At 37.8% G+C, this 144,179-nt stretch overlaps 1 protein-coding gene across 1 annotated transcript; it reads left to right on the top strand.

Annotated features, from left to right (window-relative positions):
- The first annotated feature begins 49,549 nt into the window (after positions 1 to 49,549).
- LOC150079109 (uncharacterized) lies at positions 49,550 to 120,507 on the top strand. Its single transcript, XM_090382954.1, has 2 exons — positions 49,550 to 50,268; positions 119,594 to 120,507. The coding sequence occupies exons 1-2, from the start codon at positions 50,118 to 50,120 to the stop codon at positions 120,505 to 120,507; spliced, it is 1,065 nt and encodes a 354-aa protein (XP_090239080.1). The 5' UTR covers positions 49,550 to 50,117.
- The last annotated feature ends 23,672 nt before the right edge of the window (positions 120,508 to 144,179 follow it).

Genomic DNA, 144,179 nt, shown 5'->3' with positions numbered 1-144,179 from the left:
CAATTTGCAGAACTTAAGCCTCTCTTGGTAAGAAGATCCCTTCATTCCCCCCACCAATCTTGTTGTCCTTCTCTGTACACGCGCAAATCTACATCCTTCCTAAAATGATACCTCCAGACCTGTACGCAGTAATCAAGGCGTGGCCTGACCATTGCCTTATGCAGAGGGATAATCACCTCCTTTTCCCTGCTAGCAAAATTCCTATATATCATTGACAAAACCCCATGACCTGCCCTGGCAGCCTGTCTGCATTGCTCAGAAAACTTCATATCTGACTGCGCAATTACTCCCAGGTCTTTTTCATTTTCTACCATCTTAAGTGTAGTACCACACAGTTGGTACGTTTCTCTGGGGTTACTTCTACCCATATGCAGTACTTTGCATTTGTTAAGGTTAAACTTCAGTTGCCACTTCTTAGCCCATCTGCCCAAATTATCTAGATCCTGTTGCAGTAGCACACTGCCATTACTGTCATTAACAACCCTGCCAACCTTTGTATCATCTGCAAACTTCGACATTAAGCCTGATATACCTTCATCAATATCATTGATAAATATACAAAACAACAGAGAACCCAACAACGAACCCTGTGGGACTCCACTAATAACATTAGTCCACGAAGAGCAGCACCCATTGATTATAACCCTCTGTCTTCTCCCACTCAATCGCCCTTTTATCCATTGTAGCAACTTACCCTTAATACCATTCTGCTCCAATTTGTACAATAGTCTTCCATGCGCAACAGTGTCAAAAGCTTTCCTGAAATCCAAATATATGATATCAAAATTAATTTTTGCATCCAGTTCCTTTGTAACTACATCATAATATCCTATCAAATTTGTCAGACAAGACTTTCCCTTAACAAACCTATGCTGTGTTTGAATTATTGCCGCAGTCTTGTCTAGATGATCCTGCAATGCATCTTTAACCAGTGACTTCATTATTTTACCCGGAACAGAAGTTAAACTACCTGGTCTGTAATTACTGGTTTCACCCTTCGATCCCCCTTTGTGAACACATTTGCACATCTCCAGTCCGTGGGGACCTCCCCCGAGTCCAAGGATGCTCTCATAATTATGGCTAAGGGTTTGCTTAGTTCCTTTGCCGCCTCCTTTAATATAACTGGATAGATCCCATGCACCCCAGGTGCCTTTCTTATGTTTAACTTTAACAATTTCTCCTCCACTTTTCTGTCGGTTATTACAAACCCATTAAGCATCCTGTTATAGTTTGATAAACTTCTGGCATTTTCCTCCTTTAATAACTCCTCATGTGTGAATGTAGATGCAAAATACTCATTTAGTTTGTTTGCTATCTGAGCAGGATCATCAACAGTCGTACCATCGATATCAAGTGGACCAATCTGATCCATCCCCTTCCTTTTAGAGTTTATATAAGTAAAGAAGTCCTTTTTGTTTTTCTTAGCATCCTTTTCCAAAGATTTCTCGTAATCTGCATTCGCCTGCCTAACCTCCTTTGTGACTTTATTACAGACAAGCTTATATCTACCACAGGCTTCTTCACCTGATAATTTATATGCATCCCGTGCATTTTACTTCTCTGCCACGAGCCTCATTAGTTCATCTGACATCCACATTTAGGCCAAAATCTTGAACAATATTTCTTAATAGGTATGAAATGTCTATTAGCTTCTACCATTAATTCCTTGAATGCTTCCCACTTAGAATTTGCTGTTGGTAACATCATCAGTTGGTCCCACTGTACAGAATTGAAAAACTGTCTGAGACCACTGTACTCACCTTTACGGAAGCAAAACCCTTTCCTTTACCCCCTAATGGTAGTTACCTCTTTGAGTAAATCCCACTTCAGTACACTGTGATCACTTCCACCTAGTGGTTCCTTTATCTGCAAATTCTTAATACAACTTTCTCTTCAACTTTCTCACTTTCTGATCACGAAACATGAATAATCCCACACTGTCTTTCAATGATCATTTGAAGAGAAAGACAGACATTTTGTATTATGGACAACATAGCGCTCCCAGTCAACATAGATTTCATGAAATTTTATATTTTGCTCTTTTAGAACGATTTGTCGAGTCATCTTTAATTTCATTTAAATCGGACCAATAGAATCTGTCAATTATTATTATTATTTTACATATCACAAAGGCTGTCCATATAAGTATATTGTAGCTGAAGCACTGGATATTATGTTTGTTGCCATCCGCTGATTGGAGGAATGAAAAGGCAGTATGTTCATGCATAAAAGTCATTGCTTTTTATTCTTTTTTGTTCTGTATAAATGTTCTAAATCATAAATTATTACTATTTTCTAATGCGCCCAAAACGTATGGCACTGCATACTTACAAACTACAGACAATTCACTTATGGTTAAGTTAAAACCAATATTTTAAACTTTTTATAATAATTTTATTCGTTGACCGACCCTTATGTTTTAGAAATTTATTTTTATAACTTTTATCGTATAACTTTAGCGATTTCTTAATAATTTATTAATTAATGCAATTTAATTGTTATTTTAGCCACTTTATACTCTGTAAACGATTGCCGCATTTTATAAAAAAATAAATAAAATTATCTGTCACTGTCTCTTACGGTCCATTTGTAGCTTCATTGTTCCAGTGATTTTGAACTCTTTAAAAACAATTTTTCTTTCAGAAAGTGCTTGATAACTTGTATTGGACAGAAAAGAAACAGAATCCCTTAAGATTTATTACTGCGGTAATTAAAACACTTTTTAGTGAATATTAATTGGTTCAGATGAAAGATAAATAGTTATTTATATTTTATTTATTATAAACATACACCATGTTATTATATATAATATAAAGAGAATATATGCCTATATGTATTTTCTCCAGAAATTCGGATTCCTTTGGTACAAGTGCTAATAAACAATTCTCTACTCAGTTGGTAATATCAACAATGTCCATTTCCACTTGCAGTCTGCCAAACCACATGTACTTTTTCTGACAGAATCTCAGTTATCGGTTGATTCAACTACTGCTCATCTCAGATGCCCAAATTATTCGCTGTGTGATTCCTTTCGCCTCAAAGGTGCATATGTCCGTTCTGATATTCCCTGTCAGAGACTTGGCAATTTGGAATCTCCTCTCTTTGATCTTCTCTGGCTTAAAATGTCTCTACCTCATTGTGTCAAATTCATCCGTTGTCTCTACCGTTCTCCCAACTCCACTAATCACTTGGAGCTCTTTGACTTCCTCTCTTTGCAACTTGACTTTCTCCAGTCCAACTTTCCTAACAGTGAGGTAATTTTCATTGGTGATTTTAATGTTCACAACTCCAGCTGGCTTCCGTTTTCTAGTCACACCGACCCAGCTGGTCGAGATGCTGGGGCTTTTGCAATTACTAATGACCTGGCACAGATTGTTCATTTACCTACAAGAATACCGGACAATCCTAATCATACAGCCAATACGCTTGATCTTTTTCTCACAAACAACCCTTATAAGTACACGGTCGAAGTGAGAGGTCCTTTAGGCACTTCAGATCACAACTTGGTGATTGTCTCTTCTCCAATGGAACCTTTATCTCATGGCTATTCCGAACCTCGTGTTGTTTGGCATTACAAGAATGCAAAATGGGGTGACCTGCTAGACTTCTTTTCTTCTTTTCCTTGGTCGGATTACTGTTTCAAAAGTTCTGATGTCAATGTTTGCTCAGATCGTGTCAGGGAAATTATTCTTGCAGGACTCCTCGGAGTGCGGGATTTAAAAGTCATCGCAAACCCGAAATGGGTAGGATATACTACTGGCACCGATCTAGGTGCGGGATTGCTGGCACTGACCTCAGTGCGGGATCTACAAGCACTATGCCATTGGCAATTACACAGGGGCACCTGTCCCCTGTGACTTTTAAACCCACACTCTTTCCTATACTTCGCCTAAATTAGGGTGGATTTATTCTCCCCTGTCAACCCACCCAAATTCATTCCCCCTCTAATTCTCTCTTCTTCTATGCCCCTCTCTCTCTCTCTCTCTCTCTCTCTCTCCCTTTTTTTTCTTAAATCTATTACTTTATTACTTATTTTATTTTATTTTATTTATTTTTTTAAATCTATTACTTTATTTTATTTTATTATTTTTATTTATTTTTTTAATTTATTATTATTTTTTTAATTTTTTTAATCTGTTACTTTATTTATTTTTTGTTTTTTGGTCTCCGTCAGGAAGCTCAGGCAACCCTGGCGGAGGCCAGCCAGAGTATAATGGGCAGCCTGGCTCACCTCTCAGTGGTGGTGGCGGGCAACGTGGGGTTCCGTTAGGGGCCTTGCGGTTAAGCAGCCAGAGACAGAACAACAGACCACAGCACAACTCTGTCACAAACCAGACACCACACTTTTTCTGGCTTTTACAGAGATTCTGTAAATTCTTCACAAAGTACCATGGTGCAGATGTGGGAAACCACCGGTGGCGCCTTCCACAAAACACTATGCCACTATGCCATTATTCTTGCAGGAATGGAATCCTTTATCCCACACTCCACTATCTCGTCCTTTATCTAAAACTTGGTTTTCCAATAAATGTGCTAAGGCTGTTCAAGAGAAAAATGTTGCATATCGTAATTGGCTTGTTTCTAATTCTTCAGTTTCATTTTCTGCCTACACCAAAGCTCGCAACAACTGTAAAGCAGTTATTAACCAGTCCAAACTAGAGTTTGAACAGGCTAAGAGTAGAAAACTTGCTTCTTGCCCTAATGGTAGCCGAGCATTCTGGTCTCTTGCCAAAGCTATTGGCCGCAACTTTTGCCCATCTCTGTCCCACCTCTGTCCAAACCAGATGGTTCTGTTGTCACTTCAGCCAAGGATAAAGCTGACCTGCTAGCATCCCATTTTTCTTCCAACTCACGTATTAATGATCTTGGTAAAACACCTCCCACCATTCCCAACACGCTCCATTCAATGCCTCCTGTGGTCTTCCGTAAGAAGGATTTTGACGAATCTTGATGCTCAGAAAGCTCCAGGTCCCGATGGTATTTCTCCACATGTTCTCAAAACATGTGCTCCTGAACTTACTCCTATTCTTTGCTGCCTTTTTTCACTTTCTTATTCCAAAGGTGTTTTTCCTTCTGCTTGGAAATTTGCTCATATCCAGCCAGTTCCTAAAAAGGGTGACAAATCCCTCCCATCCAATTATCGTCCCATTGCAATTACTTCTACTCTTTCTAAAGTAATGGAGAAATCAATTAACCGCCAACTCTTAAACTACCTAGAAACCTTCGGTCTGATCAACGATCGCCAGTATGGATTCCGTCAGTGTCGATCCACTGGTGATATTCTGGCTTTACGTTACCCATTTATGGACTAATCCAATGGAAAGGTTCGGTGAAACACAAGTAGTTGCTCTTGACATCTCAAAGGCTTTTGATCGTGTTTGGCATAAAGGTCTTCTAAACAAGCTTCCATCTTATGGTTTGCCAACTGTGTTTAGTAATTGGTTATCCAGTTTTCTCTCTGACCGCTCACTGAGTGTGATTGTAGATGGCTCTCTGTCTTCTAACTTCTCCACTAATGCCGGTGTCCCCCAAGGTTCAGTTCTTTCCCCCATTCTTTTCCTCTTGTATATTAATGACCTTCTTACATTGACTGGAAATCCTATCCATAGTTTTGCCGATGATAGCACATTGCATTCCACTTTTCATTTTGAGAAACCTTGTCCTGCTCAATCAGCTTCAACTCCTTGAATATCCGCTATCAATTCCTTAAATGCAGATCTACACGTAATTCTCCAGTGGGGTAAAGACAGCTTAGTTGATTTCAACCCTTCTAAAACTCAGTCTTGTCTTATATCTCGCAAAAAGGATTCTTCTGCTCCTATGCTTATCTTTAGTGACACTCTGATTTCTAAGCAAAATGATACATCTCTTTTGGGGATTACCCTGACTTCTAATCTCTCTTGGCACAAGCACATTACAAATATTGCTTCCTCTGCATCTAAAAAACTTGGTTTTCTCTTTCGCTCCCGGCGTTACTTTTCTTCCAAACAGCTGCTCACTCCGTATAAATCGCAAATCTGCCCTGCCATGGAATATTGTTCCCACATTTGGGGTGGTGCCCCCAAAACCTCTCTCAGGCTTCTTGATTCCATTCAGAAGAGGGCAGTTAGGTTAATTAATGATTCATCTCTAACAGAGTCTCTCCACTCGCTGTCTCATAGACATACTGTTTCTTCTGCATGCCTCTTCTACAGATACTTCCATGGGCACTGTTCTTCTGAATTGGCTTCTATAATTCCCGCTCTCTTTTTCAAAACAGTCCGAACACGTGCCGCCACTAGCCAACATCCATTTACTGTCCAACCTCAAACCCACAGAACCAACTTTTCATCTTCCTCATTTATTCATTCAACTGCCGTTTTCTGGAACAACCTTCCTTCATACGTATTTCCTGAAAATTACAGTCTACAGAAATTCAAGTCCAATGTCAACAAATATCTTCTTTCGTCTTCTCAACCTCCAATCCAAGCACAGTACTAAGTACTATAGGTTCTAACACCTCTCGTGTTTATGGTTTACATTAAAAAAAAAAAGTGCAACCAAACTCAATGTGGCTTCTCTTTCATCCAGAGGGGAAGATCGAGGGCTAAGTTTGTATTTAAAAGTTTGACATCGAAGCAAAAAAAATAAAATTAAAATACATTAATGTATTTTAATATTACTCTGTACAGCCCTGAGAAGGAGAGAGAGAGAGAGAGAGAGAGAGAGAGAGAGAGAGAGAGAGAGAGAGAGAGAGAGCACTTCCCAACTTTCTTGAATGTTATCACAGCACCATTTTTAACATTCAAATCAAACCAACTACACCCATCTCTTTTTTCTCTTTTTTTCTTTCCTTCTCCATAGAAGAAGAATAATTTTCGCGCATTTCAGTCATCTAAACCATATGCACCTTCTTCGAGATACTCATGAAAGTCACCAAATTCTTTCAAACGATCTGACAGAAGGGTCGTTATGTTTGGAGGATGCAGCTAGTAGTTTGTGTGCAAACAGATTCCAAGCGATTATTTTCGAGTTTTGAATTGATACCAGAGTCGATTTTCAAAGACATAAATAATGTTTCCCATTGTCCACATTCTTAAAGATGAATAAATAAACGTATATAGCTAGGTGAGAAAAAGATAACTCTCCGGATAGGTTGAACATATTCACTTTTTTGGTTAAAGTTTTGAGAGCTATGACGGAAAAAGAAACAAAAAAATATATATATAAATACAATATAAAAACATAAGAATGACAGCAGAAAGCAGGCGGACGAGGGGACCATTTATTTGACCAAACAGTTGTATATATTATCGGCTTGATGTAGAAGGAAATATATCTAAACTTTTCCTAGAACATTAATCACCGTCAAGTCTGTAGCTGTGTTAAACAACCAGCAGAATACCGAATTCTCGTGGCAGCTTCTCGTCTCCCCTTGGAAGTCCGTCTCCTCTGTATAACACAAACTGCTCAAGTCGCCCTGTATACACAGCCACGACACACTATTGCGTATAATAAATTTAGATTATGCGCATTTTTACAAGGACAAATGGTAGGGAAATTTTTATGTATTTCATGTTTACAAAATGGATGTTTCACTTTGGAACATTTAGGAAAATGTTCTTCATTGTGTATTCATTTCGAATGGTCTATTGCATCGTTTTCAATGAATAAAATGGTTGTTGGTTTGCATTTTAAACCCCCTGTCTACTGTTCTTGTGTTTCAAGTCACTAGAACCAACCGCCCATTACAGTAGTTAATATTCCTCTGCCGTCTACACACGAAGGTATTTGTAAGAAAACGCTCTCCGTTCTCACCGGCCACCCCACCTGAAACAGTCGCATTATTTCTGCTATGTAACGCCTATGGAATGGGAAATGAACAAAAATATTATATTCCTCACTGCCTTCTGCGCACTACTTTTAGCGGTAAATATTCCCTGGGAATGAGGTTCTTAGGAAGGATTCCTTGTCTCAGTTGTTTGAATTCTGGGGAATATGTAGGACATAATCAATCCCTCTTCACTCTCTTCCAGTTTTACTCACCCCATCCCTAATTCTCGCTTTTTCCTCCTCTTATAATAAAAGAAAACATTTCGATAAATATTCAAACAGACCGAAACGTTGACTGATCAAGAATTTGAATCTGATAATAACGAATACCGGTTATTTTATCGCCACCATCACTAACTGAAACTTTGATCGTCTCGTTTCAGTCGTATGGTGAACAAGACGTTGATTTTCAAATAATTCTATATTTTTTCCTCAATGTCTCTTTATCTTCTGACTGCTGGTTAATTTATTCAGGAGGATTGACGCCTCATCTGCTTGGCGAAATCTTTGAAAACTCGGTTTCAAAAAGATCTCTTTCCCTAACAGCAATACTGGTATACTGAAACCCTATCACATCCAACATACCATCCCAACTTTGCGCTTTCTAATTTTCAGATGGTTGATCCAGTTAAAAATGCATTTCCATCGTGCAATTAGAAGGACGAGGAAGTTCAGAGTGCTATGATCAATGTCCCTCAACCTTCTTGAACTGAAATTACCCTTAGAATGTGCGCACAACTTGATTAAAATTGTTTATTATTGAAAAACGGTCTCAGGAGCTCTTTAGAGATAGTTGGCCAATCGGAGCAGCTCTTAATACAGTTCGATATGCTAGTGAATTTATCCAGGAGGATCGAAGCCTCATCTGAGAAAACTCGGTTTCAGAAAGACCTCTTTCCCTAACAGCAATACTGGTAAATTGAAACCCTACCACTTGCAAGATACCATCCTGACTTTGCGCTTCTAATTTTCAGATGGTTGATCCAGTTAAAGATGCATTTCCAGCCTGAAATTACAAGGATGAGGAAGTTCAGAATGCTATGAAATCTTGCTCGACACTATTTACCAATAACTTTCTTCTCTGATGAAATCAAAAGTGTAAAAATTCCTATAGATTATGAAACCTCGCTCAATAGACAAAGACTTCTCGTATACCTACTGAAATATAAATTAGAGCGATAAATATGAAATATCGATATGGGCAGAGAATGAGGAAGGATGTACCAATTATGAATCTCAGGGTCAAATACTCTCATATCCACAACCATCCGATATTATAGAGAGAACGAAAAACCCAAAAACATTCAATCGACTTGGAAATCTTTCACACAGAATGTTTGACCTTTTTTCCTGCACATATCACTGAGAAATGAGAAATCTTAGTCTTTACAGGTAATAATACATCCATCAAAGAGCATCCCTTTTATCCCCGCTTTTTATCCGATGCTATTTTTTGTCTTAATTTAATCTTCCACAATTTAGATAAGAAAGTGAGCGATTAGTTGATCCGGTAATAACGTACTTAATGTATTTAAATGTTACAAATATCTTAGTTAAAGAACTGATAACATGTTATTGGGTGTTTTATTTTTCTGCAGCGTTTCCCCCGTCTCTACATCGAAGACGGATGACAGATCGTTGGGAAAAAAATCTGACGTTTGATCAAAAAACAGTTCATTAAACTAATTACCGTAAAAATACCTCTTCTCCAATAAGGCTTAAGTCGTTTTTAATTGTAATGAATATTCCAAAGACGCTTAATAAAGTTTGGGGTCTTTTATCGGTCCCTTGTCTTTTAGAAAGATAATTACATTTTTTTGGATAGCTAATAAACTTTTGGAATTAATTAGTTTCTAATAAATTACTTTCGAAGCACTTAGTGTTGCATATTTGGCACGAGCTGTTTGGGGATGCCCGTATTTAATGTTATTTTGTAGCTGGCAAATCCTCTAGGACAGCGTATGCGGGTGCGCATTTCGCGAGCGTGGAAAAGCACCGACTTTCCAATCCTATTATCACAACACGAATTACTTCTTATCTCAGTTTCAGCGCGGATTTTCACAGTAACGTCCCCCGAGCAAAAAACAGTTTCCCCCTTTTTTTTTCCCTCACTGTTTTCTTTAGATAGGTTTCCTTTTGCAAAACTTGTTAGCAGAAACAATAGTGAGCGGGTTTAATTCTGCTTGATTGCTTTTAATGAAACCTGTAACAGCGCGAGGAACAATTAAACCCCACTGTGCTTAACTATTGAGTCTCTCTTTCGCTGTGGAATGCAAACATTTAAAAAAAAAGAAAAGAAAATTAAGTTGGAAATTAAAAATGAAAGCTAAATCAAAACAAATTTGATTTTACTGATTTCTTAATTAAGATACTCAAGAAGGAGGTTTAAAGAAACTTTATAAACGTCTACCGTTAATGAAAAGAATGATTTTTTTTTGTTTGAATAAAGGTGGTACATTCCCAAGGTATGGACTGGAATATTACTTCAACTAAGTAGATTATTTGAGCTTAGTCAGTCCTTATAAACATTAGTGCGCTATTTTAGATTATTCGTAATTAGTGGACGTTTTATCTGATAAAAACAACTGGGAAACTGTTCTGCAGTAAAAATAGTTCTTCATATGGATGATGGAATTCTTCTGAGAAATTAATTGAATCAGCCAATGAAACAGAAACGCGAGAGGAGGTAAAAAGCTTGAAAAAGAGAAAGAAGCAGTAAACAAGAAAACTTTCTTTTGGAACAGTACTCGTCAGGAATAGAATTGAATGGTCTACGTGGTGGTTACGATCACAATTATTTCAAATCAGGTGGAAAAGGCCTGGGTTCGAATCCTGTCGTGTCAGAAGGAATTTTTCTGGTTTTTTTTTTCGCACAATGGCCGAGTATTTCAATTTCGTCAGGGTTTCCTTTTATATTTAGAAGCTGGAGAGGTTCATCCAACAAGCAGAAGAACTGATCAAATAATAAACGTTATCACAAGCACAATATATTGGTGCCTAATGACCTTAGCCACCTTGGTGTTTAGCGCACACACTCTTAAGATTATAATGGTCAAAAGTTTTCACGCTGTCCTATTTCCTTTATTTGCACATCTGTTTCATCCTCAGTGATGGATTACACAATTTAATACTCAGCAGAGAGGTCTGGGTTCGATTCCAATTGCTAAATCAAAGTAGAGTACTCTCGCTCGATGTGTGAGATCCCTTTCCTCGGGTCAGGAAGTTAAAGATTATCTCCAGAAATGTTTCTTCTTCTTCTAGACAAAATGGCCACAGAAAATAGGCAATTTACAAGCCCGCTATACACTGGATCCTCAACTCCTTAGTTCCTTCAATGCTTTTCGAAAACAAACTAATAAACTTATCATAGATTTGGTTACTGCAGACTCTCTGACGAGAAAGCAATCAGCAGCAGCTGTCAGCTTCAAATAAATGTCAGTTATGCTTCTCGATAGTGAAATCCTGTTTGTTTGAAGTCATGCATTACAAATCAATTCATCCTAAAGATGGCGAATGTTTGATATCATCGTAGAAAATATAAATTGAAATTTGCTCGCTACTCGATGTAATATGGAATACAGATGTTCATAATATCCAATTATAATTATATTTTAAATAAGACACCAACATCTATTTATTTATATACATAAACCGCAAATTTCTACACAATTAAATAACTTAAAATCAAATTCACTGTGGAAATTTAAAACAAATCACGCGAGAGCACATTCATCGGTCGCCTGTATACAGGAAGCTGATTATAATCAGATAAAAAATTAAAACAGGGCGAAAACAAGAAATCGATTCAATGAAAGAAAGAGACAGAAAACGAATGACAGAATCTAAAATGATGGAGAACGGAGGAGCAAATAAAAAGGAATAAGGAGAAAAGAAAAAAAAAGATGTTAGTACAGATAAAGATTTAAAAAGAAAAAACAGGGAAAAACAAGAGCAAATGGAATGATGACAAAATGAGGGTAGATAAAATGGTAAATAAATAAATAAGGAACAAAGGAAACAGTAAAAAGAAACACAAATAAGAAAAGTATAAAAAAAATAAAAGGATGCTTTGAAATTCTCGATTTCCTTTAAATTTTGCGCTTTACGTATTACAAGTAATTCTTTTCTTAGCCTTTGTCTTCCAAGACACCGTATTGATGATGCCACCCTTGTCAGTTAATCCTTAGACAGTGGAATTGTCAAGATTTTGGGTTTTTTTTCTACTAGCGTCCTTGAATATCCTCTATAGTATCACCATTTTCTTTTCTGCCTCTTTTTTTGTTAAACCAAAACTCGTCCTGCTACACTTGTATGACTTTATAATAAATGGTGCTTCGTGTTTTCTGGTCATTGCCCATGACTGTGATCCATAAGTAATTGGGAAGATACATTGACTGAAGTTGCTCTGTTTGAGAAAAAGAGATATATCGCTTGTCGAGATGCTGAATTAAAAAAAAAAAGATCCATCTTTTCAGAGGATTTGTTTTATATAACTACTGTGGCGCGCATCCATGCGCTGAAAGGTACGTCTCAGCATCTTAATGTTTCTATAATATCCTTACATTAAAACAAGCTTTAACTGCCCGATTAAAGTAAGCGATTAACACTGGCATCTTACGACTTCATAATGCTTTAAGATCTTTAAGTGAGTGAGCGAACAATTCAACTATAAAAGATTATGGGCAATTCTATCCAATAGACCTCTCGCTATGAGTTAACCATGGTTTCCTACAGTGGATCAGTGTCCAAAAACCTCACGCGCAATAACGATGGAGTATTACTCCGATAGAAGTTTATTTCGTTTTGTTTTCTTTCAATCAGAAAACTTTAACCAATGCAAGTCTGTAATGGAACAAAGCAGCGCGAAAATGCCTCAGCTCTACAACTAACACATTTTTCCGAAATTCTATCCGAAGCAATCCCATGAGCCTTGTGGCAAGAGGTAAGAATAAAGCCAATTACAGAGTTCATTACCTTCGCCACAGCCATAAACTGAGCCCGTTTCCAGCAGTGTATTACAGTACTTATCAGTGAAAAGCACCCTTCTTAAGACAAAGTAATAAGTCATTGATTTTATCGATTGCATTTACACTTTCCTGACAAAAGAGAAGTGACTGTGGTTTCCAGTAGAGAGAGAGAGCGTGAAGTTCACCCTCTTCTTCTCCACATACACCCTCCCCTCCCCCACTGTACTGGCTTCCCCCAGCAAGAAACAAAAGCTAATCAAATTGTATTAAAGCACTCGAGCCTCTCCTCCGGTGAAGAAGCCAACATAAAGATATCTTCATTCTCACCCTTATCGAAGAAGGCAAGACTTGTATCTCCTGCGATGTATCACAGACGATGCTTCGTCATGAGGAAGATATTGCCTGTTGATCCTGGGCATCACTTTCAGAGCCACGCAGTCAGTCTGTTTATATGACGACGCTCGCAGCTGTGAATCCACCTGCACCTCAGGAATGGAAGTCCCCGTCCATAAGGTCTATGGAGGACTTAGGAGCGAAGAAGGGAATTAGCCTTGCTACACTCTTCCAACTGTGTGAGGCGACCCTATTTCTTTTCTTTCTTTCTTTTGTGTTTCGCCTGCTTCCGGATGTCTGAACCTCTACGTATCTACAGGGACTGTGTTGTTGGCTTGGCACACTGCCGGTACTGTATTTCAGATCACTTTCAAAATAGCCAATCTTTTCCTTTCTTTTTACTTCTTCTCAGCACCGATGTGGTGTTCAAATTTCTGATTTCAGTCTAGTTAGTTCTTTTTTTTTTTTAATTTGTAAATCTCCTTTCGAAATGGCGTGTATCAAGAAGTGTTTTATTGAATTACGAAGTATCCTTTTTCAGAATTTAATTCCTTCTTGATTCATTAAGAAAATAAATGAAGAAGTGCTGGTGATTTCAATTGCTGAAATCTGATCCTTCAAGTAAACTACCGACAGTTGGAATGAATCAAACAAAATCATGCTGAATTTCCTACAATAACTGAGACAGTTTCATTTGATAAGATTTTTTGCACAAAGAGGAAATACAACTCTTTATCAATCAGAATCGAATACGGTGTGCCCCCCTTTGAGTTGAACAATACTGCACTTGAAACACTTTCCACCATTTCACTACACATATAAACGGAAACATTTCTCCAGTCCTCCAGAAGAGCAGTTTTCAGTTAAGCAGGTGGCGTCCATCCATGGATTCATATACCTTTCAACTTTTTTTCAACAGCAATTCACATCCAAATGTTTGAAGACCTTTCATTATCTGGCCGACGTTCATAACATTGATATGGTCAACTGGCTTCCACTTATGATGGTCAGGATACGTGAACAGAGTGTCATCCAGCAAACATTCTTGAACAATATCTGAATACTTGTTCCTGAGACACACACACTTTGGCTATGTCAACAACGCTAAGCAAGTCTGAATCTCTTAAGTAATGAGCATTTGTGTCTCTTCGTGTCTTATAGTCGAACATCACATCTAACACCTAAACACTTGGTAAGATGCGGCCACCAGAAACAGACCACGGAAATAATTGGGAAAATTTCTGGCGCTAACTCAATGACTTTCCTTTTCAAGTTAAGTATGTGAGCACTGGAATGTAGGTTAGGTGGTGAGGATTATGGTTATACCATAATCCTCATGAATTGAGAATTAATTGAGGATTATACCATTCTTTTCTTTTCTTTTCGGCTAAATTTGGTGCACGTTGGACAGAACGGGTCTTGAACAACTTGGCTCAATTCTAAAAGGCCAACTGGTTAAAATCGGAATGTAATTGAAGAAGAAGAAAACAACAACAACAAATACAATGGTACAACCATTGCATTTGAGAAAAACAACACGTAAATACCCTCGTAGTTTGGTGAACATCACGTACAAACATTATTTTTTTTTTCAAATAAAATTAGCTTAAAATTACGATCGTTTCAGAAGGGCACAGATGAAGTTTTAGACTAAACGGAGATGACACAATTCGCCCATTGAGAAAAAGCAGTTAATTAATTCTCTTTTTCTACGTTAATAGGTTGATATCTAAATGCATAAAATTCGTTTCTCTCATTTCCACTTAAATTTATTGGCTCAATAGGCTTATTAACTGCATCAATGTGTTCCTTCACACAGCCAGAAGAAACGTTTCCCATCATCAGCAAATTTACGAATCCATTTCTTCTACCCACTGTGCATTACTTCAGCGCTGGATGACTTTCAACAGCAATTGCCCTCATAACCCAACATCTTTCCACAGGGAATATCGAACACCCAAAAATAGACGAATTATTTCCAATATAAATCACATCAGTCGTCGGTATGGCCACACATGAAAACAGCTTCCGTCAGAGCACGTTTACATATTCATAAAAGCCGAAGCCTTCTCTAAGGGAGGTCAGATCTCCAGGTTCACTCAACTATGTCGACAACGGGAAGTCCCTAACTGCTGTACGCTATCTGGATGAAAACAATGATAAAGTCGCATCTGCGCTCACGAACACACACATGCACTAGCTTTTTTGTAGTTTTTTTAACCCCCATCTCTCTCTCTCTCTCTCCAAGGCAGGACTATCCTTCTACTAGACCTTCCTCCTTTATTCTCAGTTCCGTTTGGGCTGCCAAATGTGGGCACTCATGCACGCGCTTGCTCACCGGAGCCCGTGGGGACGCCAGGCTCTCACGCGAGATTGCGTTTGAAACGATTTTAAAGGCTTCACGCGCGATTTTGTGTTTCTCACTGAATCGTATGGAAGGGTGGGGGCTAAGAGAGAGAGAGAGAGAGAGAGAGGTGGAGGGGGGGTATAAGCAATGAAAGTAATTATAAATTATGAGGCTGGCCTTTATTACATTATATTGGGGATCAGAGAGTAATTAATGGCAAATGAAAGAGCGCTTCCATCTAGGGGGTGGAGAGAAACATTACTTATATTGTGTTCTGTTCATTAATGCTTTGTGTTTTGTTCGCCATTTCATTCAGTGCCAGATTCTCGGGGAATGACCAGGTTATTCCCGCGCGCGCAACAAGACTCTCCTCTCTCTCTCTCTCTCTCTCGCGCGCGAGCGCCTGTCCAGATGCCTACAATAGACATCGAGGTTATTATTCGGCCCGAGTTGTAATTAAATGCAAACAGAATAGAAATGTTAGTGGAGAGTCCTACGCGGATGCACCAAGGAACAAAAGGCTGTTAAATAACGCGCTGATGATGGGGAAATTCATGAAATGCCTTCGAAGGTAGCTAAAACAGCTTTAAAAATGCAGCGAGGTAAAAAAAATTAAACACAAAAAGTCAATCTGTATTGTCAGGCTTTATAATTAAAAACGAAAATAACTCTTCCGTTAAAAATAACTGGCCATTATTTAAAAAAAAAAAAACAGAAAATTTTCGATTCATACAATCTCATTGTTGGTAAAAAAAAAACATTCATTGCTGCTTTTGAAATGAGACTACGTTATTTTTTTAAATTACAGTTGTAGTGATTCAATATTACAGTTGCTGTAGAACACGCAATTTTCAGAATATGCCTGAAAATTGCGTGTTGGTTTGCTATTTTCTTGACAAAAATACCCCGATTTTCGGGAGAAAAACCACACTACCCTCCTCCTGAGACCGACTAACTCAGTAATGTTGTGAAAAGGCCCATAAAAATTACTCGGTTCATTGATGGGATTCAAACTGAGGTCTTTTCAACCCGATGGGGAAGATGGTGGGCAAAATTGCAAAATATGGATATCTGGAGTGGGATCTCCCGAAGAAGACCATATAAAAACTAACAGCACAGTATTAGTAGTGGAAAATGATGGGAGAAAGCAAGCTTATTGCTGCATGATATGGGCTAAAAGACACAAAATTAGACTGTTGTCGATTGGAAAGCTGTGATTTGCTCTGACGAATCCAAATTTTGCATATACTCTAATAATTCAAATGAGAAGCAATGAAGAATTTCATCCAGACTGTTTGAAGAGTATCGGTATTGCAAGCTCGTGGTACGTCATGCTTTGGGGATGTTTGAACTGAGTCTTCCTGCTTGAAATATTCTACAAATATTCTAGATTATTAGCGTGTGCCTTTTGCTGAACATTTGAGGAACACTCGTGATTTTGGTACACCTGTATCCAGGATGAGAACTATCTGGTTCACGGGGCATCTATTAGTTAAACTGGCTCGAAGAATACGCAGGAATGGGGCATATAAATTGGCCAGCCAAGTCATCAGATTAAAATCCTGTAGAGAACTCATGAGACCCTCTTGAAGGGAAGATGAAAACACAACAGCATCCACGAAGCCCAAATGAATTACACGCTCAACTGTTGTCAGAATGATCTAACATTGATATAAAATATTTAACGACTCGAGTTGAATTCCTATCAATGAAAATTCATTACGGGCAAAGGAGGGATTACATATCATTAATTGAAAAATTACACGACTGATTAATTTTTGTCTGGTTTCTCGATTGTTTTGTGGCACAACCTCCGATTGGAGAAATACCATGTATAGTTAAAAATCCAGATTTTTTGGTGTATCGATTAACAGTTCTGGAAATAAGAAAGTGTACTTATTCTACAGAGATGTTTTTAAGTACCACTTGATAAACAAACCTCAAAATCATTAATATCTTTGTAACATCAAGGTTTCTTAAATAAAACACTTGAAATTTAGTTCCTTTATCTTAAAAGCAGACAAAAATATTAAAATATTTTATAGCTGAAACTTATAGCGCCGAAATGAAACATAAAATAATTTAAAAGGCCAAAAAAAAGCTTTATAATATAAAGACTTAAGTAGCGTACATTTATAAAGAATTTGAGGTACAGCGAAATAAAATGAAAGCCATCTGCACTGCCTTTTAGGTGTGTCACTCTTACTGAGTGGTTTCGCTAGTTCTTTTCAGGAAAAAAAAAATAACATCTCGCCGTGTTTCTTTTCTTTTTCTTTTTCTTATTTTTTTTTTGGTCCCTTCCGACGGTACTCCGGCAACAGGTTAGTTGGACGCGTTTTGGTGACAAAATAAGAGCACTGTTCTCAGTTTCGCTGACACTATTAGCCGAGATAATTATGTTGCTCGACACAACAGCTGGCGCTCGTGCGGGGCCTCGTACCGATGGCTCAGAAGTTGAGCAGATCGGGTATCACGTGTGACTAGTTCCAGCAATTCATGGTCTACGAGGAAAAGGTAGACCACCCTTCTAGGGGGAAGCCTTCATTAAGGGAATTCTGATTTCGTACGCTAAGGGTACAGATATCGCTGGTTACCCCCTGTTTCCTCCCGATATTCTTCAGAGAGTTGGCATTTAAAATACTTGCGCATCTGCGAAATAAGGTTGTGTAACTGTATCTGTGACCATTGAATAAATACGCAACCTTGACATCTGACCACGCCTGTCTATCCAGTTCTCTGAGTCATAAAACAAATAGTGCGCGTGGTCTCGGCCTCTGACTCAGAGAGGAAATGTTGATAGACGGGCCATGTAAATCCCTTGTCGAAGTGGTCACCGGAAATTCAGAGAGGGCGTGTTGCGCCCTTTAATAAATAAGAACAGAAGACGAGGAGGAAATACACCTAATAATATCTTATATACATTTCAAGTAATATTACTTTTAGAGGAAGGCAGAACAAAGTCAGTTTTAACTCCAAGTTAAATTATATTGAAAAACTATTCGTCTACCAGAAAGGATAAAAATAATTGTAACAGAGTAAAATATGAGGAGACCTACAATCAACAATAATCTGAAAAAGATTATTATTAATAAATACTTTAAAAAAATAAATAAATATAATTTTTTAAATATAATAAATAAAAATAATTTATAGACGTGGAGACTAGTCATGATTCGGCTGGATAAAAAAGATCAAAGTGACAAAAACACCGTAGAAGAATTGTAGAAACAATTCTGAAAACTCCTGGGCAAAATAAGGAATAAAATGCGCATAAAGCAGCAGTCGAAAATTAAAAAATTAGCTAAAAAGGTGTCCTTTATTTGATAGGAGCGGCGCGCTACAAAGCCAAAAACAATGCACGTGTCTCATTGCCCTGTTAAAAAAAAAAGAAATCTCGAGACCGGTTTCATTTGTAAGAGTAGTCGTTATGGCAACCGGTTGCTGGTGTTGCTTTACAATTAGAACGGAAATTATGCTAACGTTCGCTTTGTGCAGTTAATTCTTTCATGTGTAGCGTGAAAGACAACACCAAAAACCTTACAAAATAAAGAAATGGCGATAAGGGTCTGAGGGAGTTGCATTAATTGCATCAAATAACATATTATTACTGCGTAAATTAGTGGGGAGCAAAAAAGCATGGAATTTCACTCCTTGAAGCCAGGGTGTGATTTATAGCGATTTCCTGCACGCTCCTACATCAGTCTGTAAACTAATTTGCATTCAGAAATGTAATCTGCATGAAATCAGTCTTTGCCATCCTCATGTCTGCAGAACATTCGATTCAACTGAAAAAAAAATAAAACAAATAAAGAAATATTATTAGCAATAAGATCAGATCGATTCCCAAAAGAAAAAAAAAACGTAGGCCACAGTGTATCTCCCCCCCCCCTCAAAACAAATCACGTAATTGTTCCGGTTATTTATCTCTAAGTACACTGGCAGTCATAAAAAATGCATTTTTCAAAAAAATTTAACTTAAAATTGCATTTTTAAAATTAAACATCTTTTAAAAAAAATCATGGAGCATTGGTAGCAACATCATCGTTTTAAGAACAGCCTACTACTTAATAAACCTTTTCTCAGCTCCCTTTCTTAAAATAATAAACGGAATTATTTAAAAGTTGCTGCTTAAACAAAACTAGTCGGATGAGAAAAAGCGTGACGCATTTGCTAGTTAAACCTAAGTGATTAATAGTATTTGGATAGACAAGTACACATTGAAGGCTTCCTACGCGACATTGCCCCCTAACATGGCTGCTGTGTGCACTGGCCTGGAGCGACAAATAAAAAACAGGAGAGACAAGAATTGTTGAAAATCAGACCAACAAATGCAAACAACTGCTTCTAATCCAAGCCTTGCATTACTGACACGGAACTTTAATTTATTGTCTGTCACACTCAGAATAAATTGTATTCATACTCTTGTTCGTTGCGACTGCTTTCACCTGAAGGAACAAATTCCCTTCCAAGTTTATACAAAGAGGATTTATGGTAGCTCCTCACTGTCATATTTGTTGTTCATTTGAATTGTAATGATTCGGCGTTAAGAAACTGCTTTTCTAATACATTCCAAGTTACTACACTTTAATAAAGCGCTACTAAACGAAAATTTTGCCATCGTATTTGAACATCTCACTATGGATTATTTTTTTATCAATGAAAAAACTTTATAATTACCAATATTTGCAGCAAATGAAAAATAAATCTTCACTATAAAACTCTCGGATGGCTATTTCTTCTATTTTTAGCAAAAACACACATTAAAATATAAAACTTTTTTGCGTTTATTGTAATAATATATTTGCATTTAATTAAAATCGAACCAATAGAAATCCGGTGATTAATAGTTATTTTTTTCCATACACTTTGTATGGAAAAAAATCATTATTATATAAGATTCGTGAACGTGGATTGGGAAGAGATACACATACACAGAAAGAAATGGTATTTAACAGTATAAGGGAGAAGAGTAATAAATAGGTAAGTATATTATCTTTTCACTTCTGTTAATCACTAAAAATAAAAACGTTTAATTAACGATTATTTTTGGTTAATTAAACTAAAAAAAACTACGATAATTAAATTTTTATCAACTTAACATATTTTACGATTAACAAATATTTTACAATAAAAAAATCAAACCTTACTGCTTGCTGTTGTTAATTATGCTCGGTTCTTGATTTGATTGTGCTTTATAACCACGCCAGCTGCATGATGTGCAGCTGTCGTGGTTGTAAAAGTTTCATGATATCACTTTGATGACGCTACAATTTATGTTGCCAAACACGTACACCAGCAGGTATCTCTTCTATACTAGTTACACCTGTTCCCTTTTGTCCTGGGATATATCTATGGGGTTTAACTCGAGATTGTTAGCTGGTTATTTTTAACAGAAGCATTGCGTTGCTTCAAATAACCTTTTGACTTTTTCTCGGGAACGACAGCAGAATTTTGATTTAGTGAATACCTAAAGTACAGCTTTTCCTTATTTAAGCGATACTGTTGCAGAGCCATCTTGAAAAACGCAGTTTCAAGATGGAACTATAACAGACACTACATTTTGTGATTATTAGGAATCAACGCATGGCATTACAAGAATAGATTCTAATAATTTCATTATAATAAAAATATGGTCTCGTAATTATAACCCTTCGGGAGTATCACAGCGATTACAATTACCATCCTCCAAAACCGGTTGGAAAAGGCCCGAGTTCGAATCTTATCAATGACGCGATAAATTTTTATGGGCTTTTTGACAACAGAAGCTGAGTTGGCCAATTTCAGGTGAGAGTTGCATGGTCTTTTGTCCATCAAACAGCAACAGTTGGTATGTTCTATCCCTGATGGCTTCTGGAGTTGTTGGACGCCATTTTTGCATATGATGGCGCTTCGCCTGAAGATCGATTTAAAACTACCAAATAGAAATCCAAGTGTATTTATTAGTAGAAGATAAGGGAAGATAGCATTTGTAAACAATTGGTTGGAGACATTAAGGAGAGTATTTTGTGGTATGCAATGACACTAAAATCTTCTGGACTGGACTGGATCAACAATGTTCATAATCACAGATAAATAAAACACGAGAAATAATATAATTAATAATTATAAACAAATACTCGCATAAATTGAAATTTAATACTTATGTTTAACTATTTAATAAAAAAAAAGATTAGGAACATCGTTGATAAGCTCACGTTGTCATAGATGAGGAACGAGGTTTTGTGTACTTTAACAACTACAACCGAATAAAATAAGTTATTAAACTCATTTCTGACGGTTATCTCCTAAGCGTTGTTTTGTAGCTGATAGCTTCATCACCGTGGATCAATTAATTAGCGAAATTACCTGTTCGTTTAATTCTCTCTAATGAGAAAAATCAGTCTTGCGAAACATCAGTGAACTAAACACATAATCCGCGTTAAATATTAGCCACTTAATTCTAATTACTTTAATTCAGTTTGCAACCATACAAACGACTTCCAAAATCAGAGGCAAGTTTTTAAACTATTCTCTCCTCTTTTAATCAAAGTTTTCCTATGGAACTCAAGATGAATTAGCCGTATTAGTTGGAGACGTAGGCGAGATTCTCGTGCACAACAATAGATCACAGAGCTTGAGTGGCAACAGGGAGACGTCATTCGCTTTATCTCACTTTTATCACATCCTCCAATCTAGGTCATTATCGATCTCGCGGACTTTCCCGGCACAAGTTTTAAAGTCATTGAGCGGACTGACTGTGTTCCTCTAGAGACGCGTAAACAACAGGTCTCAACAGATTACAGCCGGATCTTAAATCATCTCATTCTTCCAGTGCACAATGCGGTTTTATCGCAAAGTTTCTTTCAGACTAACCATCCGGTTTTCCATGTCTTTCTTTTCGACGAACGCCACCAAAGGCGGGAGCTTGCTTCCTACCTCATGACAGCCTCCATTTCTGTAAGATGGATGTTATCCATTAAAGCCACACGCCTTGCTGAATTGGGTCTTACAAATAGCGCCACTCCGAGGACTTCCAGCGATGCCATTCCTTTGGTGAGTGCAGTACAAGACTTCCGCACTTTCCAGCAAGGTCAAGACCTTGGCATTCCGCCATTTGCCAAAGGTCTCCCTCACCTGAGTAGCTAGAGGAAGGGGCTCTTTGCTTCACAATTATTAAGTGGGATCTACTCCAAAAAAATATTAGAAAATCGCTAGTCTCAGACAAAATATTTTTCTTATTCTGTTATTTTACCGAAAAATTTAGTATAATCTCAATGATTCTTCTATAAAGCACACTTCTGACGCCACATTCTATTCAATTTCTGGCGCGTTAAGATTTAATATTGGATTCTCACTATATTCTCAAAATTTCTAGTTTTCTTTACAGTATTAGTAGGGCCAAATGGTGCGAGGAAGTGGAATTTTTTTATAAAATAAATAATAATGTAAATTTGAATAATAAAACGAAACAGAATAGTCATATCTTTTGATGTCGTGTAGATCTGGTGAGACCATAAGTTGGCCCACTTCAACACCCAGAATTCGAGACCCCATAATTACTTGAGGCTGGTGGGAGGTGCAGCATACCATTTATACAAGGCATAGGAGAGCACACTACTGAAATAAGTTGCTAGGTATTTCTTGATTATTTTTTTGTTGTGAGTTTTGCACAAATCTACGTATTTTCATTCCAAAGAATGCTTTGGAATGTGAGCTTGGATTTGTTGTTTATAGGTGAGGTTCGCATCCTAGGAATTTGACACTGTCTGTGGGAGTCAGAACATTTCCTGCTACTTCTGGAAATAAGGATGATGTAGTGTCAGCAGACGTCATCCGGGTTGGAATAAAGATGAGACAGCTTGACTTCTCTGAGTTGACTGACAGGCCAAAAAATTTAGCATAATCACAGAATGTATTAAGGTAGCCGTTCACAATTTCTGAGGGGGTTTTTTCTTGCTTATGAGTCATCAACCTGGCTTTTGCGTGGCAAGTAAAACACAATATCATCAGCATAGTGAAACAAATATTGCAGCAAATAGCAGGACTGAGAGAGAACCACCTTGGGGGATACCTACATTGACGCTTCTACAGACTGTACTGTTATTACCTGTGAAGTGGAGCATTCTTCTAGAGAAAAGATTTTTAAGGAGCTCGAGTATATTGCCGGATAACCCGTGGGATCCATTAAGTAAGGTAAGGAGGGATGCGATTTGGACTGAATCGAATGCAGATTTCATGTCCAGAAAAATTGTTTGGAGATCTTCATTGTCATTCCAGATGAATTATTTTCTGTGGTAAGGACTGTAGAAAGGTTACAGTAGATCTATTCGGCATGGCATAATGGGTATGTTCGGGCATATGAGCAAATATTGCGCGTGCAACATCGTTATATATGCACTTCTCTAGGAATTTCAGGAAGGGAGAGGCAATCGATATTGGCCTGAAGTCTGCAGGCGATTTCGCATGAGTTTTTTTTTTTTTTTTTTTGGAATTGTCACGACTCTGTAAGTCAGCCAGCTTGAAGAGACCTGTGCCTGTTGAGTATTTTGTTGTATAGGTGGGTGAGATCTCTGCTGATGAAATAGGAAGCAATTTTGAGACTAAAAAGAGGTATTGCGGCAATTCCTGTGGTGGACTTGCCAGGTATTGAATTTATTTTTTTTATTAGTTGTTTTTCGGAAATTTCAATATTACTGGTAGGTGACGAAACGTTGAGCGCTTCATTCCAGGAATATGCTTCTAAGCAGCAGTCTTTCCTCTTGAAACGCAGCACATGCGTACACCATTCTTGGGCATCTAAAGACGGGGAGGGGTGCAAGTATGACCACACACGTTTGCCCCTGGCCAAGCCGGCCGTTCATGAAATTATCAATCGCTGATTGTTTTCTCTTCTGTAAATCCATCATTGCTTTGGAAAATTTGGCATATGAGTCTTCTGACGGTGAGCCCATACCTCCTACAAGAGTCTTCTTTCATGGGCTGCCTGTTTCTCTTTGAAGGTCTTTGTCAGGAGGTCATTCCACCATGTGTTTGAGTGGGAACTAAGGATGCATTTTTAGACATTGCAGGCTTTGCAATGAATTCCATCCATCTCGAAAGCCAATAGGCAGCTTTGTTGATGTTCAGCTTCGCAAGCATGTTCCATGGGTAAAGTTGGAAGAGGGGTAGTAACTTTTTGAATGTATCTCGGATTGTACATTCTCCTGATAGTTTTTGTAGCTTTTGCTGGCGAACGTTCATCCTTAGGCGCCTGCAGTATTATCATGGCGGCGATCGGATCGTGATCGGACGGGAGGAAGTTATTGGTTTTGGTCATGGTTTCTTTTACCAAACAATTCGAGATGATTCGCTATAGGATGGCATCGCCATGTGTAGGAGCAACATCAATAAGATCAATGGCCATATCGGACATGTTCAAAGTCAGTGTATCGAGGAGCTTCTTTGTGGCTGGTAGTGGAAGGTTGAAGTCACCGAGGATGATGAACTTTTAACAATGATTGATTGTGGATGGCAGCCATGCTGTCAGATCAATCTGAGTATACAATTCTCAGAAATTGGAGGGCTTCAACGTCTCCTTGCGGGCAAGTGGATGCCTTAAATAGGGGAAGTGCACTCCTTTGACAGATTTCTGCACCGCCATCCTATCTCCCAATTCTATTCGCAGCCAGCGTGTGATAACCAAGATTTGAGGTGAAGGTAGCAATTTCCATTTCATCTCTGAGCCAGATATCAAGTAGGCCACCTAGTTTGCTTTTGACACTCCTGATGTTAGATCTGCAGAGGGTTGTACTAGAATGAGATTTCTCTCCGAAGAGTATTTGCTGTATCTGCTATCCGAAGAGTTTTAGGCACATCGGCAACTTAGGTCATACTACATCGTATTATATCTGTAAATTGCGTGGGTTCTGTGGTCGATTTGCTGTTTGCTGGATGAAAAACCCAATTTTCGGGGGGGGACCATGCATCCCTTGCTGAGACCAACTAACTCAGTCACGTTATGAAAAAGGTCCATAAAAATTCCTCTTGTCGTTGAGGTACTCGAGCTCAAGTCTTTTCCAACGATTGTCAGGAGGCCGCCGTAGCCTAGTGGTCAGGCGCGCGGGTGCATAAGTACACGTGCCTTGAGTGACCGGGGTTCAAGCCCGTGACTGCTGAATACGGTGCTGTTTCTTGTATTCTGTCTATCTTGTGAACTCCTCTGACCGTTTGGTCGTCCCGGAGTATAAACAGAAAATTTATTTATTTATTTATTATACCAACTGTACTAACCACGAGGGCTAGCCTTACTTCCTTGGGCGCATAGACAAACACAAACAATTCGATCTAGGACTATCAGATTCTGTGAACATGAAAAACTGAAATTTATATGTATAATGGCTTTAAAATAATCTTTTAAACTAAGAATGATAAATTTGCATCACTGATTTTCTCTTTTTAACATACGGATTAAAAAAAAGCCTCAGTTGAGTCGAATGATCTGGCACGACCATTCTTAAAACACAAAGAACTATGTATAGTTTGAAAAAAGACTTTGCATTGCAAGAGTAAAAGATAAAACGCTTGGTAATTAGCCTTCAACACCTTACAGAAACCCAAATGAAATTAATTTTAAACTAAAACGAATTTTAAATTTGTAATATCATATTAATGGGGAGGCAAAGTCAGAATACGCTAGAAAGAATTCTCAAACGTTCAGTAACAGATTGGTCACACCATGATGACCAATAAGAACGTTTTGTTATTATCTATAAACGAATTGACGATTTCATGAACTCTCGATATATGAATCTTATGAGGTCAGTGGAGGGGTTTCGTTAGAAATCTCTACATTTATTGAGAACAGTTCAGCATTCCAATGCATTTAATTATCAGAGACGACCAACGTGAGGATAACATCGCCGATATGGTATGCGACCTCACCGAATGGGATTCGACGCAGAATTTTCAAGATCACGTGACCATAGACTATCTCTTCTTTATAATACTGTCTATACAATAGAAACGCTGGCCAACAATAGTCGTTGTAAGCCATCGCGCTGGAATAACGGGGTAGAGCTTTATCTGTCCTCATCACAACCCGTGAACATGGCATCTAGGCCTTTCAACCAACGCGGATCATCCGTCAATAGTTAATACGTCGTGTCAGATTCTACGGGTCTCAGCTATCTCGCTGCCGGCAGCTGGAATCGGGACTTTACCCTGGGGAGTCCTTGTGATTGTAATAGGCAGGAGCTTGTGTCTCTGGCTGGCAAATATTTACTGTTTCAGGATTGATTAGAAGCCCCGAGAAGAGGGTCACATGACCAAAGGTTTCGGTAGAGATGGCACACACACACAAGAAGACTTTATCGATAAGAAGTGATAAATTCCCTCGCATTCAGCAATCCTCCTTTTCTGCTTTTTTTTTCTCTTTTTCCCCCCTCTCGTTAGCACCACCACCTGGCATTCATTTATACACCAGGTGGCGCCGGAGTCGTCGCTCACTAATTTCAGTATTCATCTTATATAAATTAATTATTTTTTTTCTACTCTCCATTACCGGATGCCTAATTTTATTCTTTGTAGATGGCCATCTTGAAACTGGTGTAGATACTTCAAATCTCCCTTCCCTTCCTCCCCCTTCATCCCCCACCAAACAATAGTTGAAGCGAAATGTATCCTCTCTTAGAATGGTTCAAAAAAATAAGCAGACGCACGTTCCGGAAGTTCGATCACGTCTGTATGTGTGTTTGCTGAGAACATCTGTTGTCCTAAGACGGCTCTGGAGTCGCTGAAATGCAGAACAGCATATACAAATGACTGAAGAAATGGAAACGCATTTTCTGTCCCAGATCACTCCCACCCTCCTCCTCCTCCTCCTCCTTCCACCGGGTAAGTAAGCAGAAGCTGAAACGATATATATACCTAATCTCTCATAAAAATACGATACTAAATCGTTTTCGTCTGCGTATTAAACGTACGTCTTCTGCGAATATTTTTTTCGGTGACCATTTCTAAATGTGTTCCGATGACAATTTTCTTTCGTATAACAGAAGGGCCGGTTGAGTGCCGTTTGCGCTGGTTATTATAGACTCATTTCTGATTTTATGTATGAGGAAATGGGGTTTGAAAATATATCGAAACATCTTAAGAATTCTTCGGGAATAATATTGCGGAGGAGGGATAACAGCAAGATTAATTGTTGGAACGTTTTTTTGCGTTTCCCAAAACTTTTCTTACATGCTTCGATGTTATTGAGTTGGTCTTCTGAATTTAGAAAGAAAAAAGAGAGAGAGAGAGAGAGAGAAACACATTTCCTACAAGCAGCTACTCGCAGTTAGGAGGTATGAAATATATCGGTGTTATTTCGAAAGTATAAAGTTACAGAAGGAGGTTCTAAATAATGTAGAACAAAAAAAATTAATATTGCTTTTCTTAGCTGTCTTTGCTCCGTCCCTCCTTTCCCGATTTTGATCTATTACCCTATCCTCCCCCCATCTCCCAGCATCCCTTACACGCCATTTTGTATTTTTATTTCATTTCATTTCATTCTTTTTCATTCTTGTCCCTTTCGTTCATTTGTTCTTGTTGTGGGGTTTTAGACTTATTAGTGACAGTCCACATTGCTCCTTTATATTGTCTGAAAATTGCGTGTGTTTTGCAGTCGGTTTGCTGGATGAAAAACTCTGCTATCCTCCCCTGAGACTGACTAACTCAGCCATGTTGTGAAAAAGGCCCATAAAAATTCCTCGCATCCTTGAAGGAATTCAAACTCAGGTCTTTTCTGCCTGGGAGGGCGGTGATTGTACCAATTGTGCTACTCACGAGACCATTAAAAGGAAGACCCTATTTATCATAAAAAAACTTACATTCTTGTATTCCAAACCAAACTATAAAATAAAATTAGAAACCAAAGTGATACTCATCTTCAATAGTGCAAGCATACCGTTCCCTGCCCAAGAAGAAACATCCCTCCCCACAACAACCATCGCCGCATGAGAGCCATCACTTATTTAAATAAACAAAACAAAGACAGGGACTCACAAACATCACCTTTTCAAGGGACATCAGTGCTTGTGAATTCCAGATTGTAAATTATTCAAGCCTATAAAAACAGGGGTTGTGACCACATCACTTCATTCCCGTTTTTTTTGGCTTGCTCAGTGGAATATCCACACCTCCAGTATTCAGGATGGTAAGTCATCGTCTTTTAAATTATTCTTTGAAATGGCAGGCCGTTGGACGACTTGAAGCCAGGCAGTCGCAAGTTGGCTTAACGTGTCACACAGTGTTGTCTCGGTACCATGGAGTCAATTTCAGGAGATAGAAACCATTACAAGAAAAGCTGGTCAAGGTCGCCCGAAGGCTACGTCAACCAGAAGAGGCCGCTATCTGGCTCTAACAGCAAGACCGAACCCTACGATGCCCTCTCATCAACTGTCTATTGAGGTCGCTGCGCCCACAGGCGAAAACATTTCCGACCGGACTGTGTTAAGAAGGCTGAATTGAAGTGGACTCTATGCAAATAATTGTATCCAATTAACTTCAAACCACCGGAGAGCTCGTCGAAACTGGTGCCGTGAACATGCGACCTCTAGCCCCGACAAATGGGTCGCAGTTCTGTTCTCGATGAGTCCCGTTTTAGCCTAAAAACAGAATGTAGATGCTATTTCTTCTGGAAACAACGAGGAATGCGGCACCATCCCTCCAACGTCAGAGAAAAGGACGCTTGCAGTGGAGGCGTGTTCTCGTGTGGGAGGAATAATGATCAACAGCCGCACCTCTCTTCATGTTTTTGATAGGGGTACCAAGAACAGATCCTCCAATCCAGTGAGACTTTTTAGGGGTGGGCTGGCCCAGCTTATTTTTTTCATGCATGACAACGCCATTGCACGTAGAACTCAAGTGGTGGAGTAATATCTTGAAACTTGAGATATCCAACGGCTGCCGTGGTCGGAACGATAACCAGACTTAAATCTGATCGAACATGTGTGGGACTCCTTGGGCATCGCGTTTCATGCCGACAGCCAACTTCTCGATCAATTGGTGAGCTAAGGTCTAAGCTGGTGGAAGAATGGAATTTGTTGCCACAGAATTTTATAGACACCCTTATATCGAGCATGGTTCACCGCTGTCAGCCCTGTTTAGCCGTTGGAGGGGATCATACGCCGTACTTATGTCATGTGATCATACTTTCGAGCATCTTGTATCGACTTATGTAATGTAACATTTTTGGTAATTCTTTGCTATAAATTAACTACTAATAAATGTCCCTTATACCTGTCTGAAATTTCTCGCTATCTCCTCATTTCATCGTTATTCCATGGTACATCACCATACCAAATTTTGTCCCGCTTCATCGCAAGCTGCACGAGTTACACAACGTTTTCTGTGTTTTTTTAATTTAATTTTGCCGAGCAGTGTATTTATAAGCATGGTGAGGATTTCTTGTCTATAGACTCTGCTGTTTAATTGTCGGAAACCGTCAATGATCTATGAGTTTTAGGGTGATTTGGGGAGCATCCTGTCCATATGGTGAATCTTGTGAGATTTGTTCTTAAAAGTAGGCGACTTCGGGCATTGTCTTTGGGAGAACCTTTGATGAGATTAGGTTGATATCTGGTACAATAGTTAGGTGAGTGACCAGCTTGGCCAGAAAGTTGATGTTAAGTTTCTTGATTCTTTGGTCTATCTAGTCGTTTAATTTGGTGGTTATTTTGTAGATTGGGTATAGAGATTGTGAACGGCAATCAGAAAGGCAAGTTTCTGATTAAGCAATATAAAGATCCAGTGTCCAATGGCAAGATATTTCTTGCATGCAGATTGTTGAACACCCGACCATATATGGTGGATGCTGTACTAGACGCCATTTATGATTATTCTACTATTAACGTTCACATGAAGAATTAAGTTTTTTAGCTGTTCCACTAATTAGGCAATGATAATATTTATTTCTTGTGATGCAGTAACGAAGTCTTTATTGGGTTCGATGAAGATGAAGATTTATATGTAATTTGCATTAAAGGTTTACCCTAATATGAAAACTATACAGCAGTGAAAATCGGCTGGAGTGAGGAATATAGCTACACCCTATTCCACACCATACCATGTGATTGGAAAATGGGATGGTTTGGTTTGAAGAATGGCTTCAGAACGTCTGCTGTCTGAGTACACTGAGGCGAGATCATGGTTCGTAGGTTTATCTCATGGTACAGTCTAGCACTTTTGATGGTTGTACAGGGAACCATAAACACCGACACTTACCTCAACAATTCCATGCTCCTCACTACGTGGCAGTTTTTTATTACAGCACCGTGTTTGTTTCATCAGAATACTGCTCCGTGCCATACCGCCGTTGCCGTTCAAGAAGAGTTCATGGACGTGAATGTGAAAAAGTTGGAATGATCAAAGCCGATTCTTCATTTGAACCCTCTATAACACTTATGAGATATAGCTAGGTTAGGTTATGTTAGCTCCAAACTAAAGCTAAAAGTATGAGGCGTCAGTGTATTGAGCCTCTAATTTTGTGTGTTCTTCCGTAGGTTTGCTCCTTGCTGGATGAAAAACCTTGGTGTCGGGGAGAAAAACTTTGCAATCTCGCCTCAGGCTAACTTAACCACTCTGAAAAAAACGTCCTTGAAAATTCATGGCGTATTGATAGATTTCAGACTCAGACCGGACTTTATCTCTTGTGGGAGGACGGTGTTTCTAATCACTGCACTGCTGACAAGGATATGAAATGTAGGGTGAGGACCATCGCACATTAGCAGCTCAACTGGTCAACTGGTTCTGCTGGACTATACCGCTCCCGTCTATCAGTCGTCGGTAGAACGCATACCCAAGGAACCATGATTAAGTCCAAGAAGTCTTAGAAGTGTCTTCTATCAACATCATGATTAAGCAATTTGAGGTGAAATAGAAGGAGTTCATTTTCGACTTGCATAACATTTTACCTATTCGTTTGGAAAATCAAAACGTCTCTAAAATCAGCCCTGATCTTAAAGTCTGTAAAACCTACACCATCCGACCGGGATTCATGTAATATTGGTCCATGACTTATTGGTAAGATAGCACATATCACCTTGTGACACAAGGTGCGCTTGCACTTCCAACAATCTTTAAATGATTTTAAAACTGAAAAATAAATCTACTGCACAGTATGCTTCCACGAAATACAGTTCTGCTGCATATAAAAGAAATGTCATTTAATATGAGAAGCCACCATTTGAATTAGATGATTCAATGCATATAAAAGCGCCCTAATAAGATCTTGAATGGTCCCACGCATAAATAAAAAAGACACTTCTCTCTCTCTCTCTCTCTATGGACAGTAAACACCGTCGAGTCCAATGTTCAGAAAACTATAAAAACTGTGTTGTACCAGAGCAAGGTCTAATTTGTGCAAATCCATAGGTCTACGGGAACCGCTTGCCTTCCCGCACTTTATGTGACAGAGAGGCGGAATAACAAGAGAAGCCAAGTTAGAAACGATAACAATAAGCAGATTTACAGCAGAATATCACGTCTCCATCTCCGTTCTACCAACAGCAGCTCCTCCGTGGTTACTTTAATCGATACTTGCAGTATTGGAGCAACAGACAGGTAAGGCTTCCACCTGTTGGCCTAACTAGCATGCATCCTCTCGCTGCACGTGTGCTCCGAAAAGATTCACAAGAGCGGAACTGACACTTCAGTTGCTGGAGTGGTCTACTAATGATAGTACAACCAGCTGGATCTTTGGGATCTCCGAAACGAGTCATTGGCTTATGGTTCCCTTTCCGTGGGATGAGAACCCTATCGTCTGGTAGCTTTCAGAATATGGAGAAGTGGAAGGAAGCAAAAAATTTACAACGATCGATGGATGTATCGTGTGTTTTTTTTGTATCTGTAAGTGTTGGATGGTGACTGACAGTGAACTTCACGTGAGAACATTCGTTTATCGATATTAAAACAGTGTAAGATGCAACTGTGATCATGATGCAATATAACCGTATAAACAACACGGTTTAGAATCAACTCTTAATGTCTCAGTCTGCATCATCTCCAGAAGAACAGAAATTCATACAAGTTCCATGTCCATTGTTAATGAAGCTCAGCACGCTTTGAGCCATGTCTGTTAACTCGAAAATCTCTTTAATTTGCGAAATTAAAAACAGTTTCTAAACTTCGCGAGCTAAAATCAAAACTTCGTGTTCTCTTCCAAAAAAGTCCACAAAGGATATTTCATTTTCTTTTAACTCACTCCCTGTTAAAGCACAAAATCAGTATTCTTCATCATTTTCGGTAACCACCAAATTTATTGTTCCATTCTGTTATTTTACTTTTGATTTTTATGGGATTATTCAACAATTGTACAACGTTATCTTTTATCCTTTCTTCAGTTTAAACTGAAGCATCTTAGCGGACCGATATTTCATTCGTAGGATGCGCTCAAGTCGCTGTTACTACTCCTAACCCTCAACGAATGTCTAAAGTCATGTTTGAAGTGTAAAGTTTAACACCATTTGGTTTTTTTTATGTACGTTTCCACAACAGACAACGCATTTTGTCCTATCACGATAACTAACCTCGTAATGGAAACTTAATGATAGTTTTATGTCCGATTGTATCCAAAGCTAACAAGAAACAGAATTCTTTTATTTTTTATTCTTTAAGTTCAACATCAATTTGTTCTTTATTTGCTAGTATTCCTCTTCCTTTCCTTCTCTGAAACATTCTACATAAATTCATGGCCATAGAGACGACGAAATTTATACATCAATTCTGGAATTGCATGTGAAAAAGAAGAAATAAAAAAAGAAGAAGGGGGGAATGGCGAACAGAGAACGCAGTCATTCCGGGCTGGCCATGGGTAGGGAAGAAGATAAGGAAAAACCCAACTGTGTACTCCATCTTCTATGGAAGATTAATAACGTGGAAACAAAACACATAAATCTTCGGAGCAAATATCAAATGTCGGAGACAGGGCAGTGAGAAAGAACTCCAAGTTACGAGAACATTCTAAATTTTAAGAAAGGTCTGGTGAAATATTTCTGTTTCTCTCCTTCCACATTCTGTCCATCTCTTTTTCTTTCTTGCCCTCTCTTTTCTCTTTCTCTCTGTCTATTTATCTATCTATCTATCCAACAACTCCCTCTCTCTCTCTCTTTCTCTGTGTGCTGTGGCTTTCAGGACTGCAGATGTATAAATGGGTTTGGTTTCGTCAACATCTAAAAGAATGAAAAATGAACCATCTTTTGTATTCCAAATGGATATACAAGTTTTTAACTGTGGCTGTAGGTTAAAGGATATAGGAATGTTGGCGATATTGCTGCTAAATCAGACAGGGATAACAAGGAGGCTTTAGGATTTATCCCCGTAGACGATGAGCTTGTAGGATGACTCATGTATCAAACCAGTTGTTGCTTGGCACACACAAAAATGGTTCGTTAAATATGTTGTTCGTTTGATTTTTTACTTTGGAATTCAATTTAATATTTGAAGTTCGGATATGGATCTGTCTGGGGAGAATATGATTGTAAAGCGAATTTATCAATTTATTTGGTTTCCGAAAAGCTAATCCCTGAAATACCTGAAAAAAAAAAAAAGAACTTTGTTTAAAAGTAAAATGTAATTCAGTTTTTCAATACACTATCTCATCGTCTGATCCTGATTTCCAGAGTGGCTACCGCAATGATTACAATCGTTGTCCATCCACACTAAGGTTGAAAAGCCTAAGTTTTCAATCTCATCTCGATGAGCGGGATGTATGTCAGCTTTTGTCGTACCACACTCGTCAAGTTAACATTTTGGGAGAGGGTTAAAGAGCTTTTTCCTCCTGATAATCGGGCATTTCACCCCTACAGACAGGCAAACCCACAACAGAATTCGTCCAATTTACAGAAACGACATACGGAAGCCTCATTGCCTTAGTTTACTAAGAAAAAATCTAAACAACCTGGTCTGATTTGCGGAGGTATTTTGTGCATACAGTATCGTACAGTTCACGTCCTACAAAGAAAGTACACTAGTGTGCAAAATTTAAGGACCAGTCAGATTTTCACCTGTAGCTTCTCATAGGAGTGGCCTGGATATGGGAAAATCATACCAAAGGAATCTCATGGGGTACAGAAATGATGAAGTAAACAACAACGGAAACAAAACGGTACAGAAGGATTTTATTCAAAAATGGCAACATAGCACTGGCTGCCATGATACAGATCCATCACTGCCAAAGATGGAACAAAGGGAAGAGGTGGTCCTCAGTAGGAGATATGGCCACCCCTAAAGGATGCAGGCTTTGCACCGCCTGTTCATACTTAGAACAATGTTATTGATAAGTTCTTGCGGTAACATCGTCCATTCCTCTGTCAGCGCCATCTTCAGCTGTTGAACATTTACTGGTGGGTATGGACGTGCCGCTAGGCGTCTCTCCAGAGCGTCCCATATGTGTTCGATGGGATTTAGATCGATGGAAACGGGCAGGCCAATCCATACGAACAATGTCCTCACTTTCCAAAAGCATATCAACAGCTGCAGTGCGATGGGTTGTGGCGTTATCATCCATAAACACGAACTCGAGACCAATGACACCTCGGAACAGACGCACATGGGGAAGGATTGCCTCAGTACAGTAGCGTGCACCGGTTAAAGTACCGCCTTCCACTATCTGGAGTTGTGTACGTCCATCCAAGATAACGCCTCCCCAGACGAGAACACCTCGACTGCCGTATCGATCCATTTCAGTGATGTTTGCGTGGTGATACCGTGTGCCAACCTCTTGCCAGATTAGCTGACGTCCAGAATCGCTGCTGAGACTGAATCTACTCTCATCAGTAAAGAGTACCTTAAGTAAAGATTTTGTGGTTGTAACCTTTAGAAATAGTGATGGTCCTTAAGTTTTGCACACCCGTGTAGTTAAAAGTAGTCAGTTGATTTCATTCACTTCTGCCAGCAAAAATTTTCATCGACTGAATTATCAATAGAGAAATCCATCAGTTAAGCTATCAATTGATGCGTTACCACGACAACTTATTCCAGGATTAATTTTTAATGAATCAATAGATGGGAAGGCAATGATCTTGTTTTAGAAATAGTTTTCGAATCCAGTTCATGTAAACCAATATCAATAAAAAAGAATACGAATACGGAAAAACACTGTAACATTCCTTGTTTATTCAGTGGTAAGTTTACTGGATGGTTTGACTTCAATATCCATGTAACTGACCAAACAAAGGTCTCTGAAGGTTTGTTTTATCGTTGTCAATTTTGACCCACTAACGAGGGACAGCCAATCATGGCCCCTACCACAACTGGATTGAAAGCTTAAAAGCAAGGTTGTGCCTAGTTGGTCATTATAAAATTCACATCTAATAAGATAATGCCTTTCTTATAAAGATTTCCGAAAACGAAGCTTGTGCATTTTTGGGATGTTGGGTTAGCGTTTAGGAACTATGTTCCTAAACGCTTCCACGAGACAGCTGTAAACGCCTGATCTGGTTCAACAGGGCCTGATTCGCCATTTGTTTTCATCATTAAGCTAATTCTAATATAATCTTATTTATTTATTATGACTATTATAAACTCTTTCTTAATTATTATAGACTCTTTCTTAATGTAACAAAACGTTAATTTTCCCATGATACTAAGGTTCTCCCCATCCAGGACTTCAGAAATTCTTCACTGGATAAGATATAACCAGAACTGTAGAGATGATCTAAAGATGACAACCATCTGTGCTATTATACAAAACCTTTAAAACAGAACAGCTGGTGACATGAGCCAAAAGTCAAAACAAGTTCATCGATATTTGCTATGGCCACGTTTTAATAGTTTTTTTAACACACCTCTTGTTTCTCTAATTGTATTCATGTAATATCGTAGAAACTAGTTTAGTTTCTAATCATTTGAAATGGTATCTTTCCTTCTTATTAATATAATTTGCTAATTTAGTTTCTGTTCTTTATTTATTGGTTTGTGTGTAAAACCAATGACAGTAAAATGTGTGTAAAAACAAAACAGAGGAGCTAGAGAGTGGCATACAATTATAGACCAGTGAGCAGCCCTCGTGGTAGCGCAGTGACCGAGTCAGGCGGTTACATGAGAGGGTTGCAAGGTCCCCACTCCCAAAATTAGAGTTTTCGCCCAACGAACAGGCAACTGGATCACGGAATACTCCCAATTATAGACATCTGCTGCTTAGGCGCTTAATACACATCTAGAGACCAGTGAGCCTAACTTCTGTGATTGGTAAGATTATGAAATCTATGTTCAAAGATGCAATAGAGGAACATTTCAAAAACAGCATTCTAAATGGATCTCCGCATGATTTAGTGAAGGGAAAATCTTGCTTTACGTCTGATTAATTACCATGAGGAGATTACAAAATAACTGTATGCGAGAAACAATTTTTGGCACTGTTCCTCCTGAGCGATCACTGTATAAATTACAGAAGATTGAGATAACATGGAAGGTTCATCAGTGGATTAGGGGTCAGGAGAGAGAGAGAGAGAGAGAGAGAGAGAGAGAGAGAGAGAGAGAGAGAGAGAGAGAGAGAGAGAGAGAGGTTGGTCATTAATGGGTATTCTTCAGAATGGACTAGAATAGCAAGTGAGGTCCGTCAAGGATCAATCCTCAAACCTTCTCTTGTTTCTTATCTTCCTAAATGATAGCGATGAGGGAAGGTTGAACAGGAGAAGCTGCCCAACTTTGCTGATGATTTAAAAGTTTGGAAGGTTATTGAAGATGGGAACCAGGCTTTGAACCAGGTTATTGAAGATGGGAACCAGGACTTACACAGACTGCATATATGGGCTGAAAAATATCTGCTGAAATTTAATGATACCAAATGCAAAGTATTTGCATTTGAGGAACAGAAACACACCAGTAGGTTACACACGGGGTGAGAAGGATTCAAGGATATTCAGGATGAGAAAGACAGTATGCTGAATATACAGTGTAAACAGAGAGTAATAAGGTCACATGGTATTGGGTTTATGATTTACGGAATTCTGCAAGTAGAATAAAGAAAGTCATTATCCCACTCTATAAGATGATGGTGCAACCACATTTAGAATACTTGGAACTCTTATGGAAAAACAGTAGACGAGACCTTCAGATGTGTACCTTCGAGCAACCCGTTGTGGAGAGTTGGAGTAAGTTGACTGAAAGGGTGGTCGAGGAGAAAAAGTTGGCAAATTTCAGGTGGAACTAGATATGCTTCTTTGTTTTGGTGGTTTTAGAATTTTACATATATCCGCTGCATTATCTCTCATGCAGCCTTTGGCCAAGTCAGTCGTATGAATAGTGTTAAGTTGTATTGTTTTCTTGTAGACTGACATCTTAGCTGCTAGGAGGAAGCAGTTGCTCGGAAAGCTCCCAGCTACCAACAGGCAGGCAGGCAGGCCAGTTGCTAAAAGTCACGTTAGTCAGCCGAATTCTACTTTGGTGCAAAAGGCTGGGACAAAATTCTTCAGAGTGAATTATAGTAGGAAGTGTGGTCCTTCAAGGATCAATGCACAGACCTTCCCTTATATCTTTCTTATCGTCCTAAATGATAGTCATGAGAGAATAAAGAGATCGGCAAGATCGAGGAGGGGAGAAAGCAAAAGAGTGGATGAGAGGAAATACAGACGATTGGGGCAAAAGTAGGCAACTACCCCCAATGAAACAGGGAGTTACAAGATACTAGAGAGAGAGAGAGAAACCAAGTCAGTCGTTGAAGAAGGATATCCCACCAAGAACAAATTAAGATAAGAGTGCCATATTAAGACCATTCTGGAACTAGCACATTTACCTATCTGTGTAATATGTCAATAAATTGCGTATATTCCCTGTTTGATTTGCCTGCTTCTGAGAGAAAAATACGAGTTTCGGGGAAAAACTTTGTTATCCACCCTCGTGATCGACTAACTCAGCCAGGGAGTGAAAAAGGTCCAAACAAGTTCAGTTCCTCGTCATTAAAGGTATTCCAATCTAGGCCTTTTCCACCCGTTGTGGAGAGGACAGTGATTATAACAATGTTTGGTTTGCTGTAGGGTTTTGGGCGCATCAGCAACTTAGGCCATAATGCTCTGAATAAAATATGTCCGCAAATTGCATGTGTTTTATGGTCAATTTGATGTTTTTTATAAGAAAAACTGACACCCTCGCCTGAGTCCGATTAACTTGGCCAACTGTTAAAAGGGTCCATACAAATTTTTCGCGGCATTGAGAGATTTGAACTCATGTCTTTTCCATCCGGTGTGAAAGGACTGTGATTATACCAACTGTGCTACCCATTGTTCTATATGCGTGGACCAAGTTAAAATAAGTGATTAAATTGCGGTATTGATTCCACGCATAAAATAAAGGCTTGCGAGTTGTTCTGGAGAGAGGGATCTCAGGGCATCCCACGCGTGAAAGAGTTATTCATTAAGCATCACCACTGTGAGGTCTGGAGGTTGGCTTATGTTGAGGGCATTGCGTCAAGGGGCTTAGGCGGCAGAGTAGAATAATGAGTCACTAGTCGTGGTGGTGGACTTCTATCTAATGACAGGAAAAGTGGTTCTCGGGAAGACACTGTTATCAGATAATGCAACGATTTCTAAGTTGATTTTATTGACTGGCTGTAAGGGAGATTTCATTCTCTCTTGCATACACCCCTGGGATGGTCTCGAAATCACAGGAGTATACGTAAGGACAGCGGAGTAAGGTGAGCTATACAGAAGGGTGTGGCAATCTTTCTTCAAGCAACATGAGCACAGAGGTGAGGGAGGATACCTCAGCCATACAGTTTCTTTTTAATGTTCATATGTTCCGTAATAAGGAAAATTTGGTGTAATAAGCTTTGCCATTCATTAAAATATCTATGGTTCTGCCACTTGAGATGCATTTGACGCTCTTGTCCTGACACCTGAAAGTGGGGAGGTGTTGAGATAACTGACAACTTGTGTTTATTGCAGCAGTTCTGTAGTGCAGCTAAGATTGAGTTGGCGGCTTCCTGAATCCCTGTACGGAGGATCCAGCAATGAGAAGAAAGAGATCGTTTGCATAGGCCACGGTTTCAGTCTTGTAGAATCTCTGCGTTAGCCAGCTGTCAAAAACCATATTCCAACAAAGCGACCTAAGAGCCGAGACTTGTTGACTGCCTGCAGTACCTTCTTTACTGATCCACTTGTGGTTAACTTCCACTATTACTTTTCTATGCTGGAATTAATTGCAGAGGAGTTAGCTGGAGGATCGAACTGCTGTTGTAGTAGTAGGGCTGTAGGAGAATCAGCAACTAAGGTCATATTGCTCCGTGTATATTGTCTGTAAATTGTGAATGTCTGAGCTAGATTTTCTGTTTACTGTACAAAAAATCCAAGTTTCCGGGATAAAAACTGTCATCGGTGGGGCTCGAACTCAAGTCTTTTCCCACCCAGTATGGGGAGGATGACGACCTTACCAAGTGTGCCATCCACGAAGGCAAGGAGGATCAAGTATCTTTTACCATCTCGAGGACGCTATGCCACAAAAGAAAATCGAATGCTCACTTTGAAATTTACAAGAATGTAGAGTAAATACTAATCTGGGCAACGCTGTATCAATACTCTGACTAATGCTTCTTAGGCTCCTTTGCCTTTAGGTGCATCCATACCGGTTTATCCTTGGTAAATAACTAAGGTTGAAGTGAGTGGCAATTAATTGCTCTACTATTCTGCCAGATAAGAGGCGACGAGAGAAAGGTTCAAATGGAGACTTGTTCAGGAGGATTTTCAAGGTGGCAGACTTCCACCTTTTTGAATGTCTTTTTGGAGGAAACGTTTTCACTATGTTGGAAAGGTTTCTTGCTTCAGACATGTGCTGAAAAGCAAAACAAATGCTTCTGGTCTGATATGCTCAACACGCAGGACGATTAAATCACTCTCCTGAAAAGGGGTTTGATACATTGAATGGCGTGATCATTCTCGTCTCCTGTGAACAGTCCTTCCTTGCAGGAAATAAAATGTATTTGAACATCATCACATTCGGAAAAACACGTTTTAATGACCGAATCAGTAAGGTGGGGGTTTCCTTTGGCCCCTATGACAGTGATGATCCGTCGTAAAATACTTCGCTCAGTTCCTTGTAGGAGGCAGAAAGAATTTGTGTCATTCTTCGTTTAATTGTCATTCGGCTGTAGATAGGGGTGTATTGTTGCGCCACCATCCGGCGGTCCAGTTCATCTCAAAAACGTTCGATAATCAAGCAAGCAGTTGGATTTAGTTTTCCTCAAACTAAGTTTTTACAATGCTCTCTGTATGGGATGAAGCACTATCGTGCTGCAGCACAGAAGAACCTAAAGGAACTGTCAAGCTTGAGAGGATCATGAAATTGTTAGTGTACGACTTCGCATCGATGGCTTTTAGCACTACAAACAATGGTCTGAATCGTAACCAAGAGAAACAGCCCCATACTGTGATCCCTCTGTGAGTATTTATGGATGGGAAGTAATTTATGTAATTTATGAGAAGCAGTACCCATAAATATCAGTAAATAATCATTAATCAATTCCAGTTGCATGTACGCCATTCTATCATACGGCTGTGGGTCAAGTAGTCCACAATACACATTCAAGAAATTCCTTGCCATAGAATACTTGATATTTAGATGGCTGAGCCAAAAACTAGGCTTTCCATTCCCAATCTCCAGAAATCCAGAAAATAATCTCAAATTAAAGCACTGAAACTAAGAATCAAAAAGGTTAAAATCAACTTGCTAGACTCTCAGATAACCTACGCATCAGATATCATCCAGATTATCCAGAAAAGCATCTACTAGAGACAATCTGAGAAGTCGCCTATATTAAGAGCAAACCTGACAAGAATCCACCAGCTGGACAGGCTGTTCCTGAATTCACTAATACAAATCACACACTAAAATAGCGAAAAGAAACGAACAATCAATTGGAACTGGAAACAGCAGGCAATCCGGACCAGCCAGAAACCTACTCCTTAAGACCCCGAAGCCTTCAATGTACCAGCAATATAATAATGATTTATTTATTTTAACAATTTATGACTATCCTGAAATCGACAGTGCAAGAATTAAATGCAAAATACAGAGGCAGAAAAAATCAGGCTGTTTCTATGGGGTTACTTCATTTGCATGTTTTAACAGATTAAACATAAAGTTTCTGGTGTTAAGCTATAAACCGTCACATTAAAACCACCCGAGAATTACTTCATCTATCTTTGTGTATTATGCATATTATTCCGTGAATTCTCTGGTCGGTTTGCGTAAGAGTTCTACAACTAGGAGCGTCTAGGCACTGCGATGCCTCAGATCTAAGATACCTGTTAGGTAGTAACAGATCTTAACAGGTCTTTATGTGGCCTTTCCTGTATGGAAAGGTCACATAAGGTCAGCGGAATTTACAATATAGAAAATGAAAGAACATCACCGTATTTAGAATTTACGTGGCCTCGAACTACGGCTAATTAAAACGTGTGCATTACTGTACCCTCGCCTTTGACTAATACGCTACACCAGACTTTTGTTCATTTTAATTTCCTATATAATTTCCAATTTATTACTCGATTTCCAATTTCCTATAGGTGATTATTATAATCACTCGTATATTTACTCAGCTAATCATCGAATGAAAGGGAAAGAATCCTGAATGATTATTGATTCTTAATAATAATATTAAAATCATCTCCCAGATTTTTAAAATTCGAATATTTTATTAATGATATACCGAGAAGATTCATATATTCCACACCGTTCAATTAGATGTAATTAAATTTAGAGGAATTGTTGAAGCTGGATCGAAATTTAATTTCTTTCATTCATCCAACCACTGTTCGCACATTCAACGTCGAGTTTGGAGATTCTCTTAATTAACTGAAGGAAAACTCGATCAATGAACTGACGAGCACCCACACTCATTACTGGATTTTAACTACAACGTTCAGCCATCAAGAGATCGGTGGAGTCAGAGTCTAAAGGGTCAAGTCTGAGAACTGACTGCTGACGCCTTTCATCAGAGTGGAGGTCAGATTTCTGCGCGTCCCTGGCTTGGGTGGTTCAGACGGAGAGAGAGAGAACGCCAGAACCTGAAACAGGTGGGCACTCAAGCGCCGCACGAAAATCGTGCTCCAGACCTACACACACATGCCACTCTGGTCCCCCTTGGGGTGAGGGAAGAGAGATAACAAGAGCGGTTTCAAACGCTGATCGATGCCTTTTCCCACGAGCTGCAACACGTAGCGTTCAAATCGCATACGTCAGAAGGGGTCTGAGTGCAAAAACAAGTGAGCTGATAAAGTAAGTCTTGAAAAAGGCTGCTGACACGAGGTAAGAGTGAGGGTAGGCGTATATATACGTGTATGTGTGTCCGCGCACACGGAGATCGGCCAATGATAGCGTGAGTAATGCTCTTATTGTTGAAACCAAGGTAATAGCATCGAAAAGATAAGGCTAAAGCTTGTCTGGATTCTTATCTATTTCGGTTACCTAGCAACATTGAATTCTTTGTGTGGTTGACATCTGCGGGCTCATAGGAATTAAGTTCATTATCTAACACAGAGCTGAAAAATTCGCTGGTTCATGAAGGGAGAAGTTTCTTCTCAACTTAATGTCTTTGATTTTAAGGGATGCTGTTGTTTGATCTTGATTCGTGCTCTTTTCCTTCTCCTCAGTTTTATTTTTGGTTTATCGCCAAAGCAACTAAGGCCACAAGGCGTCAGTTTTCTGCGACTTTAACTGCATATATTGTAGAGTGGTCTTACCAGTTTTCCGGATAAAAAACTGGAATTTCTGGGAGAGGAGCACCGGCGCCCAAGACCAATAACTTGGCTCCTGTGTGAAGAATCCCATGATTATTTCCTTTAAGGTTTTGAAGCCATGCCTTTCCACTAGTTTTATAAGCCAACAGCCATTTTTGATTTTCCCATAGTAATCTTATTGCTCAAACAGTGGGTATACTTAATAGATAAACAGCAGGTACAATCACTGGGTAAACAAAAGGTACACTTATTGGATAAACAATGGACACATGATGAACAATAAACAGCCAAACTCCATCGCAGTGCACGATTGAGGCATGATGGACTGACATTAGGAAATCAGAAGCAATGAGTGCATGATCACTCATGTATCCCATCATTCCTGACAATGTATGCGCAGCGCTTTGATTTGGATGCACTGTAGCTATGGAAACAAAGAGCTGCTTATGAAAACTCTTGGACAAATTAAATAAAAATCCTTTCTAAATAATTTATTAATTTTATTCCGTTTTAATTGCTGATAAACTTTAGAAGAGAAATATGTGGCGTCAACGGTTACATGCCTGGAAATCAAAAGATAATAAGTACAGTTTGTGAGGAATTATGTGAAAGAAAGATCAATATTATATTATATGAAGTCAGGAGTTCATAACACTATTTAAGCAGGAAAATATTTGTATTGGATAAATAAAAAATAAAACTGTGCCTCTCACCGCATCAACGCCAAATGATTAGTTTAACTGAAAGAAAGAACGGTTCTTGGTTAATACTGGGATAATTTTTCCCATGAAATTTCAACTAATTTCTAAAGTTTAATAATTAGAATTTTAAATGTCTAATCCCTAAAAATGGATATAATATAAACTTAGAATTCCATACAAAACTGCATTTAAAGTTTTTTCTGCTTGTGGATTCTAGATGTTTTAAGATAACAAGTGGTAAGGAGGAAGCGAACCATTTCAGTTATAAATGCTATTAAAATAATGTTGTAAAAATTTGGATTACAAAACTGAATTACACCAGTTTAGATGTAATGTTGTCGTAGATCGAATTCATTCCCATATGGGCGAAGGGGACCACTAGCAGTTTTGTGACCTGGATGAAGTGGATTACTAGCATTTTTAACTTGCATAAAGTGGATCACTTAGAATCTTTTTCGATCGCATAAAGTGGATCATTTAGATATTTTATAACTTGGATAAAGTGAATCATTTAGATGTTTTGTAACTTGGATAAAGTGGATCATTTAGATGTTTTGTAACTTGGATCACCTAGCATTTTTTGGCTTGAAAAATGGTTTAGATGTTTTGTAACTTGTTGGGTCATTTAGATGTTTTGTAACTGAATCACCTAGCATTTTTTGTCTTGGAAACTGGATCATTTAGATGTTTTGTAACTGGGATAAAGTGGATCATTTAGATGTTTTGTAGCTGGGATAAAGTGGATCATTTAGATGTTTTGTAACTTGGTGGATCATTTAGATGTTTTGTAACTTGGATAAAGTGGATCATTTAGATGTTTTGTAACTTGGATAAAGTGGATCATTTAGATGTTTTGTAACTTGGATAAAGTGGATCATTTAGATGTTTTGTAACTTGAATCACTTAGCATTTTTTTTTTTGGCTTGGATGAACTGGATCACTAGCATTTTTGCTAATTGGATTAGTCTTGAAGATGATATTGATTACCCACTTACCATGGATAATGCATAGAGAACCATAGATGCACACAGTTGACCAAACTCGCGTAGACTTATGACCGATATGTATATACTTTTTATAACTTTATTTTTCATATTTTGTAGGATGAAAACCAAGTTTTCAGGATAAAATACTCATCCTGATGTAAAAAAATATCCATAAAAATTTCTCGTTCAGAATTTGAATCTTGTTTTTCACAGTACGGAAAAAACAATAGGAGAAGCCACTATTTTAGCTGAGAAGCTATATATATATACGATTCTACCAGAATACTGCGAATGCCCACATGGCCTAACTGAAAGACTGTGTCTAAAGCCGTGGTTAGAAAAGGGAAATGGTTTTGATCATCTCTCGTCTTTTTACATTACTTTTAAAAATGAATACTGTCAGACTGCAGTGAGGTAGTCTTTGGTATGAAATTAAATTTCTGAATAAGTTAGACCAACTTCTGATGATTGCATATACAGATGATATCATATGTTATCATATGATAGGGTACTGCTTAAACTTGTCTACAGTTTAACATCTTTAGCTGTAGACAAAAGGGGAGAGATAGAGGATATCTAACAAACTTATATAATCAAATTATTTGCTAAACAGTTAAAACGAACTGCTTTCACCGGTGCCTCACTTTCTTTTCCTCGCTCTTACTAAACGCCCCATTTTGTGCGGGGAGTTAAATAAGTACCGGCGAGGGGGTGAAGAAACGGTGGAGACTTCTTAAATAATTATATTTCTTTTTGTTATAGAAATTGCTATGAATTTAAACAAAGATGAATAATAAAATGGTTTTTAAGAAGCAGTTGGCAAATAAATATTAAATGTTATTTTATTTATGTAATATCTATGCCAAGGGTTTCTCTAAATGCGAGTTCTGCCTTCCCTGGGAGGGTGAAAAAGGTTAAAATAATAAAAAAAGTACTTTAAAGGTCTTTAAATTCAATTTAAACTTTTTGATATGTATCACGTTAACAACACCAAAGTAGAATTGTACATAATAAAAAGAAGCTTATGATGTAGACCCTTAACAAGAATAAAACAAAAAGTATACTTCAAGATAATTACATGGACTGGCTTGTTCAATACTGCATCACTTTTCCACATTGTTTCTTTGGTATGATCGTCCAAAATACCACGCAATATCTGATAGAAATATCCATTAATCGAAATGGCTGATGATATAAACAAATAATGCAGTGGTCGATGCGGTGTGAGTGAGTGGATGTGTGTTAAGAAACTAAGGCTATGAGGCGACAGAATATATATTTGTGTCTGCAAATTGCGTGTATTGGAGGGTCGAATTGCCTTCTTGCTGGGTAAAAACAAGAGTTTCTAAAAGAGTAATCATACAACCATCACCTGAAGCCAACTAACTCAGACACGCTTTTTGTGAAAAAAGACCAAAAATTTTCTCCTGTCACTGACGGGATTCGAACCTCGTAAAACCCTGTGCGAAGAGGACGGTGATTATATCCACTGTGACACTCGGGAGGGTAATTAATCAACTAATTAAACTTTCGAAATGAAATATGAGGGTGAACCCATATTTCTTAAATATCTATAATGCATCTACTAATCAACACAACTTAAATTTTAACAATGCTCTAAGTGAAGACTCGATAAAATTTACATCTTTATAATTTAAAACCTGTTAAGTAATCGGATCATTAAAAATAAATTATTAAAATTAAAATTAAATTACCAATAAATTTAAATAAACAAAAATTAAAAACTCATCCAACCTTCAAAAACCTAACTTTGTGACATTAAAAAAAAAATATTTTTTTAATGTTTGGTGTTTATTTAAAATTTAGTTGTTTAAATAATTTTATCACTGCAGAAATTTGAATTTAGCCCAACTTAAATATTCTAATAAGTGAATTATAGGGTTTGGTATTTTATTCACTGTCGCATTACAGTATTATGGTACTATATTATTGAGTTTTCATGATCATTGCGCATGATAAATTTAAAATTTTAACGGTTTCTGATAAGAAAATGTGGGTTTCTTATTTGCTTTGACGCTTTATGATGGTTATTGACCAATATTACGAATAACTTATGGATTTTAATAAGGTTGTCCTGAAACCCCTTTGAACGATGCTTCTCTGCAGTCCTTGCGTGTTATACGTGTCATAAGTGTTGCAAGTTGGATCCAATACAATAATTGTGTAGAACAGTCAACGGTTTTATTTATCTTTCTATTTTCCAATGTTCTTTTCCTACTGATCTTACGGCCCTTTTTATATATTCTCAGACATGTATTTGTTTATTCAGCTGCAAGTCAAGTGGAATTTATTTTGCATTGTTTGCGAAGTATCATTCGTTTTTCTCGGTGTAACTAATGAGAGCTGTCTCAGCTATCAGATCTGTCATGTCTCCTAACATCTCAAAAATATATTCATAATTTCTTTTATAAGTTGCTTGTCAGTTTCCATTTCTTTCAGAAACTATTCATTCGATCCTTGGTCATTCAAGACTTTTCTATACTTTTCTAAAGCCACAGAGATCAGAGTCCAATGCGTTTTTGTTAGAAACACTCAGAAAGAAGAAACCTACAAAAAAGGAGGGCTGAGCTCTTTTTCCAAACGTTTTACCTCTGATGTTTCTTAAAAGGAATAATATTCAATTTTTCTATTGAAGAAGATAAAAGATCTAAAAATAACCACGAATACAGAAAACATCTAGGAAAGACAGTGGTGTGATCGTGGTAACGCCAATCTTCAGCAAGAGCCCTCTTTCATTTTGGCTAATCTAATCCACAATATAAGTTGCAAACACGTGATAGAAACACGGATATTATTTTATATAATAATCCACATTAATTTATCTTAGCTGAATGATTTGAACTGTATTATTTGAAAGGGTATGCTGTTTATTTTGCTTTAAAATAATGTTTCATTTTGAGGGTCAACTGGAAGAATGTTTTTATTGAAAATTTTGAAGGATTATATAATGGTATTTCAATTATTTGAATTAATAGTAAGCGCTTTTGATACTAGAATTCAAATTAGCATCAAGGTGGAATAATGATGCAAGATAAACTTAGGCTGCATCTGCAGAAAAAAGAGAGCTACACCTCTCTTTCTATAGGACATTAATCTATCTCTTTTACTAATAGTTCTTCTGGGTGTGACAATTAATTTCCTGGAATCTAGCTCTATGAAAGGAATTTTTCTCTTACCAATATTTGTTTCATTATTATAATTTTTATGACAGGACAAAAAGAGAGATGTTTATGCATCATAAGAAGTATCAATAGTAAGTTTGTTGGGTGTCCAGGACTTCTATATGCTCTAATGCATACTTTGGCTGTTTTGAATTTGTTCCAGGTAACTAAAGGTATGAGGATTCGATATCCTCTCAGTGTTTTATATAGTCGGTTTGCTAATTTTTTGGAATAAAATTCTAAGTCTCCGAGAAAAAACCATGCAGTCCTCCCTATTCTCAGGCCAACTAATTCACGGTGTAGAAAAAAGACCAAAGATCTTCTTTCAAGATGAAATTCGAATCGACATGGCGCATTGATGGGTGTGTTCAATTCTAATTAGAGATGAATTATTTTCTTTTATTTTACTATTATGTTAATCGGGGGTATTTGAACGAGTTAGAGTAGTGTCCGCTTTGAGAAATCACTGCAGAAAAATACTGATTTTTTTAAAGATACATCTGTACATTAAATAGAAAATGAAACAAAGAAACGTTTGGCCAAAAAATTTAAAAAGAAGGAGGTATGGAATAAATTTAAATTTTTGGGATCACAAATATGAAAACCTTCCATGAACAAGATGCGCATTCTAACAGGAATGGAGCTTAGATTTAATATTAAAAAATCCATGAATCCCACACTAAAATACTCTTGCCTAGTGTGTAGAGAACTAATCAATATACTGCTGCGTATTACTATTTGGAGAAAAAAAAAGAATGAGAAAGGGAAAATCATGACTACACTACTAATCAATTCTTTTAATGAACAATATTCACTTTTAGTTTTTAAGAGTACTTTAAGTATCAATCCTTCCTGTAAAATATACGTGCAAATGTACAATGATTTGTGAATTTTTCTACGCAGTTGAATATGAACTCATTCAGTGGGCATTGAGTTATGTTTGGACTCCTTTGATGAACATCATCAGCTAAACAGGAATATACATCCTGAACCTCTTAAGAAAAATATTTTACTTTTTTTTCCTCAATGGAAAACTTTCCCCATCAACATTCTCCACACTTGTAATTCAGGTTTTGCTAAAATTTCCTAATACACTGCTGTGTGCAGGGCTCTGTTCTTAGAAACAATGGCAGGTTATCGACTAGACAGGAGCTTGAACTAAACAATAGTCTTCAAACTGAATACAAATCCACCGGGGAACTTTTAACAGACAAGACACGGAAATGTTTGAATTCCTAATAGGCTCTCCTGTGAAAGCGGAATAAAACGGGGAGGATAAAATAAATAAGTCATCTTTTACCTCCCAGGGGGCGCCATCGTCCAGAGCCTCGGTGTTCTACAGGCTCGACGTCACTTCATTGTTTAACCCACTAATTTCAGATCGGATTACTCTCCAATAATGCTCGCCATCCTCGGTGCCTCGTACTCGATTGTCGCTCATTGGTAGATGCCTGTAGCCAGCGCTAATAGGCAGGCAGCCAGCTGGCGCGGCTGACGAACGTACACAAACAACAGGCGGCTCAGACACCGGCAAAAGAAGAGGGAGAGGGGGGGTGAAGGGAAAGGAAAAGCCGGGCGTCTGTGAAACTGGCCAACTAGTTACGGCCACTATAAAGAGCGCGTGGGAGCACACATCTCGTGCACATACACACACAGAGTTCCTCTGCCCGACGCTCGGGAAAGGCACATCCTGCATGACCACCGGTCGGAGAACCAAGTGCGTGAACGGACCCAGACGGATGCTGCCCGGAGCATGTAAAACGAAAGACGCGAGCTGGCTGCGCGCGCGCTGCAGTAGCACACCACACTGCTGACGGAAGACGGGCGAAACACGCGCGCGGCAACTTCAGCAGACCATTGTACCGTAACAAGTGGTGGAGGAAGCCATTTCGGTGGTGTGTGTGCGCGCGCGAGAGAGGACTGAAAGCAATAACTGGACGCTATGACAGTAAGCTCGAATCGGAAACACTTCTGTCGGGTCAGAGGTTACTGACAGCCGTGACGGACATTTACTCTGTTTCTCCCCCTTTCCCCTCCCTCAGTGTTTTTTGAAAGGAGGAGACAAGCTTAGCGTTGGCCTCTCCACACTCGTAGGCCACCGTCTCCGCAGTGACCACAGCCATGCCTCGTTCGTTCCTGGTGAAGAAGGCCAAGTATCCTGTTGACCACGGCAACCGGTGGCAGTATCGCGAGCCGTCGAGTCCTACAGAAGCCGCTACAGCTCCAAGCCCGCCGCCATCGACTCAATGCCTCACCGTCCGATATACTAATGGTAAGCTGGGCCTAATTAGTTTCCTGTCATCTTTGTGACTGATGCATGGCGAAAAGATAAATCGCATGAAACGTCCGTCCCGATATCCATTAGCGATCACTCGGTATGCCGAAGGCTCTCTCTCTCTTTCTCTCTCTTAATCTTAACGCAGATTTCGCACCTCCATTGTATAAAGTGGCTTTTAAGGCTGCCTTTTGTAATTCACTATTTTTTGGGGGGTTAAAGGATGGATGGTAGCGGGCCTCTTCCTTCCTTTCACTTGGGGATTAACAACCGATCAATAATCAGCTACAGGTTAACATTACATATTGGTACACACGAACCCTTCTGCTACTCTTTCGAAAGTTTAACCCTAACTAATGTTTGTTAATAAAGCTAATTAACTCGGCAATTTAAAGTTAATTTTTTATCCCTTAAAAGCAAAATGCAGAATAAAGAGACGAATTATTTTTCTATTTTCGGGGCAGTGTACAGGAACAGTACAGAATATTAATTATAAATATTAGATTAATTGATGTTTGCATTCATCGGAGTTCATTATTAATGCCTAAACAGAATTGATTTAACCATTTTCAATATGCATCAGTCTTAATTTTTTTTTTTTAAAGTCCATTTATCTCTTGTTTTACTACTGGTTATCAATCACCAATCTATTTTCCCATGGATCCACACCAAGTCATTTAATTTCGTCTAACAACCTTCCTCAGAAAGCTAAAAAAACTGCAGCTTCCTTTACAAATAGAAAAATAAAAGCGGAAGTCCTTAGTAGAATAAGAATCAAAATTTCCTACACTTCCGCATGGAAATATCTTTTCATAGAACCATTTTTTTTATCTTAAATATTTAACTGTTGATTATATTTAAATAAGTTACGTTGTCTTAAAACGAAATTACATGATCTGTTTACTTACCGACTTTTACGTATGGAATAAAGTTATTTTGATCTCAACTCAAGTATTCGAGATTTTATATTTGCTAATTTTTCTCCATTATTGTTCCTCTGGGATCATTTTACATCGCGTTAGTAGGGCAGAGAAAACATTAAATGATACACAAATTTGCATTTAAACAACTGGGCCATCGGCATAAACAGGCAACCCTAATGATAGAGTTTATGTGGATGCTGAAACTTCGAACACATGTTTCAGAAATAAGACTAGATTGATATAAGAGCCCACGAGGAAAGAATATTTCTTCCATATCCCTGACTTGACTTAGTTCTGCATCAATATGATCAACATTACGAATTAAAATTATGAAAATGAAACGTACTGGTACTGAGTGCGCATAGTGAACACAAAAACAGGTTTAAGTACTGCTCATGTATTAGTCAAACTGCCTTTTTTAGGACTTTTCCACTAATGATAATACTCGAATGGCCTCCATTATTCTGATTGTTTAATACGTCATAGCATGATATGATGACGTAGAGACCACTGCGCTTTTAAACTTTAATGATTCGCACGATGGAATGGTGTATAAGACGGATAAGACTGATATTAATAAGAATTTCAACTGAAAATTTGAAGGTGGAACTGCAATTTACATTCGCATTAAATTATTTTTTAAAAATAATGAAGTTATTTATATAAAATTGAATTTTTTTAAAAAAATCCGTTTATATTTTAAAAAAAAAATTATAAATAATCCAATAAACACACTATAACGGATTTTATTCCATATTATTTTCGCTTTGACCCGAATATGTAATTAGTATCGGCACCTGCGAACAGCACTACGTCCTCTGTAAGGTCCTACGGCACTGTTCTTTCTCAAAGCAAGAGACACGCCTTTCTTGGCTTAAAGTTTCCTGCAGTGTGGGCATGTGTGCGCGCGCGTGCGTGTATTATCTTCGATGTGCGTTAAGCGCTAACGATAAAGTGAACTTCCAAAAGTGTCTCTTGGGGGTTGACTTGTAGATGGTACGGTAAATTCAGGAAGGCGTCATATAAGAAAGAAGAAGAGGGGTGGTTTACGTGTTGGGGATGCTAACTCTGAATAGAATATGATGAGGGGGTCTTAGATTGATAGATAATTCGCGTTACTTTTCTTAACCACAGTTAGCTCTCTTTCTCTCTTTTATACGACTTATCAAATGTGTAAAAAGAGCCCATTTCCTTCTTCCATGTCCATCCATCCGTCCGTTCATCCTCCCACTTATCACAACTCATTGGATTTATTTTCAGAAAGATCTGTCGATCGAATCCTCATGGACAGCACGGTGGATATAATCCCTGTCCTCCCCACACCAAGTGAAAAAGGTCCGAGTCTGTATCCTGTCAATGACAAGGAATTTTTATGGGCTTTTTTCAAAAGTGGCCGAGTTAGTCGGTCTCAGGAGAAAAGTTGGGACAACACCTCCAATTCTTTTTGAAAAATCTCTGGACTTATTGAGAATATTCATATTCGCACAAAAATTCAAGTTAAAATGCTAGCCAATATGCGTCCTCCTCTTAAAAAGAACCGATAGAGGAATCCTTCCTCAAAACTATCTATCACTTGAATATCATGTGGCGAAGTTTTATTAAACGTATCTTGAGGAACATATGTACAATTATTTATATTGAAACACCATTAAAGGATAATATTCTGGCCCAGGTTATAGATCATAAATTTTTACTGAGTTTTATGTAGGGAACTAAATAATCACTGATTTATAATTGAAAATTCACAAACAAAAAGAAGCCTCTTCTCTCGTTAGTATTATATATCACGTAATGTTAGGGGCATCGTTTATACTCTTTATGGTTTGCCAATAGGATCCTGAAAAGCGCAGAGATCTCATAAAAATGTCGGTCACTATCATCACTCAGACTACAATCGATAAAGTCTAAAACGTCTCTGCCTTTCAAAGCGACAGTGAAAGAAATTTTGATCAAATATTATTGACTACATTATGCTAGCTGCTATCGCTGTTTTAGTTTCTGTATTCTTATTGCAGTTTGCTGAAAATCCTCAATATAAAATCTAATTCGAGAAAGATACGAATAAAAGTCATCTTCCATCTGGCTTCTCCCAAATTACTCAGTTTTCTCACATATTTTTACAAGCATAGATGCACAAATACTCTGATTGTTCCTCAACCTCTGCAGATGCATATATTTTTAATTTCTTTTCTAGGTACCGAATACCCAAAACAGAGTTCTACCCGCACCTATTACATAAACACTAAGAGCTACAATTCACTGAAATTGGATGCGTTCCAATACTTCCTGCATTAATACATTAGAAGTCTCAGGACACTTTTAGAATACTTGTATTTCGAGGAGAAAGAAAGAAAAGTCCATTCTGTTCAGTCTGCTTCTTTGGTTTTCACTGATTATTGTACTCTTCAGTCCTTCATAAGTGTCTGCTTAACTATTTCGATTTCATTTAAGATTTCAGCTATTTTTAATTGTATTTCTTATTTAAATATATTTTTAAATATTTATGACATTTATGTTTCTTTCTTTTTTGACTCCTTTTGTTTTATTTTCTTTACTATTATAAAATAATAAAATATTTATATATAAAAAAGGAGTACAATGCATTGCATTCAAATTATGTTGCATTATCTTAATGTAAAAAACAAAATAAATGAAGAACTCACGCAGTGAAATCAGAGTGTGTTCAGCAAGGGATTCTTTAGCTTTTCCATCACCTCCTGTCTCAAAAAATAAACAACATTTATAGATCTTTTCCAATACAAAAAGTATCTCTGTATTAACGATTCGTATTATAATTATACGAAAGGTTTAATTCCAATTAATCATCTATAGAATAAAAAATAAATATTGGCTTTATTAGCATTATTAGCATAAATATTGGCTCTAAAAGCCTTTTAAAATGCTTTAAAGTATGAAGGTCAAAGAGCTTCTCCAATTACCCATTCATGTACTTTATTTGCAATATCTGAATTAGCTAGATAGCCACCGAAATGTATCTTCCATCTTTTCCCAACTTAACACAACAATTTGGTTACACTGATGAGAACCTTAAATTTCTGTTCTAAGTATTTAATCGATGGCTTTCTACTGAAAACTGATTGATCGCTAGTATAGGACATGCTGTCAATAAGAAGGATCTTTATAGGACAGAGCCTTCATCTTGTTCTAAAGAATATTCAGTAGACTACGATGAAACACTTTGGCAGGTTTCAATTTGTCATCGAGGTTTTTCATGATGCAAATCTGATTTTTCAGACATAATCCTGAATAAAATTGAATTGGTTATCGGGGTTGAATTTATTTTTACCTTCCAAGCACCTCTCACTTTGACGCTGTTCAATCTTTCTAGTACAATCTCCCATAGCTGCTGGAGCGTACGAATTATTAGGGGGGGGGAGGGCACGATTCAGAGAATGTAGCTTTAGCGAGGTGAACCTCAACAGCTACTACAACTATTATTTCTAAATGAGGAGCCTCCATCAAACCTTTTCTGATTAAGCTTGATGGCTGCATTCAATATAGAATCCAGAAACGTTGCCAAGTATTTGTATTATGTGGGAGTTTAACTTACTTTATGTAATGCATTTTGCATAATAAAAAATAGTGGATCGAAAACAATACAAAGAATAAAGAACCCGATTAACACCAGAAAACAAAATGGCGAAGTCGATATTTATCATTCGGCATCTCTAAGGGGCACATAAAGGGGCTTGGTTCATTCTCACTGAAGTATCAACAAGAATTTAAATTAGGAGCATTTTCAGTTTAGGAAAGGATGGTATTTTTCAGTTAAATATGAATTCTGTAATAGTTTCCTTTGCGTATCACTCATCTTTCAATAGTTTACTTTTCATCACTTGATTGGTGTTGTTTTGAAAGCAGGCAAAAAGTTCCAAGTCCTGTCCTCTCTAAATTCGCAAACTCTTCAACCTTGCTCTCCATTCACTGTTTACTGTACACTTATTTACACCTCCCGTATCGCCATCCTGAATGTTCTTTTCATAACATCTCCATCCCACCAGAAGGTGGTATTTTTTATGTTAAATGAGATGGTTCCAAAATGAATGCTGTTGGAACTTAAAATCTTACAAGTAAACGAAAACAAGCTCTTGGATTTCCAGTTCTGTTTTCACTCTTGAGCATCCTTGGTATCAACGCAATGGATATGCCAACCCATCACTCGAAAAGGTTGAAAGATCGGTTCTGATCAAAAAGAGGTTATCATCAAAATGCTCCCTTGAGGGTAAGAGGATTCTGTGGATACACACAAAGCCTGAGTACGCTCTGAAGTAAATTATGTGCCTCATGGTCTTAACTACCTCAGAACTTACTTTCAACTGTCCATCCCAAACATCCTATTTAAGAAATGCTTCTGAATTTTGAAAAATCCTTTATTTGCAATCCTTGCGAATAGCTGACAATTCCATACAGAATATTTTAAGGTTATTGTCTTTACTCAAAGATGTGTGAAACAGACATTAAGCAAAAATTCTCTGTTCTATAAAATGTCCAATCCCAATGCATCAAATGAAAACTCCACACTTCTAATTATCAGTGCAATTTCAGTTAGGATCTAACAGTTCTGAGATCACTTCTGGCAGGCTCTGAAGAGCCCGACTACTTCCACCTTGTTTCCCACTTAATTCGTTATTGGCAGAATGAAGGCAGACACATCGCAACAAATACTGAGATATTTATTGGAGTTGTGTAGCATGTTATTAGATTATCTAGATGGTATTACCGCCAACAACACCCGGGAATTGCGAAATAATGAGGAAAGTCAACGTTAACATCGAATGGTAGCTTCTTAATTGTGTCTGAGGGTATTTTCTGAATTGAATAGGTAACAACAAACTCATGCGAGCGTTATATGAAATAGCTTTGCCATCAAAGAATGTTTTCCCCAACGAATAAGGGTGTAATTTCTAACAAATGTCTATTACAATTCTCTTCTGTAAATAAATAAGACTGTTTCATTGAGCAGTGCAAAGTCAGAAATACAAAATTCAAACATCGATATTAGAAAAACATCTAGCAAAAAAGGAACAGACCCCTGAATCAGATGCCTGGAAATTTAACGTAAAAATTGAGGCCACTGATGGTGTTCCAGTACAGCACATGATGGAACTTGCTTGGGCAACAATGATCCTTAGCAGTTCACTATAAAATACTACATTAGATCGAGAATGTGGATTTTTTTAAGCTACTGCTTGCAGAGCGAACATCTGCATGGAAAAATGTGTTTTTTTTATCTGTTTATTTATGATCGGGGAGCATCTGGTGTCCAACGTATCGTTTCCTCTTTGATGTTTGTTCTGTCTCGGTATCTCGACATGCAGCCAAGATGCATGATGTCGGCTGACAGTATCTGTAGACACGTGACTGATGGCTCTAATTACCAGGCATGCTCTTACTTGCTAGCTATTGTGTATTCCTTCCTAAATGTCAGCTGCCAGTTCATCGATTTTTAATTAAGAACTCGGAATTTCTAAGATATAAGTTTATCTGTTTCTGTAGCCATAAATCGTAGCCACGCCATCGACAAAGGATCACTGGAGGGAATTGATGTACAAGGTGTACTTGTGCAAAATCAATAACAATCGATATTAGTTTCCACTACAAAACATACAGCGAGAGAGAGTTGGAAAGTTAAATCAGCTTGTTTTGATGGAATTCCATTTAGACATTTAAAAGAAATTTAAACCTTTTTTTTTGTCTAACTCGGAGAAGGAAACTAGGATGGAAGAGGAATGGATGTAGTTAGTGAATTTATAATAGTATAAAGGATTTTAAGGATGGGTTCGGTCTTTGCCAATGGATTTAGCATGTAGTATGGATTTAGTAGGCTTCCATCCGCATTCCATACGCATCAATATATCCGTTCGGTTGTGTTTCCTGGTATGCAGAAAAGCCAACTGGTGGAAGTTAATGGATGGATGGATGAATACGTGGTTTGGAGTGAATAGGTAGACTAACTGAGCGATGACTTAATTGACAGATATATGGATCAATGAGTAGGTACACAGACAAATTGATGCTGCGATGCCAGTCGGATGAATTAGTGATAGAAGGTTACACGAGAGTGGACAAGCAGAAACTGATAGATTGATGCAATCAAACTGGTGTCAGCTTACCGACACATACAGTTCAATGGATGAAGGAGTGATTTTTCTTACGATGAGTACATCATATTTTTTTCTGCTTATACTCCTATGTTGGGTACATACCATTAGTTTACAAATATTTTTGCGAATTTTGTGGCATCGTATTAGATTCAGTTTTAATCATCAACAAGAGTCATATTCTTGGAAGATAAAAATAAATATTTTTATCTTAATAAATAATTTAAGGTTTTTTTTTAATAATGCGAAGGCTCAGATTTTTTTAAGAATAATAGGAAGGAAGGAAAGAAATAGCTGCCTTAATTTCTAATGAATATTGGCATCATACATAATGAATTTTGGAAAATAGAAAATTATATATATAAATGAAGGAGTTTTCATTCATTTATACACTGCCTACCAGTAATATCCGGATAACCCTCCATGGATGGAGAAACAGGTCTTATGCAAGCAACACGCCACAGAACCTGCTATAAATATGCACACTGGGCTTCGAACAGACAATCGCAAAAGTGGGCATGCAAGATGACACGTTCAGCAAAATTGATCACCTCAACAAATGCTGGACGCTGATTAACATGGTGTAAGGAGCGCGAATCCTGGACTGTATAGCAGTGGAAAACAGTCCTATGGACAGACGAGTCGAGGTTCGCACTCTACCAGCCTGATGGCTGTTCTTGGGTGTGGCGAATTGCCAGAGGAACACTACCTTCCTGATTGTATCCTCCGAACAATCAAGTTTGGTGGATGTAGTGTCATGGTATGGGGTTCCTTTCATGGTTTGGCTTGGGCCCATTAGATTATGGTCCATTTCCCGTAACAATTCATGTTGAGGGAAATGGACCATAATCTGCCACGCTGGTCCAGTGTGGATTGGCAGATTGACCGTATTTAGCAGTCAGGAGCTTGAACTTGGGTCTACTCAAAGAGCCTGTGCTACTGCACTTCCGCTCCTGACCACTCATCTACGGAGATCTGTAAGCTGACGTATAGTCAGGTATATAAACAGCCAAGCTTCTCGCAGTAACAACTGATATAATCACGGTCCTCCCACGCAGTGTAGAAAAAGTCTGGGTTCATTTGTCATTTTTCATGGAAAAGTTAAAAATGTCCAACTTCATTTAAAAGTAGTTGCAAACAATTCTTCCAAAACACGAGCATTATTCAATCTGGGCCTGAACAGTTTAGTAAATGCAATTTGTAAAGTGATAATACAAATTTTAGGTCTTTCATATCTGAAAACAGTAATCAATTCAAATGTGTAAAAACAAAAGATAAATTCATTTTCTCTCAACAGAAATAAGATTAATAGTTAACATCTAGTGTTTTGTTGGAAAGGTTTCCAATGCTTATTAGGATTTTTTTTGTCACTGTGGAAGAAAATTTAACCTACAGTTGGAATAAATAACGCAACTTGAAGATACCATTGTAAAAGAAATCAGTTGGCCAGAAGAGATTTAAGTTTCAAGGGCCAAAAAACTTAGAAGTCTTTCTCCACAAATAAAGTCTAAAGTTTGGTCCAGTTGAAGTCGGTGGTTTAGGTGTTAATAACTATGGTCAGGTTGCTGACAAACCGAATAGGCATTCTGAATCTACATTTGCAGTTTTGATAGTGTTGCACAGGTTTTTGACTGTTATATAAATTGGAGCAGTGTTGCATTAAGGGCGCAAGTTCCAGTTATGGATAAAGGACAGTTGAGGGGGAGAAGACAGAGAGTGGTTATTAATGAACGTAGCTCTTCGTGGACTAATTTTATTTGTGTAGTCTCTCAGGGTTCAGTGTTGGGTCCATTGCTGTTTTCTATATTCATTAATTAAAACAAAGTTAATCGGTAAGTCTGTAGCTGATACAAGAGTTTGCAGGGTGATGAATGACAATAATCAAAGGCAGGTACTGCAACAAGATCTAGAAAAATTAGGCAAATGGGCTGAGAAATCGCTGTTGAAATTTAACCTCAGACTTGACAAATGCAAGGTACCTCATATGGGTAGAAGTAATCCCAGATTAACGTACCAACTGTGTGTTACTACACTCAACGTAGTGGAAAATGAAAAAGACGTGGTGATAATTGCGAAGTCATATACCTCTGAGCAGTCCAAATAGGCTGCTAGGACAGCCCATGGGCTTTTGTCAATGATATACAGGAACTTTGCTAGCAGGGATAAGAAGATGATTATTCCACTGTACAAGACAATACAAGGCCACATCTTGAGTGCTGAATACAGGTATGGAACCTCATTTTATGAAGGAATTGGATCTGTTGGAACGGGTGCAGAGAAGAGTAAAAAGATTGGTGAAGAAAGCAAAAGGGTACCTTCCAAGAAAGGATTCAGTACTGCAAATTGAAGCGCCTGAAGACCAGGGGACTGCAAGGAGACCTGATCGAAGAGTTTAAGGCTTTAAATGGATTGAGTATGCTCAATGGTGATGGAATCCTTCCTCTTGCTCAGATTACACACTCGATGGAGAATTCATACTAAGAAAGGTGGTTGCAGGATAATGTGAGGAAGTTTGCCTTCAGGCAGCGGACGGCTGATTGTTGGGACAAACTTCCATCTGTTGTTGTGGAAGTGAGCAGTTTGAATAAATTCAAGAACGAACTGAACAAATTATTAAAGAGGATGGACAGGTGATGTGAGAAGTTTTTTTTTTTTAATTTGATGCTTTCTAATCTTTCTTCCTTGCATCATTTGCCACTATTACTAATAATATTAATACTAAAATCCTTAAATAAGTTTGAGAGACTTTTAATAATAAATAATATATGTATGACAACCTATGAATAACAATGCACATATTTATATGATAACATAAAACTATCATTTTTATTCACCTCAGGAACTCCCTCATAAATCTTAGGCTTATGTGCTCTCTCTCCTAATTTATCTTCACTTCCATGTTGTAGCGGTTAATGAGATAAACACACTATTATTACCTTATTATTATTATTATTAAATCAACAATATTAATTAACTAAAAAGCTTCAATTATGGTTTGTTTGTACAAGTAGATGTATAGAACATTAATTGTAGTAAATGATGAAGAGAGTTTTCCGAGCGGATGGTAAGTCAAATCCTATTTTACATCAAATGGATCCCCCTCCATATTAAATTCGCTACTGTCTTTCATAACTGGTTTTGCGAGGCTCTCCAAAAAAGAGTTTTATGTCTCCATCTTTTGGAGGACTACGCTTGATCAAGTTTATGTAGGAAAAACCACTGAATTCTGTTAGGCATTTAAACTTCAAATAATTTAGAGATAATAAGCTTCAAGATCCAGGAGTTATTTCCATAACACCATAGTACATTCTTTCCCCATAGCCTTGTACCTTCTGCACATTGTCCTGCCCACATTCGAGGGCATCTTTGCTTTAGACCACAAAGATGTCCTTTATCTCAGCAATAAGGCCCAGCTCTTTGACAAAATATTTCCCGAGGTTTGCAAATTCTTCAATATTTGACTTTGGTATAAAAACAAAAAAAAATCCTGATTTTTGTAACGCATTAAAATAATTATATTCTATTCCTAAGAGGTCAGGTTTTTGTATTTGTAAGTTCCTGTTTGAAAAGGGATAAGTGGTAGGCAGGTTTGTTAGTGTGAGCATGTTCAAGTGTTGAAAGGAGAGGTACAGTAGTGTTACCTAGAACTGTGAGGTAAAATCATCAATCTTCTAGGATGGAAAAGACCTGGGTTGGAATCCCATGAGTAAATCTAGGACTTTTTATGGGCTTTAATGCATGGTTTATCGTCAAGAAAACAAGCAAATTAACCAGAGAGCGCACGCAGTTAACGGACATAATATATTTTGGACCAATGTGGTCTATTTCTTTGGGAATGTTCTCCAAGTATGGATTGGGTCCACCCGTATGTTTGATACGTCTGAAAGTTTGCAGCATGTTTATGAAATTTATTGGATCATGCCATCCCAAAGCGCTCCGTGTTTATCTGGAAGGAGATGGCCACTGTCAGAATGATAATGAGACCAAAGACTGTCTGTTGAGATAGATCTATTCATTCAAAGAACATGATGATGAAGTTTTTATCGAGGCTATGTAGGTATGAACAGCGTTTCAGGGTTTTAATTTGATAAACCCCATGAATAAAACTCTGTCCTTGCTTGTATGACCATTTGGGGAAGAAACGAGATCATCTGCTTTAAATTGTGTGATTATGTGCAAATTTCAAAGAACTGAACAGAAGTATCATCATATATGCGTATATATGATTTTTACAAGAGCAATCTGATTAATTTTAATAATGAGTAACCAGAAATGATTAACGAAATTTAAATAATAAATAACTTTGAGACCAGGAAACTCACTAAACGTTTATTATGGTGAGTTTCTAGGCACGCGTGGACATAATGATTATAGGGGAAATCGGAGAGGAAGGGGATCATTAAAGTGCACGCTGTGGACTCATAACAATAGGAATCATACAATAGAAGCATAGGGTATGTCGTGTTTACTGAATGGTCGTATTTGCTGAAATCAACTGTCCAGGTGCAACGAGAACTCAGCTGCTTATATGAAGCCCTAGGGAAAGTTAAGTCTACAGTCCCCCGAATTCTATGAATCATATTTACACATCGTGCATTTCACTTAGCCTTTGTTGTATTTTTAAGTCGGTTACAACGGTGAAGTCCAATGCATATTTGGACCACGGCTAGAGACGAAATCTCGAACTCAAAAGTGACTCCTGAGCCATCTTAGGATATTCTTAGTTTAAACTGCTAGATTGGCTCTAATTGCTTGCAAATTATAGTGAACTGGATCAATGTGACGTGGCGCAACGAGATAGGGAGTTTAACATTTATGACAGTGGCTTTGGGCCCGCATGTCGCTCTCAGCGGATATCGATCTTCCATTTGCTTTCCCTACCCTTGATTTACATTCAGACATACATTATAGGAGATGCGCAATTTCTTCTTACCACCAGATACAGGTCCTTATCCAGCTCTTAATATGTTGTCTTAATAAAGTAGCCCTTTTAGAGAGGCATAATCCACCAGCGATACAACAAAAGTACGAATCGCTGGAGGGAGAGTAGATTAGAGTGTGGATTTTACTCGTATATAACCATAATATTACAATGGGTAAGATATGGAATTAATAATAACAGTACCTCATTTCTTTCATTAACTTGTTACTAGAAGCTGTCATTAGATTACACTAGAACGTAGAATACTATTAAGCTGAAATTATTATATCCCTAGCATACATTATTACACAAAAGACTTGCATTTAAGGGGTTTTATGGGTACTCACAGCATTTCTAGTTTATACATGTTTAAATCGCACAAAAATCGGCATAAGATGGAACATTTAGTGAACAAATTCTCAGGAACAAGATTAAAGTCTCACACTGAACGTTTGTCTTAAAGTTTCTCAAGTTCTCTTTAAGTTCCTTAAGCGAATGAGGATTGCTTGCAATCGTCTTTTCCTTGTGGGGCATAATGTGATGAACTCAGATCAGACGGATGCAGAAAACACAAGTGTTTTATTTTTCACGATCTCCAAACACTGAGGTCACCATAGCTAATGAAATCTGGAATAAAAACAGTTGCCCTTTTATTTAGAGAGTTGGAATAGAGGAAAACAGACATATTCAGTTTTAGGTTTGTCCAAACTGAAACTCGTACACGTTGTATATCTACTGAATAAAACCTCATGAATTTTTAGGCACAAAACAATACTCTCCAACCCGAGACCGACTAAATCGGCCACACCCATAAATATGCCTTCGATCTTTATGGGATTCGAAATTCATATCAGGGGTATTATGCAAAAGCAATGCACCTTGCAACAATGACAGAGAACAATAGTGTGGCCAAGCATGGTATGTAGCCGCATTAGATGGAGGCAGCTAAGTGGTGTAGTGTTTTGCGAAAATACACGTTTATACAGACTGCATTGTACCCACAATGAATTGTGGTGGTAGACAACTCACTGTGGGTACAATGGTAGAAGTGGTAGACACCGCTTCTGTGTCTGTTTCACGTAGTTTGCCTAGTTTCATTGGTTGTTATTTTAGAAAACATGAATGCTGATATCTACCACGTCGTCCAGCAGAATTCTGTCTTAATTGCATTGTAGGAATTGTATAGAGATGCTCTCTCTACTTGTTTCAGAATGACAGTTCCCTTGCTGATTTGTAATGGATGTGTTAAGCGCAAAAACTACTAAGGCTATGAGGCGTCGGTATGTTGTGTTTGTAAACTGCATGCCTTCTGTGGTCAATTAGACTGTTTCCTGGGCGAAAAAAACAATGCAACCCTCACGTGAGACCGAATAATTCAGCAACATTGTGAAAACAGCCTATAAAAAGTCCTGGCAAGCGGATACTTAATTTTTAATTGGTTGGCTGTTAATTACTGTGGTCATTATGATGCTGGATCATGGTACCATAAAGCGATACGTATTAGATTTCAAATAAAGCTCATGTCATTGCAAAGAACAATGCTGTTGGCATTCTTCTTTGCAATGACATGACCCTACCTATTAGAACTGGCCCACCTTCCCGTGGTGTGGACGAGTACTCAGAAGTACCTTTCCAGGTGATTGCTGCTTCTGGGTAGCCAAGCTGCTACTGATTTCTATATTATTTACTGGCATATAGCAGACGGACCATTACAGAAAAAAATATTATGAAATGCTATCAGGTAGGTGACTCCACATTTTCCCCATCAGTGGATAAGCTCTTTCAGATCTCTTGCATAGAAATCCTCACTATGAGCGGAAAACCAGGCTTCCACATCATTACTGACCTCCTCATCAGTTGGAAATCTGAGCCCCCGTAATGGTTTCTTCATTTTAGGGAAGAGGAACGAGTCTGAAGATGAGAAGTCAAGAGAATAAGGATTTTGAAAATTTTCAAAGCTACACCTGATTCCAAAGTCCACTGTGGGAGCAGCCTTGTGAGTAGAAGCATTGTCAGCTAGGAGGCGGATACATTTGGATAACTTTCCGCGTTTCTTCAACTTAATAACTTCTCTTAACTTTCTCTCTACAGTGATTGTTGCCTTTCGGAAGATAATCTGTAAGGATGGTACCTTCAGAGGCTCAGATGACTAACAACATGAGCTGGTTAGCAGACAATTGAATATTTACGTTTTTTTGTGAGTAGGTGAAGATGAATGCTCCCATTATTTGTGGGTCATAGTGATGTAACTAGCATTCATCCATCGTCACAATTCGGTCAAAAAATAATCATTATTCTCTCTACAAGGCGCCAAACAGAACACTCTTTTCTGTATACCTTTTCAGGAGGTCAACATTTTCAGAGCCCAATGGGGCTGCCACCTTAAAGTGTGCAGGAATTCATGCATTATACTGCAAACAGACCAATGACTAATGTTCACTTCATTTTCTATTAAATTTATAGTCGCCTATGGGTCGTCAAGAACTAGCTGTTCCACTCTACCAACAATGGCAGGATCTGTGGGTTGGTACAATCGCCATCCTTCCCACAAGAGTGAAAGCGATTCGAGTTCGAATCCTGTCGATGACACGAGTAATTTTTAGTGGCCTTTTCCATAACGCGGCTGAGTTATCCAACAAACAGCATATCAACCAAACAACACACGCAATTTACAGACATATTATCGTACTATATAGCCTAAGTCGTTAATGAGCCTCAAACTCTATAAAAACAAATAGGGTCTGTGGCTGAGATGGATCTACCTTTTATAGGGCCACCATATGCACACTGTTTTGCCCACACCTGAACTGACCAATTCCAATCTTTCATTGCTTCATATGATGGGCAATCCTCCCAATATACGACTTTCATCTCCTCTTGGACGGGATTCGTTTGGCTTCTTTGCCCTTCAAATGAAGAAATTTTATAACAGATCGAACTCAACTTTCTCCAGCATAATACACCTCGTTGTTTTCATGGCTCTAGTTCAGTAAACCGATGGAACCAGAAAAACAAATAAATAAATCATATGTATGCAAAATTTAGCGTCATTTATTTCTTTTTGTGAATTATTTTTGGCAAGTGAATAGCATGTACGTGCCAAAAATAATTTGAAACCATATCCATAATCAAAGAAGTCCTTGGCGTCAATATTTTTTGGAAGCACTGCTTTATGCCAATTAACATTAGATCTTACAGGGTTTAACAATAAATTATTATCACCCGTCTAGTCACCAAACAAAATGGCCGCATGCTGAAGAACAGTGACTAAAGGGTATCGTTCTTTGGTGTCCTTCTTCTTTTGAAATGTCGTGCAGACACGGACTCTTTCATTTAGTATAAATCACATGCGTCATCTGTTACTGTAGTTCCCCTCCTGAGGTACTTGTAGAGGTGTAGATGATATCAAATTAAGTGCGAAGAATCTGTTGGAATTTGAAATCGCCCTTTTTATCAAATATAACCTTTTTATTACTTATCTTAAGTAACGTGTCCTGTTGAAGTGATCACCCCCTCTCATGTCACCTTCACGTAATGTCATACGAGGAAGGAGGGGGGTTACGTTCTCTATGATACAGTGCGGAATTCTTTCATGTGGAACCAAAATCACATTCATCATTTAACAGGGGGAGTTCATCAACTCTTGCACCGTTAAGAGTTCCACTGTGTGCAAAAGGAAATTGGAGTACAAGTCATCTTCTTTGTGTTCATTTATTTTGGTGACATATTACCTCAACGTACGCCTATGATAACATTAGTTTTACTGTCATTTGTTATAGACAGGCAGAGTATTAATTTTACATTCTCTCGCTCGTTCAGAGAGTTAAAGTAGCCAAAAACTTAGTGAAGCAGTAGAAATTTCCACCTCTTCACATGGTATGGTAGTTCTGGTGTCATCTGTAAGAAATGCCCTTAAAAGATTAAAGAATTTAGGAATAAATGCCAGAGAAAAAGACTTTGTAAGTAGATCTAACACATCTGTCATTTACTAGATCAAAGGTCGACATTTATTATATTTTTTTATTATTGTTATGGACCATTAAGGTTTACTAAACAAAAAATGGATATACAAGTGAATAAATCTCATTTTTAATCCCGGAAAGATTGCTTAATTCAGCTTAAACTTAAAGACTTGTAACTTCAGCAAATTCTTAAGAAATTTTAAAGGCGTACTGACTTTTTGTTTCATTGCAAAGAAGTTTCTTTAAATGGTAATCGAATGTACTCCAGGATAAACTTTAACATACTTTAAATCGATACTCGTGGATCATCGCGTGTCCATTTGACACAATGCAATATTATAACCAATATTCTGGGAAAATCAAGGGCAAAGTTTACTAAAGGATAAAATAGATTAAAGCTTTCGTGAGGAGCTAGATGGAAATTAAAATAACCAAGTTTTGGGGGCTGTTCTTTCACACTGTGAATTAAAAGCGCAGTTTTTTTTAAGATTACTAATTATAGGAAATTCATCCTCTATGTGACCTTGTCTTTCGCTTTATTCCAGAAGTTTATATTTTGAACCGTGAAGTGGAATAAATGAACATCATTCTAGATTCTGCAGAGTCTCGCAATTAATTATTCATGAGTGCTGCATCAGAAAAAACACAAATGAGTTAGAAATTATAAACGTTATTAAAAATATATTTCTTCGAACTTCTTTCATCTCGTGTTCCGAACTGCATAGGTGGTTATTGAAATATTTTCGCAATGATTTATCAACGGAATGTGAGATGATAATCGAGTCTTATCAGACGCGAAATGGTAAGGATAAAATGTATTCATTATTTATTCAGCCTTTCCTGCTACAAATTCAGCTCTTAAATCAATTTCTTCATTGATCATTAGCAGTTAAGGAAAGAATTTGCTCGAAGGAAACAAAATCTCTAGCTGTTAAAGAACAGTTGAACAATTTCTTTGCTACAAGCTCTAGAGATCCGCATTTACAAGTTCTTCCATAAAGATTTTCTTCTTAAGTAAAATTTCGTGTTTTCTGAATGAAGAATTTCTGCAAAGGGTTGACGAATTGCGAAAGGAATCAACAATTTATAAATGTAAATTCACGAGTAAATTAACACTCATAAAAACCCACTACGCAACAATTTTCGGAGTGTAATTCCAGCTGTCCATCATAGCTCCCGAGCAACTTTCCTGGCAACCTCCTGATGGGAAATATTTCAGGGTTTCTCCATCTGCCAAGGCGAAACCCATCTCGCTTCTTCATCTCTAGTTAGCACTTGACTAATGACATATTTACGCGCGTGCCTAGCGTCCCAATTACTTGACCCACACTTTGAAATTCATATCAACGAACGGCTCGTCCGCTTTTGGTAATTCGTAGAGGGCATGTTGCCAATTTCTGGAAACTTTTCATCAACGGATTTTTTTTCTTTCTTTCTTTTCTGCCATCTACAAACTGAAATAGTGAATTCCTGCTTCTTGTTGTTTTGTTTTGTTTATTTTTTTCTTTCGGTGGTCATAATCTTGTGCTCCTGTTTCTGAAAATTGTAAGAACTTCTACTTGTATTTCGATTGGAGAATTATATAAAGGATAGCTATTTAGATGCCTTGTTTGATATATTTATAGTCCCATAACTCTTGGCCTGGTACGTTTTATTTTATATATTCCAAGATTATACTATTAAATATTTCGTGACTGATACTGTTCATTAATTATCCATTCAGGATTCGCATGGATAATCTTGGATGGACAAAAGACATAAAACTTATTTTTGCATCGCCAATATATAAATAAATAAAATCCAGCGCTTATAGACAAGCTCATCGCTGTCCTGAGCTTTAAAAAAATATGTCAAAGGTCAAAAAAGTTGGATTTTTTGTGGTCTAGCTTCGGCTTGAATCTGCAGTGGTGTGAACTCTGTTGAACAGAATTATTAGAAGCCCATGTAAGCTCCATTTCTGAAGAGGACGTTGCTGGCTGTATTGTCATCTCAGGTCAATTACAGACAAACAAAAAATAGCAACAAGAACGATCCCAAAAAAAGCTTCGCAACTCCAATGGAGTCCACTGAACTCAGTCCCACTTGAAAAAAAAATAATTTATCGACGGCATTTGAACCCAGACCTTTCATATGACTCAAGTGGCTTTCGTGCAAAGGAGAGTAATTTTGAACACGCAAGAATAATATCCTAAATTATCAAAGAGACAATAATGACGTCTAAATTTCAGTATTCTTCTTATGTCATTTAAATGATGGATCCATCTGATATAAATCAGCGCCGGGTTGTTGTTCTAAACTCAAGATTATCATCGAATGTAAATCCATTCTGCCCTCGCTAATGATGGGATCATTCTCTTAGAGAGAATTACTCGATATGCAAAACAGTACAGCATAATATAAGTAGGTAAGACCTCAATAAGAACGCAGTTCGTATTTATAACCGAATCTGTCACGTCTCTCTTCTAGAAACCGGCGGTTTTCCAATGGCAATCATTGATCACTCACCATTACACTGACGATGATTCTGTTATAAGTAACGCGGGACAAATAGATCCAAATAAGTTACTGATGTTTCTCGGGAATCGTTAAAACAATAAACTTCAAAAAATTAATGGCCGCATTCTTAAAAAAACATCGAACGTTTCAAAACTTAAATGAAAATTCTACGAGTTTTTAATTTCGGCAGATATATTAATGCGTTAACATCGTTCTCAATAGGAGGGAGAAAGGGGGGATAATGTTTAAATTTAACTGCGGTAAATAAGATAATAAATATCTCTTCCGCTCTTTAACGTTAATTACATCATTTTGAGAAACAAACAATCACCGGACCTGAAATGGATTTCGTAATACTTCCGTTGTATTTAAATGTAGTGGGCCCTGTTATTTTGGTATCACTGGAATCAACATCCCTTCATTTCGGTTACAGAATAAAGCTGATTTCGGGAGATTAATAGAGCAAGTCAGCATGCTCATTAAATGAACCGTTTTACGGTCACAATTGGAATTATAATTGAACTCTTTTCTGACTGCATTTTATTGAGTTCCGCTTCGGATACTTAATTCTAAATAGAGTTAATTAATTCGCGAGTAAGGAAGAAAAATACAAAACGAATTTAAATTCTTTGACATAAAAGTGAAAAAGTTTTGATTGATATTTGCACTTCGTTACAATCGTATATTTGGAATGTTCAAATTTCTCTTTCTTGTAATTTATCAACTATTCTTGAGTGCCCTTTGCAGTTTCTTTTTGCCTTTAATGCGAGCCCCACAGAACGGACTTGGAGAATGAGATTAAATCGCATGTAAAACGGGGCAGAAGGGTGTGGACAGTTATTGATAAAGCGTACGGGTGGAATTCAATACGTCCATTTTGGAATAGGAGTTCACGTCTGCGGTTAGACTATAAAAAAAACAAACCATAAAACCAGAGGCACTGTCTAATATCCAGTGTTAGAAGAACTCGCTTTATACAACGCACTCGAGAGTTATAAATCTTGACTAACATAGGAAAATAAGAGAAGTTGATGCTACTGGGTCATTTTTGTACCTTCAGACAATGGTTAACCTTGGTCCAAACATACAGAAATGTAATTGGAAATAGATGGTTGGGTAAAGAATGGGTGGACAGGTTAATAGATATGTGCGTGAGAGAGATATTCCACGGAGGTAGAAGAGCTTGAAAATAGACAGATAGAATTTTTATTATGACGTAATGCAACGTGGTGATCTGGTCTCCAGTGTGGTCTGAATTTTTACAATGTAGTGGTTTTCAAGCTGTAAAACGTTTAGAGAGAAGTAGAAGTACATACAAATATGGTTGTAAAAATGGAGGCGTACAGTTTTGAGTTATTCTGTGTGTGGAATGTACTTTGATATTTCAAATTTGAGTGTTACTGAATTATAACTTATTTTTTTCGTAATGAAACTAGCAATGTTTTCCAGCGTGATCTTTTTTCTGCGCTGTTTTCGCTTACTAACGGATCCACACATTTGGAACTTATTATTTTTATATAATAATTCTTTTAAGGATGAGATTTGTGTCATACTAATTGTCAATAGTGCACGCGAGTCTCAAGTAGTTTTTTTATCTGCCTAATGGTACTACATATTGCTCTATCGATTGTATTAACTCTTCACCTGAATGCTTTTTAAATTGTGAGGTCGAACTCAAACTACATTTGTCCCTGACGACCATCCTTAAGAATTCTTGGATTTCCTCTAATAGTCAATTACAACTTCAGGGTCATCTGTATCACTAATTTCTCTAAAGTTCAGAATCTGGAAGAGTACTCGTAAAGATGCCAATTCATACCAACTTTAAAGTGACGAAGACACTTCTTTAAACGCTAAAGAATTCGTCATTAAGAGTTTTAAAAGATCTGAAACTCGAAATGAAACTTTCTCATTTGTCAAGGATCTGCTACTACAGAAAATTTTGCCTTTAATATTGATTATATTGACCAGTTAAGATGAACTACTAGATTTAAATCTGATAATATTCCCTTTCATCCCGAAGTTGATTACTCTCATCTCTGTCTTGATTGCACTGCCTCCGTTGTATATCTTTCGTCTTTGGATGCTCTCTCAAAGGTGTTTAAAAGCTTAACTCACTCTAATGCTACAGGTCCCGATGACATTCCATTATTTATCATCAAGACTTGTAATAGCAGCTTCATTTGTGATCCCTTGGCTGAAGTGTTTCCTCGATCTCAGGAATATATAACCTATTGAATAGTCTTCCTGTCGTTAAAGTTTCTTAACTCTGTTTCTGATTTCTGGGCTATATCTGTAACTCCTTCTTCTCTCCTCAAGTGCTCCAAAAAGCATTATTCGCAATCATAACATTTCAACTCTTCCCTCTTAGGCACGGTTCCTCCACTCGTTCTCGTTTAAAGAGGCACTTTCCCTTAACTAATTTACTCTATGCATCTAATCCATTTCGGCATAATATTCTTCAGAGAAAGCAACTACATTTCATCTATTTAAACATCTTCGCTGCTTTGGCTGAGTAAAGTTTCGATTTAATCCAATCCTTGTAAGCAGACGGTATATTCTCTTTAACTGAAAACTCTTTGGAATGAGAACTACCCAAATATTAAATATGGGCAATTGATAAATAGTTAATTAATAAAAACAGATTGCCAAATTTTCTATCAAAAGATTGCATTGAATATATTGAATATATCGAAGAAGGTACGAACTCAGTTTGAAGAGTTTATAGTTGCACATCTATCCAAGAACCAACCAATCAGTCCAGATGACGAGAAACAGTTACTCGTTGAAACATATCTAAATAATTTGTGTTTGTATTGAGGTGTTTTCAATCGAACTTGTAACATTTTGAATAAACCAATTTAATTTTAAACGTGGTAGCCCAGTATCGTTTAATTGACCTCATGTCTATAAGATGAATAACTACAAAACGTCCCCACTTTCAGCAAATTTGAAATATCTGCTGAAACAGATTCATTCTCTTCAATGCCATCTATGTTAGAAAATCTTCCATGGAGTTCATCCACTTATAAAAGAAATATAAATCTCGGGAAGAATGATGAACAAATTCCAAGATCAAGTTGTGCCATTTCATAACCAAAGCTGTTTTATAGAAGGCCGTGGGGGCTGAATCGTTTTCTTGGTGAAGAATCAATTCAGTTAGTCAAAGAAATTTCCTTTTGCGTCGAACAGATCCCTTAACGGCTTCAAAATTTTTAAATATTATTGTTTGTTTCATTCTCAAATAAAACAATCAATTTCCGCAAATTCATGCAATTGTTTATCTGCTATGTCAAGCAAATGGAAGTCTTATTTTCGTCTCACTGTCCCACCCACAGAAGCAGCTATAAAGATTTAAAAACTCCTTTAACAGATGTCAGGTTTTTCTTTTAATTTCCTTTAAATCAACACACCTGCAAATTTCTTTTAAAATATTATTTTAATGTGTATTTAAATAAGTCAGTTATGAATTCTATAAATCCCTGTGAAGGCTGACTCAAGCAGTCCATTGTCAGATAAAAAATCTCAGGGAGCCTTTTGGAAAAACAGTAAACCTAAAATTATTCTTCGCTATATTATTATCGCTCTATAGTCTATCTGCGGGACTTGGGCGCCTAATATCACCATAGAAGACTCGCATATAAAGCGTGCTGAATCCTCTGATGGAACTATAGGATAGCTGGCAACTCACTGGCCTGACGGATATAAAGTAATTAACAAAATAAAATAAACGAATAGAATACTTTTAAAAGGATTCATCCTCTCTGTTTTGATGCAATTATTACAATCTCCAGTCTCATTTAACTGAACTCAAGTAGTACGATTATGAATTACACATTTATAACTTTGCTTTTTCAAAGTTTATACCCTAACCTGACTCATTTTCCTATTTCAAACGAAACAAGAAGAATTATTGCGTTTCATAACTTACAATTCACTTCTTCTCCCGAAAAGGATTTTCAAACTATGAAGTTGTCATCATGTACTGCATTGGAAAATTAACTTTGACAGAATTGTTTTAGTTTCTAAGAAAATTAACGAACGAATCAGTAGCTTAAATTAAACAACTACACCTTAAAGGAGTATAATGGTATTCAGTTATCTCCAGTTACAAAAATTTAAGTTCAATTTTACCATCCTTAATTTAGAACCATTGCCCAGAAGAAAACTTCTGCTCGATCTATGAAATATTGAGCTACTGTTTATATCCCGACTAGTAGAGTTTAACACCTTTATAAAACATCTACCACTTTCTGTGAGGTTTGCACCAACATGCCAATGTCCTTTCCTCATTGAGCAACGTTGGTTTGTAATAATGACCAGAAATTTAACATAATTAGAATTGCATACCATAAACGTGATGGAAGATTAGGTAAAAATCGAAACAAACTTCTGGAAGATGAATAAATCATTGCCGTAATCACAAAATGCGCAAAGCAATGATGGAGTTTTCAATTTATTGCATTCGTTAAATAATAAGAAGGATCGCAAGTATTAAATAATTAAAATGCTCAAGAACGCTATAGAGAAGCAAGTCCATAACTGTTTGCTAGATCTCCTGGATCACCAGATTTTTCAGCAAGCTCTCACTGAAATGCATCCTTAAAACCCTAAAATAAACTCGCCAGCTTGCTTCACTGAAGCACTCAGCGAAGATTCATCCACTATGCCAGATTTTTTGCCTTGTCGCTTTTAAGAGTTATAAATAATTATTGGTAAGGATGAACAAAAAATGCTGCTAAAAAAATAAGGCCTACCGATTAAATTAAAGAAAAGCAGAATGAATTCCTGTCAGAGAAGGATTCTGATACAGCGTTTTAATTTGGTTTGTAAAAAGATGAGCGAAGGCAAACGAAATTGTGAAAAGCGATATTAGCAGACCATATTATGAATATTAAAACAATTTGCATAATTAAATATGTAGTCTTTTTTACACGTACAGAATATCTCTTATATATTTATGACTTTGCTTCTTTGGCAGAAAAATAAACAAAATGGTGTTAAAATTAAGCAAGACATTGGAAAACACGTATTTAAAAGACACATTTCACCGTCTTTTAAAGAAAAAGTGTATATTTGTTCAAAATCAGAGAGAGAGAGAGAGAGAGAGAGGGGGGGGGTTGACGCAATCAGAGTGTGAAAATTTGATTGCGAAAAACTTTCTCCATCTCTCCTCCTCCTCCTCTTCCTCGTCTATTGGGGGAGAACAGTAATCAAAGGGACTAGATAACAACCCTAAGCTAATACACACGATTTTGCTTAATTACTTCCAGTCACTCATTCATTGATGAAAGATCAGCACCGCATGTACAAAGAAGAAAGAAAGAAAAAAAAGCAAAAATCCGTTGATTGTAAAAGTTCAAGTAATCAAATGGTCAAAGACATTAAAATCCCTTTTTATCTTTTTCTTTTCAGCGAAGATAAAGAGAGCGTTAATAGTGAAGAGTGTGCGTGTGGATGTGCTTTAAAATTAGATCACTTAATTTGGACATTGCTGTCAGTAGAAATATTTCCTCTCTTTCTTTTCCTGCGGATCTCTATTGGAGGCAGCAGTCACGTGACTTCGTTAGCATTAACACATTGTGCTGATCTCGATCTTTTTATCTCGCTTCAAGACCTTCGCCTATGGAGGCGTCCAAGTCAAAACCAATTTTCCTGTTCGCTCCCATATGTTGTTTACCTTTCCTGGTAGCCTGGAGCCTCTTTAGTAGTCTCGTTAACGTGGAGTGAGAGGGTAATTTCTGTCTGTTCCTCACCCCCCCTTTTCCCAACACATCACCGTTCACTGGAAACTAGTCGTCAGTCTGGGAGATGGACAAGTATTCGCCGTACGAACGACTAAGCACACCCCGACTGTCAGTGGCGTGCTACTGCAGACTCCTGGTAAGGGCAGACGTCAAACGTACCCCAGGAAATCAATAGCACCACTATCTACAGGTTGCATTCAATGGCAAAAAAGATTTATCACCGCTCCCAGCTGAACGCTTTGCTGCATTCCGTTAGTCAACGACGATGAAAGGCGCACTTTACGACACTACTAAGGAAGGAAGGGCGTTCTCCCGCCAAGGCTAAGGGATCACTGCAGAACGGGAACGAGCCAAGCTCGCCCGCTTTATTTTGCGGATTTCCAACGACCTGTGGGGTATAAAGCTATGTTCGATGTGACAGAAAAGACGTAAGCAGGAGATGAACGTCGGCACAGACTCACCCCCTTCCTCTCACTACAGCAGAAGGATGGATTTTAAGGCTCGTGAGGGTTGGATGCTAAACCTAAAACAACCGATTTCTTTTACTTTTATAAACTCCGGAAGATACTCCTTATTACTCCACTTAGATGTATCTGCAGATACTTCTCGTAATGAGAGATTATCGAAGATTTTGGCTCTTTCAGTGGAGAATTATAAGACAGTTGAGTTCTAGTCTTTAAACAAAAAATTGTGGATTTTTTGATTTCCAATTCGTACCTGCACCATTTTTTTTTTATCTTGGAAAGTTTATTGTGTAATGATGATTACTAAATCAGCTTTCTTAATAGCTGTGTTCGTCTATTAGCTTCCAGCCTGTTTACTTAAAACTATCTTTCATTATCTAATCTACTTAAATGATACCTTTTAAATCCATATACCGATCTGCCATGTTTTCTGAAAGTTAAAAATTGTCTACATTAACCAATGATCCAAACGCTGCAGTTTGCACCCACATCTTCATCTTCTTTCTTCATCATCTTCTCTTCTTTCTTTTTCATCTTCATCATCCTCTCTTCTTCATCTTTTCATTTTCATCTGCTTCATCCTCTCTTCTTCATCTTTTCATCTTCATCTGCTTCATCTTTTCACCTTCATCTGTTCATCCTCTCTTCATCTTTTCATCTTCATCCCTTCACTTCTTTTCTTCATCTCCTTTTTCATAAATTTCCCTAGTAACTCTCTTCAAATCATATATTATTCATACGGGCCTTATAGTGGTGGTTACAGATTTTCATCCCACATTCAGAGCGGATTATATCTTGTACTGCAAGATATAATCACACACAACTGTTGTTTTTAAATATTTCTAAGGTCTTCTTAAAATGTTGTTTTATTTATTTTTGATCTTACATCTCACTTATCTCTTGGTCCTATCACTAAATCTTATACGACATAAATTTCTGTCAAATTTCAAAGATTAATAAGGGTTTCTGATTTTTCACACACGTCATGCCTTTTTTTGAAACAACCTTCGAATTCTATCCTGAATATTAGTGAAGAACTCATTTAGTTAGAAGCAGCCCCGTTCAGTGAAAATTAAAGCGCTTTCTGATCCCTCATAACTTATCAGTCGCTCAGTAGATTGATGAGTAAAGCCTATACAGGGATTAGAAGGAACTGATAATGCGAATCGAATAACTAACGTGGATTTGTTCTCAGTACAATAATTATAAATTCAAATATCCATTAATATAGATTACACAGTTCCATTTACAATTACGATCTCAGTATATCACATTTGCCTCATCCATCATTTGGAAAGCGGTATTAACTTGTCTTTATTATTACTGCATATTTTTCCCTTCGCCACTGCAAGCGTCAGTTATGATCACTAATTACACTTCGACCATTCCTAGCACGTGCATTGCTAACTTTGTGAAAATTTCGACTTAAACTGGAAATTAAGCGCATATATAAATCATTAAGTGTGAATAGGAATTATTTCGGTCGAATATTTGAGCATTGTCTTTCTTTAAGTGGTAAATAATGCATCTCATGCTTTTATTTACAATATTCAAAATGCTCCACGCTCACGTGCAAATTTCAGATATAACCATTTTCTTGTCTTTGCCTTCAATGCAAATCTCCTTCCTGAAGCAAATATCCTTTCACAGAATGGACCACATCTCATTTTCTGGCAACCTGTCCAGTCCAGGATCTACAGGATCCTGGACTGGACAGATTCTTGAAGGCATAGTAGAGGGATAGACATCGGTTGATTTGATTTCTTCCAACTATTTTCGGATTAGAGACAATGTTCACAAGACTACGAGCATTAATTCGGTCTGTTAGATGTTGGGCAAGTATATGGATCTTTCTTGATACGATTTCTTGATGTCTAAATTCACATAGAGCTTTCATCCAGATATGGTAAAATGTTTGTAAGGTACCGTTACTCTCCTAGTGTAGATTTGCATCTACCTGCGGAGGTTGTATTCAAGATGTATAAATTTATTTTGATATGTGGACAGAACAGATGACCAATCCACCGACTCATAAAGTGAGGCTGATACAAACATCACTGTATAACATCATTTCCGGATAATGCCAGCTTATGATTTATTATTTCTACCAGCTGTTGCCTGATTGACCAAATGGTTGAGTATGTTTTTGATCTAGTATTGGTAAAGTGGTACCAGAACGTAAAACAGTCCACCCCAGGTAAAGCCTAAGTCTGTGTGGGACTTGACCATTATCACTCATGACCCACGCACAAATACTTCGATATTATTTTTATTTTCTTGTTGGTGTATGTGATTTGAGCAGTTTTAAATTAGTTTAGTTCCAATGTGATTCTGCCCAGGTATTTTTCAAGTTGCTGCATTTGGAGACTGAGTTCCTCCGGAATTGTGACCATAATAGTTAATATTTTACCAGTGATTCTGAAGTGAACATTGAATATGCAGATCAAGTCAAGAATAAATAATCTATCAGGCTTATATAATGTCAAAAAAATACTACTGTCCACTTGGGCCTTGTTATTCAGAGGTGGTTGTTGTATCCTGGATAGAGAACCTAGCAGGTTTGTCGTCTTGTTTGTTTGTTTGAATAGTGCTTGGTTTTCTGCACGATTTTGGTATCCTTTGCTGCACAAATCAGTGCGATCTCACACGACTCCTCAGCAAAACAACGAGCAATCATCAGTGGGTATCTCTAGACTGTTCCACTCAAACGTCTTGAAGCGTCTGTGTATTACTTCCAATTTTAGCAAACTTGTTGAGAAAATTGTCATGGGTTCAGAGGGTCCATTTGATGTTGTAATGTTCCTGATACCCAGCCTGAATTCGTTATTAATAGGGTATGATCCAACTGGAATTATTTATACGATGTGGAGATCGATCAGGGATGGTTGATTTTATGGATAGAAGGAGGTCTATTTGTAGTTTTCCTTGGGTAGATGTTATTTACTTTCACCTCAATCCAAAATTACTCAAGCTTTCCTTGAGATTTTTTTGGCTTCTTCATGTCTTGGGACTAGTAAGTTGAAGTCACCAGTTACCAAGTTCGATATTCTGGATATGAGGTTTGGATATGTTAGAAGCTTTCTTTTCTAGAGTTGTCATTATGGTCAGAAGGAACCTAGACCAGGCAGATTTGGACACAACAGACTCCGTTGTTGAGGCAGACAAACAACTTCCAAGTTGTTTGGCTCTCTGGTTATTTTGCACCCTTGTTACATAGAAGCTATTGAAGCAGAAAATCGCAACTCATCCCCTTTCCTGCGGTTTCTGGAGTTCTCCATTGAAATTCAGTGGACTGAGTTAACAAATCTATCTGCTTCTCTTGGAAGAGCCAAGTTTCTATATGACAAATAATATCGAATTTTCCTTACAATACTAAGAAGATCGTTCATTATTTCTCAATATCATTGCCCCTCTTCCCTTTCTCAACAGGCTTTACAAAAAATACCACTTCTGCGATGTTATCCTGTTAAAATGCGTGGTTGCTGGACGAATTTTGAACCTGAATTAAGAAGACGTATTGCGTCTTCCGATAAATATGACAAAACATAGGATTGCTGCTTGGCAAAACAGGTGGGATTCGAGTGATTCTGGTGCGGTTACCCGTCTTTTCATAAAGAATATTAACTTCAATGCAGATAAGAAGAATTCTTGGTTTTTCCCTAGAATGTTTACATCTTTTTTACTTACAGGACACGGATCTTTTAAAGAAAAACTGTGCCAATTTAATTTAGAATCCGATCCTTTTTGTACTTGTGATGAAGTAGACAATTACTTCAATTGTGATGAAGTAATCACTATACTAGCTTATAGGGAACAGTGGTATCCATCTTTAGAAACAAACAAACAAAAACAACCCTATTAGCAACGTTCTGAAATCATCAGGTTTAATATTGCACCATTTTCCTTTGAGTGCATGCCGATTTTGGGACTGGTTTTTGTTTCTTAATTAGATGAAGAGTTGTAAGAAGTCTCCGAGCGAAAAAGATGTATTCAAGTCAGGCTTCTGAGTTAACATAGAGAATACGCAAAAGTTATCTTTGGAAGGATTAGTTATTACGGCAGTATAGAAAAGTAATTTACCATGGAACCACTTTATAATGGACCTGCTTGTAAAGCATATGTATCTAAAATACCACGATCATTTCTGTCAGTTATAGCTGCAATCAGTACAATTAAAACGATGACAATGTCTCCATTATGTTCCATAAGTGAAAAACAAAGGGATATCGATGATGTATTACGCTGACACCAAATCAAAACTGGCAGATCACTTCTACCCCTACCCTACACGATGACTTTCGATTGACTCTAAAGGATAATTTCTCATTTCGAGCACTTTACAGTGATTACTTCTCATTTGATCTTATAACCATCATGAGTATCTGGCAATCTACGAAAACCCTGGTCAAAAGTAAAGTACGAATCATTTTCATTTCCGATGTGTTCCCTAAACTCTTGAGTGGTTACTTTAATGTTTCGATGTGTTATCGCTCTTTGCCAGCAGTGTTAAGATTCTGTTAACATCAGTGGCAAAGAGCCGACTTGTGGCATCTTTTACTTTAGCACGACCCACCTTCCATTTCTTAAAGACTATTTTTCCTTGGGAACCCATGGTAGATTAAGTAATTTATTATCGAAATGATACAATTTTAAAGGAAAATTGAGCCATCTTAATGCCAAATACTTAAACTGTTTATGGCTACTTTTCGGGAACTCCCTGTTTCTCGTCTTCAGGCCTATGGAGGATAGAACATTGTTTTGGGAGTGGTCCAACAAGTTTTCAATTTGATAATGATATTTGATTACTTATAGCCTACTAAGCTAATTAAACATGATTTTCCCTTAACAAGCACATTGTTGTTCTTCCGAATACCATATCCATTTAAATGTCCCTGTATTGCACTCTTAATCAATGCCTCTAGGATTTTTCCTACCACTGAAGTTAGACTAACCTGTCTGTAGTTACCAGCTTCACTCCTAGAACCAGTTTTATGTATTGTCGATACATTGGCACTTCTCCAATCCAGCTGCACTCATAATTAAACTCAATATTGACAATTGAAGATTTGTTGAAGACCTGACATGACTGTATGTGATCAAAACTATGATCAAAAACTGCATCAGAGTGAACAAAGATCACTTCATTTTTGTGTGAACAGGGCTTAAACTTAAGCTTATTACACACCCAAGAAAGTTTTGATATTTTGTGAAGAAAATTGAATTTTATTTAACACCAGAAACGTATCTGAAGGATAAAATGAAACACGCCTGTCAAAAAGCAATCCTTTTTGCCGCAGCCCCCCTTCACACATGTCTGCTGCAGCTGCATCCGCTGCACAGAAGAATGTTTACCAACCCATCTTAATTTACGTTACAGCATCCATTTCTTATCCGTAAGAGAAAACGAACAGCACTAATGCAGAAGCAATCCTTGACCTTGGGATATTCTTGGTTAAAAGAATATTCTAAAACACGCATGATGTGCTGCGCACCGAGGCAGAGCCACTGAAAACCAGACGAAGATAAATGATCGGCCATCTGAAGATAGGCACAAATGTCCCCAATGTTCTGCCTTGGAGCACGCTGTAAACTTATCCGAATCCATCCGAGTTAGGCAGTTTCGGGAAAATTGAATGGAATCAAATAGACGATGATGGAAGACTAAAACACAGCCAGCGAGACGGATATTAGTTCAACAACACTAGACCGTGGAATGAAGTTCTCAGAACAGAAAGACATCCTTATCAAAACAATAAACCTCATTTGCAAGACGCCTTAGAGGGAAATTCTCGGAACCTGAAGTATCAATAATTTACAACTGTTGTTACAAGGACTGCTGCAGTGCAATAAGGATGGCACGGACCGCCATATCACTCACTTTAAGGGTAGTCTAATCAAAACTGCAAGAAAGACAGGGAAAGAGTTACAGAGACTGATAATTAATAGACTCTCATGAAAGCGCAGCGAAGTAAATTAACTAAATATCTTTTGGATAAAATACAGTATCGCAATTTGTAGACGAATACAGTAGTGACAGAACTTATTGCGTGATTCGTTTATTTATTAGTTATTTAATAAATAACAACATAAATTGATTTTTTTACTTAGTTCAGTTGAAAAGTTAAAGAAAAACACCTTAATAAAGTACAAATGCAGTGAATACAGGTGTGACATTGACTTCTCATGCAAAGGAAGAATGATCATTAGTGGTGGGATCATCTCAGGCAGAGGGAGGAGTAGGGGTAAATCCCCCTTGAGTTATTCCGGGTTTTCCAACCCACAAACAAGCAAATCGGCTCTCGATTTGCTATTGACATAATAATTATTATTGTCCAGAGCACTCCAGGCCTCTCTTTCAAGGGACTGTCTCGACCCTGATCTAATCCCATCTATAACTACCCCCTATCTTCTTCCTTTCACACAGCCTTATTTTTTAATTTTAGTTTATAATTTTGTTCATAATTATATATTTTGAAAATTTTAAATATTTTATTATTTTAATTAAAATTAATTCATTAAAATTCATCGTTTTTTTTTTTAAATTCCATTAAAAGAAAGTCGGCACCAATTGCTTCTGCCAAAGCAGCGGACGTAAAGATTTCATCTCGACGCCTTACAGCTGTGAGGTCCCTCGTTTGGGGCACATCGAAATCTGCACTGCCCCCACAGTGATTTTTAGCATCGAACCATCCATTTAACCCCATCTCCAAACGTGTCTCTTTCTACGATATTAGCGGGATGGAATCCTGTTCCTTGAAGATCAAAGAGCATCGAGGATCCAACCGAACACTCTATAGAGACTCATTGGTGATGAGCACCGTAGCAAATCGCCGCTGGGTCCAATAGGCATCTGTCAGTCCCAATTGAAGTAGACTCATTTTGTGATGGGAATTAATGGAATACAAAATCAGTTGGACGTCTGTAGATGCATATATACAAGTCCTCCTGTAAGGTCTGCAAGCCCCGAAACAAGTTGTCTTGGTGTGAAGTCTAAATGAACCTTGCAGTTAGGGCTAGGTAAAGGTCATCTAGGGTGCAGATGACATAGGACGGCTTTGAACAAGTCTCAAGAGGTACAATTTTCATCTTTTAGAGCTTGTTCCACGGCCTGCTTAAAATGCAACGAGTCACATTTAGCCACACGGGCTTGATCCTGTCTTGTTCACAATCTTCCTATCGCTCTTCACTTGAGAGAATCATTTAAACGGTATCTTTTTTGACATTTTTACAATGACCATGAAATCGATAGTGATATATTAGCTTTTGAATACCAGATAAGATCGTATATACGGTTAAATCTTCTAGTAACAGAAACATTCTCAAGATGGAAATAAATTTCTCCAATATACAGTAACTTACATTTGTCTTTTGTTTGTTCATGTTCTTACCGTGTTGAAGCTGTTCTCTACCAACTGTAAAAGGGGGATTTTTCTCTCAGGATGTACTGGTGTGTAATTATTAAATCATTTTATTACGTTTTTCAAACCTGCTCTTTATGTCGGCTAGAAAGAAAGTCTGACTAAGTAAAAAATAATGCATTTACTAGAAACGGAAAATATATTGCTAAATGTGGATATAACTGTTACAACTACAGCAGAAATGATTTTTAACAGAATGTATTGAAACGATTAAAATCAGTGGTCAATAATAAAATTAACTAAAAGTATTCCTCAAATAAATAAGATGTTATTACTGTTCAAAAGAAACATTTGTAGATTTTATTCCAGGAAAACTTCAAGGAATCGAGATATATTTCTTGGCATGGAAAAGGAAGATTACACATGTGGGGGATACAACGAAGAGTCAACACTATTAGTTCAGTGATGGATCTAAAAATAGGTTGGAAGGGTGGTGGATTCAGAAGAGTAAGTCCAAAGACACAGATCGCGACGGCTTGAATTTTTCGTTCTTAGTTTAGAACTTGACCACAACGAAGGAAGCTGGTCAGTAGTACTTGTCGAATCTCAGTTGGGAGAGGAGGGTTGATCCATCATCTCTCTAAAGCCTTTCCGCTGGCTTAATAAAATATCAAGCTCCTTTTTACTTCTTGAAATTCACTCAAATTACTCCTCAAGGTTTATTGAAATCTTTGCTTACAGCGTAATGTTTCCTTCACTTTTCTCATTCCTTTCTTTTTTGCGGCCTTTCGTGGTTAAGAGTGGTTAAGAAATTGTCCTCAGACCATCAAATTGCAACTGCATGATTTTCTCTTAATATTCCATTTTCCTAGAAATGTCTTGACAAGGATATGGCTTCCTGAGACCCCGGGAGAAATTTACGAAAAGTTACAGGAAGTATAAAATGTCATGTGCCTTTAGAAATTTTAAGTAAATTCAAATAATACGGATCTCACACATTTTGGCGCAATGTTTCGATTTAATTCAAGATGAAATTCTAAAATAAGATGCAAATCGTGATAAACTGCACCGAAATAAAGATTTTCCAAGGACTACATTTGCCCAAAATGGACACTACATAAACGCAAGTAGCGTATCTTTATTTCATAATGCTAAATTATCGATTCATTTTAAAAACAAAAACAAAGATTTTGGTGAAAGTCACTGAATAGAGGACATCTACGGAAATCTAAGAAAAGCGGAAAAGTTTTCTGTAGTTTTATAAAGTATGCGAAGTAAAATTCCCATGGAGTTTGTAGTTTGATAAATATGGAAGGATCTGTGACTGGTGCAGTCATTCCCATCCCAGATTATCATTACAAGATGCACGGATGAGTTATGCAACAAATGATAGCTTTATATGGCTCTCTATCTGTGCATATCTAAAAAAATATCTTTCCTGCCATCCAACCGCATCTGATTATTGTACACATAGATAGAAGAATACATTAGCATTCAGGGCCACAGAACAGATGAGTTCTACAGTTGTCCATGCGCACGCCAAATAAAGTAATGCTCATCACATAGATCCTTCGGGCTATGACTTAGTTTTGTCTCTACGTTCACAATTGAACAGAGAATGATAGTTCAAGCCACGGTGACGACCGCTGTGATGAGCACAAACATAGGAGCTCGATGTTCCTACGTTTTTGCAAATAATATCGTTTCCCAGGAAAAACAGAAAATCATACAGGCTTAACAATGGAAGATGATCTTTTCGAAAACTTCTTGTAGAAATTCAAAGACGCTTCGAAGGGAATAGAAGAGTGGTGTCCCCAGTGAAACACCACAGCTGCTTCGTCTAAATTGCAAGTATTCAGAATAGGATGTATGCTTATAGCTTATATTTACATACATGACATGGAACCAGTTTTGGAATTACGTTGGCATCATCGCAAATGTCAAAGGACATATACCGATCTTTATTTTGTTAAGTATTTAAACATATACTTTGACACGTACCGTCGTATATATAATGCGCATATAAAACACATACGTGTATTACTTTTACGAGACAATGTTGCTTCATAAGGACTGGCAATCATTAATTACAATACCTGCTCATTCGTACTTCGTTTCCAACTATTTTGGATATATGGACTTATTGTTAAATTCATACATCATTTCTTTCGTCTGTTTTTGTTTTACAAGAGGTGTTTTGATGTCCCATCGACGCCCTCGTGAGTACCACAGTGGTTAATCAGAGATGCCTTCCACAGCGTGTCAGTCTCAGGTGACGGCTGAATGGTCATCACCCCCACCATAAGAAATATCAAGTTTTTCATCCAGCTAAACAGTCAAACGGACACAATAACTGATGTCTTTAGTCTCTTGGCGTTAGCTACTATGGCTGCAAAAGAAAGAGGACATTCCATTGACACCAGCACAATCTTTGGCTATCGGTATGCTTATATTATTAAGTAATTTGTCTACTTTTCATTCTGTTTTTTGGGAATGAGGACAGGAGCCTTCAATCCTGAAGAATTGCTGCTTTCAGTCCAGTCTGTACTAGTTCGTTTTTGCTTGCCTGCGATTCAAATTTTGTTGAGTACGCATCTTCGCGTTTATTTTTTGATTTTAACTAATTTATTAGGTCTTAATTAGATTATTTGCCAATAGCTTCTGACTTACTTCGAGTTACTTCTAACTCGCCTCTTAATGAAAAGCTTCGCTTTTGATAAGTAATCGATAGCTATTTTGGTGAGTCAATAGAGAGGTGAGTCAATAGAGCCATAAGTGGTTTTATCAGAAACTAATGGGAATACTCCAGGCTCTTTAATATAACGAGGTATTAGATACTAATAAACCTTTAAAATGAGACTGGGAATATAAATTATTACACATTCTGAAATATCTCAATGGATTGGGAAATTTTATTCCAATTTTCATGTGCGTTACATATTCATTTATATGTCGTTGTTTTTTTAATGACGCGAGGTACTTTTATGGGATTTTTTCACTCCTTGGCTGAGTTGGTCAGTTTCAGGGATGAATAACACGTATTTTGCTTTCGGAAACTCGCGTTTTTCGACCAGCAAACCAGAGACCAGAAAGCACCCATAGTTTATGGACAGTATGCACGTGTGGGCAGATGGGATCGTTCTGCTCTGGTTTAAAGAATGATCAATGACTGTTGATCACTCTTTAAACCAGAGCAGAACCTTACACCAAAAGGGTGATCAATGACTATTGATCACCCTTTTGTTGTAAGGGTATTTCATATTGTACCCTTTGCAAACAAATTATCGTACCTATTTGCTGATTTTTCATTACTGGTGTCTCTGAAGGCTAGCTTGTCACAATAGGTATTTCACGGTGATCCTTAACTCAGACATTGATAACAAATTCCATATGATAAATTATTAGTTTCAAATAAGTTCGACTAAAGGATCCATGATCTGCTTTGATGGAGAAGTGGCTTCCTTTATTACTTGTTAATTTTGTTGCTGGTGGACCCGGTTACCCGTCTGTGTCCTGCGTTTGGGGATATGTAACTGCATGAGGAAGAAATGTGAAATTTTAATAAGAAATTCAAGTAATAACTTGATAGATATTACGAAGACGTATCTGATATACAGAAAACCATGTGAGAGGGGCAACATTTTGGAGTTTAAGACTACCTAATTTAATGAGAGCTTTCAGATTTTGTAATTGTTTATTATTAAAACTCTCATTAAAGTTGAAATTTAAAATTTTTGAGTTTTTCAGCAATATCCTCTACGCTGCCATCTGTAAATTCGTGGTAGTGCTCGCTAATATGAAATTAAGCTCGAGTTCATGTCTATTAGTTTTTCAGAAAACTTCTTGTAATAGTTTACGTGACTTCACTCTATTATTGTGAAATTGTGAGTAAAAGAAAAATTTTAAAGCACTTGAAGCCAGTGGAGAAAAAAAACTTCTGCGAAATATTTTCAGATTCATTTTGAGAGATTAAGAAAGAGAGATTCTTGTTGAGAAGAATATAGCATCTGCTAAAAATCAATGGAATTAAAATTTCATCTCCGTCGATTAAATGAGACTTAAGCTATTGATAAAGTATTTCAGCTCGCAAGAATCTCTTTCCAATGTGCGCCCAATCAAGCTGGTTAATCCCACCTGTCTTTTTGATTTCATATCAGGTCGAGGAGTGGAAATTATTTCGGTATCTATAAGAGTATAACACTGACTTGATTGGAAACTAAGCTCGATACGCACATCGTCATGTCAAGTTCATAAATTCCTTAAGAAAAGTTAAAAGACTGATTCTATCTTCAGGTAGAATTGATTTTTCTTTCGTTACTAAAATCCAAGATGATTGATGGGAATTGAATACCAATACATTAAATGAAGATTCTCATCTTAATAATGAAAATTCTTACGGAGTCTTTTTTGAAACCGCTTGTACGTCAAGAAAAGAAGAAAATAACAAAGAAGGCAACTGTTCAAAGAGGCGTCCGAGGAACAAGTCACAAAATGGTAGGTCTCTGTAACGGCTCGCTCCAAGAGTCGTGAGATTGACTGTGATCGACCGTGATTCGATGTGTCCATCAGTGTACGGGTTTTCTTTTTCCCAGAGGAACTTCTTTTGGTATGCAAGTCCTAAAACAGCCTTCGATTAATAGGGATGCTTTATTTTTCTCGAGACAAAAGAAAGTTTACAATTCACATTTAGAGAAATGGAGAAGTACAGTTGGAGAAAAATAAGAAAAACAGGAAAAATAAGACAAAACAGAGAAAGATTTTCTTTTTCAGAATCTGATCAGATTTGTATGGAAATATGTCCTTTAGTTTTCTATCAGATCATAACTACAACTTATAGATTTTGATAATTCAGATACATTCCAAAATGAAAAGAACGTCAATAAATCAGCTTAGCTCACTTATCGACCGCAAGTCAGGACTACAGATATTTATTAAAAACTGCTGCAGCGCGATCAATACGATTGTGTTTTAATTGAAGAACAATTTGTTGTTTTGAATTTTCACACAGGAAATTAAGCCTATGAGGTTATAATTATTGAGGCTATGAGGCGTTAATTTATTCATTTGTAAATTTTGTGTATTGTGGTCTGTTTGCTTGATTTGCTGGATGAAAAATCAATGTTTTCGGGAGGAAAAGCATAGACGGCTTATCTGTGATCGATTAACGTCGCACAGTTGACATATTGACAGAATTTCAGTTTTCTGTTATAGTTTGCATGTAATCCTAAACAGTAATTAAGTATTTATTGAGATTAAAGCGAGATTAGAATGCTATACATTACGCATTGAAAATGAGTGTTCCATCTCTTTTGTTCAAAATGAGACCTGCTAGTTAGGTAATGCTGAAGTACATTATACAATGAATTACGACCACCTACCTAATACCGTGTTGGGCCACTGATCGCACGGATAACAGTCGCTGTTGCCCTAGGCATTGATTCTACTAGATAACTGAAGACGCTAGTACAAAACTGCAGCCATGCTGCCTGCAGAACTTTCCATAGAATCGGAATAGATGACGGTTGCATGTCCATACGGCTCACTTCCGTACCAAAACATCCCACAGGTGTTCAATTATATTGAGGTCACGCATTTGGAGGACTATCAAGATAGGTGATATCTTCACTGTGTTCCTCGAAATACTTTTGTGCACACTGTGGGCCCTATGAGACAGCGCATTATCGTCTTAGTCGATCCCGTTTCTGTCCGGGGAAAAATGAAATGTAGCAGGGTCCACATGGTGTCCTAAGAGCTGCCGATAGACCTCTGCCATAACAATACACTTACGAGACCCATACACTTTTAAATCTCTGGCCTTTCACAGTGAACTCTTAGACCCCACAATGAAAGCTACGCGGATATGGGGGAACCCCTGATGCCGTTTCACATCAACGTAATTTACAGAAGCCAGCCAGAGTATGATGGGGAGCCTGGCTCACCTCTCAGTAGTGATGATGGGCAATGTAGGGTCCCATTAAGGGCACCCGGTCTAGAAGTCAGAGAAACACAATACTATACACATACAACTATGTGGTACTACACTTAAGGTGGTAGAAAATGAAAAAGACCTAGGAGTAATTGTGCAGTCAGATATGAAGTTTTCTGAGCAATGCAGACAGGCTGCCAGGGCAGGTCATGGGGGTTTGTCAATGATATATAGGAATTTTGCTAGCAGGGAAGAGGAAGTGATTATCCCTCTGTATAAGGCAATGGTCAGGCCACGCCTTGAGTACTGCGTACAGGTCTGGAGGCCTCATTTTATGAAGGATGTAGATTTGCTTGAGCGTGTACAGAGAAGGGCAACACGATTGGTGAGGAGAATGAAGGGATCCTCTTACCAAGAGAGGCTTAAGTTCTGCAAATTGCAGTGGCTGGAGACTAGGCACCTGCGCGGTGATCTGATTGAGGTCTATAAGGCCTTGAATGGGTTGAGCACGCTGAATTCTGATGGGATTCTTCCACTTGTTCAGATTACAAACCTAAGGGGGCATAAATTCAAATTAAGAAAGGACAGATGCAGAATAGATGTGCGGAAATTTGCCTTTAGCCAGCGGGTGGTTCGTTGTGGAAGTTGATAGGTTGAATAAATTTAAGGAGGAACTGGACAGGCATTTGGAGGGAATGGTATGATTTTTTTTTTTTTTTTTTTTGGCTGATGCTGCATAAGCTCATAAATTGCTTTCTTGCATCACATGCCACTGCTACTACTACTACAACATGCCACACACATTTGTGCATTTAAAGAGTCCTGTACACTTCACAAGAGTACAGATGGGGCAGTTGTGGGAGATCACAGGTGGCGCCTTACCCTAAACACTATGCCACTAAATCTCATCAGTTTCGGAACAGAAATTACGTCAGACAGGGTAAGCACATGATGTGAGGTAACCGTTTCGAATAATTCGATGCACTGTTCAATGCACTGTGGTGGGTGGTTTGTAAGGTGAATAACATGCGGATGTTTGTGGGCTGACCTGACGAAAAACATTGCTCTTTGGAAACGGTCATTGGTGTTTCAATGGTTAGTCTGATGGTGGAAATTTCTGACTCCCAGTTACACACCTATGGGTTAGGTTATCTGACGAATAAATGGCTTTGATCCTGCTTTGGTTAGCATACAACGCGGGTAGCACTTCATTCGAACAAGAGTGATGTTATCTTGTGACAATTTAGATAGGAACAAAGGAAAAGCAAAGGCATTGAGTCAGATAACGCTTCTATTGCATCAGACAGTAATTGCAAGGTATTTCATCAGCCGATTCTATAAATACGGCGTTGAAAGGGTATATATACTCATTAGTATCCTGTTTTGCGGAGGTGTAAGCATGGCTTCATATGTTCAGTTAACACCAAGAAATAGAAGTGTAGCTGTTGCTCTGTCCCAGGAAGGCTCTGTACGCGTGCTATCGCTGATAAAATAGGCTGCCACCAGTCAACAGTAGACCGAGTGCTGAAATTAAAGCGTGAAACAGGTGATGTGAAGCGAAGACCTGGATCAGACCTTAAGAGAGTGACTACGCTTTCCCAAGATCGATATTTGAAACGGCTATGCCTTCGTAATCGCCATGCTAGTGCTCCTGATCTAAAAATGGACTTTGAGATGGCCTCTGGTGTTGAAACAAGTGCACGAACTATCCAAAGAAAGCTTTCGGAATGTGGTCTGCATGGTTATCGGCCCAAGAAGCCTTTGTTGACCCAACAAATGAGGAAGAAGCGACTTGCTTGGGCTAAAATGCATGTTTCATGGGCAAAACAGCAATGGGACACCGTCATGTTTTCTGACGAATCGAAATTGAACCTGCATGGCTCGGATGGGAAGCGATATGTCAAAAGACGAAAATCGGAGGCATACCTTTCTCTCTTTCTCTACCATCCTGACTGCATAACAACTGTAAAAAACCCGGCTAGTCAGATGTTCTGGGGATGCATAACAAGCAAAGGGGTGGGACGAATTAAGTTTATTAATGAAACGGTGAATGCAGAAACCTACACTGCTATTTTGGAGGAGTGCCTGAAACCCGTTATTAGGGATCACAACACAGACGTTCAAAACTGCATTTTTCAACAGGATTCAGCACCTTGCCACACAGCAAAATTGGTAAGTTTATGCTATTTAGATTTAATGATGAGTTTGTCTTCTTGTCTCACAAGGTTTGAAACATACTTACACCAATGTTTTCCCTCGTTTTCCTCACTTAATGTGCAGTCATACCTCAGAAATGCTGGAGTGTTGGACTGGCCCGGCAACAGTGCAGATTTGAACCCTACTGAAAATTGCTGGTACATAATTCGTCTAAAATTGCTCAGAAGAAGCCAACAAGTAAGATTCAGCTGCAGGAGAGCATTGTAAGAGTGTGGTACCACGAAACTAGGCAACCGTATATCCAGAAGTTGATTAACTCCATGCCAGATCATTGCAAGGCTGTAATTGCAGCTCGAGGAGAAACAACAACATATTGAGGACTTATTTTGCTGATTTACAGTACATAATACCATTACGTTAACTTGTCATTTCAGTTTGTACACGTAAATGCAATAAAATGTATATTTGGTTGTCGTGATTGCCATTTGCATGATTTCTCATATTTCCATTAATATTGCAATTAAGTATATCAGGTGGCATATATTTTATTGGTTCTCATTCACAGAAATATGCATATCATGTATATCCCTTCTAAAAAATGCATTTCGAACATTTCTGCAACCCACATTGCAGCAACACATTATTTGCAACACAAGTGATGCAGTTTTTTTTGTCCGCCACTGTATATTGATGCTATGTATGATGTTATCAGTATGCTGGCAGATGAGTGATATTGTATTTAATATAATCCGTACGTTGGCAAACGATCCCTAGCCGTCTCCATATGTCAGAAATGATAACGAACTAGTGATAATAAATAAATAAATTTTCTGTTTATACTCCGGGACGACCAAACGGTCAGAGGAGTTCACAAGATAGATAGAATACAAAAAACAGCACCGTATTCAGCAGTCACGGGTTTAAACCCCGGTCACTCAAGGCACGTGTACTTATGCTGTTGTTGTTGTTGTTATTTGGTTTTTAGGAGCATTAGCAACTAAGGCCATATTGCTCCGGGATATGCGATGGTCATTCCCTGACCTTTCCGCATCCTCCGTATTTGGTGGTGACGGGCTCGAACCCCGGTCTAATCAAGAAGCGTGTGCTACGCACTGCTGCTCCTTCCCACCTGGCTACGGAGGCGCCGTGTACTTATGCACCCGCGCGCCTGACCACTAGGCTACGGCGGCCTTTTATGTGTTATATATGTTGTTATGCTACAAATAACCTGTACAGGTATTGCATTAGATGGTGGGGTTGTAAGGAACGCTGGCTGAGACTGCCTTCTTTAATAAATAAAAAAATATCCCACTAATGAAACGTTGATCCGTACGCGCCACGGGTCCTAGATCTTGCCAGCAAAAAATGCTCCATATTAAGCAATCGCTGTTACCTGCTTTGATAGTGGACACCGCGCGCGATGGATCCATGGACTGGTGTTCCATGCGCCACGTACGAAGGCGCTTGTTGGTGTGTTCTACCAGGTATTTGGACTTATCCGACCAGCACACTCGTATCCAGTTCTCCAGTATCCAAACAGCTTGTTTCTTTGACACCACAGCATTCACCGTCGACGATGACCAGCAGGGAGGAGAGAGTATCTTTCGTATTAGCTGCTGTGGAACCCTATATTAGTATTAGTAATGGCCACATGATGCAAGGAAGCCTATGGCTTATGCTGCACCAGGCAAAAAAATAAATAATAAATAATAATAATAACAATAAAATAAAATAACAAAAAATGCATAAAATAAAATAATAAAAACAAATGTGGGTAACTTATTCCAGTAATTTACAACTCGCTGGCTAAAATAAAACTTCCTGCAATCCAGTCTAAACATCTTCCCCCGTAACTCGAAATTATGGCCCCAAGTTCTATAATCATTTATAACCGTGAAAATTTCGTCCTTATTCATTTTTCTTATGCCTATCAGAGCCTTAAACACCTCAATCAAGTCTCCTCTAAGGTGCCCCGTTTCCAAGCTCTGCAACCCATATATTCGAAGTCTTTCTTCATAAGGACGCCCTTTTGCCGATCTCACGAGGGCGAGTTACCCATCTTTGGACCCTTTCAAGAAGAACAATGTCTTTCTTTAGGTGCGGTTTCCAGACTTGAACACAGTATTCCAAGTCTGGTCTAACAATAGACTTTTATAATGGGATTATGACGTCCTTATCTCTACTAGCAATTGTTCAATAAATCACCGATAGGACACCATGGGCCTTCTTTGCAACCAGTCTACAATGCTCGGAGAACTTCATGTCTGACCGTATCGTAATACCCAACTCCCTTTCCTCCACTACCGGCTTTAGTTCAATTCCGCCAAGTGTATAAGTTATTTTGAAATCACTGTTTCCTAGGTGCAATACCTTACATTTTGCTGGATTAAAGCATAGCTGCTATTTTCTGATCATCTCTGAAGTCTATCTAGGTCATTCTGAAGAAGCTCTGCTTGGCGGCAACCATTAATTACTCTACCAATCTTTACATCTGCAAATTTAGACATCACGCCCTCTATCCCTTCACCGATGTCATTTAAGAAAATGAAAAACAACAGTGGCCCCAATAGTGATCCTTTGGGAATACCACTTCTTACGTCAAGCCAATCTGAGGAATAACCATTTATTACAATCCTCTGCCTCCTGCCCTGAAGCCATCCAGCTATCCATCTAACGATTTTCCCTGTGATTCCAACCTGTGCCAGCTCATTTGTTACTGAGTCAAATGCTTTGCTGAAATCCAAATAAACAACGTTGAAATTATTCCCTATGTCCAGCTCTTGAGTGACCTTGTCAAAATAGCTAACCAGATTAGTTAAGCATGATTTTCCCTTTACAAAACCATGCTGAGTATCCTTCAGAATTCCATTTCTATCTAAATGGTCCTGAATTCCACCCTTGATCACTGTTTCAATGATTTTCCCTACTTCACTCTTAGAACCGCCCTTATGTATGGGAGATACATTGGCACTTTTCCAATCCAACAGAATCACTCCCGAGTCCAGTGATGCGCTCATAATCAGCTTCAATGGTTCAATCTACTCACTTGCCACCTCCCTTAAGATTATAGGATATATGCCATCAACCCCAAGAGCATTACTCTCCTGGAGGCGCGAAAGTTTTTTCATTAAATAAAAATGTGAAATTTCACCATCATTAATTACATTTTTTTCAACTTTACTCCCATAATATCTCATTGACACAAAGGCTTTTCATTTGTAAATATCGATGCAAAGTAACTGTTGAATTCATCTGTAAATTCAGCTGGGGTATCTAATACTAGCCCACTTCCATTACATAAGGGTCCGATCTGTTTTGTTGTTCTCTTCTTTGCATTTATATACGTGAAGAATTCCTTATCCCCCCCCCCTCTTTGCTCTTTTTACCAGCGATTTCTCATAATCTGCTTTTGTCAGACTAACATTTTCTCTGGCACTATTACAGATCAATTTGTTATAGGCTTCAGTACTTTTTATTGCTCTGTAACGTTTCCATGCTGTTTTTTTCTGGTCAAGTGATTTGGCAACTTCATTATTCATCCAACTTGGAATCCTCCTCCTCGTGGAATATTTTTTAATGATATATACGCATTCAAGGCTTCTGTGATTAATGTTTAAAGGAACACCATAGTTCAATTGTATTCGCTCTCTGTGAGTTATCTACCCAGTTAATAGAGGCTATGTAGAACCTCAAGGCATTATAATTTTCCTTCCTGAAGTTATAACCCATTCCTTTGCCTTTAATTACTGCTACCTCCACCGTAGAACTCCGTGATAACTTCCTGCAACTGGTTCCTGTACTGTCAGCCCTGTTATGTCATCTGATTCGTGGGTGATGATGAGGTCTAGGATATTCTTTCCTCTAGTACTTTCCCAGACATGTTGATACAAATAACAGTCGTCTAGTTGATTTAAAAATGTTGTCCTCCATGTAGAGTTTCCTTGCCATTTACTCCAATCAATTAGAGGCAAATTAAAATCACTCATAATAAGACATTGACGCTTACTTGCCCATTCCATTTGCATGCAGAGGCTCTCATCATAATCTTCACAATCACCTGGTCTGTAGATTACTCCCACTCTCATTATACCTTTGTTTCCAACTATCTCACACCATACAGATTCTACATTAGCATGTGAAACGTCTGAACCCGAAAAGCTTTCGTCGCGCTCAGGCTACTTTTAGTAAGAAGCATGACCTCCATCGCCCCTTCTATCTTCCCTGTCCTTCCTAAACCAACCCATTACGGGTGGGGGTGGACATAATTCGGTGATCACTGAGTGTATAATATAGGTTAAATTATCAATAGGACTGCATATAATCATTTAAACATTTGGTTTTATAACTGGGAACCTACTGCGAAATATTTCAGCACGCAGTGTTCCTCGTGCTTACTGTATTCTTTTCGTCTGACCTAAATTAGTGATCATTTGCTTTGTAAATGAATTGCAAAGTTTTTTTTTTATATCTTATTAGAGAAATTTCGTTAACTTTATGCAAATAAATTCTCTATTTAATTTCTTTAATGATTCTTCCGATATTTATAGATATTCCTCCTAAGTATACTGCAGATTCTCTTAACTGCTCTGTAATAAGCAATTCAAAGTTAATTTACATCGTCTAACTTGTTTAGTGTCACTCTAAACTTCTATCTTATCCCAATTTATGGCCTGTAATTGTTCATTCATTATCTTATCTATAATTAACTTCATCTCTATTGACACACGAATATTCGTTTACAATAACACATGATTTTTGTCAGTCACAGCCAAGTAATTATATAGTAATTTGATATTTTAATAATCGTTCTTATTGGAGCGTAATTAGTGTTGCAGCCAGTTTGCTAATACGATCTAAAAATCATTTTGTGAGCGTATTTGAACATCTTTTCGAGGTGTACATTTTAGGTCGAGGCTAACAGGAGCAGGGAAGATCCTATTTTAGCTTCGCTCTATCACTCACTATTCAGTACCTAATATAACAGAGCGTTTTTACTGAAAGCTGGAGCTATCACGAAAGATAATTATGGCTACCGCATTACCTGAAATAAGCTATCGCGCATTTCATTAAGCATATATGATATACATGCTTAATGAAGGGCTAATTGTGTGTGATTGATAATAATTACTTATAACAACAAACATTTTATTGCGCAATCACTGGCCAAAAAAATATTAACCTTTATTAAATATTCAGTATGTCCATCTTATGCTTATTCTAACCAGTACGCATGGTGCCACGGATTCCACTACGTGTTTGAGAGAGACCAGCTCCATATTCGAGCATTCTTCCATCAGGATATTTGTCAGCTGCTTTTTGTAGTCATTCCAGACATTCTCAATGGGATTCAGACCTGAAGAATCAGGCTGTCAAGGTGGATAGCTACCAGAAATCTTGAGAATGTTTCTGAAACCATTCAGATACAATTTTTGCACGAGACAATCTAGTGCACTGCTTTATGAGTCACGCCATACCTTCATCTCGCTTGGAGCAAAAAAGTGTAAATCGAGACATCATCCCACATGATCTTTTTCCACTGTTCAACGGTCCAGTCTAGAACATGGTGTCATGGGAAACGGAGGTGATCTTTCCAATTTTCAGAAAGGTGTTATTGTTGGATCAACTAAGAAGTTCCATGAAACTGTACAGCCTTTATCTGATACCAAAGAATTTGTGATCATACCATATGACAAGTTAGGTTTACATACCATAAGGTTGATTATCTGTTGAAACCAATTACAAAAGGTCTCCAATTTTTGACCAGTATGATTTTTTCGCATAAGATCACCTACAGTTGTACTACTGAATGCATCATATTCATGACACTATAAATACAAAAACGATAGGTACATCGATTTAGATCTCTTAAGTCATTAACTGAAAATAATTCGAGAACCAGACGGTTTGTCATTGGGTATATATGTGTCCATCGCTTCATTTATCAGAAGCACGGATGCCATGAAAATGTTTTCCACAATGGTGGAATGGAAAGGAGCGATTCAGTCCAATCCACAGGTGGACTGTAGAGTCGAGATAGGTAGAATGATTGTTAGGTAAGTAAATAAGAATAATCGTTGACTATCATATGAAATTTGGACAACCCGAAAGAGATATCTGAGATAAATGAGAAAACCGCAAGTCAAACGCAGGGCTACCTAGAAAACAGCAAAAATCATTGATTAATAATAATAATAATAATAATAATAATAATAATAATAATAATAAAGCAATACTAGGTAACAGCTTTTCAAAAAAAGGCAGGTTCTCTACAAGGTGAAAAGGAGTACCAGGCATCGCTCAGCATCATCCATTTCGTCTTCCAGTTACTGTGAAACCAACATCTGCTTTACTTGTTCGCAAGTAAAGCTGATGCTGACACATGACAAATTAATATGCCATCTTTCACTTTTGCATCAGACAATTATGAAAGTAGACTAATATACTTTAACAAGATATTTGATCAGGTTCAACTTGATATTCAGTGGCAGAAGCAAGACTATTTCTTGGAACCAAAGCATTGTTTAATACGCCGTGTACGCAAGGCTGAAACTCAATTCTGGCTATAGACCATAATCTTCTTTACTGCCGATCTACTTCATTGCTGTCTTAGAGGCAGAGAAGGCAATGGAACTTAGTGAAATCACCATTCATGTCAGAAGAAACCGAATATCTTGAAGTCCTCATAGACATCCTATTTATACTGGTTATACTCGATTTCTTTAACACATGCTTCAGTAATCTTAAGAGGATTTCTTCTTTAACACATATTTCCGTAGTCTTCGTTTAATATGAACAGAGTGCGTAATAGGAATCAATGGCTGTATACAGTATATATTCCCATTGTAAAGCAATGCAGCTTTTAATCTTTTACTTGAACCGTCTATGAAAAGACGCCACTCTTGTGGATTGTGACTAATACCAATTGCTTCATAAAGATCAATCAAATAAAAAACAGTGGCACAGGGGATTCTGCACCAATGTAAAATCGTGAGTAAGTGGCATGTCGTTTTCTGTATGTTGGTCTTTTATCTGGGACTCAGGAAATTCCACTCTTTTAATTCGCTAATTACTGCCCAATTATATAGTGAAATGATATAAAATCATTTGATTGCAAATACAGCTTACTAAAACTTGTACCAAAATAGATCGCAGAAGTTATTAAATGTATTTCGTATTTACGTATTACAAAAACATTGTGTCGTATATCAAATAGGAAAGCTGCATACGGTTGATTTTTAAAGTACTTCAACGCATACCATGATAGGTTCGCCGTCCTCCCCACACAGGATGAAAAAGACCCGAGTTCGGGTCTTGTCGATGACGAAAGGAATTTTTATGGGCCTTTTTCACAACGTGGCCGAATTAGTCGGTCTCTGGCAGCATGGTTTTATCTCCTGGAAACTCGAATTTTTCGTCCAGAAAACAAAAAATAGACCTCAGAACACACGCACTTTACAGAGAATATACACGTAGCAATATGGCCTTAGTCGCTGATGCAGTCTATTGAATTTAATTTGCATTGAATTCTCGTCTTACCAAATTGAAATATGTCCTTCTCTGTGGTGCACAGTTTTTGGAAGTACAAATAAATATAATTTTCTAAGAAATTTGGAACAGTTAAAAGAGACTTTAATAAAATTAATAAATAAATTTATAAAATCTTTAAATGCACTGACATATTTTACATTCCACATAGACACGGAGTCCTTCTTAGCCACCTCTGTGAAAATTATTAACCTTTCAAAAGGATATTCAGCGAACTGTCCCTTGCTTTAGATCGAAGGGACTGTTCACGAAATGTACTACCCTTTGGATCGAAAAAATGACTTGATGGACATTTCAGATTTGCTCAGCAGAAGTATGCTTTTTTTTCATAAATCCAAGTCCACTAAAGATAGAGATTGTCATTTGACTGATATGTTTACAATATGAGTTGGCTGTCTAAAACGGTAAACCCAAAGCCTTTATATCTCTTCCCCTTTGTAATGTGGTATTTTCAGTCTCGTCAACTTCTTTAAAAATTTCAAATCCGTAACTTTTTATTAGACTACTCAGATGCCACGCGCATGAGTTCAAAAATAGATAAAAAAGGTTACGAAGAATTTGAGCCAGAAATGTAACTCTGTGATAAAGATTTCTACCCATCACTTTAATGCATTAATACTTTGTAGCGGCAATTAAAACAGCTTACCCCAAATAGCCTCCTACCCTTATTGCTCCTGACCTATTTCGGAAAATTAATTCTGCGTTAAGGGTTTGTGTTAGCATTTTTCTATACGATGAACAACTCGATAATGTCAGCCAAAGGCTAACATTAATCTTTTCGTGGAATAAGTGACTTAGCCTTTTTTCGATATCTGATGAATTGCGTATATGAAAAGGTAAACCTTTCATATATACAAGCTTAACATCCGGCTCATTCATCAAATATAGCGTTTTCACGGTTGAAGCCATTTTTTTTATGAACAGGTCTGCTTTAGTTTTGTTTGATTACTGTTGTTAACGAAATAGCTCTTCCAAATCCATCGGTTTTTCGAATTGATTAAATGTAATTATTACAAAACATTTATTAATTTATTAATCATAAATTAAGATCGGTCAAAGTCAATATGTACTGACTATTTAAATCTGCAGATTTCTTTTTTTAATTTACACGAATAATTCTATTTTTAGTGTCTGGTTTCTATAAAAATTAATTTGAAGTCTGGGCCTATATTTATGGTTCGTTCGTATTACTGTAGTACAAAAATATCACCATAAATAAAGTTAATTATTTAATTCTTTGGAATTACTCAATAAAAATCAGAAGAGAAAACGTACTTTTAACGTATAAACAAGGAATTATATGATCCAATTCTAATGTAAATCATCACATTCCCCCCCCTTCCTCCCTCCAATCTCTCTCACACACGTACTCGCGCGCACACGTTCGGCTATAAACCAAATAAAGCTAATTCATCTAAGGCAAAATGGAAATGAATCGTTGAAGAATAAATCTAATTTGTATATTCCCAAGGATTAACTTTCTCGTAGTCAATCTCCTTAATACTAATTACTGTTTCAAGAACTCATAATAAGAGGTCAATTCATATGGGGGTCGATGGCTTAAAAACTATCGAAGTTAGTCATCTTCGCACTCTGGATATTTCTCTGCACTCTGACACAAACCATCTGGTTCCCCTCCATTTTACTTTCGCTTGGAAACGTGCCAGACATTATAAATTAAAATCAGATTAATATTTTTCTAACTAATTCTCAATTCTCAGCCATTATAGAAAGTAAGAACTATAAAGAGAGTGTTTAACCTACATTTCTTGCCTTGTTTTAGCCATTTTATTAATACTGGAGTGTGTGTGTGTGTGTGTGTGTGTGCGCGCGCGCTCATATTTGAGGGGAAATATTTGTGGTAGGCAGTCCATCTTTCACTTAGAGAATTTTTTGTCCTAACTCACATGTTAAAAGAGATATTCGATTTTGCAACAGTCATTGCAAAAAAAAGTACAAATCTCTCATTGATCTAGAATTGATTAATTCAATATCACTTTATTGAACTACACTGGTGTCCAAAAGGTAAGATTTACAACTATAAATTTTTAAACATGAAGTAAAAATACACTTGATGAAATTAAGCCAATTTTTTTTTGTGAAGTATTATTATAAGACAGACACCTCGCCTCTTCGTATCCCATTAATATTTGACGGCAATCGGCTCTGTTCACAGATGATTTCTGGAGGTTTTCCACATTCGTTAAAGACTCGAATGACCTTAGTGTATGAATACTCTGCTTTTCTGTTGAAGCATAGAATTCCATGCTATAACAGGTTCAACAATCCGGACTACAACAGGGAATATAGCATGGACTTTCAAAGAAATGTATAACTACACACCTCTTTGGAAGTTCGTGAGATCCTGTCCGTTGCTCATTTCCTGTGAACTGATAAAAGAAGTATACATAAACATTATGACCATGATAACGGTGAAAGGCGTCCCAAAACGCTATTAGGTAGGTGATCATAATGTTTCTTCATGAGTTTGGGTGGCTTTCACCCGAAATGGCTTCGACCCATGAGACCGCGGAAGGGGTCATCAGGTATCCTGGACCAGCTGTATAGAAGGATGTTCCGGAGATCAGCAACGGAGCAAGGCACTGGCTTGAACTGGCGAATGTCGCGTTCCACTGCATCCCACAAACGTTCGATGGGATTTATGTCGGGGAAATTTGGCATCCAAGGGAGCACACAAAATGCTTGGACGTGGTCCACAAACCATTCTGCATAATGTGGGCCTTGCGATGTGTGGCGTTGTCTTGTTAAAATAGTCCAATACCATCTGGATGCACATTCGCCATATGGGCAAAACTTGATCCAAAACAATGCCGAGGCAGGATCTGGTGGTAAGGGTGTATCCAATGAGGATGAAAGGATCGGGTAATGTCCTTGAAAATATCCCCCAATCCATGATACCACCGCGGCAACCTGTTTTTCGTCCAACTGTGCAGTCTGGTTGCAGCGGTTCACCTGCTCGCCGTCCAATACGCACCAATTCATCAGCATGATGGAGTTGGAACCTTGACTCATCAGACTACGCACACTTCAACAGGCCGCCTACTCTGTAGGCCTATTCATAAGAAAGTACGCTAGATGATGTGCTCGGAAATGTTTCTCTGTGTACTGTGGTTGTAGTCTGCCTGAACTGAAGGATCGTGAGCCATCTGTTGTCCCGGACAGTACTTGCCAACCGCAGTTCACCTGGATTGTCAACCAGTAGTGATCTCCCTGTCCAGGCAGAAAGTTAGGTATTTGTATGTTCCTCTTTGGACCATTCCCGCCACACCACGGCCCTCGAAAAGCCGACAATGGCTTTGGTTGCTGAGATGCTGCCTCCAGCTTCCCTAGCGCTGCAAATCATCCCCGTTCAAACTTCATCAGATCCTTCCATCCCCCCACCCTTGCACGGGATTCGTACTGGAGAAATGGCAAGCACCAATGTGCCGTCACTATATATGCTGCGCCGCCCCAGGTGCTGTGGAGACATGGGTAGTCATAATGTTTTGGCTCATTAGTGTGTATATATATATATGTGTATACACTTTCTACATGCATTATTTCTATTTTTATGCTATGGCGCTGGGTTATACCGTAGAGCATGATTTATTTGATTAAAAATATAAATAAAGCTAAGGAAACGTCCTTGGAAATCTTTGAAATTACTTCCATCATAATGAACACAATATATGTCGACAAGTAAGAACTTATTGGAAATAAATTTCCTCAAAATCGAGTATAGTTAAATTCTGAATCAGAAGATGCTTTTCTGGATAAATTTTCAAATGAAGATCAGCTCTCACTAGCGAGATGGCTGTGGATATCAACTTTTCCTTGCATTTTCTTTAAATAACGCGAATAAGACGTTGCCTGAATTTAAGTAAGTCCGAAAATGCACATCCACCTAAGAACCGCGAAATAGGCAACTAATGAAGCCAAAATATCATGGATTCACAGGCCTATTTAATCCCGACTTCATAGAGCTATTTAATCGTCTGTCTCAATCCTATTTTAAAAGTATTCCTTGTTACAAGGGAAATATACTTAAAAGGTCTTTCACTGACAGATTCGAATTCCGATTTTATTGCGAAAAATATGGAGAGTGACAACGACATTGAACCACTAAATGTTCAAAACAATGAAACGATATTAAACTTTAGAGTTCACAAAATGAACTCAAAAACAAAACAAAACTATTTCTTAATAAATGAACCGGCCAAATTAGTTCTTTAAAACTAGTTCAATATTCTTTTTGTTGATTTTCGCAGTTCCAAATCCTTCCATTTATAAGCATTAAGACAACACGGGTAGCGATGAGAGATCTTTGTAAACAGTTACTTGCAGCTTTGCTACACCGAAATGACTATGAACGTCAGTTTGAGATAAACGAGGATTCCCTCAACTGATTCATGTTTCCTTTAGTGGTACTGTCGTGACACTTCAAATGGTACAGCAAATAGCGCGCACAGACACACACACACACGTGAGGCAGCTGCTAATGGAGTTGTTGTAAGCTTTGTCAAATTGCCGTCAAGTTACAAAAGATCAATCCGAAGGTACGAGTTCTGAACGGAAGTTGTGCAATTACTTAAAGAGATAGACCGAACTCGCTAAGACGTCACTTCCGGTAGAAGGTATTAGACAAACCATGAAATGGATTCCCGGAGGAATGTAGAGAGACACAGAACGATGGCATCTTAACATACAGTTGATTTATTTGCGCAGATTTCTGCAGGAGACTTGGGAATAATTTGGTACTCCTTTCAAATTCTTTAGAATAGGCCTCATTTGGGTGAGAGTTCATCCTCTTTGTTAAATTAAAAGATACGATCTGCTCGTTAGGCATATCCTTCTTTATACTACTGTACGCACGAAGACGCATCCCCCCCCCCTTAGCTGCTCATGTGCAATTGTATATGATTAATGCAGAGAAGCTTCCTTTTAGTTTGGAGATTATAAACCCAAATATTCAATATACAACTGACGGTAAATAAGGAACTCCATGAGGTCAATATTTCGTATCTATAAATTCAATGAATTTTATGGTCGGATTCGTGTTTTTCTGGATGAAAAATGCCATTTTAGCCAAGAAAGAACGACTCAGTCCTCGTTCAAGATAGCCTAATTCAGCCACCGTGCCAAGTGCATAAAATTTTCCTTGCGGTTTTAGTAATCTGCCCTCTTGGGGCACAGCTGGTATAATTGCCATTCTCCCCACATCGTGTGTAAAAGACCTGAGTTTGAATCCCTCAATGACGTCGGCAATTTTTATGGATCTTTTTCGACAACGTCGCTGAGCTAGTTGATCTCAAATGAAGGTAGCGTGGTCTTTTTTCCCAGAAACTCGGATTTTTTGTCCATCAAGCAAGTAAATCGACCATTAATCACACGCAATTTACAGACATAATATATATGGTGAAATATGTTCTAAGTGACTGATGAGCCTAAAATCCTACAACGATTAATTTAGTAATCGAATACTGTTCTTAATATCATATGTTCAAGTGGCTGAACTTTCTTATTATGATACGCATTTTAAGTGGAATTTTTCCTGATAAATGGAAGCACAGCTTGCAGCCGTGATAAAGAAATTAATACTTTAACAATTTTACTTCAACAGATAATTACTGAAATATTTACTAAAATTTAATTGCAAAATGTGTGCCTAATTTAATTTTCACCGTTTGTACTTCAATATTCTGAACTTTGCAGAAATAATAGTCATCCTGCTAGATTCGTCAGTCGATGAGCAAGACTGTTGTTGTTGTTGTAGTTGAGTTCTAAGAGAGTCATCGACTATGGCCTTATTGCTTCGTATTACTGTCTTTAAATTACGTGTGTTCTGTGGTCAGTTGTCTGTTTTCTAGACGAAAAACCCGAGTTTTCAGGAGAAAAAAAATCGAACTCTGGTCTTTTCCACCCGTGTGGGGAGGACAGGACTGTGATTCTACCAACTGAGCTACCCACGAGGGCAGATGAGCAAAGCAACAGTAGCGTTACATACATTTGGGAAATGGAAGGTGACTCTTGTTCCCATTGCGCATAAATCGGTGAGATCAGTTCTCCACTATTACCCATATCAGATCCATACAGGAGACTCATTGGAAATGTGGTAAACCAACTGACCCTCTTGCCCAAGTTTTTTTTATAGAAAGAAAGCAGAGAATGGATGGCCATAACATCTTTGGTGAGTTGAAGGTTATTTCATTTGAATGAAGACTCGAATAACCACTTGTTTAACAGTTGAGAGTGAGCTAATAAAAATGCAATACAAAAACATTTCTGAGAAAGTGACGTAGGCTCTGCTTTGACTTACTGTTCATCAATCGATCCATAACTCTTTTTTTTCAGGCCATGAGCGGCAGAACCTTTAACATATTCTCTCAACGCTACCACACCCATTGTGAATGTGGTCAACTGATGCAGTAACCTTTAGGGAAAGCGCTCTTTTTCATTTCTGTGTCTATTGCAGACTCCTTTTACCAATAATAATGATGATCAGAGGGTTCCAGTTCCCTACCATATGGTTACCTAGTTTCTCCTATATAAACCAAAATTCTCAGAATTATTTTGGCTACCGGGCTTTCTAAATGGCCAGTTCAACGTGCTAATATTCTGAACTCTTGTGATTGCTGTCAGAAATTCAGTATCACTCGTTTATATCAAAAGCAAAACCACTCGTTTCGCATCTTGCTGTTAGGCCATTGTTCAGAGGACTCAAGGCAAACTTAATTCATAGATACTTTGTTTTTGTTGTTGTTGTAGAGTTTTAGAAGCATCGGGAACTAAGACCATATTCCTCCTTATATACTTGTCTGTTAATTGCGGGTGTTCTGTAGTCGATTTTCTGTTTTCTGGACGAAAAACCCTAGTTTCCGGAAGAAAAAAACAAATTTGATGTGGTTACAAAGGAACTGGATGCAAAAAATAATTTTGATATCATATATTTGGATTTCAGGAAAGCTTTTGAAACTGTTGCGCATGGAAGACTATTGTACAAATTATTGGAGCAGAATGGTATTAAAGGTAAGTTGCTACAATGGATAAAAGGATGGTTGAGTGGGAGAAGACAGAGCGTGGTACTCAATGAATGCTGCTCTTCGTGGACTAATGTTATTAGTGGAGTCCCGCAGGGTTCAGTGTTGGGCCCGTTGTTTTGTATACAGGGTGTTTCAAAAATGATGGTCAATAATTTAAAGGTGAAAAGTACAAAATAAATAAGCAAAAATGTTCCAGTGAACATCGGGCCACAAATGAACCGTTTTCGAGACAATGCACATTTTCTGTTAAGATCCGCCACTGACTATGGGAGCACTAGTTTAGCAAAGAGCTACGAATCCTTTACTAAGGGTGGTTTTCTTAAACATAAGATAATACATTTTTAATTTTTGCTTTCAACACCACAGAATTTTACAGATGTTACATGTTACAGGATGGTCTTTCTAATACCTTTCCTCAACTAAGGTTATTCTTCTGGGCCTACCTGTTCGTACTCCATGTGCGAAGCGCCCATGCTCTCTAAGGCATTGATGTACCTTGATGAATGAGTGCGCCTGTTGGGCTACCTTCGGCAGGGAAATACTTCTTGGTACAAACGTGCAGCCTCGAGTGCACTGCCGTTGGCTTTACCATACATGAAGTGCATGTCCGCATACTCTTCGTTGCTGTAACCTCTTTCCATGTTGACTATCCTTTGACAAGTACCAGTATGCCTGCTACGTCTCAGAGCATTGAGAAAGGGGAAAGGGAGAGAATGAGCAAAACGTAACCTAAATAAACAAGTCGGTGGTGGATCCGAACTAGAAATATCTCAAAAAAGATTCACTAAAAATTCACTGGTTTTTTTTGCATACTGTGGTCTGTACAGTTCACGTTTAAATTATTGATCATCACTTTTGAAACACCCTGTATTTATCAATAATGCTTATGGAGGTATATCAGGCTTAATGTCGAAGTTTGCAGATGATACAAAGGTTGGCAGGGTTGTTAATGACAGTAATGGCAGTGTGCTACTGCAACAGGATCTAGAAAATTTGGGCAGATGGGCGAAGAAGTGACAACTGAAGTTTAACATTGACAAATGCAAAGTACTGCATATCGGTAGCAGTAACCCCAGAGAAATGTACCAACTGTGTATGTTACACTCAGGGTAGTGGAGAATGAAAGAGATCTGGGGTAATTGTGCAGTTAGATATGAAGTTTTCTGAGCAATGTAGACAGGCTGCTTGAGCAACTCATGGGATATTGTCAATTATACACAGGAATTTTGCTAGCAGGGAAAAGGAAGTGATTATCCCTTTGTATAAGGCAATGGTCAGACCACGCCTTGAGTGCGGTCCTCTTACCAAGAAAGGCTTAAATTCTGCAAATTTCAGCGGCTGGAGACTAGGCACCTACGAGGTGATCTGATTGAGGTGTATAAGGCCTTGAATGGGTTGAGCACGCTGAATTCTGATGGGATTCTTCCATCAGATTACGAACCTGCGGGGGGGGGTTATAAATTCAAATCGAGGAAAGACAGTTGTAGAATAGATGTGAGGAAATTTGACTTTAGCCAGCGGGTGGTTAATTGCTGGAACAAACTTCCATCTGTCGTTGTGGAAGTTGATAACGTAAATAAATTCAAGGAGGAATTGGACAAAATTTTAAAGTGAATGAATGTGCGAAATGTTTTTGTTTCCTTTTGGCTGATGCTACATAAGCTCATACGCTTGCTTTTTGCCATCACGTGCTTCCATTACTATTACTACCTTTGCATGAGACCGACTATCTCCACGTTGTGAAAAAGACCGATAAAAATTCCTTACTTCTCCCTAAGTAACTTCGACTCAAGTATTTTCCACCCGGAATGGGTAGGACGACGATTCTACCAACTGTGCTACCCACGAGGGCGATACTTTGTTCCACTATATTTAAAAACTTGCGTTGGATAAGTGGGGTTGTCTGCAATTTTCTATAGACCCAGCTAAGACCATGCAATGTCGGTATACTGCGTTTGAAATCGTATGTACGCGTCGATCGGTTTGGCTGTTTTAAGGGGTGAAAAAAAAAGCTATTGCTTCTAAGGGAAGAAACCATGTGACCATCGTCCAAAATAGGAACCAAACTATTAAATTAACCCACTCGAATATTTAAATTCATATGCCGTGCTGTGTGTTTTATGTCTGTTAATTGCGTGTGTTCTCTGGTCGATTTGTCTGTTTTGCTGGATGAAAAACCGTGCTTTCCCTTGCCACGGAGTGAAAAAAGCCCGTTAAAGTTCCTCGCGTCATCGACGGTATTAGAACCCGGGCCTTTTCCACCCGGTGTGGGGAGGACGGTGACGATACCACTGCGCTACACGCGCAGAGTCCCAAGACAGGAATCAAACTCAAGCCTTTCTCATTCACTGTGGAATAGCAACGACACAGTGTTACTCGAAAGGGCATAAACCTCGGCCAAGTCAGCTCTCGCCAACCTTTGTTTAAATCAGCTCATCTCATTCTTCGTTTATCAACTCATTCACCCTTGCTTAAATTAACGCAGCCATGATATATGCAAGGCAACCATATTAATGAACTCAATTTTGTGGTTTAATTATCTTAGCTTAAACATTAGCAGAATGGCTTCTTAATACAGAATAACCTAAGCATTATCCATATTGCACATCACGTCACATTTCTGTCCTTAATAGGATTTTGAATGTAGTTTGACACTGTTTTTAAATCTCCAAGAAAACCAAGTCAATGTCAGCAATTACGCCTTCCTAATTGGAACTAATTATGTTTTGCAACAGAAAAACAAGCGCCATAAAAACTCTACTGAAAGCTATTATCTTTAAAATTATTATTATTTTTTTTGTTTGCTTGTTTGTTTAGCAATTCTGTAATTAACAAAAGAGAGAGTTTTTGTTGGGAGCTCATTTGGTTTTAAATATGAAGAAAAAAATCTCATCTTTTCCCTCTGCCCTGCAGACACTTGTAACTCCTTTCCTTCGTAGGCAGCGAGAAACTCAGGGAAAGTCAAATGTTTTCACTTACCATCATTAATGGATGTTATTATCCTAATGACTAATAGTTTTTCTATTATCGCTTGTGTCGATTCCTTTCAAAGCCAATTTACCGCAACCCCAGCATTGTACACTTTAATGAAAGCGTGTCTCATAGAAATAAAAGGGAAAAAAAAATCTTTTATTGAATGTCAATAGATTACATCCAACAGGCAAGCTTTGATATACAATACTTTACCCTTAAGGCAATTTTTTATTGTGTTGGAGTAATTAACGGATTATAGAGCGTTTCCAAATGCTTCCTTCTTTTGCTCATTAGGTACGCTAGTGTTAATGATACTCAGTGAGTACAAGGAGTTTGAAAAATGGCTGCAAAACCGAATGAATGAGTCTATGTTAAAAAGTGATTTTGGAATGCATTGTGTGTAACCCATAATGGTTTGCAAAGTCTTGTTTCTAAGTAGGCTTTTGTGTAGATTATGTTTTATGAATAGGGTGATTTAGGAACTCGAGTATTCTTCATCAGAAACTTTCATCTACTTCCTATTGATAGAGAGGAAAAATTGTCCATTACAGAGCATTTCATCTGTCTCTCTGTCCGCTCACAGCGTTAATCTGCCTCTTCTGATGTATAAACATCACTTACCACTTTTCCTCTACATATACAAGGAGTGCAAAAGATAATGGAAACTCCTATGATAAGAGTTACAGTTACACTGATATGGTGTTGGGCCACTTTTAAAACAGCTTTATTCTTTGTGTACAAATTAAATCGTGAACTGTCTGAAGGAGGATATTGGACCATCCTTCATGGATGAATACTTCAAGCTCTTTGAGTGATGAAGGTGGAGTAAATCTGTTTCTCACTCTCCTCTCCAAATATGCCCACAGTGGCTCAGTAACGTTTAAGTCTGATGATTGTGCAAGCAATGAGGGATGCATAGCCACAGTTTCATGCTTCTCATACCAAGGCTGATCACATCTGGCTGTATGCATTGCGTTATCATCTTGAAACATGGCATCGTTTGTGGAAAACAATATATGTACCATGGGACGAAACTGGTCACCCAATATCAAAGTAACCAATGGCAGTGATTTGCTCTTTGAGGGTGAGGATATGACCTAAAGAATACCAAGATATTGCTGGCCAGACTATTGTTGAACTTCCTCTATGTTCGCCAAACTTAAACTCTTCCTGATGATGGAAAAAGTATGAACACTGATCCGTCTGAAAATATGTTTCTTATCATCAAATGTCCAGTTTTTGTGTTCCTTACACTACTGCATCCTCTTTCTGCCATTGCCATCACTAACCAGTGGCTTCGCAATAGCGGCTCTGCCATAAATTTCATCTTTATGAAGTTCTCGCCGAACTTTTTTGCTAGAAATTGGATTGCTGAGATTCGCATTAAGTTGTGCAGTTATTTTTGAGGCAGTAGTTTTATATCATCGGACTACAATCCTTTTTCAGTATCCAGAAGTCTCTTTCAGCCAGCTTCGATTTTCTGCCGCAATTCATCCTATCAGATTTTGATTTTCCATACTCGGTGAATGCAAACATCATTTTCGATTCAGTTGTTCTGGATACATTAAACAAATTAACAGTTTCATTAAATTAACAAATTATAAAAATATTATGAACCACAAGATGAACTGCCAGTCTCTTAATGTCACATACCTACAGCTAACAATTTACTTAAAGCAGTTTTAAATACAATCATGTACGTCCCGTGTTCTGTACGAAAAATCAAACGCTTTTATCATAAATTCGTTTATTTATCTAAAAGGAACAGCGACTGGCCCCTGTTACCCCTCTATGGCCATATTCTCTGAGCTTTGCCAGAAATAATTGATTACTGCCTAACCCTGAATGTCATTTTATTCCTTCCAATTGTCAAAGCAGTCAGGTCATCTTCGAAGATTCAACAAGTGTTTCCATAATATTGAACCACTGACCACGAGAAGAGTATTTAAGAGAGAAGTTTATCAAATAGCCATAACTGGTGGGGTTATAAGTCACTATTATTATAATAGCTTCTTCTGAAAGCGTGGATGGCAATATTTGTGGCATAAAGAAGTTTCAAACGAGTAAATTGTGGATAACCTTACCCATTGATTGCCAGTCCGCCTCCAGACAGTACCATAGAAGTCCATGTTGCTCACTTTAATTAACACTACTGCACGCGAGGACCACAGTTTTCCTTGCCTTAATATTATTATTTTTAGATCAGGACTCAAGTATGTTGGTTCTTGCTTCCATTTTGCATCTTTACTGGGTCGAATCCAATTCTATACTGCACATGGTGGTAATTAGTATATTCAAAACAGTGTAGGTGTGCCAAACGTCCACCTTGAAATGGAATAATTCCTTTGTCTCTTCTGAGACTTAATCACAACCCGTCAGCCTTTTATTTCGGCAACGACTGAAGTCAAAGGACTTCAGTCGTTGACGAGGAATCTTGTCTAAAGAGTCATGTGAACCAGAATCACGTTTGAAGAATATCATCCCCATTTTCTGGATAGATTTAGACTTTTATCCATATATTGCATTTCTACTTTTCTTCTTGATATAGTTTCGAAGCGGATTATAATAATAACTGTGCCCAAATTCATCAAATAAACGAAAAATAATTACGCTTTTGAATACTTTTCATTAATGGTTATTTGCTTTTAAACAACATTTGGTCGCTTCAAACTCATACATTGTACTGAATATCACTTCACTCGTATATCTCTTTTGCATTTATATAAAACAACAACATCCCTAGGACGGAAAAAGGAAAGGAAACAACCATTTTAAATAATTATGAGGAAAATAATATTGCTAACAAGAACCAAAGCATAACTACAGTCCTACAAATATCTTCTCTAGATTAGTGTGCATAAATCAATTTTAAATGTCCTCTGAAAGTTTAATATTCTTGAGCGCTTTACTCAATGATTACAAATGTCAACAACAGTAGAAATTTTAATTAAAATTAATTAAACGATATTCCCAGTGGAGTTAGTATATTCCATAAAGGATGCAGATGGAAGGATGCACAAAATAAAAAACGGATTCACTCCATCTTTACTACATCTTTCTAGTCCATGAGAATTTTATTTTGTGATCTCTGAAGAGCATTTAGATACCAAACCATCATTCTTTTCCATCAATGAAGGTTGATTTAGGTGATGATCACTGTCGCTTTACCCCCAGATCTCAATCGTCTTAAGCTTTAAATCAATCATCCATTCACTTTTCCTCCTTGAAATTAGTATCGATCTACTGGTAATTCCCACTGTGGAAGTATTAGGTATGGCTTCGAGCTTGTTAATGTTGGTAATGAGTCTAAGTGGGAGATCTTGAATATACGGGTACTCATGTATGATGTTTCAGCAGGTAATGGAAATAGATAAGAAATGGGATAGCAAAACCTCGAGGAACTTTCTGTTTCTCTTTTATTTTCTGCAAATGGTTTTAAATATTCGTTTGAAACACGAAATGAAAACATCTTCAGTTGATATACGAAACTTTAATCATCTGTAAGTTAATTTACATCATTTATAGAAGGCAGTATTGTATTACCCAATCGTTTTTTGATCTATATTTTAGAAATATTTACGTACTTTTTCCCATTAAAGTTCTCTGTTCATATAATCCAATATTTCTAAACGAGCCATTTTTTTCCCAATTTTAAACAATTTCATCGAAACAGGTACCAAGAAATTGGAAGTTGGTAAAGAAATTTAGGGAGAAAAGAAACCTAAATTATCGTGGATGTAACTGTAAGCCTAATGTTTCGATGGAACATGTTAAAGACATGAAAATAAGATGGAAACAATTCCGATAAAAACTTACAGCACAAACAATTTTTCTAAACAGCGCCTAACACAGAATGGTCTAAAAGGAAATTTTACTCATAAAAGGTGGTGCACAAGCTTATAGAAGCCCATAAAGCCCGCAAAAAATCTATAGCAATGCAATGTAGAACATCGGACTTGGGCTGGACATTCTGGACATGATTACAGGGTGAAGGTCCATTGAAAATATAAGTGGATCGCAAAATATAAGTGGATCCATCAACAACCAATCATGCGTATGGGCTAACGAAAATTTGCACATACTGCAGCAGGGGTTACGACATTCGAAAAAGATAGGAGACTTTTGTAAAAGGAAACAGTAATCTCTGTGAAACAGATCGCCAAATTCGAATACTTCTTTGAACAGCCTAGACGATGAAGAATGCACCAAAACATACTCCCAAGAACTATCAGCACTACCAACACATCCGGAGCTTGCCAATCGATTTTATGTTTATAGATAGATTAATTTCGAAGGGACTTTGACCGCCACAACGACCAGACTTGGCATTGCATGATTTCTTCTTAGGGTACTTGAAGAGCACGCTTGCATAAAAAATCTCCACATCCTGAAGGAATTACAAGACAACATTACCGAGTCTGATAATGACTTCATCAAGAACATACTTAAGTGAATTGTAGAGAACATTGGCGCGTGCGTAAGTTGTGCCTACCCGAAGATGGGGAACATTTTCAGCAACTTAACAACTTTTACCAATCTTTGTTCAGATAAATGTATAAAAAATAAAATTTCACGTCACTGTGTCTGTTCATCATTTCTGGTATATAACATAAAACCCATATGGTACAGCTAAAGAATTACAATGTTAATAAAGATATTGTTTTAATTATTTTTAAAGTATCTGTTGCTATTTTTGTATGGAGATTTGTTGCCAATTCCAATTGCCAATTAGTCGTTCCGCAAGATTGGTTTCTATTGATCGGCAGTCCAGTTTCACTGTCCCTGCACTATGCCAATCAGCAGTGTGCATTTGTTTTTATTATCAAAAGCTCAGGCGCTGCAACTCTTCTGTAAAAATGCATGGCATGCAGCAGCCTACGTGCCATGAAAACATACATTTGACTGTGTGATCGCTGGCAGCTACAAATTCAGATTCACTGGGGTTTGATGTGAAGATGAAGTAACCGACCTTCTCAAGGCACCTTGGTTCCGGCCAATACTTTACGCCCGCTTGGTTGTTTCTCGAACTGAGTGTCACCTCTGTATTTGCATCTATTGAGCACGTTGCCAATTGTCAACGTGGGAATATTCCTGAGCAATAGCACGCACAGAAATTTCTCCATATAGCATCCAACTACCATTCCTGTCTGAAACTCTGTTATCTCTTTTTGTGTGCTCATCATCATGATGCTCACGCCCATGATTTATAGACCAAAATATTGGGAATTTCATAGCCACGAATTTCTATGATCAGAGGGGGTGTCCCAATCGACACCACAGCGGTGTAAGAAATCAAATCATCCACAAGCAAACATTTTCCACTTGCTTAAACAGGAATTACATCTTACACGATTTACAGTAATATTTGTAGTTATGGGTCAGTAAATGCCATTAGGTGAAGGGTGGCCAAGTTAATCGGTCTCTGGCGAGAAGTGCATGCTTTTATTTTCTGGAAACTAAAGTTTATGTTGAACAAAACAGGCAGACCGACCAAAAAATACGCGATATTACAGACACAGTACACACGCTTTATAGCCTTAGTTGCCATGGAACAAATTCTAAGCAATTCAGCCCACCAACTACCTTAGAATTTGAGATAAACGCCAATGCAGTTATTATGATTGTGTACTTTGAACTACCACGTTTTCTGCTTATTATAAACAGTGATGGAATTGGAAAATGTTAATAAAGTTCATTTCAAAGCCAAGCGTGTGCACGAACTTTAATAATTTTATCCACTTAACCTTCAAAATTGAGAATACACACATGTTCGCACAATTCGTAGACACTGGCCACTAAAACCATGATTATACAAGTCAGATGGAGTTAGTTAACGATCCGTCTTCTTATATTCCTTTTAAAAATGTAATTCCTCTCGAACACTGCGCTAATAGTTGTCCATCTACACTAATCTCAATTTAAAACTATAGCAAATTACACGCTAAAAGATTATTCTAATCCACTTCTTCTTTCCATAAAAAGATGAAATGGATTAGATTAATTTAAGGAGAAATTCTATCCAATTCAAATTCTCCAGTTCGCTGTTAATAATCATCACTAATTTAATTCTTCAGAAATATTTTAAATTAAAATATTTGTGAAGAATCGATCGATATCTCTCTCTCTCTCTCTCTCTCTGTAAAAGATTTTCTATGACTGGAATTCATGACAAGTTGAATTTAATGTCAATTTAATAATAATAACATAATTATTAAATATATTATTGCATATTTGTTAGCTTCGTAAGGACCAAGTTGGACAAGGCATAGATGTTATTTGTTGACGTCAAAGCAGTTAAGGTAGGAGGGGAAGATGCATTGGAACATCTGCATCACGAACCGAACAAATGTAGCCAGTTAAGGAAAAATAATATAGACTTGGCAAAGACTTGTTAACGAGCTCGAAAGTGAACGAATTGTTGACTTATTTCGATGTTACTGTAACCTTTTACGTTGAAACAATAAACTTACGTTGAAGTCCAAATAATTTCGTGAAGTAGACATGTTAAATCTACTGCAAAATCCACAAACTATGGGTCGGTCGTGACATCTTTCTGTACAGAGCTATCAGTAAACTGGACTTAAGAGCACTACTCTAAATAAAAGGCGCTGCTCAATGGAAGAGTACACTGTTTTTCAGTCAAGTGTATGTTTTACTAAAGGCTAAGATCTCGATCCTTTTTGGGATTCACTGGTTGAGATTATACGATCACAATAGTTATGGTCTTTATCGTTTATTAAGTCTGTAGAAATGTGTGCATATTTGCGTGTTGTGGGGGGACTGAAAATACAAAATAACCCATAGACAAAACCCTACCCCTCTTCCTAAGATTTGTTAACCACAGCCCTGATTGAAGAGGCTTTTAAAGATTCCTTCACTCACCGAAGAGATCTGAATCCAGATTTCTCAAACAAGTGATGGTGGTAAGATCACTATGAGACTCTAAGAGAAACCTAAATTCAATGTATTAGAAATAAAAATTAAGCAACTGATCGATACGTTAAATGAGAAATTAAGGCACAGTACTTATTTTTATGGTTCCATCTAGATCTCGAGGATCACTGCAGAGGACGGATTGCTGTATATGAAGTGGAGCAGGAGAGTTTTACCTGATGTGTATAAAAATAGTAGTTTAAATGGACAAATGAATAATGCGCAAGTCCACCTTTGGTCCCACCAAGAGAAGCAGCAACCCACGGAACACTTTCGACGAGGTAGGCAGGATGAATTTATATCGTTTACTCCTTCATTGAGGTCGCAAGTTCAGCTGTAGAAGAGACAACTTGGCCGCGCCTTCATCAGTCGTTTCAATTCATCACTGTTCGGTAGGGTTCAGGTCTGTAGCCTGAGCCTGCCAACTATTTGTTCGACTTCGTCAATCTCCAATGAAAGTTTTACACCACTCGCTATATGGGACGAAGAATTGCCATGCTAGAACATGGAGTTCTAGCACGGTAATCCACCATGTGCATTTACAACCAGAACGTGAGCACCAATTCATTGGTGCTCACGGTGGGGCTTGTGAAAACCCAAATCTTGCAACTCCCAACAATCGAATACTCACGAGCATACCTGTGGACAACCAGTGCACAAACGTACAATTTTCCAAATACATCGCTTGGTTCATAACCTTTTCCATGGATTTGAGATTCTTACCCTCACTCTTTTTTTTTTTTCTTTCTTTCTTTTTGGGCCCACGTCGTCGTTTGCGTGCTATCAAAGAAATAGCAGTTGATCAGAGAACGCGTAATGTATTACAAGTACGAACCCCAGGCCATACTAGAGATCCTAACTCAAAAGCTGTACTGGGACCGCGCCATAATAAAGGACAAAATAATCCTGCACAACTGGATATAAACCTCATCGACAAGAAGGAAATGACTACCTACCTGATCGATATAGCTGTACACTCTAATAATATAATGACAGTACTTGTCATGACACTCAGTGTTACACGCCACGATATAATAATCAGTACATTAATTAGGCTGGTGTAAAAAATCTACAATTTTACGCTTAGAGAAGTTACACAGATAGATGTCACATGGAATCATTCACTATTTCAATGAATAGTTAGTTTGGTGAGCTTTCAATTTAACTAGCAGCAACTGTTGTGATCCAATCGCACAAGATAGAGATGGCGGCAAAGGTAATCCGGTAGTAATGGAGGATAAGCTTTATAAAAGATCCATAAGGGGATATCTCTTTTGTGATGTATCAGCGCCTCTGTAGATGGGATACCCTTCCGGGTAATTTTAAATTAGTGTGTTCGATGCGCATTGAGTTGATAAATAGCCAAGACAGTTTTCCTCTAGGAGCAATCAGATTCAAATTTGTTAAGATCTGCCTGAAGCTCCTGCGTTAATTCCAGCATTTTGAATAGGAGGAATCTATCCATCAACGTGAGACTGAATAACAAGGAGCTAATGCTAAAGTACCCCGCACAGCAGTAGGGAGGACTTTCCAGCAACACGTTTTCCATATTGGCGAAATAGAGAATAATGAGTCGTTTAGTCTTAATTAGCACCAGAAGACTCCGAATTGCCAGGGATAAAGCCAGTGACGTAGTTCGGTTCTCAGGAGGGAGCCGAGATTTCCAATTAGACCACTTGAGCAGCCAGAGCCCTGCAGAGAGGTTTACTTGTAGAGGGGGAGGGACTGCAGATACTCAAATTTCCATTCACAGGAAGTGGGTAGATTATGATTCTGATGTATCTTCTGGCTACTGTAGAGTGTTTGATGGATAAGAGGTGCTCCTTGGCCATGCACCTATGACCTGCTGCATGTGATGCTCTCTCTCTCTCTCTCTCTCTCTCTCTCTCTCTCTCTCTCTATTATAATTGCCTATATTAAGTTTCATCAATTGGTGAGATAATTTTTTACATGAAGAAAACGATCTCTCTGTTTTTTTTCATTATTCCAACCATTTCTTGAAAGGTGGTTGAGAATTCTAAATAGGAAATTATTAATAATATTTAAATCTAAGGTTTTAGCTCTTGACCATAAAAACTGTATGGACTGTCAAAGATTGTTTTCGCAGACTTGACATGATGATTCCTAAAATTCATAGACGTAATATGAATGGGATAAAACTTCTCATAACCTTTCTTGCAAAACGGTTTCTTGATTTCCTCACAATTACTGACGAAAATTCAAATTATTATTTTAATGGGACTGGAGACAGTCGCTCTTATTAATGCTGCGGATTTTGTCTGTGCAACTGTTTGTTTGTGTTCACGCGTGCGCTCGTGGGTAGCATAGTTGGTATAATGACCGCCCTCGACACACCGAGTAGAAAAGACCAGAGGTCGAATCCCGTCACCCACGATATAAATTTTCATGGGTCTTTTTCACAACGTGTCTCAATTAGTCTGTCTCAGTCAAGGGTTGCATGGTTTTCACTCCTGGAAACTATGGTTTTTCGTCCAGCAAACAGAAAATCGACCACATACAATTTCCAGACATACTTGTATACAGCGCAATATGGCCTAAGTTGCTGATGCACCTAAAGCCACACAACACCAACCATCCAGGGTGTTCACGGTTCGATATTTGCATGTTGTGCTCTCTGAGTAACCAGAACTGCCACATAATTAAGTTATACACTGAGTTTGCTTTGCATTAGCAACACCTACCTAGTACCTCGTGGTTACCTTTTGCCCGTAATACAACCCGTACACAGGATGTTTCAAGGCGTCCTGTAGTAGTGTTACTCATGCGTTGCACAATCCATTGAGTAATGCCAGTAAATTGTTATCTAATATCTTTTTCCAGTAGGTCCAAACATGCTCAAATGGGTTGAGATCAGTTGGTTGGGAGGATGGAGAATTCGTTTTCATATTCCTGAAAACAGTCGGCAACCTGCAGGATCTTGTGTTATGGCCCGTTGTCTTGTTGATAGACGCCGGAGTTGCCTAGATACATGTCATCATGAATGGACGTACTTGGTTGGCTACGATAGAAATATAGGCGCTCCCATCGAGTCAATGATTAACTGTGATCAGAGGACCCAGGGCGTGCCACAAAAAGAGCACCCAAACCTTAATACCACCGCCTTCAGTCTACCAAACACCAACAGTTAATCTAGGCGCTAGCTCCATGCTGCTTTCTTCAAATGTGGATACGTCCATCAAAGTTGGAAATGGGATTCATCAGACTAAGGAACAAATTTCCACGTGTCGGTGGTCCAGTGTTGGTGTTTACTTAGGCACAGTTTCTTTTGTGTCGCTGCTGTGTTACGAGACGAGACACGTGGTTGTTGTTGCAGGTTGTTTTTTTAGGAGCATCAGCAACTTAGGCCATATTGCGCCATATATGAAATATCTGTAAATTGTGTGTGTTCTGTGGCCGTTTGCTGTTCGGTGGACGAAAATCCCGAGTTTCCAGGAGAAAAATCCTACCTTCGCTCGAGACTGACTAACTCAACCACATTGTGAAAATGGCCCATAAAAATTCCTGTCATTGATGCGAATCGAACTCAGGTCTTTTCCATCGCGTGTGGGGGGGAGTGCGGCTCGCCACAGGTCGCTGCCTCACGTATGACCTCGAACGGTTATTTGACCGTTGTTGAGCTAGTCTCGGTAGACTGGCACAACGAAACGGGAGCATCTAAACATGTTGGATGTTGTAGAAATACTGGCACCTGCACGTCTTTCCCTACAATCATTCCACATTCGAAGTCGAAAATATTTCGAGACTGACCCATTATTCTTCACAGACAGTCAAAAAGTGATCTCCAAGTGCGGGAACTACAATCTTTTATCAGCCGTTTCCGAATTTGCGCCTTCACCATCATCACAAACCAGTCGATTCTTACACAACATGTGTGTGTATGTGTGTGTGCACACGCTAAATACATGATTTATATTTATACGTCTGTGAGCACGCTAAATACATTTTTCCGGAAATCTACGAATGAAACTTCGTAATGGAGCCATGATTATGCCTTCGTGAAGAAGTGGTCACTGTGTTTTCCACAAACCTTTCTTCTTCGTGTTATTTCTCTTTAGTGAAGGTTTGTGTTGGCCTTTGGTGTAGTGCAGTGGGCGAGTTCTTTGCGTATTTTCACGCAGCAGATGCGCTGTACTGTGCGTAGTATGTTGGTCGCTGTTAATTGCTTGGATGAGTGCAGGCCCTTGTTTGTATCTCGCTTATTGTAGTATTTTAATCCAGTATTCTTTCTTGATTATTTTTAATTTATTTCTAGTACGCGGGTAGCAGTTGCCACCTGTTCAGGGTCCTTTGTTGTAGCTTGTAACACCTCAACGTCCTTGTTGTAGTCGGGTGGTACAATAGTTTTAAATCGGTAATCGATGACACCACATTGAATTTTTCATATTTTATATTTTGGTAAGCTGATTATTTATTACAGTAGCCGCATTAAATGTTTGAGCCCTGATGAGTTCACTTGGATGTCAACCTGTCGTTAGTTATTAACCACGTGAAACTTTCGTTAATGTGGAAGCAAAAGTATAATTTTTCAAGTAGAAATCACCTCCTGTTCAATAATACCTTTTAATTACTACTATTACTAATGCTTTGTGATGCTCAAGGCCCTGATCAACAAATGGTATTGGGCAGTGTGAAAGTGGGGAGGGGGTCCTCCTACATCTTATATTCCATTAAGTCACAATTTTAATTAAGGGTAATTAAGAAGGACTTCTCTAACCGACTTCTTTCCTCTTCTAGGTTACATCTACGATCTTTCGCCAACGTCTACGGAACTTCCTCCAGGGGAATTCCTCTTCTTCGACAAGCCACCCGGGGACAGTGTCGTCGTGCAGGCGAAAAGCGTGATCGTCGGCAACACCTACGACGAGGAAGGAAGTGGAGGACCATCGCCCATCTACAACTTCTCGGAGTCGAGCAACAGCAGCAGCAGCAGCAACAGCGGGGCCCAGGGCCACCACCACTTCCTTTACAACGCTAACATTCCCGACAGTCCTCCTCCCGCGCAATCGCCCAGCGGCGGCGGAGCGGGAAGAGCGTCAGGGGTCACCGTCGGGTACACCTACGAGGCTTTCTTCATCACCGACGGCCGGTCGAGAAGGCGGAAAGAGCCCAGCAGCGCGACGCCCGACAGAGAACGTCCCCGCTACACCTGTTCGGAGTGCGGAAAGCACTACGCCACTTCGTCCAACCTGTCCCGTCACAAACAGACCCACCGCAGTCCGGACTCGCAGCAGGCTAAGAAGTGTCCCACTTGCGGCAAAGTGTACGTCAGCATGCCGGCCCTGGCCATGCACGTGCTCACGCACAACCTCAACCACAAGTGCTCTGTGTGTGGCAAAGCGTTCTCCAGGCCGTGGCTCCTGCAGGGTCACATGCGATCCCACACGGGAGAGAAGCCCTTTGGTTGTGCCCACTGCGGCAAGGCCTTCGCCGATCGTTCCAACCTGCGTGCGCACATGCAGACCCACTCGGCCTTCAAGCACTTCCAGTGCCAGCGTTGCAACAAGTCGTTTGCCCTCAAGTCCTACCTGAACAAGCACTACGAGTCGTCCTGCTTCAAAGAGAATACCTCAGGGGTCCTCAACACGGCCGACAGCCATCCGACGTGTGTGGATTCGTCTAACGAAGAGAACTCGTGTGACCTACACTAACGCAGGATGGAGCAAAGCCAAAACAAAAAAAAAAAAAAGATAGTTTAAAAGATATAAACCGATTAAAAACAAACAGGCTTCGAAAGGTCTCCTCTTTGCTCAAGACGCCGATTGGCGTCCAAATGAAATGACGCCGATTGGTGTCCATTTCCTCAATTAAGGGATGCACTGGAAGTGGAAGCTGTACATTGATCTAGTCGTAACACTGTGATTTCAGCGAAAAATTTTCTTCTCCGTAGTAATGCAATAATGATGTATAGCAATAAGGAAGACTTAAGATGTATAGCAACAAGGGATGAACGCAGGATGTATGCAATAACGCGTTTACTTCACTACTGTCTCAGTAACTCAGGTCTGTTCACAGCGTGAATCACCCAGTCATGTATATATATATACAGATCATATATTTATTCTGAAACAACCCTCTTAACCCTCTCACCCTGATACACGTTTTATTAATTATTCATTTATTTTCATCGATCGTTTTTGTTTTTTTCTATTGAGTAATACGTTGAGGGGGCGATTGCAGTTCATTAATACACCCCACCCCACCCCTCCCGGAATTAACTTAAAAGTATCGAATTTATGTGTATGGATAATTGACGTTGGCCGGGCAGAATCAGCAATACGGTTTTATTGAGAAATAAGAAGGTGTTCGTGTATAAACACCAAATTTCTAAATATATTTTTTCTCTACCAGTAAATTTCTAATACAGCACGGTCAACTGAGGATTCTAGTCTCATTTGTGTGATACTCCATCGGCTAGCTGGCTGCAAAAAAAAACAGTGCAGTGAACTTTACCATGAAAAGCAATAATAAGTTAGCCCATCTCTCTAGTCAGATAAGTATATTCCATCGCAATACACAGAACTGATCTTTCTCTGTATATTTCTTATGAGATGGCTGATACCCAATCGTCCGTGTGCTTCACTTATCTCACAGACGTGTGTCGGGTAAAGATCAAATCAAAAGTGCAGTAACCAAGACATCAGTAGAAATAATAGCTTTCTTTCTCTTTACCAAGAAAACTACAAACTTTTTTCCCCCGAATGAGGATTTATATATACAAGGGATGAATGTAAATACTAAGAAGGAGATGGATAATGGCTTGAAAAATAAGAACCAAGTCGTGAAACGAATAAGGCTGAGAAAACTTAACTTTCTCTCTCTCTCTCTGTCTTTGCATCTGTGTGTTGCGCGTGCATGTGCTGAGCACGGATACTTTTAAAGACGACAATAACCATTTTTAATAAAATATTCCGAAATATAGAGTTTCTCACAGATGTCCCTAAGTGCAATGTACGCATCTATAAGATAATATTGCATCTTGAATAAAATCAATAATTTTTACCAGCTGTATGGTACAATTTTTGGATTAGATACCGTTTTGGTACACATTTAAATTTTTAAAATAATTTCAATAAAGAAATCTTTAACATAATTTCAATAAAGAAATCTTTAACATAACTTCAATAAATACATCTTTAACATAATTTCAATAAATAAATCTTTAACATAATTTCAATAAATAAATCTTTAAAATGATTTCCTTTTTTATTCCGATTGCACAATACCAGTTTCTGTCTTCTACAGTCATGTTTGGTTTTAGCTAATTAAATCTCTGATCTCCAGAAGACAATATATTTTGTTGAAAATATTGAGTACTCTCCTCCATCTAATATTATAATATCAAATCCGTTCATTTCTTATCCAAAATATATGGCTAAATAAAAGCGAACACCATAATATCATAAATATATCAGTCAGACAAAAAATATCATATTTTTAACGCTTCAAAACATTTTTCTGGATGGAGAATACAGCTCCCCAACGAATTCTACTCAGTTATATGTACATGCCTTGGAGATTTATATTTCCCTAGTAAAAGGCAGTAAGAGACCCATCCATATCGCGCCGAATTCTTAAGTTCATTTAAAAACATGAATAACTCTGTAAAATGAATATCTCAGGGCTGCACCAGAAGAACTCTTGAAAAGATCCAAATGACAAAATCACAAAGTATATTCACAATATGGAGAATGAGTTATCTTCGCGCTGCACCAAGGGACACAACTCCTTCCATAAGAGAAATACTAATAAAATGGGTCAGATTTTATCACCTTTGTCGTATGTGAGAGGGTTTCCTTAGCTCAGTATATGTGAATTTGGCTGACATCCAGGGTGTGTTGTAGCTCAGCAGGATGTTGAAACAGGGAGTAATTCTGTATTTATATCCTCCCTTTACAGAGCTGCAAAAATCAATCACTGAGCAACATTGACATTTGTATGTATCTAAATATAATTTTATGTCTCTATCATTCATATACGCGTTATCTTTCTATAAAAAAATGCACGCGTACGCGCGTGCCTTTTTATGCGCGTGCAGCCCGCGGAAGGAGAGACAGAATTGAAAGAGAGAGAAAGGCGTACGTTATTTCATAAATAATAATTGGCGTTAATAAAATGAAATAAAAATATCTCAGCCACATTTTCGTATTTATATTAATTGTAAAAAAAATCAGGCCAACTGTTAAAATTTGATTATTTTAAATCTACTTTCGCCCAGAAACTTTATTATATTAGTTAAACGTATCGCATTATAAAAAGTCACTTAGGAATAAATAAAATCCTAATCATTTACGTCAATAGACGTACAAGAAAACGCATATGTGGTCACAGATACGCTAATGCGTGCCTCTGAGGAGTTTTCATTCATAGATAGATTAGCATTAGATAGCTACATTGGGATATTCTGGTTATCTCCTGAAAATACCTCTATTAAGGGCAGGAGATTTTTTTGTGATAACAAAAGTAAAATAACATTCGTTTCTTGGAATAAGACATTACCAGATGTCCATTGATGATAACAGTGTTAAATTATTCGGGACAACCATTTCGAGTTTCGAAAGAGAAGCTAGAACAACGACTTAATTCGCTTCATTTAAAATTAATCTCTTCTAGTCATTATCAGATATATATTTCGAGCAATTAATTATCAATGGCAGGAATTCAAACGAGCAGTAAGTACAAAGTTCCAGATGCAATTCAGCTCAATCCCCAAACAAAAGTTTCAAACTTTTATCCTTTTGCTAATTTTGTCTATCGAAATACTGAACAAAATAGTCTCAAAATAGTTCATTTAATTAAAATGCCCTTAAAAATAAGCAATAATAAATTATATTCGTTTATATAACAGGGTTCTATTTTTCCAAACTACGTTAGATTTAAAGATCCAAAAATCTTTAATGCATCTTAAAGTGGTCATACTTTTGAAAAGTTTTGTTTTCTGAACTTTGTCTATCAAGTGTTTGATTTTAAGAAAATTCTAAGTCCTAAATAAAAACAAAACCCACACTGAAAGTTGCCCTAGTTAAAAAGGTTAGTTTTTTTTGCTTCAAAAGACTTTTCAACCAATAGTGTCCACATATTTCATTATATTATTCTTACGACATAAATACTCACTAGAGACTAAGCTATTCTTCCATGACTAAAATAAAAAGTTCCTTCCATTCTTTCTATTGTATAATAAACGAATCTATTCATAGATTAGAATTAGAAGCCATTAACTTGGTAAGGTTTTTAGTCTTTTCATCCATTAAGCAATAAATGCATAGGTGCACATGTATTAATCCAGCATTGTATAGTTGTGAAAAAAAATTATTTTCCAGTCTGTTATTTAGATGTTGTAAGCTTGTACACCTCTAAGTCATTTTATACAATCCTACACTTATCTATATATTTATTATTATAAAAAAATTGTTATACAATATGCTAGTCGCTTTATTTATTTTTATATAATGTACTTGCTTTTGAATGATTGCTCGGTGGTAAAAAGAACTTGGAGAAGCTCATTACCTCCATCAAATAGTAAATAAATAGTTGCAGGTTTTATCTGTGCTAGAACTAGATGATGGCATTAAAACAAGAGCGAGAGATAGTCACAATTTAAAACGTGTTTGGTGTGACCAATTCTTCAAGGTTATTGAGTTCTAATACGTCCTCTTAAATTTCAGAATCATTTTAGACATTTTGGAGAGAATCATTTGCAAATAGTTGTTCATCTGCTTTTACCTTCGAGCACTCATCCAATCGCTCGTTGCAGTATAATGCTAAGCTACCATTTTCATCCATGTGGAAAACAAGTAGAAGCAATAAATAACAGCTTCCAGGAGCTGGTGTCTCTTTCATCCAGATGTAGTGTAGACAATATCACTACACCACAATTTAAGCAATAAATATAAGTACGGCCAAAGTTTTTATACCAAAAATTGGTCTCTCATGTCCCGGTGTTGTTAACAAACTTTTACTATGGTTTATAGTCAATGTAAAAGATGTCAGTTGTGAAACCAGAGGTTTGGTCAATGGCCTGTGGAGTACATTTCTCTTTCAGTGTTTGTTGTTTACATGTTAGACAAACTATTTTATAAATTAAAACTTTTGAAGTATTTTTACTGACTCTTTCGGGAGTAGAAATCAAAGTCAGTCAGTATTTAGATCAAAGTTAAAGGATGAGGAAGACGTTACAAAACATCCGGCCATGCTTGTTATCAGCAATTTGAACTGGTCCCTAAATTATCTTATCAAAGTAAATGGTATTGTAAATAGCAATACATATCAGTGAATGATAATAATGCGACTTACATGTAAAATGTTGGGAATTTTCGTAATCTAGTGAATTACACATTAGTCAGATGCTTATTTTTGTGTTTTAAAACTGTGTGTATATATAAAGAATGCTGAACCTTGGTTTTATCTGGAGAATGATTTTATAAAAATAAACAGTGTTGAGAAACGGGGGAAGATTTGTACCGCGAACACAGTAATACGTACTGTCCAATCTTAAGTTTAATTATTTGTTGTTTAAGCTTTGCAATGCTATAGAATATGTTAACAATTACAGTTAACAGCCCTCCACAGCATTCTAGTCGGCACGATACATCTCCATCTGCCACTCGTTTGGAAAGATCTGCATTCGGTTCCCATCAATGACTCGAGGTTCATTCGAGGCTGTAGGGAGTTAGCCTATCTCTTGCGGATAGAGTTGGATCCCCCATGAGCTATTCGGATTTTTTCAAGAAACATGCAAATCGACCCATGAACACAGCTTCTACAGAGTTACTGGTTATGAGTGTGCTTGGAAATAGTTAATATCGATGCATTTTATTACATTTAATCCGCCCTCCGTGGCGCTTTAGTCAGCACGATACGCGCAATCTTCTATGCATTTGAAAATGTGCGGGTTCAATTCCCGTCGAAGACTCAAATCGTCTCTAAAATTCACTTCGGTGAAGACTGTTATTGGCTGATGTTGGGCTGAGGAAATAGGATTTTTTTTCTTGCGAAATATTCGAGCTTTTTTTTTTTTTAACCTGCACAAATTTTATAGACAAAATAAGAACATACCTTGTTCGTGCATGAGCGACAAAGCTCACAGATATTATAATAATAATTTGAATAATAACTGCAAAGAAAAGAAAAACCGATTTTTGTTTTTGTTATTTTGGAACCAAAATCTATTAATGTATATTTGATGATTTAGCCGATGAGGATTCCAACGCAGTGTCTTTTTAGTACGCAATACCCGCGTTGAAAGAGTAAGATATATTTTACAACAGGAAGAATTATCCATCTTTTAATACTCGCTGAGCACATGCGCGTGCCTGTAAAACGCACACAATTATGTACTAGAATATTCTTCGATCAAGTGATGCAACTATGCAGACAAAATAAATAATTAAATGTCTATTTATTTATTATTTAAGGAATTCACTGATAACAACTACAGAAGACGTTTGATTATTCTCTAAAAGAATCTAAAAAACAGTAAGGGGAAAAAAACAAACCTTTAATAATGCATGAAAAAGAGTAAGGAAAAAAATATCAAGTTCGCAGTGGCTTTCGGTTCGCTTCAATAACTTATTTCGCAAACTGATCACGTCCGTTGTCACTTCGCCATAACAGCTACCACAGGCCATATGACCTGCACCTCTAGGTTTAACGTTAAGTATGTCACGTGCTATTAAAAGAGATAATATATCCGTGGGTTTCTAAAACTTGTGTTTTTTTATGTTAAAACATTATGTTTGTTTTGTGAATACGTCCTATGTGACTTGTACATAGATAGCCATAAATGAAACCAGAAGGAAGAACGAATCGAGTAGTCTTAAAGGAAAAGGCGTGATTGGAGTTCAAATGCAGTATGGTGAGATGCAAATAAATAAATACATATAAAAATTTGTTTTTCTCCTAATACATATATATATATATATATACACATATATAATAATAGCTGCTTGAGCAGTTGACGAAGGCCTATATGCATGTCCTCTTAAACAAGATCACTGCTATGCTGTATTTGCAAGTTTCGGTTTGCAGTAAATAAACTAGATTCTTTCCAATTATCATTGTGACGTTGTGGTCATTTGCTCGTACTTCTCATATTCATAAGTGAAAGTGTGCTGATCCGTTTTTGTAAAAAAGTATAATGTTTAATCCAGAGTGTTGCAATGAAAAATAAAAAGAGTAATGTTATAGTAACTTTAACGTTCAATTTCAAGTCGCAACTGGGTCGTCAACCCTTATATCTCTGGGTACGTACCCACTCATGACTAGAACCCTCGAAAACGATGCTGTTTGGGTGGTGGTACTCAACTAAAATAAGTATTAGTATTGGTGTTTAAGGGCACAAGGGCAGCTAAGGCCAAAATGTGCCAGGTCCTAAAGTGTTCCATTTTGGCATCAGAGGAATTCATATATATGTATTTGCTTCAGAAAGGTATAGAGTGTAGCTAGGTTAGCACTATTGCCAATCATGTGGTTAAGCGATAACGGTTCTTGCAGTTGTGATTGAGAGTGGAAAGTACTTCTGAAATGTGAATAGTGAGGACAATCTAAAAGTAAACTTCTGAAATGTGAATAGTGAGGACAATCTAAAAGTATATGCTTGACTGTAAGCGGTAGTGTATAATGCGTGCATCGAGGTGGGTCATCCCCCATGAGTAGAAACATATGGGTTAGGTGCGTATGTCCAATCTTTAGTCTTCCTAGTACAACGTCTTCCTGTCTATTTTGTCTGAAGCTGGAAATCCATAATGCCGGTTCTTCTTTGATTTGGAGCAATTTGTTATTACTTTGTGCCTTCCATATTTCTGACCACTGAAACATACAGACTTTTTTGTATGCTTCAAATAATCTCTATATGATACTTGGTAATTTGCTGGTGTTATACTGTTTGGATTTTTGGCTGCCTGATCTGCTCTCTCATTGCCTAAGATACCAGAATGCCCTGGAATCCATAAGAATTTCACTGAATGATTCCTACTTTGTAGATGATTTAAACGCAAATGATTTGTTTTTTGATGATTGGTTGTGATATTGAAAATTGATTGCCCAAAGCAGACACTGCACTCAATGAATCAGTGTATATTATATTGCTAGCATTGTGGAGAGTGTTAATATTCTATAAGGCTAGTTTGATTGCATATAACTCAGCAGTATAACTGCTACATTCAACTGGTAATGATATGGAGACTGTAAAAGACGGAAGAACCTGTTTTTGAGCCATCTGTTTATATTTGGTAGCTCTGTATATTGTTGATGGCATGTTCTTCATATAGTTGTTTGATATTTTCATCTACCAGGGATTTCTTTCTCTATTGCTGAAAGTAGGTATCACAGTGAGGGACATTTACAGACCAGGGTGGATCAGGAATATCGCTCTCTTGAAGAATGTTATCAAAATCAATATTCCAGGTGTGAAGCAAATCTTTTAGTCTCATGCCAGTTGGTCTATTTTCAGTCGGTTTACTGTTATAGAATGTTGTCCATTCAGAGTTGGAAAGCAACGGTCGAACGGGATGGTCTGGAATGCTTTGAATTTTAGCTGCATAATTTAGAAGCATCATTTTCCTTCGAAGGTGAAGTGGAGGGTCGTGTGCCTCGACATACAGACTCTGAACAGGGGATGTTCTAAATGCGCCCAGAGCAGTACGAAGGGCACTGTGTTGGATGGTATTAAGTCTGATTAATGCACTTTTCCTAGCTGAATTGCACTTTTGAAATGCACTTTTCCTAGCCTACAATTGCACCATAGTCCAAACGAGATCTGATAATAGTACGATGCAAATGTAATAGAGTGTATCTCTCAGCTCCCCATGTCATAGCAGAAATGGATCTAAGTATATTAAGTTTCTTTAGACAAACAGTTCGGAGGTATGTGATATGTGAAAAAAAGTTCAGTTTGGTGTCCAATATTAAGCCTAGGAAAGGAAGATTACTGGTGAGAGGGATCAAATGGATTTTTAATCTGAGTTCCGGTTCTGGGTGTAGCTTACGTTTTTTTGCAAAAGTAAACTGCAATTGTTTTTTGTTCTGATAAACGATATCCATTCTGCATTGCCCATGTCTCCCACTTATTTATGGAGAGTTGCAGCTGTCTTTCAATGGTATGAATATTTTGTGAACGGCAAGATATAGTAAGATCATCAGGATACATATATAGTTCTACAGTATTTGGGATGTTGTGTGTTATGGTGAAAAAAAGGTTAGAGCTCAGTACTGATCCTTGTGGGACACCTTCTTCTTGAGTGTAGGACCGAGAAAGTACTGATTGGTAGCGGACCTGAAAGGTTCTGTGTTGAAGAAAATTTATAATGAATTCTGGTAAGTGCCCTCGAAATCCTATGGAATGAAGTTCTCTCAATATGCCATACCTCCAGGTAGTGTCGAAAGCCTTTTCTATATCGAGACTTACCATTACAAGATGTTCATTTTTGACGTAAGCATTGCGGATGTTAGTCTCGGCTTTCACCATTAGATCCAAAGTGGATCTGTTTTGTCGGAAACCAAACTGATTGTTATTCATCAGTGCTTTAGTTTCAAGAACCCAGGTAAGCCGTCTGTGTATCATTCTTTCTAGGATTTTACTTAGGCAGCTGGTTAGAGAAATAGGTCGGTAATTTTCTGGAAGTGGGTGATCTTTTCCTGGTTTAGGAAAGGCTAAAATGATGGAATGATGCCAGGAAGATGGATATGTACCTTCAAGAAAAATCCGATTATAGAACATTAATAGTAAATTCAAGGCCGTACTGTTTATATGTTTCAGCATTACATAATATATACCATCAGGTCCAGCTGCACTGTTGGGTGATCTATTTAATGCTGTTTGCAGTTCAAATAGGTTAAACGGTTGATTATAGGCAATATATTGGGTAGTATGGAATTTTATTTTGAACCTTTCAGCCGAAGCTTTGATTTTAAGAAAAGAGTTGCCATATGCTGACGTGGCAGATGTTTGGTAGAAATTCTCTGCTAGGGCGTTAGCTATTTCTTCTTCAGAAGAAATTTCCTGTCCATTTTTGATTAAGATGGGAGAAGGAAGAGGTGGATATTTCCCATTTAATTGCCGAATATTTTTCCAGATGAGACGACTGCTAGTATCCTTTGTAATAGTGGAAGCAAACTGTATCCATGATTCCTTTTTGGCTTTTCTTCTAATTTATCTAGCTTTTGAACTTGAGCCTTTTATATTGAATTAGGTTGTTGGTAGTTGGGAACTTCCGGAATAGGTTCCAAGCTTTATTTTCTTCCTTTTTGGCATTGGTACAAGCTTCATTCCACCAGTGTTTAAGGTTTTTGTGTTTACATGTGGAGGCTTGAGGTATTGCTTCGGAGGCAGTGGTCAGTATTTGCCTGGTAATATGCTCTTTGACATCATCAATGGGTTGTAGTCTGATCAATTGGCTATCAAAAGAAAGACAGGTTGAAAACTTTTCCCAATCTGCTCTGGAGAATTTCCATTTTGAGCGATTATCAGGGTATGATGTTTGAAGCGTTTGGATTCTGCATATGATTGGAAAGTGATCACTATTGTGTGGGTCGTTTAATACTGTCCATTCTATACTGGGATATAATATAGGGGAACAGAGTGTTAAATCAATTGCTGACATAGATCCAGTGGGAAGGTGAGTATAAGTATTTTCACCAGTGTTCAGTAATGTTAGATTCAGTTGGTCTAGTATCGTCTCGATCAAGTGTCCTATATTGTCCATGTGGTCTTATCCCCACGATGGATGATTGCGCATTGAAATCACCAAGGATACAAAAAGGTGGTGGTATTTGTCTTATGAGGTCTTCTAATTCTTTAAACATGCACATCTTGTTAGGTGAAAGGTACAGAGATACTAGAGTTAGAATTTGCCCAACTGATACACGTACAGCAATAGCTTCTAAGTGGGTTTGAAGCGTAATGTTTCTAGAAGGTATTTTACAGTCAACTAGAATCGCGACGCCTCCAAGTGCGGATAATGAAGGGTTTCTATCTTTTCTGTAAAATTTCTGATTGATGGAGTTACTCGTGGAGTTAGATTAGTTTCTTGTATGCAAACGGCTATAGGACCATATCGGGAGATTAAATCATAGATGTCATCAGTATTGCTGCATAAACCTCTACAATTCCATTGAATTCCATTATCGGGGTTTGAGGAGGGAAGGCAAGTCTGTCTGTTTCTTGTGAGTGGTTTGCTTTTGACGGTCATATTTCATTTTATCTTTTCTAGGAAAATTGGGACGTCCGGGATCTGTACTCTCTTCTACGTCATCAGTTTGACCTGATGTAAATCCAGTCTCCATATCATCTTCTGCATGAAGATCAAGGACTGTTTCATCGTGTGTAGCTATATTTTCAGAGTCCATTCTATTTGAGTTTGTCTTTTGTAATTCAGTGGCTTGTTGCCTTCGTGATTTATATGACATTTTATCACATGATTTTATTTTAGGCTGAACTGTGATAGGGGTATTACTTATTTCATCAACTAGAACGGGTTTGGTGATAGGTTGAGATGTTGATAGCACAGATCGTGCCCATTCTGCAATGGATATATTGGGTGGAATTGATACCTCAGTTTGGGTTGAAACAGCTTGGCACTTTAGTGTAACGGAAGCGTATGTGGTTTTTGGGATAGTTGACTTTATTTGCTTTCTTGCTTCTTGATATGCGACCTTATTCTCGATCTTGTACTTTTGTATTCTTTTTTCAATTTTCCAGAGTTCGCATGATTTTGGGTATGGACATTTGCAATTTGGACATTCCGGAGCCAGCCTTTGCAGTACACTCTGTTTGTGAATGGTTTTTTGACCCGCAGTTAGGACAAGTAGTTTCGCCTCTGCATGTTGTCTGGGAATGACCAAACTTTTGGCACTTGAAACATCTTAAAGGGTTTGGAATGTATGGGCGGATACGGCAGTTTAGGTAGCCTGCTTTAACTGAGGTCGGAAAATTCGGTGTACTAAAGGTCAATATAATATTACGTGTGGGAACAAGTTTGTCATCCTTCTTTATCATAATTCTTCTTGCTTGAGTTACTTTCTGTTCTAGTAATTCCAGGACTATCTCCTCTTCGGTTACGTTCAACAAATCCCACTCACTTATTACTCCTTTTGAGGAGTTCAAGGTGTTATGCGGTGAGACTTTGATTGGGATTCCGCTTATAGATGACAATTTTAGTAAAAATTTTGAATGGATTGCTTGATTGGTCTCAATTAAAAGATATCCTGATTGGAGCCTTTTCACCATTTTCGGTGTACCTGCTGCATTCTCCAGACATTTCTGTATGACAAAGGGAGAGAGTCTGCTTAGCGGCTGAGTCGATAAAGAATGTATAATCAGAAAAGCTGGTGGTTCTGATTTGTTAAAGTCCTTTTTCATTCTTTTTGGAAGATAGTGATCGTCTTCCATTCTGCGGGTCTCAGTATGTTGAGAGCCTGTTGCTCTCAACATAATGAGAGGCTCTAGTGGTGAACATGCATCACAGTCCATTGTTGCTCCTTTTAGCCCTGGGAGTCAGAGCTTTTCCTCCCAGATTTCCGGCCCCGCCACGTGGAGGCAGGAGCGGTGCTACCTAGTGGCCAAGCGGTTGGAGAGGTTAGTTTGTTAGTTCAAAAATTAATAAATATTCTAGGAAAAGAAAGGTAATTTTCCTTTCTGAGTTCTTATTTAGGATCTGTTAAGTACAGAACCACTTACAAAGAAATGAGGATGAGAAAAGCACTGGAAAGAAAATATAACGAAATCACTGAGAAAGAGCACTATATATATATCACTTAGGAAAATCGCTTGGCACTCGGAGCCACTAAATTAAGTAATGGTAGCCTTCTATAATGCCCTCGTGGATAGCACATATGGTAGGATCTCCGTTCTCCTCATCCAGGGTGGAAAAGACTTGAGTTCGAGTCCCGTCGATAACGGGAGAATTTTCTATGGGTCTCTTTCACAACATGGTTGAGTTAGTCGATCTCAGGAGAGAGTAGCATGGTTTTTCATCCAGGAAACTCGGGTTTTTCATAAACGGAAAATCGACCTCAGGCAATATACACGGAGCAATATGGTCTTGGTCGCTGATGCGCCTAAAATCATACTATATACAACTTCTCTAATGGGGAAGCGTTACTTATTTGAAGTATAAGAGGGCAACACTCGCTGCGTAGGATTCCACAATATGAGACGTTACCAAAAGGTCCCACTGTACAAGCTTCGAGTTGTTCAAAACATTCAAATATGTAGAAATGATGCAAACGTACTGAACAATCTCATATTCAATTTCTTTTAAAACCAAACTAGTGGACTCCCGTTATTAGTCCGGACGTTATTAGTCCCCATTATCAATTTGAGTAAACGAGATTGAGGATGTGAAGGTTAATAGGCAATCGGACTTTTAAGATATAATAAATGAAGAATGTAAACGAAGAATTAATATGAAGTAAAAATGACATAAAATAAAATTTTATTGTAGAGAAGAATTCCGGCACAACATAGGGCTATTTGTGCCCTGAACTGTCATACGGACCGAGTTCTCAAAAAGGGAATGTTTATGTCAAAGAGCCCGTTAAGAGATTCGATTAAAGTAAATAAATGAACTTTACAGCATAAAAACGAAACATCATTTCTGTAGAATGACGTTTTGGTTTCATACCGTGCAGTTGTTTTTTGTTAACAGTTATTATAAGGTTTAAACGGATACAAAAACCTGCATTTTCTTTCCCATATATCACTTCAGAATATCGAGATTGCATCGGCAATGGATATAGTGTCACGTTCAAAGGGAAAGAAATGAAAACTTTGAGCAGTTATGGAGTAGCAGACAAGGGTACGTTTCAAGTCTTTTTCAATCATTCCACCCACTTCCTGTCCTCAGCTGTTCCAGATTATTTCAGCAGCACAATATTCAAGTAAAGTTCCAAACATCCAACTTGCACGTTCATGTGGGAACCTAACAAAAACAACTGGATATCTCTGTCTAACCACATTCACGAGGCACGTAAAGAAACCTTCCACGCTCTCAACTTACAATTGATAATGGGGACACTGCCTCCAGAGCTACATCTTTGTAATTGTTCATTTCTCTTTCTACAAGCACGACTTATTTCATCATTTGTTGTTTTTTTTTTATCTGAATAATTTAAATTTCTGGAAAAGAAACATAATCCACAATGAACTCTGCGATTTCCTATCACAGCGAAGAGAATTTAGAATTATGGGAAACTTCAGAGAAAGCCAGTTGTTTCTAGACATTTTGTTACTCGCGGCACCTACAAATACACACATACAAACGAAACACATTACAAGTCTTCTAAATTCAATATGTTATATTGGCGAATTCTTTTTTTGTAACGTCTTTAAAATTCGATAGACGATTTCCAGAACTGGTTATCGAGGATATGGACAGGTTCCCACGCCTGTACAATAAATGGAATATTAATCTATCAATATATTTCAAACTTATAAAATACTGTTGCTTTCGTTCAATCATTTTTTTTACGATACAACAAATGAGATAGTTTATAGTCGGAATTTTTGTCAAAATAACTTACTTGTATAGTTTTTCATGAAAAATAACTCCATTCCAGACGAATCATCTTGCAATTGATTGTTGCCACATAACAGACAGCGAATTCTGTGCTTCGATTAAAAACGGCAAAGAATAAGTCAAATTCCATCACGACTTAGACCTTTGTGATCAATGACGAGTACAGTGACTGGCGGTTAACTTCAGTCGATGTGGCCGAGGGGCAATGCCATTACAGTTTCATCCTTGTATACGCACAATATACAGTTTATTTATATTTGACACATTCTTTTCAAAAGTAACCTTCAGATAGACGAATGCTTTAATAATAATCTTTTATTTAATTCACTTCGCATTTCAATTCACTCATTCTTACGTAGAATCGCACATTTGGTGGCTTTGTCGACTAAATCTTTTCATTTTAAAGACAAAATCTTTCTTCCCTTTAACTGAGAACTGATTTTAAATGTGAAGGATAGAGTTCAGTCTCGAGGAATACGTACAAATTCGGATTATTACGTTTTAAAATGGTCGTGAATGTGCCAGAAAATTTTAACGTGAATTTACCCGAACTGCATCTTTTTGTGATAACAAAACAATTGAACTTTTTGGTCCAAAGAAACCCTTTAGAACAAAAAGTCTAGAAGATAAGAACAAACATGGATAATCCTGAACATGAAGTTATCCTTAATACTAACGAGCTATTTAATGGAACTATAGTAAAGCTCAAGAGAATCAGCGTGGCAAACCGAATATCGGACTAGGATTTCAAATCAATTGCACATTGCATCTTTCAAGGAACAGGACCTCATTGCTACAAAAGCTTGCTTATGAACGCAGTGAATGAAGATGACCCTGATCGTAAACTGGACTGAGAAAATGCACCAGTACCTTTTTTGATAGGGCACATTTCACTTTAATAGTTGTTTTTCTTAAATTCTGTTTTGAAACCCACTGCTCTAAAATATAAAGACATCACAGTTGGATTTACAAGTCTGAGTGCGTGTGTGTCTGTTAAGCGCCAAAGCAACTGATGCTGTAAGGTGACTAGCCTTACAGTAAATTGTCTGTGAAATTCCGTGCATTCAGTGTTCACTTTGTTCTGGATGAAAAACCCGAGACTTCGAGAGAATAAATGAAGTAACCCTGATCTACGACCAACTAATTTAGCTACGTTGTGAAAGGAGCTATAAAATTCCTCGCCTTATTGACAAGATTCGAACCCGGGCTTTTTTTCCTCTCTAGACTGTGGATATAATCATCGTCCTCTCTAGATCGGGTGAAAAACTAAGTTTTTCACCCGGTCTAGAGAGGACGATGATTATATCCACAGTGCTATTCTGTAGGACTGGCTTAATAAGTATTTATTATTTAATTTGTCCCATTTAATACGCAAGGTGGAATGTCTGGGATACTTTTTTATAAATTTATTTAAAATAATATTATCAAAGGTCATTTTTATTGTGGTTGTTAGAAAAGTAAAAGAAAATTCAAATTTATTTCAAAATTCAACTGTAGTCAAGCTACTAGAGGGAAGTTTTAATATATTTCTTTAGAAATACAAATATTTTTCGACCTTAACATTATTTCCCATTGGTATAATGTTCGGTAATGCCTTAATTATCAACTAGTCAACGAAAGCATTTTGGAATAAGGTACTGAGTTAATGGATAGTCCATCACGCACATCCGACCTCAATCCTGCTATGCATACATTTTTCTCTAATTTTCCTAAGCATGAAAGGACAATCCACGTATTAGTCCCCATTGCAGGAAAACAGACACTTTAACCCAAGGCCTCTTCAGTAATTTGGCTCCCAATATATGCTATATTGTTGAATTGCATGTCTTTGTCTCTCCCAGCGATTATGTCCAAATTTATTTGATTGCATAAAGAATATTATGGTTAATAATAAATCACTTGTAAATAACCAACCTCTGATGAGCCCGAATAGGCAAATGTAATAGAATTTAAAATCACTCGAAATACTTTTAAGTAATGTTTTCTCTTCAATAAAAAGCCCAAGGAACTAATAATAAAGTGTGCTTCAACTATCCGACAAGATAATTCACAGCACTAGTGACATATGGCAAATTTAGGTCCTCAAGGCACTTTCATAAAGAAAGCGCAAAAAATAAAAGAAATATAATGGCAAAAGAGACATTAATATAGTTGTCGAGGGACAATGCAATGTCATGTATCATTAAACCATGCAATACACTTTATCATGTTTATACCATTTAACCCTGCTTCTTGAGACCAGAAATAAACTGCTAAAGAAATCAAAGCGCTTCTTCTTCTTCTTCTTAATGAATTCTGTACAGGGAATATGTTGAGGAACTGAATTAGATGGAATAATTGCAAAGATACTTTTGTTAAGAGAAGAAGAATCTCTAATAAATTAAACAAACACTAACTGAAACAAAAATTATAAACGTAGCTTGAAAAAAGCAGAGGGAGTGCACCAGATGATGCATAGATAGATAATCCATGCAGAATTAAATCTACTGTAAGGATTACTCAAAAAGTAATTCACACCGTATATGTGAGGGCAGCTTGCTGATGGACAGTTCATTGTTGATTTTCTGCGGACTCGAAGCCAAATCTCCAGGAGGACGGTTTGTCCCTAATTGTGTTAATGTGGCCGAGTTAACTGTAAATTTTTGAAATGGATTAGGAAAAGCGTCGGATCGGATCCCCCATTAAAAGTGAAACACTACGCTATCGCTTCGGTTAGATTAAATGTGTATTAAGTCCAAAGCATTTTGGTCAGAACATTACAGAAGTCCGCATTATCGTGTAAGAAGTTTGGAATGGTTTTGATAAAGCCAGTTCATGGAAGGCGTTTTAAGATATTTCTCTTTCCTTTGAGTTAATATATTCCACTCAACAAGAATGAGGCCACTAGGTGGCACGAGAAACCTATCAAGAGTTTAAGAGTAGATCAATTCGAAGAAGAGGGACTGTATGGAAATGTTAATTGTATTGTGTAGAATAAATAATTAATATCTGCTTAGCAATATACTGTCCTTTTCGGGATTTCAAGGGAACCTTGAAAAGGACAGTACGAGTATATTGCAAGGCAAACAGTTTTGATGCCTTTCCTTCAGGTTTTGATTACATCGATCAGAGTGTATCAGTTCATATGATACTAGATGTGAAGATTATAATATACAATATTATATCTGTAGATTTCATGCAAAGAATGCACATGTAATTTTACAGCTACCTTTCTGTTTAGATATATGTGTCAGATGGTTTGATATAAGCTGTTTCATGATCAATTAATCCCTGGGTATGCATATCCATTCAACCTCTATTTCCTTATGGACTGATAACAATACAGTATTCTATAAATGGACATGATCCCTGCCAATTTATGATTCACCTCCATATAACAGCTGGATTCAGCGAATCTGCACGTTTCCCTACCTTGGAAATATAGGAGCAGTTGTAAAGAACAGTCTTGGGTTTCAACGGTATTCTTAAAGTAATTTTTCAGGCATGTGGTTGATGACGGCTACCATCTTTATAAATAAACTGATATCTTCTGCATTAGTTCCTCTAGTGAATAAAGGAATCTCCTTGTGGATCTGAGATGGTGACTGCGCGAAGATCAGTTTGAATCGTTTTCAGCAGAACGTTTTGGTAAGCAGTTGGTGAAGGGGGAGAGGGGGTGCCCAACAATAAAAACCGACTGATTTCTACTTATTGGAAGGAAGGATTTCAAGTTATACTAGATAGCTCAAAAGTGCCTCCACGACATATACTTATGCAATCTGCTTAAGAAGCACATTGCAGATAAAGTTTTGTAAACAATAAAGTGAACACACATTTATCTTACTGGGTTAATCGAACAACAATGTCAGATATGAGGCTAGCTGCAAAAAAAAATCCATCAACATCTACAACACAGCCCTAATGTCATTATGTTGAGTGAAATAATTGTCTTAAAGGCAATATATTGTTCCTATCAATTGTTCTGTCTTTTCGTTCTTATTCCATTATCTTCCAAATATTCTTTGGTAAATGCATCGAAAACAGCATGATGATTGAAGTTTTTTTTGAAGGGTAACTCTGGAGGGAGAACTCTGGAGCCATAACTTTACTCTTGCAACCAAACGCATAAGCATCCAATGAATACATTTACTTTCCTCACTATAAAGGATATCGTGGTCCATATTAAACGAAGGAAGGTGGCGTTTCTCTTTAATCCCTAAGCACCGCTGCTGTTGATTGAGTTCCTCCAGCATGGTGCTACAATTAAGGCTGAAGAAGTTGCAGCACAGTGGCGCATTTACATGGGGAGGAAATGAAATCCAGGCATTTTAGCCGAGGTTTTCTCCTTGAATGACACTACTCACCACCCCATCATGAGAAGCATTTAAATCAGTTTCGACGGGTATTAGAACAGCTATCTATAGTCCAGACTAATCATTTTGTAACTTTTACACCTTCGAAACGATCAAGATGGCAATGAAAGTACAACGGTTCCATTGAAATGATAAAGTGAAGCAGATGGTCAATAGAATCTTTCAGCAGCAGCCATCATATTTCTGCGAGAAGAGTATCGACGTTCTAGTGAAAAGCTGAGAAGCGTACTTAAGACATTTTACAAAGATTTAAACAATTTTGCAATTACTGTCAGACATTATTTTACTCTATGGATTAGAGGAAACAATAACAACCATGGTACAATAATTATTTGGTTGTTGTTGTTGTAGTAGTATTTTAGGAGCATCAGCGACTGTCCGTAAATTGCGTGTGGCCGGTTTTCTGTTTGCTGGATTAAAAATTCGAGTTTCCAGGAGAAAAAACCATGCTACCCTTCCCTGAGACCGAGTAACTCAGCCACTTTGTGAGAAAGGTCCATAAAAATTCCTCCAATCATCGACGGGATCGAACTTCAGTCTATTCCACTCGGCGTGGGGAGGATGTCGATCCTACCAACTGTGCTACCCAAGAGGGCAATTGTTTGGCTTTTACTACCGTTTCTTTTCACACCACACAGATGGCATTTCCAGCGTTGCACATTCACAAGGAAACCAAACACAGTGAAAATACTGAGGTTAAATTTTATATAAAACGCTGTGTTCAATGATCGATGAAACCAGCTAAAAAGCGCCACACAGTGATTTGATATTCTGTATTCTGACGGTTATTACATCGACAGTTACGCTACATACTACGAATGATAATGTTTTGCTGATGGCACTGCAGTGCTTGCTAGCTTTAAGAAAAAACTCTATAAATAAGCAGTACTCATTTAGGAGCTAACTATCGCGTGTATCTAAAACGACTAACATAGAATAAAGCATTGATTCATTGATCTGTGTGTTTTATTTGTCACTTTTTGACGGCTATCGATAAGTATCGACACATATCGATTTTTGCTATATATATATCGATATATTGGGTTTGGAGAAAAGACGTCACATTGAGATTATTCCACTACACGATTTAAAGGTGTAATAATGGGTTAGGATCGTCATCTCTCTCCAAACTTCTTCTAGACTCTCTCTCTCTCTCTCTCTCTCTCTCAACTTTCAGAACTAAGCCTATCTTAGCCGAGCGCACCGCGCTGTTGGTAAAATGGTTGAGTGGAAACGTGTTAAAGTCGAAAAAATTAACTTAAGTGCATCGCAAAAAGCTCGCCTGCTATCGGGGAAATAACACACAAGGACTTAGTCTAAATAAAAATACGGCGAACCAAAAAGTTCGATTTTCGAACTGTAGCTTTTCTTTCTGTACTCAGTTCAGCTGGATTCGAAATTTCAAACAGTTTTCGCAACCCTAGAGTAATTTTATATGATGAATGTTTGCATCGATACACTTAAAATTCCGCCAGTTTTTGGATTACCCTGCATATGAGGGAAATGGAACAATCCATCTGTTATGGGATAATCATATTTATTCCCTTTATCCTGTATTTCAGCTCGCGGATCACAAAATTCTAGTCAGAATATTCAAATGAACGTTGTCAAAAAAAAGCCAATATATCTAATATTCGGAATATTTTGCTTAAGAATTTTGAATTGCAATTTAGATATGATACTGTACTTCTCCTTGATACTCAATCGATGAGATCACTAATTGAAAGCTGGAAAGTGGCTCTCTTGTTTGTGCTCAAAGCGAATATAGAATCAATTTTTATTTTGAACTTCTAATCTAATCATATGGCAAATATTCTTAGTTGAAGTGTTACAGTAAACAAATTTTCCTCACTTAGCTGGTGACGTTTTTAATATTAAATCAACTTTCTTAAATGAACAAACACTTTACTACACTGGAGTTTTAATCCATATATAATAAATCTTGTCCGGTAGAGTGAACATAATAAAGAATCGATTTCAAAGTACAGCCGAAGATTCAAATTCAGAAAAGGCATCCAACTTTCTCCTAAATGCCAATACAACGATAAAGGATTTGTTTCAGTTTTTTTCCCATTTCCAAGAAAACGTAATCTTCTAAAACAGAGGAGACTTGACGTTCCCTTTGCGTTTATTCCATCTTCATATTTCATTTCGTATCTGATTCACTTATCACAAAGAGCACGATTCACCCATACACTAATCCGGAAGTATTAAATATAAAACACTTAAAATAACCCTTCACTAAAGCTCTACACTTAATATCCACTCTTAGAGAGAGAGAAGATCGTTCAATTTTCTACATTCAGCCGAATGGTAAACATTTAGAAAAAAAATCAAAGAAATAAAAGAATAAATTCTCGTCTCCTCTTTCGTCTGAGAAAGAAACTACGTTTTTCCTTTGCGTGCTACACTGAGCAGTTCCAGACAAAAGATCATTTTCATGGTTTGAATGGCACGTCTCTTGATAAGAACAATGAAGCTTCTCTCTGTTGGAGTCGCCTACGATTTGAAAACGTTCAAACAAAGGTCCTCTGAGGCATTCGCGAGAAGAAGAAGAAAAAAAATTGGCGATTTTACTTTTCTAACCAATGCTTACTACCTGTTAGTTCATCAAGGTGCTTGACGTATTGATCTTTTCGTAGGATGACAGGCGAAACAGGGGGGGAAAGAAAGGCGTTGCCTTCCGAGAGAAATTAATTGAGTTTTGAACGGACCGTACAAATGAGCATCGTTACTGTAGTACTGAGAGCGAAGATTCTTCCAAAGAAAAATGGCGATGCCTTGCAACATCGACCCATCACTTTACCTCAGCCTTTTACAGACTATCCTCTCCGGATCTCGGGGATGACATATTTTTCGTCCGTCCGCCTCAGGGAGGTAATTATAAAACAGTCACCTGCTGCAGCGCTCAAGACAAAATTAATGCCTCTTGCCCGCAGAAGTCGCCTACCAAAGGAAGTCCAGGGTAGCGAGTCATTTGTAAAGTAAGTAGCTGTCTTTTTATGCCGCTACACTGGAGAATGGGTAACCTGTGAGTGATGGCTTTCCTCTGTAAACATTAAGAATCATGTCCCAGATGAGATTTTTTTCTTTCCTATGCAGAGATTTATTATTTCCATCACCAAGTGGACGTTTCCTGCTGAATCGTCGTTTGAATTGCAATCGGAAAGATCGTTGGGGCTTCTTGTTTCAGCTGCTCGAAGTGGAAACCATTCGACTGAATTTTGCATTCGTGTTTGAAAATAATTCCGAACATTTTCCATTTGTAAACATTCCTAGAAATATTAACGTGAGCGGATGATGCAATAAAGATTCGATTATGAAAAGAATTTTTAAATGAAAATATCAAGATCACACTGTTTCAGCGTATCAAATAAAATCACCTGGTTTTATAATGATCTCCAGGCCTCAGAATTAACTGCAATCTGTAACAAGATGCTCGTAGGCACATGGATGAAAAACAAACACGGTATTGTTTGTTCGTTCTTACGCCAATACTGTTAAGGCTACGAAGTATTCAGTGTATTGTGTCTATAAACTGCGTGTAGTCTATGATTAGTTCACTTGTTTTTCTGGAAAAAACGCTAAGAATCTGAGAGAAAGAACCATACGGCCTTTTCCCGAGACCGACTAACTTGGCCACGATGCAAATTCCTCCCTTCTGAGAGAAATATCTTTTAAATCCAGTAAAAAATCAAATCTTCCACCTGATATGAGAGAGAGAGCAGTGATGTTGTCCAATGCGCTAACCGCCAGATTGGCAGTAAATTAGTAACTACCGCTATAATCTCCTAAATCAACTGAAATTGAAGTTTTGTTCCCTTTCAACTAAGGAAACGTTACTATAAGTCTTTTTAAACCCCTTCCCTACACCTTCTTTAATTTTTCCGGAAGGAACTAAGAATTACTTCAATGCCTCAAGAACAAACCCCTTTTTTTCCTTTTTCTTTTTCTTTTTTTTTTTTTTTTTTTTTTTTTTTTTGGCCAGTGGAGCAAACGCCGATGGCTTCCTTGACCTATGTGGCTAATAACTAATACTAATAGCTCAGCGATCTATTACGATATTACCAACGGGCTAATTACGGAGGATAGGAGCATATTAGGAAAAAATATCACGCCTACGACTAATTGGTTACAGCCCCAATAACTAGCTTAAAGAGGAATCAATCTCAAGAAAATGCTCTTAGAAAAATACTACTGTTTCTAATCAACCTTATATATATATATTTTTAATTTTTAACATTAACTTAACCTGGCTCATCACTCTTATGTCCACTCCTCATCAATTTATACATTGAATGCCCACTGTATAAGTTGGAGATCTTTCTTTAGTGCAAAGATATATTATTCAAAATATATCTTGAATTGTGATAACCTTACTTTTATCCATTTTGATTTAACAAGGCTGCACCTTTAATAAAATCTCGATAACGAATTCAATTTCAAAAGATTATTAAGTGAAAATGCAATTTAAAAATAAAAATATTCATTAATCCAGCTGGAGAACTCCAAAAATGTTCAGCTACTGAAATGGAAATCCAAGATGGATAACAGATATTTCAAGTGATAACCTTATAACATCCATGGCATCTTAGAGTAACCGAAAGAGCGAGAGAAATCGCACGAGAAATAGGTATCCTTTGGCTTATTTAATAATCTAGTAATACATCAAAACCTTGAGAATCTCTTGGGTTTTTGAAATTCAATAAAACAAAACTGTTTTTGTTAAACTTTCTTGTCTTACGACAGACCTTTTTAAAATTAAATAAATAGCATTATTCTTCCCCTCATAAGAATGTATACAATTCAAAACGTTCCCAAGGTAGGGTATTTTATGACTCTACAGAGTAAATATAAATTTAATCAATGGATGGAAATCATAAGTGTCTGTTGCTGTTTTCATTTTGATAGTGAAATAGTTGTGTCCGTGAATGACTGGAGAAGATTAGGAACACCAAAACATGCTCCCGAAAGAACACTTTATAATGATTTACCGCGTATTTCATATGAATGAGGTTTAAAACTATTATTACGTATACAGTTGTTTAAAGGAGTTCTTCTTTAGCAGATACCTCTGTGTCACACCACTGAAATGGCCACAAACGACATATAAGGTGAATGAGGGCATAGCAACAAAGATCGAAAAAATATATAGTGGCACTTGAAACATACAAGTAGAAGCCCTACAGAAAATAAAATCGAAATAAATGTTTCAGTTTCATGAACACCAGATGGGCTATTCATTACCTAAATTGCACATTTCGAGAACGCAAACAATTAATCATTCGACCCTTATATCGGAAAGGAAGTTCCTTGGTATTTTACCTCACTGAAGAGGCATTAATTTTATATATTATTCCTCTTTCTTTCCACATTGGTTCTTAAACAATTTTTTCCCTTTAGGGAAGAATCACTTTCATGGGTTAAGTGCCATCTCAGCTTGTTTTTCTGAACAAA

This window comes from Mastigoproctus giganteus, chromosome 10 (assembly GCF_048544385.1).
Source record: "Mastigoproctus giganteus isolate SK-2022 chromosome 10, ASM4854438v1, whole genome shotgun sequence".
In the NCBI taxonomy this organism is placed as follows: Eukaryota; Metazoa; Arthropoda; class Arachnida; order Uropygi; family Thelyphonidae; genus Mastigoproctus; species Mastigoproctus giganteus.
This window is presented reverse-complemented; position numbering and strand designations above follow the sequence as displayed.

Coding starts and splice junctions, on each gene's coding strand:
- LOC150079109 (XM_090382954.1), top strand. CDS start 50,118: ATGCCTCGTTCGTTCCTGGTGAAGAAGGCCAAGTATCCTGTTGACCAC. Junction 50,269..119,593: donor CACCGTCCGATATACTAATG/GTAAGCTGGGCC, acceptor TTCCTCTTCTAG/GTTACATCTACGATCTTTCG.